At 32.7% G+C, this 144,179-nt stretch overlaps 16 protein-coding genes across 20 annotated transcripts in view; 9 read left to right on the top strand and 7 right to left on the bottom strand.

Moving 5' to 3' along the window:
* LOC130932428 (cytochrome b-c1 complex subunit 8-like) overlaps nucleotides 1-455 on the top strand; it is a 2,131-nt gene extending 1,676 nt beyond the window's left edge. Inside the window, exon 2 of the mRNA XM_057861789.1 lies at nucleotides 228-455. Within this exon, the coding sequence (XP_057717772.1) occupies nucleotides 228-276 (49 nt within the window). The 3' untranslated portion in view covers nucleotides 277-455. The remainder of the gene's footprint in view (nucleotides 1-227) is intronic.
* A 1,624-nt stretch (nucleotides 456-2,079) lies between these two features.
* On the top strand, nucleotides 2,080-4,737 carry LOC130974872 (serine/threonine-protein phosphatase 7 long form homolog). The gene is made up of 4 exons (XM_057899715.1): nucleotides 2,080-2,114; nucleotides 3,238-3,953; nucleotides 4,039-4,129; nucleotides 4,249-4,737. The coding sequence occupies exons 2-4, from the start codon at nucleotides 3,247-3,249 to the stop codon at nucleotides 4,735-4,737; spliced, it is 1,287 nt and encodes a 428-aa protein (XP_057755698.1). The 5' UTR covers nucleotides 2,080-2,114; nucleotides 3,238-3,246.
* A 1,478-nt stretch (nucleotides 4,738-6,215) lies between these two features.
* LOC130974863 (uncharacterized) lies at nucleotides 6,216-9,095 on the bottom strand. Its single transcript, XM_057899706.1, has 3 exons — nucleotides 8,507-9,095; nucleotides 7,133-8,125; nucleotides 6,216-7,039 (listed from the first exon to the last, which is right to left on the bottom strand). The coding sequence occupies exons 1-3, from the start codon at nucleotides 9,093-9,095 to the stop codon at nucleotides 6,216-6,218; spliced, it is 2,406 nt and encodes an 801-aa protein (XP_057755689.1).
* An 18,799-nt stretch (nucleotides 9,096-27,894) lies between these two features.
* On the top strand, nucleotides 27,895-32,504 carry LOC130941722 (metal tolerance protein 4). The gene is made up of 7 exons (XM_057870302.1): nucleotides 27,895-28,271; nucleotides 29,341-29,516; nucleotides 29,851-30,049; nucleotides 30,941-31,119; nucleotides 31,206-31,356; nucleotides 31,660-31,790; nucleotides 32,059-32,504. Exons 1-7 carry the CDS (start codon nucleotides 28,022-28,024, stop codon nucleotides 32,236-32,238), a joined length of 1,266 nt encoding a protein of 421 aa, XP_057726285.1. The 5' UTR covers nucleotides 27,895-28,021; the 3' UTR covers nucleotides 32,239-32,504.
* A 7,773-nt stretch (nucleotides 32,505-40,277) lies between these two features.
* On the bottom strand, nucleotides 40,278-42,603 carry LOC130946970 (60S ribosomal protein L10-like). Its single transcript, XM_057875884.1, has 5 exons — nucleotides 42,488-42,603; nucleotides 42,023-42,395; nucleotides 41,351-41,479; nucleotides 40,924-41,005; nucleotides 40,278-40,647 (listed from the first exon to the last, which is right to left on the bottom strand). The coding sequence occupies exons 1-5, from the start codon at nucleotides 42,495-42,497 to the stop codon at nucleotides 40,573-40,575; spliced, it is 669 nt and encodes a 222-aa protein (XP_057731867.1). The 5' UTR covers nucleotides 42,498-42,603; the 3' UTR covers nucleotides 40,278-40,572.
* Nucleotides 42,604-47,955: 5,352 nt separating this feature from the next.
* LOC130966745 (probable LRR receptor-like serine/threonine-protein kinase At1g06840) lies at nucleotides 47,956-54,782 on the bottom strand. Of its 4 annotated transcripts, none has more exons than XM_057891578.1 (21): nucleotides 54,655-54,782; nucleotides 53,623-53,797; nucleotides 53,173-53,323; nucleotides 53,013-53,084; nucleotides 52,789-52,860; nucleotides 52,431-52,574; nucleotides 52,255-52,326; nucleotides 52,076-52,147; nucleotides 51,895-51,969; nucleotides 51,524-51,592; nucleotides 51,338-51,406; nucleotides 51,182-51,253; nucleotides 50,950-51,033; nucleotides 50,712-50,780; nucleotides 50,088-50,581; nucleotides 49,785-49,946; nucleotides 49,399-49,682; nucleotides 49,203-49,254; nucleotides 48,846-49,096; nucleotides 48,634-48,768; nucleotides 47,956-48,502 (listed from the first exon to the last, which is right to left on the bottom strand). In XM_057891578.1, the coding sequence occupies exons 2-21, from the start codon at nucleotides 53,726-53,728 to the stop codon at nucleotides 48,155-48,157; spliced, it is 2,853 nt and encodes a 950-aa protein (XP_057747561.1). In that variant the 5' UTR covers nucleotides 53,729-53,797; nucleotides 54,655-54,782; the 3' UTR covers nucleotides 47,956-48,154. The 4 variants fall into 4 exon arrangements, with proteins under 4 accessions (XP_057747561.1, XP_057747572.1, XP_057747557.1 ...); XM_057891589.1 differs by lacking the exon at nucleotides 54,655-54,782 and adding an exon at nucleotides 54,627-54,650; XM_057891574.1 differs by lacking the exon at nucleotides 54,655-54,782 and adding an exon at nucleotides 54,559-54,632.
* Nucleotides 54,783-55,481: 699 nt separating this feature from the next.
* LOC130940662 (putative pentatricopeptide repeat-containing protein At3g01580) lies at nucleotides 55,482-57,979 on the bottom strand. The gene is made up of 2 exons (XM_057868876.1): nucleotides 57,585-57,979; nucleotides 55,482-57,476 (listed from the first exon to the last, which is right to left on the bottom strand). The coding sequence occupies exons 1-2, from the start codon at nucleotides 57,628-57,630 to the stop codon at nucleotides 55,516-55,518; spliced, it is 2,007 nt and encodes a 668-aa protein (XP_057724859.1). The 5' UTR covers nucleotides 57,631-57,979; the 3' UTR covers nucleotides 55,482-55,515.
* Nucleotides 57,980-77,630: 19,651 nt separating this feature from the next.
* Nucleotides 77,631-80,545, top strand: LOC130941498 (root phototropism protein 2-like). Its single transcript, XM_057870032.1, has 4 exons — nucleotides 77,631-77,794; nucleotides 77,955-78,024; nucleotides 78,209-79,291; nucleotides 79,371-80,545. The coding sequence occupies exons 1-4, from the start codon at nucleotides 77,742-77,744 to the stop codon at nucleotides 79,842-79,844; spliced, it is 1,680 nt and encodes a 559-aa protein (XP_057726015.1). The 5' UTR covers nucleotides 77,631-77,741; the 3' UTR covers nucleotides 79,845-80,545.
* A 5,148-nt stretch (nucleotides 80,546-85,693) lies between these two features.
* LOC130974854 (uncharacterized) lies at nucleotides 85,694-86,823 on the bottom strand. Its single transcript, XM_057899698.1, has 2 exons — nucleotides 86,532-86,823; nucleotides 85,694-86,448 (listed from the first exon to the last, which is right to left on the bottom strand). The coding sequence occupies exons 1-2, from the start codon at nucleotides 86,821-86,823 to the stop codon at nucleotides 85,694-85,696; spliced, it is 1,047 nt and encodes a 348-aa protein (XP_057755681.1).
* Nucleotides 86,824-94,654: 7,831 nt separating this feature from the next.
* LOC130974849 (uncharacterized mitochondrial protein AtMg00810-like) lies at nucleotides 94,655-95,371 on the top strand. The gene has a single exon (XM_057899692.1). The coding sequence runs from the start codon at nucleotides 94,655-94,657 to the stop codon at nucleotides 95,369-95,371; it is 717 nt and encodes a 238-aa protein (XP_057755675.1).
* Nucleotides 95,372-98,593: 3,222 nt separating this feature from the next.
* LOC130974843 (protein MAIN-LIKE 1-like) lies at nucleotides 98,594-100,469 on the bottom strand. Its single transcript, XM_057899687.1, has 4 exons — nucleotides 100,398-100,469; nucleotides 99,011-99,720; nucleotides 98,785-98,856; nucleotides 98,594-98,669 (listed from the first exon to the last, which is right to left on the bottom strand). The coding sequence occupies exons 1-4, from the start codon at nucleotides 100,467-100,469 to the stop codon at nucleotides 98,594-98,596; spliced, it is 930 nt and encodes a 309-aa protein (XP_057755670.1).
* Nucleotides 100,470-107,637: 7,168 nt separating this feature from the next.
* On the top strand, nucleotides 107,638-111,361 carry LOC130944030 (probable inactive receptor kinase At5g58300). Of its 2 annotated transcripts, XM_057872162.1 has the most exons (4): nucleotides 107,872-107,960; nucleotides 108,180-108,271; nucleotides 108,943-110,287; nucleotides 110,425-111,361. In XM_057872162.1, exons 2-4 carry the CDS (start codon nucleotides 108,260-108,262, stop codon nucleotides 111,051-111,053), a joined length of 1,986 nt encoding a protein of 661 aa, XP_057728145.1. In that variant the 5' UTR covers nucleotides 107,872-107,960; nucleotides 108,180-108,259; the 3' UTR covers nucleotides 111,054-111,361. The 2 variants fall into 2 exon arrangements, with proteins under 2 accessions (XP_057728136.1, XP_057728145.1); XM_057872153.1 differs by lacking the exon at nucleotides 108,180-108,271 and having other exon boundaries at nucleotides 107,638-107,960.
* Nucleotides 111,362-111,823: 462 nt separating this feature from the next.
* Nucleotides 111,824-113,559, bottom strand: LOC130974834 (glucan endo-1,3-beta-glucosidase 8-like). The gene is made up of 2 exons (XM_057899682.1): nucleotides 113,258-113,559; nucleotides 111,824-112,958 (listed from the first exon to the last, which is right to left on the bottom strand). The coding sequence occupies exons 1-2, from the start codon at nucleotides 113,557-113,559 to the stop codon at nucleotides 111,824-111,826; spliced, it is 1,437 nt and encodes a 478-aa protein (XP_057755665.1).
* A 4,506-nt stretch (nucleotides 113,560-118,065) lies between these two features.
* Nucleotides 118,066-118,821, top strand: LOC130974824 (uncharacterized). Its single transcript, XM_057899673.1, has one exon. The coding sequence runs from the start codon at nucleotides 118,066-118,068 to the stop codon at nucleotides 118,819-118,821; it is 756 nt and encodes a 251-aa protein (XP_057755656.1).
* Nucleotides 118,822-133,582: 14,761 nt separating this feature from the next.
* Nucleotides 133,583-136,596, top strand: LOC130966108 (ubiquitin-conjugating enzyme E2-17 kDa). Its single transcript, XM_057890876.1, has 4 exons — nucleotides 133,583-133,926; nucleotides 134,404-134,531; nucleotides 135,517-135,621; nucleotides 136,149-136,596. Exons 1-4 carry the CDS (start codon nucleotides 133,857-133,859, stop codon nucleotides 136,290-136,292), a joined length of 447 nt encoding a protein of 148 aa, XP_057746859.1. The 5' UTR covers nucleotides 133,583-133,856; the 3' UTR covers nucleotides 136,293-136,596.
* Nucleotides 136,597-138,997: 2,401 nt separating this feature from the next.
* LOC130966116 (ubiquitin-conjugating enzyme E2-17 kDa) lies at nucleotides 138,998-142,024 on the top strand. Its single transcript, XM_057890887.1, has 5 exons — nucleotides 138,998-139,208; nucleotides 139,290-139,369; nucleotides 139,748-139,875; nucleotides 141,090-141,194; nucleotides 141,680-142,024. Exons 2-5 carry the CDS (start codon nucleotides 139,300-139,302, stop codon nucleotides 141,821-141,823), a joined length of 447 nt encoding a protein of 148 aa, XP_057746870.1. The 5' UTR covers nucleotides 138,998-139,208; nucleotides 139,290-139,299; the 3' UTR covers nucleotides 141,824-142,024.
* The last annotated feature ends 2,155 nt before the right edge of the window (nucleotides 142,025-144,179 follow it).

Below are 144,179 nucleotides of genomic sequence, written 5' to 3'. Positions count from 1 at the left end.
CAATTATATGCGAGGATGTTGCACTTGTTTAGCTTGATTCACATTTCTTTCTTTCTTTCCTTCAAAAAATATCTTGGATTCGATATCAAAGCTAGTGTGTCTCAGGGAAAAGCTTAGCCTGAATGTAGCTGTGGTAGGCATTGACATATGTTTCTTTCTCTCAGCTTCCCATGCTTCAGCTTTTGCTTTTGAATCTAATGTCATTCTTTCTCATATGGGATGCGCAGGTATGTTCAGAACTACCAGGAAAAGGAGAAGTTGTCCCACAGATATTGAGAGCATGACATTATCAATATTTGGATGGTTTCCAACTGTGTTGCTTTAATCTTTGTCTATGAGCAAATAATAATGTGTTGAAACTCATTTTTGCCCTTTTGCTTCTGAGATGCCTGTGAATTTGAGACGTTTCAACGTTGATATGTCTTAATGTTGATAGTTCTCTTCATTTTACTTTATCGTTGCGTTCCCTTTTTCTTGTTTCATTTTGGTTTGAGATTGGTATATAATGAAATGTGAAGGTAGTGATAGAGTGATAGTATCACGTTATGAGATACAAACATGACAGTTTCATGTTAGGATCTCACCCATGGAGGGAACATGAACATCGGCAATTTCAGGAAACTTAAGTACAAGTAACTTCAATTGAATACCCAAGTACCAACTAACTACAGTTTGGACCTTAATCTCTTGAAATTGTATCATCACAAATAAGATTCTTGTTTGTTTGTTTTTAGGAAATGAGCTCCCGAAGAAGGGTGGTAAGAAACTAGTAATGGAGTCTATTTTCCATTTTACTTTTCCATTTTAACGTATTAATGTAAATAATAAAATATCTTCATTTGAATTCAATAAAATAAGAAAATTAAAACTGGTTAGCATGAAAATTTAAATTTTGGATTTTGTTCAAATTCAAGGCAGACTGTGTTCTTACAAAGTAATGGATTAAAAAAAAATCGTAATATTATAGAGTTTATACTAGACCAGTAATCATTTGAACTTTTAAACAGAGTGATGATTAACATTTTTTTAAAATTAATCTGTAATGTCTCAATTATTGGTCACAATAACAACTGCTGGAATCCAAGTCTCTATCTGACCTAAATTGGAGTTGACCATCGTTGTATCGGAATCATCATAGTGATGAATTGATGATTCTAGCTTAATTACAAAAACTTTGTTGGACATGGATTCTTAACACTCATTATTAACAAGAGTTATAACTAATAAGACAAGTAGGTATCGTAGAATTTTAGAAAATTTTGTCCTGGACATATAGATTTCTTAAAATACTGCAGTTTGTGAATGGTGCAGTTGGCCCCGCATTGAGATAAGCTGTGTGCCCAGAAGCACATAGGAAGTCTTGATTAGGCAAGATTAATAGTAATTAATAAATTATTTATTCCCTATAAAATATCTATCGTTTTAAAATTTTAGGGTTTAGCTTTCATAATCATAACTCAGCTGACTTTCATCTTTATTTTTATTTTAGCATTTACATATTGCGTTGAAAAGTCCGTTTCCAATAACTTTGATTATTTAAAAAATCACTTCAAAAAGTCTTGCTTTAAGAATTCAAAAAATTATATATTATTTAGAAGTATCTCAACATGAAACAACACGCTTTTTAATTTCAATATTGTCCCGTTGCTGGTGTATTCAACGGATATGGGGGTGGATGGTGTTAAACCTGCTTGTGGTGTCAGGGGGATGGGACTCGGACCCTCCGAGTTCAGGCCAGAAAACCCACGGTCCGAGTCCAGTGCATTGGGAAGAAGATGGTGAGGGACTCGGACCCTCCGAGACGGCTGCTTCACGGACCAAGCGAGTTTGGTGGGAGTTTTCGCACGGTCCGAGTCCATTGCTTCTATGGACACGCGGCGCTTCCCCGTTGAGTCCCTACTCGGTGGGCAACGTTTGAAAGAAGAGGTTCTCCTACCATCCGAATCCCCACTTCACTCCCACCAACCTTTCTCCCTCAAAGCCATCTTCTTCATTTCTCTGTCTCTGAACTTTGCATGCTGGTGGAGGAGCAACATTAATGGGGAAAAAATCAAATTAAAGATGTTGATCGATCTGAGCTTCATATTATTCACTATCTCAGTGATCCTGATTATGTAAGTATTTTTTGAATTTTTTTTGAGTTTTTATATTTTTTTATAGTTATAATTATTAAAATATAAAATTTCAATATTATGGTTGTTGTTAGATACACAGTTGAAGAATAGAATGATTATGACTAATTTATTTATTAGTATTAGTTAGATTATTTTAAAATATTTTGAACAGATTAATAATTGTATTTATGATGATTAAAATTTTTTATATGATTATATTGTTCTTAGAGATGCATTTGAAGAACATAAATGGAATGAGTATGACTTAGTTTTCATTGTTTGTTAGATTTCTTTAAAATTATTTTACAGATTAATAATTATATAAATCATGATTAGAAAATTTGTTATGATTATGTAGTTGTTAGAGATATGTAGTTGAAGAATATAAATAGAATGGTTATGACTAATTTTTGAATATTTGTTAGGTTCTATTTAAATATTTTTTTAAAGATTATGAATTATATATATCATGATAAGAAAATTTGTTATGGTTATGTTATGTTGTTGTTGTTCTTTAGTTTTGTGTTTTTGGCTGTAGTAGTAAGTAGAACATAATGTAAATTTTTAATAAATTTATTTAATTGTAGTATAATTATTATTTGTAAGCCAATGGTATTTGAATGTGTTTTTAAGAAATTAAGTGTAACTGTTATCGATTTTGGTTAGATGTTATTATTATTGTGGTAAAGTGTTAATGCTGAGTTGATTAGAAAGGTTTTTTTAATTAAGCCATGTTAGATATTTCTTTATGGGAAAATTTAAATAATTTTAAATGTAGTAATTATTATTAGCAAGTTAATTATTATTAGCGTTGTTAGAATATGAATGATGGCATATACAGATTTATTAATATTTTGTATTGCAGGGGACGAATTTTTAAGAAAAGAGTAATTAATTAATGTTCGTTATTATTGTGGATGTTGTAAATATTGTTGAGATTTATGATTAGGAATATATGTATTTGTAATGAGTTTCATTAGCAGTTATGAATACTTTTGAGGATTAACTAGTTAAATTTAGAAGTTACGAGAATTAGTTGTATAAGGATTCAGTCAATAAATTTATGATGGTAAGTTAGCAATTCTTAATAATTTGATTAGTAATTTGTTATGTTATTTTGTAGAAATCAAGAATGTTGACATGTAACCATCCACTTCCTCCGGATCGGTACAACGAAAGGGTGGAGGATCATCTGCGAATTACCGGGTTCTATCATGCATCTCAGATTGGGATAGTGCAGTGTCAGAAAGCATTGGTAAATGCTCTAATTGAACGTTGGCACCCGGAGACACATACGTTCCACCTTCCCATTGGTGAATGTGCTGTGACACTTGAAGATGTAGGTATGATTCTTGGTCTTCCCACAGATGGTCTTCCGGTCACAGGGATGACAATGAGCAGTTATGAAGCGTTGGAGGCGGAGTGTTTGCTTCAATTTGGAGTTGCACCGCGTATGTCTGACTGTAGATCTAGTTGCATAAAACTTACCTGGCTGCGTGATTTAAAAGAAAATTTACAGTTGATTGATGATATCAGTATACAGAGGTATGTGAGGTGCCATATTATGTTGTTGATCGGGACGATCTTGTTTGGGGATAAGTCTGGGGCAGGGGTGCATTGGAAATTTCTACCCTTGCTACGTGATTTTGGTAGTATTGGTCAGTATAGTTGGGGAGCGGCATGCCTGGCACATCTCTACAGGGCATTATGCCGGGCATCCCGTTTTAACTGCAAGGAAATAGATGGTCCACTAACACTTCTACTCTGTTGGGCTTGGATCAGAATGCCGTACCTATCGCCGCTACCTAGGGAACCTCGAAGTTTTCCACTAGCAAACAGGTAATAATTTGTTAGTTATGTACCCGTATGTTGATATTTATGATTCATTTAATGGTAGCTGAGGTAATTGAATATATCATCATAGGTGGCGGAACTGGGAGCGTGGTGACCGACGATTTAGATACTTGAAGTTAGCTCACTTTAGGAAGTCATTTGATGAACTTCAGGAAGGGCAGGTATGTTTCAATGAAAGTAGTATTAGTTTTATGTTTAGGGTCTGAGACATAATTATACAGCATTGTCTTTGTAATTGGCTTTGTGGACTGTTATGTTGAGGTTCCTTTATTTTTTCCAGTTTGTTTGGGTTGCTTATGCTGTGGATCGGGTGGATCTGAACATCATTCCTCCTGAAATCTACATGCAGTCGGTGGTTTGGAGTGCTACAGTTCCGTTGGTATCATTTGAATGTGTCGAGTGGCATGCTACCGATAGATTTAGGCGACAGTTTGGTTTGGTTCAGGGACAACCAAGTCAGGAGCGGAATCTAGAGAAGGCGCATGGAGAAACCCTAAAGGGTCCCAAGAATCTTAATTGGGCCACGGAAGCGAGTCATTCAAAATGGGTGATGCATTGGTCAAACAGGTATAACTACATTCTATCTGAGCTTCCGATGCCTTCACATGATCTACTAGATAGTTACATGCATTGGTACCGATCAAAATATGGGGACCACTTGAACTTGTCAAATCTTGTGGGTCAAGATAATGAAGAAGGTGATCAGGATATGGAGGAATGTGATCAGGATTTGGATGAGGATAATCAGGATACCGATGAGGGTAGTTAGGATATGGATGCTGACAATCAAGTAGAAGAGCCACTTTCGCCGCATATATTACCTCCAACACCGATTCCACAAGAACAACCTCAGTCTTCAATCCATTATGTACCTCAGACACAGTTCCCCCCATCAGTTCCAATCAGTCAACAATATTGGGGTACCTCACAATTTGAAACAGGAGAAGGAGGTTCCTTTAGCCAGTTGCTTGGGTTGATGTCTGCAGATCCTGGACTACCACAATATGGCCAACAGCCTGACCTCATGGCTGGTAGGTATTCATTGGATGCGAGGTATCCGGGCCATACATCATCGGTTGCTTCTGGGGGGTTTGTGTCGGTTGACTCTAGTAGGAGTGATGACGGACGCGGAGCTTTTTTTAGTCAGAATCCTAACCGTGTATCCATGGGACTCATTGAAGAAGATGCTAATGCACTCGAGAAGGAGACAGATGAGTATCTAGTAGATGACCCGGATGACGAGGAGGATCAAGATGACGATGAAATAGAGGAGTTTGACGAGGATGAAGAATCTCGTAATGATGGTATTATGTTTTGTATTCTACTTTACATGTTGCATTACTTTTTTATTTTTTTGTTCATAACTGGCATCTATTTTTTACCTTTACTAAATCTTATGTGGTTTATGTCTTGCTGTGATTACTTGCTGCGCATAATTTAATTATTTTTTATAATTTCTATACAGGTTATGCACGCACTCCGGATGAAACCTCCAAAGGTTACAATCTGAGGATTGATCCACCACGTCGCAGTGCTAGTCGCTACACTCCATCTGTCTTCAAAAAGGCGGCCAAGAAATGCAAGAATTTAGTCAAGGATGTGAAGTGGGCCATGAGAAAGTAGTTGTCTTGTAACGTATTTATTTAAGTAGTAATCACGTGGACCATGTTGTATTTATGTAGTATGTTGAGAGTATTTATGTTGTATGTTCAGAGTATCTATGTTGTATGTTCAGAGTATCTATGTTGTATGTTTAGAGTATTTATGCACTATTCAGGTATTGTTAATCTTGAGTACGCATTACGGTACAGGTGTTGCATACGTACGCATTATTGTTGTTCATTCATACAATCAGATTGAACCGGAAAGGCCGGTTCATTTATACATTCAGATTGCACCTGAAAGGCCGGTTCATTCATAAAATCAGATTGAAACGGACCGGCCGGTTCATTTATACAATGCGATTGAACCGGACTGGCCGGTTCATTTATACAATGCGATTGAACCGGACCGGCCGGTTCATTTATACAATGCGATTAAAACATCAGAATACGTAAACCGTTTTAACATAAAAACATCAGCTTGAACCGTTTTAACATAAACCGTATTAACATTAGAATACATAAACCGTTGTAACATAAAAACATCAGAAAAGCATTACATAATGTTCCACATATCAAGTCAAGTTCTCTCAAAAAGACAACCCATGACATAATACTGACGTTCTACACCTACCACAATGTGAACCTACTGAGCATCTCCGTCGACAGTTCTACCAGCTGACTGACGGCATCTACTACGACTGTGTCCCTCAGCTCCACATAGCGTACATCGCCTAGGACGACGTAACATTCGCGTGTCCATCTCATTCAAGAAACGCGTCATCCTGGGGCGCCCTTTCGAGACACGTCTCAGATACGGATTCGGTACGTAGCGAGGACCGTTGTACGCAGGCCACGTCGTCGGGTTACCTAGTGGCCTAAATCTTGCTCGGTACACCCGCCGAACTTGGTCCATCTTATACACATCATGCACATATAGCTTCCAATCCAGTCGCTGGTTCGCACAACATGCGAACACATGTCTGCAGGGGATCCGGTCCACCTGGAACTCACCACAGTCACATCGAAGGGCGCGTAGATCGACTGCAAACTCCAATCCGCTTGGCATCTCACGCACCTCGAAGACTTCATTCTGCCGGTCAAAGCAACTGACCTGTATGTTTCCTGATGCAAGTTGGTTTGCATGCAACTTCGAGGTCACGACTTCGGAGAACACATGGCCAGCATTAATCCGCGCTTCTGCCTCTGCTCTTTTTCTGGTGAAGAGCTCGTTTAGCCTGTAGAATGTTGCCTTGACAAGAGCAGTAATAGGAAGATTGCGTGCACCCTTCAACACTGAATTGATGCATTCCACTAGATTCGTTGTCATGTGACCCCATCGGTATCCACCATCAAACGCCAATGCGTACTGTTCGCGAGGAATTCGGTTTAACCAGTTGGTATACGCTTCCCCCCGTTCCCGTAATCGCTGGTAACGCACTTCATACTCCCGCACCGTCCTGGAATATCCTAGAGGAAAGCAAAAAAAAAATTATAAACTCAAAAACAAATATTAATATTTAACTACTGTTAATAAGTTACTTAAATTTACTATATTATTACCAATGTTGACTACCAATTTTTGGAGGTACGGTGCCTTGAATTTCCGCAGAAAATTCGACTCTATATGCCTGATGCAGAACATATGAAAAGCTCTAGGAGGTGACCAGGCTCCGTTACTCCGTTCCACAGCTGCATTGATGGATTCGTGTCGGTCGGATATCAGTCCCACACCATCCCGAGTGACAACATGTTGACGCAAGTTACTAAGGAAAAAGTGCCACGCATCAGAAGTCTCTCCCTCGACAATAGCAAACGCAATTGGGACGATGTTGTTGTTGCCATCCTGTGAAACTGCGACTAGGAGACAACCCTTATACCTCCCGTACAGGTGAGTCCCATCCACCTGGACAACTGGCTTACAATGTCTGAATGCCCTGATACAGGGGTAATAACTCCAAAATACTCTATGCAGTACCCGAATATGACCAACCAAGTCATCGCCTTGGTATGCAGGCATAGTCTCAAAATGGACAACAGCTGATGGCTCCTTATGACACATGGCCTGAAACCATATAGGCAACGCTTCGTACGATGCCTCCCAACCTCCAAATATTTTTTCTACTGCCCTTTGCTTAGCCAACCATGCTTTCCGATAGCTAACAGTATAGTTAAACTTCGATTGCACTTCTGCTATAACGGACTTTACCTTTAAGGAGGGATCAGCCTCAACCAATGGCTTTATTGCTTCTGCAATTGTGATGGAGTCCAGCTTCGCATGATCCTGTGAAATGGTGGCTCTGGTACAAGTGTGACTACCATTATACCTCCTTATAACCCAACAATACTTCCTGCTGATCAGACTAACCCTGATAAGCCAATCACACCCTGACCCATACTGTGTACATTTGGCATAAAATGTCAAAGGCTCAGACTCATACACCCGGTAATCTACGCTTCGTCGTATGGTATACTCTTTTATTGCCTTAATAACAGCTTCCCGGGAACTAAACTCCATCCCAACAGCAAATTCACCATCTGCGACAAAAGGAACTTCTGCCAGGACACCAAGCATGGAAAAAATTTCAATAAATACATATATCTTTCAAAACCATACTAAATCAATATTAACTGCATCAAGTATGACATAAATCCGACCCTAACGTAAATAATAATAAAATATTAAATTCTATGTTCTATATTCGTTTAAAATAACGTTATATGTTTCAAACATTACTGAACACATATGTTGACTTTTATTTTTTTAAATTCCTACTATTTTTTAATTTTTTTTTTACATAGGATCAGCTCAACCGGTTCAATGTCTAACACATACATGACACCAACGCATGCGTAAATAATGGGTAATAAATAATAATTCATTCATAAATAATTCAAAAAACAAATAAAAAAGACAATTATTTTTTATTAACGTACCTGCAGTCATATATTCCGGAAACTCCGGAACATGCATGGCTTCCAAGTCCAGAACTCGCATGAATGAAGGCTCCCCAAACGGCATATCGTTTGCGAGTGCATCTGCCACCTCTGTCACATCTGGATCCATATTTCCCTCACCATGAACTTCATCTCCATCTGCACCAACACATTCGTAGTTGCTTTCGAACTCTTCTTCACTGTCACTATTATAATCTTCCCGTAGAATGTTTCGGTCTGCCTCAGATTGTTCAAACTCAACATACAACTCGATATATGAGATCTGCGCCCGGTTTTCAATATACATTGAAAACATCTCCTGCATGCTCGCTTCGTCCGTCACATATCTTGTTTGAAATTGGACAAACCCACCAAATACCGGTACGGGATATCTGTATAGAACACAGGATATTTTTTTTGCCCTCTCAGAATCAATCTTTTCACAGATCAAACCTTTCAGTTCTTCAAAGGAAATGATAAAAGGAATAACAACATCTATTGGATTTTCACAAATAAATTTTACCCCTTCAGATGTTTCTAATAAAATTTGACCAAAATAATACACCTTTATTAGTACTCTATCACTCATTTCTCCTACTCACAAAAAAAAAACATAACACTAACTACCCACTTCTTTGATTTTGAACAACCATGAAATATAACCCAGAAGAACGAAACAGAGGAGGAAGCGGCGCATAGGAAGGAGAAGAAGAGGGATAACCTAACACTAACTCGTTGCACTTTTATAGAGACTCTATTCTCAACTCGGACCGTCCGACTTGGTTAACTTCATTCAAAAATATATTCAAGAACCAAATCGGACCATGCGTTTTCGTGAACCGGTTCGACCATCCCTACCCAAAACGGACGGTCCGACTCCATCAACTACACGCAAATCGGACCGTGCGTCTTCTCTTCCCCCAGCCATCTCGCAGGGTCCGATTCCTCTGCAACTACACACTTTCCCTCCCCACCCCAAATCGAACCGTCCGTCTCCCACTTTTACAACTTAAAAACACAGAACTCGGACCGTCCGAGTACCCCTCCCTAAAGCTGCCAAAACTCTGCCCCACATACATGTCTAACCCACCTTAACTCCATATCCATGCCAAACACACATACATGCTCCATATCGAAAAAATTGAGCCTGAAACAACAACTTTTGGGGTTAAAATATTAAGGAACTAGTAAATTGTATTTAAAATGTGCAGAATGCTTAAGTTAATAATTATATTTGGGATAAAGGTTTAACCCTCAATTTTAAGATAATTTTATATATTTTTAACACAAATAATTACAAGAAACATGTCTCAATTTCCCTTTCTTTGAATTTTGATATACTTGTGTTACGTCTACATCTATTTTCGCCATTTACTTTAATATTAATTTGTCTCTTAGTCAATCGTATTGATATTGAAAAAGGTTGCGGAATATAGCACCAAATATACTGGACTGCTGGTCCATACGTTAATAATTGTATAAACAATATCCGAAATTTGAGTTGTCATCACTTCCACAAAATAATAATAATAACAATAAATAAATAGATAAACAAGGGAGGAAAAAAAAAAAAAAAAAGAATTTGCAGGCATGGCCTTTGCCTTCTTGTCTTTGAGATAGTTCATCCTACTCTTTATGGGTTTGGTTTTGTTTCGGTATTTTGCATTTAAAATCTCACATCACTACTTGCAAATATAATTATTATATTTTTATAAATATTAGATCATTTTCATCTATTAATTTATTTTTATTAATAAATTAGCTCGATCTACTACATTTTAATTTTTTGCTATGAGAGTATTTAATAGCAAGAGAATAAGTAATAATCCAAGTGATAAAAAACTTTATGAAGCTTTTATTGTTAGTTTAGCTGAACTTGTCTTTTTCTTACATATAATTAGTTTTTATATATATAAAAAACTATATTTTCACCTATATAATAAGTGAAACTTTGTGCCTGTTTAGTTTAAGAATATATTTTTTATTTCTATTATTTTTATTGTTTATATTTTTAGAAATTTGTGAAAAGAAAAATTAAATTGGATTAACACACATATGCACTGCAGCACTGGTATGAATCGGTGGCATCCTTGCCCAATTAATTATACATTAACAATATTAGTTTAATTCAAAATAAAGGATTCGAAAACATCGATCTCATGCAGTCCATATGTCACTCTTACAAACAATAATAATATAGTTATATATTAGGTTCTTGCATGTTGATATATAGAATAGAAAGTTATTTTGACCATCACTATATATATATATATATATAGTTTTTTCTTTGATATTTTCATGTCTATACAAAAAAAAAAAAAAATTATTAGGTTGATCTCAAATTGAAATGGTATTCATACGTACACTGTCAGTTAGGTTCTATATTTCTATCAGGAGTCAGATTTTTAAGACAGTCGTGTAAGGGTAAAACATGCACCTATATTAACGTACTAATATATAATGGAATAGGAAAAAAAACAACACAAATATTACATGAATTTGATCATCATATATAAAAATTGATCGTTGTTAGTTCACAATAAAAAATAAAAAAAAATCACTTGACATAAATTTATTAAATTTTAAAATTAAAAAGATTTTATTTTTTAATAATGCTTACAAAATATCTTATCAAAAGTTGATCTCTCTTAATTCTTTTTAGAATAGATATTTAATATTTACTAATTTTTGTTACATTTTTTTATTTTTTTGAGATTTATTTGTTATTTGTATCATTTAGAGTTATTTTTTTCAACAATAAAAATTTTTAAATACTATTTTAATAGTATATCTTTTTAACAATTGTAAATATAAATTTTTATATAATTATAGGTTATTATAATAATTTTAGAAATATACTAAAATAGGTAACTTCAAAATACTTATTTATAATAAAAATAAATATAATAGTATAAATACTTATTTATCTATTAGTAGTGAAAAAATATTTAAATAATATAAATTGATATTTTTTTAGTATAAAAATAATAATAAAAGTTATTAATTAAGTTAATTACATAATTAAAAAATTGTGAATAATTTTTTAAATAATAATAAAAATAAGATTATTATTTTCACATATTACACTATTTATGAAAAAAATTTTTGATAATAAATTAATTCTTAATAGATTATACATTAATTCTGTCAAAAAAAATCAATACACTGGATATTATTATTTACGTACTAATATAATATATATATTATCGATTATTAAGTTTATAAATAATTTTTAATCCAATTTTTGGTAATTAAAATTTAAATGATTGAAATTATTAAATGAAGAATATTTTGTATCTAACTAATTTATTTTTTATTGAAATTAAAAATAGATGAGTTGTTAATTAATTTTAAATTTAAATTTGAGTAAGAAAATAAAAAATATTTTAAATTTTATCTCACTAACCAGAATTAATTTAAGATAAGAAATTATTTTGTTTATCATATATATTGTAAGATAGTACGGTTATTTACTATTTTTAATGGTAAATATTGTCAAATAAAATGTGTAAGAAATTAGAAGAAAATGTATTTTGTAACACCCTAATATTCAAATCCTTATGCTCGAGTCATAAGTCAGTGATATTACGGTGGTACGACTCTCAGGTGGATTTTTAATATATAAATATAGGTAATTTTGAAAGGAGTATTAATCGAGAAGCCTGAAAAGAGTAGAAATAAAATCGCGAAGACGTATCACTCACGTTTCGACAACGAAAAGTTAAACCGCGAAGTCGAAAGCGATATACGGACAAGGCATAAAGGAGATTAAGAGATAGATAACAGATAGATATATATATAACATAAGTAAATAGCCACTAGTCGCGACCCGCGAAGTTTAGGCCGGCTAGGGTACAGTATGAAAGTAGCTGACAACAATATATCCTAATCTCTCCCAAAGGAAACATAAAAGCCTCTATAGGCAAGTTCCAAAAGAGTTCAATACATAATATAATCTTTTCAAAACAAAGGTGGAGAGATTCTAAGCAAAACACAAAGTAGAGAAAATAAGGATCTTCGCCGGCTCTCAGACGAACCACAGCTCACTTCTGAGCACCTGAACCTGTATCTGAAAAACAAGAGATATATACGGAATGAGAACCCCGGGCCCATGGGTTCCCAGTACGGTAAAAGTGCCAAATAAATACAATGCACTGCAATAAAAACTCACTAAGCATCCTAAACTCCTTTTCACCAAGTATCCAGCCTAGATTCTCACTAATCCATAAATAGGCTTCTGTCGTAAGGGGGTACTAAATCTAGTTCATGTTACACATGTTTCCCAATCCGCTGATTCTTTCACGAATCAGACTCAGAATCATAGGCAAAATCATTACCAGTTGCTCTGCCTCAGCAGATCTATATCAATACATCATACCCTCGCTTGGAGCTAGTGAAATCACATCACTGCGTCTACCCAGGGGCTCAAATGATCTCATTCAAAAATCATCATCATTATGCAATCGCATTATCAATTCATCTCATCAAGAACAGCCCCCAACATCCACCAACACCATCATGAGGGATCTCTCAGTTGTACAAACACAAGCAATACAGACAAGTAATACACAAATAAGGTACAAGAAGGACAAGTAGCATGTAATCAGGTAACATAGCATATATGATATAGAAATCCAAGACAAATAGGCAAACCCAAACAATTCAAACATATGCAAATGATGTATGCCTGCCCTATGGCTGATGATATCATCTGTCGGTTATATAGCCAACCCGACACGTCCTGGTAGCTAACCATGGACAGGAACACCCCTTGCGGAGCAAGTAGGTTTGAGCTACAACCCCCTTGCTACTACCCGCTCAACCCAGAGCCAGTGGAACAACCACTACTGCGGCTACTACCCAGGCGGGTGTTTAACAGCTCAACCTGGAGCGAGTGGATTCACCACTACTACCGCTACTACCCAGGCGTCACAATCTCTGACCTGGAGCAAGTGGGACGAACCACAACCCTTGCTACTGCCCAGGTATCTCAAGCATTAACCCGGAGCAAGCGGGACGAACCACAACCCTTGCTACTACCCAGGTATCTCATGCACATATTCATTCAATCTCAATTCATATTATCAATCCTCATTGTTATCAAATCTCAAACATTAACCTGGAGTAAGTGGGACGAATCCCAACCCTTACTACTACCCAGGTATCAGAGTTACATTCATTCAAAACTCCATAATTAACTCATTTATCATAAACATCATTTTCCGTCTCATACCCGGAGCAAGTGGACTAGCCACTGCTACTACCCAGGAAAACTCGCATCTCAGATAGTGAAAGTGCAAATCACAATTATCAATAATTCAGCATAAACATGCATGAATTCTCATCCATGGATCAACATCCATATCAGCCATCCGGCTCACGGTTAAATCCATAACCAGCCAATATTCATAGCATACACAGCTATTCCGGCTCACGGTTCAACCCAGAACCAGCCAATTCATAAACAATCACGGCCCTTCGGCCAATGGCATAACAAGCACTTCCACCACCATCCTCCACATCTCACATAATCATCAATGATCCTCATTGATTATTCATTTTCCCCTTGCTTCACTCGCAAGTTACCTCATTCACTAGCCCTTTTCTAATAGCTAGACATGTCATAATGATTTAAGATATAAGTGGTGAGATCGGAGGCCTAGAAGTATGAGATTTGGCTTTCAAAACTCAAAAATCAACTTTGGGATGAAAACAGAGCCGCGCGTACGCGCGCTCCACGCGCACGCGTGGATGGCCTTAAAAACTCATCGACGCGTAAGCGTCATGCACGCTAACGCGTGGATACCAAACTTGCCCATCGGCGCGCACGCATCAACCACGCGTACGCGCGGGTGTTCTCGTGCCCCAGGCACAACACCGGCACAGTTCTGGCATAACTCTCGGGAAAATGGCTGGGCATTGGGTGCAGCACGATCGGCGCGCCCGCGCACACCACGCGTACGCGTGGATGGCACTTTTCGGAAGATCGGCGCGTACGCGCCAGGTGCGCCCACGCGCAAGGGGTTATTCTGCTAAAAATTTTCTAAGTTAAAAGCTGCAGAATTTCACAGATTTTTACCCCAATCTTCCAACGGACATAACTTCCTCATTTTAAATCATTTTTCAACCGTTCTTCGAACGGCATGGACATCCCGGATCAAATTTCATTTCTAAACAGATTTGGTACAAAACAGAGATCCGTAGTCCAAGTTATGTTCCGCCAAAGTATGCCCAAAATCATATTTTTATACAAAACCACAGTATGCCATTTTCAAAACAAACCATTTTCAACTCTTTTCAAAATCAATCAAAACATGCCAATTTCATCCCTTTTCTTTGAAATCAATCAAATGTATCAAATTCAACATCAAGCCTCCTCAACTCACACATTGACACATAACCACAATATACCAAATCACTAACTCATCATTTAGCCCACTTCACCCAAGTGGCTCAAACTCAAACATATTGACATATCATATACTACTCCTCATGCCAATTCTCAACAACATCAATCCCAATAAATCACCCTTGTACATAATCAATATCATATTCACTGTCACGTGGTTTCACCCCCAAATCAACCTTAATCATTTCTCAAGCATATATCACAACATACATATCTCTCACGCATTATCATACCATCAAGGCATCAATAATCATACTCACATATATGACCACATAATATATCTCAACCAAAATCAAACATACCCCATATATACTATTTCACCCAAAGTTTACCAATTTCCACACTTCAACTCCTCAAACCTCATTATTCAATAACCAACCCAATCATTCATATATTCATTATATGAAATTCATCCAATCACTTGTGTCATCATACAATGCACACATCAACTTACCTTTCTTACCTTTTTCCGGCCTCCGGCCCAAAATATACGGCCTCCGGCCCAATTTCACAATTTAAATGTATAAACCACAAATTAATACTCATTACCCCATACATCAAATTTTCAATACACCAAGCATACAAGGCCACACAATTCTCAACCCAATCATCAATTCACATTACATACCAACTATGCATATTAGCATCAACCACTTACACAATCCAAACTTAATCCTAGGGGCATCTAGCCTAGGAATTCTCATCACACCACACGGTACTTAAATGAAACTTAAACCGTACCTCTTGTAGCCAAATCAATTGAGCCTCTTCTATGGAAGTCTCCACCAACCCTTAGCTCCAAGCCTCACCAAAGCTCCTCAAGCAACACCAATCTCCCAATTGTGCACCAAAACCATCAAATGCACTAACATAACCAACATTACATACATACATCAACCTAGGGCTCATTAAAATGACAAATCACAAGAGTTTGAGCACTTCTTACCTCATCCCATATGAAGTAGGGATAGAACCCACTTAGAATCCATGTTGGAGTATCCCTAAACACCCAAAATCACAAGATTTCAACACTAACTTCCCAAAAACGTGTAACAGTGGGGAAATTCGAAAACTGGGCAGAGATGAATGGAATACTCACCACAAAACTTAGATAGAATTGTAGAGGATGAGAAGAGCGACGCGTGGCCGCAAACGGCTCGTCAATCGGAGCTCCGTAGCTCAAGTTATGGTGATTTGAAGATCAAAGAGAGTTAGGTTTTCTCTCTTCTCTCCTCTCTTCACTATTTCAGCGCCCCAACCCTTCTCTTTAGGGTAAAATGAGCTGAAATGCTCATAACTAATGTTTATATATGTTGGGTCTTGGGCCCACTTAGGCCCAGTTCACTTATTTTTGTCCGTTGGCCCAATTTTGGACCAAAACCCTTAAGATTAGCGCTCTAAATCGCACTTCAAATATTTCTACCTCTCCTAATTATAATTCCTCATTTCTTAATCTTATTTACCCATAATCAATTTTCTCAGCTGTAGTACCAGACAAATCTCAGCCGGTACTTCCGGTCAAAATTCCACTGCGCGCTTTTACGCAGAAAACTATGTTTTCCGACTCGGAAAAATTCACTGAATCCAAATATCATATTTAAATCATCAAATTCCAATTGCAAAATCTTCCAACCATATTCGCTCCTACTTAACTTATTATTTAATCAATTTCGGTTAGGCCGGGTTTTACATTCTACCCCCCTAACAGAAATTTTCGCCCTCGAAAATTCCATCCATCACTACGAGTACGCGAGCATAGTCTGCCTTTATATCAACGTATAACAGTTCCAAGGTCCTTTTTACTCTGCGCGCTTCCGTTGCCGCGCTCTGATTTCTCTATTTCTGAGGATCTCGGTCATTCGTTCCTTACTTTTACCGTCTCATCAACCCACACCCTATTAAATCTCAAATCATGACATCAATAATATTGCCATCATCGTTGATCATAGCCATCATTCCATATCACTATAATCAATCAAAGATCATTCTCGAAACTATAACCAACACATCCTCGAATTATTGAAAAAAAAACTCGACAGTACCTCTCCTAAAAACTGGAGTCTACCACCCGTCACGGGTTTCCTCAAACCAATCTAAGTACCACATCAGCATTTCAATTTAGTGGTTTTCACATTCACCTTTCGAAACCGATCATTATAAACCTCAATCTAATCCAAGGTCACCATGACCAAACATCATAGCACTCATCTCTCGAACACGACAACTTGCACTCAATCATCATCTAAATCCGACTATGCATCAATGGTAATTTTCCTCATCCATTTCAGAACCACTAAGGCTCACCGTCGCAATTAATTCCAATTATCGAGAATCAGTATCTGTATAAGCTCACTAAACTTTTAAGTACTCAAAGCATAAAGCATTTTTAATCATATCCCACTTTTCCTTATTATTACCATACTATGCTAACGCTTTTAGCAAGCTTCCGCCATGCCACTTTGATTTCTCGTCAAGTATTAGCTCCATCACTTATTTCCTCAAGTACCCAACCACAACTTAGTATGACTGGCATTTCAAATCAACGTGTCCAAATCCCTCATTTAGGACAATCCCTTATCTATTTAAATCAACAGAACTAAAAGTCACGGGTCAATCCGTTTTACCAAAAATCTAGAGATTAACCAACTATATAACAAACACAACACATCATTCTCAACAGAAAATTATTTACATCACAGGCATTTATCCATTTGTATTAAGGCAATTCCTTACTCGGACCATCCGGTTTGCTTCTCAGTCTAATATTAAGCTTGACATTTCCAGTTTTACTGTATAGGCGGTATTATAAAATCACACACTGCCATTTAAGCTTGATTATTGCAATTACCTCAATCTTACTGTCGCAATCGGCCCGCATCCTGACTCTCTCCTTGTTGGCAATTTCTTGATACATGCCCTGGTAACCCGCACTTGTAACATACGCCTAACCCCAATCGGCATGGCCTATTTGGGTGATGACTTCCACACCTCTGACAGCTCAAAACATTAGAAGCAGTCGCTGTTCGCTTTCCCTTACCGTTTCTTTGGGACTCCTCACTCGTTGTAAAGTTATTCCATCCTTGGGGAAAGTGTTGTATGTATTCTCTCTCCTTAAACTCTCGACCCCTTGTTGGGTATTCTTGATTGTGCTCCCTGCGGTGGGACTCCCGACGGTCATTCTTTGCCTCAACAGCCTTCCTCACACATTCTTCAGCAATACGGCTCTTGTTCACAAGTTCAGAGAAGACCCTAATCTCCATCGGTCCAACGGAGCTCAGGATTTCACTTCGAAGTCCTCCTCATACTTAATACACTTCCATTCCTCGAAGTCTCCCGGAGCTCCCTGACACATGCGGGAAAACCTGAATAGCTCCTCAAATTTGTCTGTATACTCAGATACGGACATAGCACCTTGCTTCAGCTGTAGTAACTCCAATTCCTTGGCCGTCCTGGCGGAATTTGGAAAGTACTTCTTATAGAATTCCACTTGGAAGGCACCCCAGGTGATAGGATCATTCCCCTGCTGCAGGAGACGTCGAGCCCCTTGCCACCAATGCGATGCTTCCCCTGTGAGCAGATAGGTAGCAAATTCAACACACTGCTCTTCAGGCACCAACTGCGCTTGCAGTGCTCGCTCCATGGCCTGAAACCAAGTGTCAGCCTCAGTCGGATTAGTGGTTCCCTTGAACTTAGGTGGATTAACCTTTAAGAAAGTTGCCAGTGTCATCGGGCCTTGAGCTCCTCTTCCACCATTGCCATTATTGTTTATCTGTTGCCCAAGAGCCTCCGCAGTGGCTTGCATAGCAGCAGCCATATTCTCCAACGCCGCCATAAGGTTTACCGGGTTATTCGGGTTGACTTCCGGTTCCTGCGTGCTAGTACGATCTCTCTCACGTCCCTGACTGGGTCCACGAGGCGCCATCTGGTTCCTATGCACACCAAACAATCGATATCAAGTTGATCAGTCTCAATATCGGAAGTATAGTGCTTCAAAGTACCAAAGGTACACTCATGGACTTCATGCTAGATGTATCGGTTAGATACCCTAACTAGCACAGGCACAGACTCAGAGTATGCATTGAAGCATAAGCAGTTCCATCCCTCAGGCTCACGAGGACGAACTGCTCTGATACCATAATGTAACACCCTAATATTCAAATCCTTATGCTCGAGTCATAAGTCAGTGATATTACGGTGGTACGACTCTCAGGTGGATTTTTAATATATAAATATAGGTAATTTTGAAAGGAGTATTAATCGAGAAGCCTGAAAAGAGTAGAAATAAAATCGCGAAGACGTATCACTCACGTTTCGACAACGAAAAGTTAAACCGCGAAGTCGAAAGCGATATACGGACAAGGCATAAAGGAGATTAAGAGATAGATAACAGATAGATATATATATAACATAAGTAAATAGCCACTAGTCGCGACCCGCGAAGTTTAGGCCGGCTAGGGTACAGTATGAAAGTAGCTGACAACAATATATCCTAATCTCTCCCAAAGGAAACATAAAAGCCTCTATAGGCAAGTTCCAAAAGAGTTCAATACATAATATAATCTTTTCAAAACAAAGGTGGAGAGATTCTAAGCAAAACACAAAGTAGAGAAAATAAGGATCTTCGCCGGCTCTCAGACGAACCACAGCTCACTTCTGAGCACCTGAACCTGTATCTGAAAAACAAGAGATATATACGGAATGAGAACCCCGGGCCCATGGGTTCCCAGTACGGTAAAAGTGCCAAATAAATACAATGCACTGCAATAAAACTCACTAAGCATCCTAAACTCCTTTTCACCAAGTATCCAGCCTAGATTCTCACTAATCCATAAATAGGCTTCTGTCGTAAGGGGGTACTAAATCTAGTTCATGTTACACATGTTTCCCAATCCGCTGATTCTTTCACGAATCAGACTCAGAATCATAGGCAAAATCATTACCAGTTGCTCTGCCTCAGCAGATCTATATCAATACATCATACCCTCGCTTGGAGCTAGTGAAATCACATCACTGCGTCTACCCAGGGCTCAAATGATCTCATTCAAAATCATCATCATTATGCAATCGCATTATCAATTCATCTCATCAAGAACAGCCCCCAACATCCACCAACACCATCATGAGGGATCTCTCAGTTGTACAAACACAAGCAATACAGACAAGTAATACACAAATAAGGTACAAGAAGGACAAGTAGCATGTAATCAGGTAACATAGCATATATGATATAGAAATCCAAGACAAATAGGCAAACCCAAACAATTCAAACATATGCAAATGATGTATGCCTGCCCTATGGCTGATGATATCATCTGTCGGTTATATAGCCAACCCGACACGTCCTGGTAGCTAACCATGGACAGGAACACCCCTTGCGGAGCAAGTAGGTTTGAGCTACAACCCCCTTGCTACTACCCGCTCAACCCAGAGCCAGTGGAACAACCACTACTGCGGCTACTACCCAGGCGGGTGTTTAACAGCTCAACCTGGAGCGAGTGGATTCACCACTACTACCGCTACTACCCAGGCGTCACAATCTCTGACCTGGAGCAAGTGGGACGAACCACAACCCTTGCTACTGCCCAGGTATCTCAAGCATTAACCCGGAGCAAGCGGGACGAACCACAACCCTTGCTACTACCCAGGTATCTCATGCACATATTCATTCAATCTCAATTCATATTATCAATCCTCATTGTTATCAAATCTCAAACATTAACCTGGAGTAAGTGGGACGAATCCCAACCCTTACTACTACCCAGGTATCAGAGTTACATTCATTCAAAACTCCATAATTAACTCATTTATCATAAACATCATTTTCCGTCTCATACCCGGAGCAAGTGGACTAGCCACTGCTACTACCCAGGAAAACTCGCATCTCAGATAGTGAAAGTGCAAATCACAATTATCAATAATTCAGCATAAACATGCATGAATTCTCATCCATGGATCAACATCCATATCAGCCATCCGGCTCACGGTTAAATCCATAACCAGCCAATATTCATAGCATACACAGCTATTCCGGCTCACGGTTCAACCCAGAACCAGCCAATTCATAAACAATCACGGCCCTTCGGCCAATGGCATAACAAGCACTTCCACCACCATCCTCCACATCTCACATAATCATCAATGATCCTCATTGATTATTCATTTTCCCCTTGCTTCACTCGCAAGTTACCCCATTCACTAGCCCTTTTCTAATAGCTAGACATGTCATAATGATTTAAGATATAAGTGGTGAGATCGGAGGCCTAGAAGTATGAGATTTGGCTTTCAAAACTCAAAAATCAACTTTGGGATGAAAACAGAGCCGCGCGTACGCGCGCTCCACGCGCACGCGTGGATGGCCTTAAAAACTCATCGACGCGTAAGCGTCATGCACGCTAACGCGTGGATACCAAACTTGCCCATCGGCGCGCACGCATCAACCACGCGTACGCGCGGGTGTTCTCGTGCCCCAGGCACAACACCGGCACAGTTCTGGCATAACTCTCGGGAAAATGGCTGGGCATTGGGTGCAGCACGATCGGCGCGCCCGCGCACACCACGCGTACGCGTGGATGGCACTTTTCGGAAGATCGGCGCGTACGCGCCAGGTGCGCCCACGCGCAAGGGGTTATTCTGCTAAAAATTTTCTAAGTTAAAAGCTGCAGAATTTCACAGATTTTTACCCCAATCTTCCAACGGACATAACTTCCTCATTTTAAATCATTTTTCAACCGTTCTTCGAACGGCATGGACATCCCGGATCAAATTTCATTTCTAAACAGATTTGGTACAAAACAGAGATCCGTAGTCCAAGTTATGTTCCGCCAAAGTATGCCCAAAATCATATTTTTATACAAAACCACAGTATGCCATTTTCAAAACAAACCATTTTCAACTCTTTTCAAAATCAATCAAAACATGCCAATTTCATCCCTTTTCTTTGAAATCAATCAAATGTATCAAATTCAACATCAAGCCTCCTCAACTCACACATTGACACATAACCACAATATACCAAATCACTAACTCATCATTTAGCCCACTTCACCCAAGTGGCTCAAACTCAAACATATTGACATATCATATACTACTCCTCATGCCAATTCTCAACAACATCAATTCCAATAAATCACCCTTGTACATAATCAATATCATATTCACTGTCACGTGGTTTCACCCCCAAATCAACCTTAATCATTTCTCAAGCATATATCACAACATACATATCTCTCACGCATTATCATACCATCAAGGCATCAATAATCATACTCACATATATGACCACATAATATATCTCAACCAAAATCAAACATACCCCATATATACTATTTCACCCAAAGTTTACCAATTTCCACACTTCAACTCCTCAAACCTCATTATTCAATAACCAACCCAATCATTCATATATTCATTATATGAAATTCATCCAATCACTTGTGTCATCATACAATGCACACATCAACTTACCTTTCTTACCTTTTTCCGGCCTCCGGCCCAAAATATACGGCCTCCGGCCCAATTTCACAATTTAAATGTATAAACCACAAATTAATACTCATTACCCCATACATCAAATTTTCAATACACCAAGCATACAAGGCCACACAATTCTCAACCCAATCATCAATTCACATTACATACCAACTATGCATATTAGCATCAACCACTTACACAATCCAAACTTAATCCTAGGGGCATCTAGCCTAGGAATTCTCATCACACCACACGGTACTTAAATGAAACTTAAACCGTACCTCTTGTAGCCAAATCAATTGAGCCTCTTCTATGGAAGTCTCCACCAACCCTTAGCTCCAAGCCTCACCAAAGCTCCTCAAGCAACACCAATCTCCCAATTGTGCACCAAAACCATCAAATGCACTAACATAACCAACATTACATACATACATCAACCTAGGGCTCATTAAAATGACAAATCACAAGAGTTTGAGCACTTCTTACCTCAGCCCATATGAAGTAGGGATAGAACCCACTTAGAATCCATGTTGGAGTATCCCTAAACACCCAAAATCACAAGATTTCAACACTAACTTCCCAAAAACGTGTAACAGTGGGGAAATTCGAAAACTGGGCAGAGATGAATGGAATACTCACCACAAAACTTAGATAGAATTGTAGAGGATGAGAAGAGCGACGTGTGGCCGCAAACGGCTCGTCAATCGGAGCTCCGTAGCTCAAGTTATGGTGATTTGAAGATCAAAGAGAGTTAGGTTTTCTCTCTTCTCTCCTCTCTTCACTATTTCAGCGCCCCAACCCTTCTCTTTAGGGTAAAATGAGCTGAAATGCTCATAACTAATGTTTATATATGTTGGGTCTTGGGCCCACTTAGGCCCAGTTCACTTATTTTTGTCCGTTGGCCCAATTTTGGACCAAAACCCTTAAGATTAGCGCTCTAAATCGCACTTCAAATATTTCTACCTCTCCTAATTATAATTCCTCATTTCTTAATCTTATTTACCCATAATCAATTTTTTCAGCTGTAGTACCAGACAAATCTCAGCCGGTACTTCCGGTCAAAATTCCACTGCGCGCTTTTACGCAGAAAACTATGTTTTCCGACTCGGAAAAATTCACTGAATCCAAATATCATATTTAAATCATCAAATTCCAATTGCAAAATCTTCCAACCATATTCGCTCCTACTTAACTTATTATTTAATCAATTTCGGTTAGGCCGGGTTTTACATTCTACCCCCTAACAGAAATTTTCGCCCTCGAAAATTCCATCCATCACTACGAGTACGCGAGCATAGTCTGCCTTTATATCAACGTATAACAGTTCCAAGGTCCTTTTTACTCTGCGCGCTTCCGTTGCCGCGCTCTGATTTCTCTATTTCTGAGGATCTCGGTCATTCGTTCCTTACTTTTACCGTCTCATCAACCCACACCCTATTAAATCTCAAATCATGACATCAATAATATTGCCATCATCGTTGATCATAGCCATCATTCCATATCACTATAATCAATCAAAGATCATTCTCGAAACTATAACCAACACATCCTCGAATTATTGAAAAAAAAACTCGACAGTACCTCTCCTAAAAACTGGAGTCTACCACCCGTCACGGGTTTCCTCAAACCAATCTAAGTACCACATCAGCATTTCAATTTAGTGGTTTTCACATTCACCTTTCGAAACCGATCATTATAAACCTCAATCTAATCCAAGGTCACCATGACCAAACATCATAGCACTCATCTCTCGAACACGACAACTTGCACTCAATCATCATCTAAATCCGACTATGCATCAATGGTAATTTTCCTCATCCATTTCAGAACCACTAAGGCTCACCGTCGCAATTAATTCCAATTATCGAGAATCAGTATCTGTATAAGCTCACTAAACTTTTAAGTACTCAAAGCATAAAGCATTTTTAATCATATCCCACTTTTCCTTATTATTACCATACTATGCTAACGCTTTTAGCAAGCTTCCGCCATGCCACTTTGATTTCTCGTCAAGTATTAGCTCCATCACTTATTTCCTCAAGTACCCAACCACAACTTAGTATGACTGGCATTTCAAATCAACGTGTCCAAATCCCTCATTTAGGACAATCCCTTATCTATTTAAATCAACAGAACTAAAAGTCACGGGTCAATCCGTTTTACCAAAAATCTAGAGATTAACCAACTATATAACAAACACAACACATCATTCTCAACAGAAAATTATTTACATCACAGGCATTCATCAAATTCCAATTGCAAAATCTTCCAACCATATTCGCTCCTACTTAACTTATTATTTAATCAATTTCGGTTAGGTCGGGTTTTACATATTTACAAGTTTAGGAAATATTAATTTATTTTTCAATAGAATAAATTATATATTGAATAATAAAAGTTGTTATTGGTTTCTCTTTATACTAACTAATACTCAAACTCAACGATAGTGTTTTGGTACACCATATTATAAGGAAATATTAATCAATCTAATAACTTTTATAACGACATAAGTTTATGAATTTGAAAAATTAAAAATCATTTCATAAAATGTGAAGTTTTAACAAGTAACAATGTTGATTATATTGTTTTGACTTCAAGAATGAATATGATATCAACAAATAAATTTGTCCCAAGTAAATTTTAACAAAGACAAAAGTCCATAAGTATTGCTATTAATGAAAAATTAATCTATTTTAAAGACAAATACATTTTTTTCCTACGGATTTTCTATCTCAGCAAATCAAGGACTAATCCACCACATATTAATGCTCTATTTATTAAGGGTCTGTCGCTAACTAATGGATTGTTATACACACAAGACGAAATTCGAACTCTAAATACTTTCTTAAGCAGACAAATGAAATGACCATTCAACCAATTCAAATTGATTAAAACAAATATTAATTATTTTTAATATATTATATATATTTTCATTTAAATTTTAATAAAAAATTTATATAATTTTATATATTATCCCGTGTAGAACACGGGAACATACACTAGTTATAATAATTTTAGAAATATACTAAAATAGGTAACTTCAAAATACTTATTTATAATAAAAATATTCTATATATATAATAAAAATCAACTATCGTATATTTATACATATTGTTGAGTTAAAAAATTAATTAAATTAATTAATGATGACAAATATTAATTTATTGGACAAATTGACTAATTAGTTTTAATTATTTTAGTTAAAGTGATGCAGGCTAAAAATTCAATATCCAGCTACAGCCCAAATTGAATGGAAAACAAAAACAAGGATGGTAGGCTAAAATGCAAACGAATCCCAAAAGAAACAAAGCATAGAAGGCAACGGGTTGAATGAAAAAGATCCGATCCAAGTTCGATTGCTTCTCTCATTCAAACCTCTCCAAATCGCTCTTACCCAAAAGCAACGTTTATCTGTTTCCTCTTGGTCAGAAATCAGCAAAGTGAGAGAGAGAGCATCTTCCCTAAACTATTCTTCAAAGAAACAAGAAAGATAAGGTTAGGCAAATGGTAGAAGTCTAATCACCCACATCAATCTATATCAAGAAGAGGTCAGAAGTTAAAGGTGATTTTATTTCCTTCTACATGCATCTCATTTTCTTCTCTTCATTTTCAACTCTCTGCTACTCCATATTGAGATACATGGGAAAGATAAAGTCTGTTCTTTTCTACTGTGCATCTACAGTCAGTCGGTCATAAATAAAACTTGGGGACCAAGCTATTTTTTAATGGCCAAGATATGGCTAACCATTGAAGGACTTTTTGTATTTGCTGTCCTAAGGCTTTTGGTCAACCAAGGAGGTCAGAACCAAAGTCCTAATTTGAGTAAAAATTGAAGAAAGTGAACAGTTGAGTTGGTGAAGCACAAAATTCAAGGTTTGACCTAGAAAAGAGCAACATGCAAGGAGATACAAAAGAAGCTGGCTTACCATTCAAAAGCCAAGGAGAGATAACCAGTGTATTGAGGTTGTGTTCTGTGAAGAGCTATCTGAAGAAGTTCATCTACTTGGACAGTGCTATCTTTCAAAGAAACATTCTGCCAAATATGAAGAACTGAATCAGAGGCATGCAAATCTGGTTTATCACATAGCAAAGAGGCTGTTGAAGAGTCAATCTCCTTCATGTTGTTATAGATTATATTTTACTTTTCAATGTTTATCTTTCTGTAATTTCTTGAATGAAAAGGCATATTGAGAGAACTTAAGTAAAAGCCAATGAGTGGAAGAGACTGAGTGATACACTTGAGAGAAAAGTCTAGAGTTATTTTTCAGATTTTTTTAGGTAAGTCTGTGTCTTGTATCTTGTACCTATGAGGTATCCCTTTCTTAGTTGGGTAAGCATTAAGAGTGGAGAGTTAGGTATTAGCATAGTCAATGTCAAGTTAGGTTAGAACTTGAGTCTGAGAGGATTGTGTCAATCTTGTGGAATTGGTGTATGTAATACTTTAATTATAGTAAAAATTCCACCACTGTTGTGGTGGAGACTAGACATAGGTTATATAGCACAAGGCAACTGAACCAGGATACATAATGGTGTTAACTTTTCTATTTTCTGTTCTATTCTATTTTCTGATATTAATAAGATAAAAATAAATTATCTCATAAATTTCTGCTGCTGAGTTCAAATAAAATCAGAATTAAAAATTTATTTTAAAAAATTATTACAGTAACTTAAAAGAAAAACATAGATTCAACCCTCATTCTCTAAGTCTACTACGACTTTCACATATTAATTTGTATATTCTTTTAGCTAGAAATCCAACAACTAGACTAATCAAATTTACTATAGTAAACTAATCATAACAGACAAATACTTAAAATTTGTTTATCGTTGTATAATAAAACTATTTTATAAAATATTAAATTCGTATTTTTATGTAAACAAAAAATATTAGATGCACACTTTTATCAATGTAATTATTATGTATTTATACATATATATTAATTAATACATATTTTTATTAAGTTATAATAAAATAATATTTTTACATTAAAATTATGAAAATTATCAAATACCAAATATATAATTTTATATGTTTGTTAACTAGTGATTAAATTTTAATACGCACTCAACATAATTATTATATATAATGAGTTAATGACTAATGAGCCACTTACACACGATTGAATTTTTGGTGTGTAATTAATTTATAATAATAATTTTGCAAGTAATTATGAATGTTTCTTTTTTTTTCATGTCAGCATTTATTAACCATTTAAGGAAAGCATAGTCCATAGATATGCCATTGACATGGACTTAGCAAAGGATTTTATTTTTGTATTATTATTATTATTATTATTTAAAAAATATTATTTACACATCAAAATTAATTACTAAAATCATTCCAGTATAATAGTGGTTATTATTATGACAAAATACTCAGGTCAACTGCACCCGTAAATAATTTAACTTATTTAATTAAATTTTAATCAAATTACTAAATTCGTGACTGAAGCTGAATTTCTATCTATTATTATATATTATATATTCATGATTGAATAATCATGTTTTGGCAGGCAGGAGGTATGTGAATGTGGTGCGCACGGTGCTTCTTCGTCGTCGTCTTCTTCTTCTTCTCATCATTTCACTGACAACGCAACACAACTAACCACCTCACTCCTTCATTCATTCATCCTTCCATGGACGCCAATAATTCGGCTTCAGATCCCAACATCACGAGCCCGTTGCTATCCAAGCACCATCCTCATCATCCTCCTGCCTCCTCTGCCGCCGAGAACGGTGGCCGGAGATCTCGTCTTAGTCGCCGCAACTCCGTCAACTCCCTCAGAACCGCTTTTCTCTCCAAGATTCCTGACAAGGTCCGATCTTCCCTCGACGCCGAGTCTCTCTCCAACCTTAATCTCTCTCTCTCCACCGCCTTAACTCCAGGTTTCTCTCTCTCTCATATATATATGTCCATGCATATGATTTAGAAAATGTTAAAGTTATTTTATCACTTTCACTTTTTTTTTCTTTTTAGTTTTTACTTTACAAAATTCTGTTCTGTTTTTGGTTACTTTTTAGGTTGCAAAGTTATAAAAACACTGGAATTTAAAGCAAAAAGCATTTGAAATTAGCTAAAAAGTGTCTAAACATATTAGTTGAGGAGATAATGATGTAATATTTTTATATTTTTTATGTATATGTAATAAAAATGTAAAAAGAAAATTAATTATTTTTAATAACTTTTAGTAAAAGTTTTTCATTTATAGTGCTTTTAATTAGTGTTCTTAGTACAATTGTGGAGTAAGGAAAACTCTGCAAGTTGAAAGTGAAAGGTAGAGATACACATGTCAATCAAGTTTTGAAGTTTATATCATGAACTTAGCTTGAACCTGAATGGTAGAATTCTAGCATGGTTCCGCATATTTAGCTTTTTTTCTGATGAGAGGGTAGGTATTAGTCTTAGATATTGAAAATTTGGACAAATAGAAGGGGACAAAGTCATAGGTTTGGTGTTCAATTTCAGACAGAATAATTTCTTTTTGTCAGAAACTTAATAATTAGAATGAAAGTTTGTGTTATTGCATATGATGCTATGCTCAGAACACATTTAATGTTACCAATTTGTGAAATGTACAAGTACAGTATCACTTATTTCTTCTTTTGGCATTTTCTGTGCGGCATTATGTATTTATGTTGTCAATATTTATGCACACTTTTCTTCAATCTAAGTATCTCTATTAGATGTATAGATTACTAATGATAATTTAGAATTATTAATGGGACAAAGATTAGTGTTGCCTTCTGTCATTAAGTGCCATGTTTTGTCAGCAAAGAGAGGTTCAAGATGTTAAGCGGCTTTAATTTGTCCAACTATAAGATTAAGATATCTTATGATAGCATATATGAAACTTAATTAAGTGCTGTAAATCTGTTCTTGAATGACATTCTTTTTAGTATTTATCTATTTATGTGTTTAATTTTACTTTGAACTAAGATTGTACAATGTTTATAGGGGAGAAAGAGTATTATGAAAAGCAAATTGCTACTCTCAAATCATTTGATGAAGTCGATGCCATAGTGGCATCTGACAGCAACATTATTGAGGACACTGATGATGAGGAACAGCTTCAACAAGAAAGAGCTATGAGGATTTCCAATTATGCAAACATAGTTCTATTGATACTAAAGGTGATATTTTATTTGATACTGCTAAGTATGTATAATGTATTCATTCATTTATCATTCCAATGACATGTTTTAGAATTTGAACCATTATTTATATATATAACCTATGATCTTAATTAAGAGGATTCACTTCAAACTAATAGTTAAATTTGTAATGCTATATACATGATACAAAATTGGCTATTTGGTCCATGATACATGTTACAGATTTCAAACAAAGAAGTTATACTTATTTAAACGTTAATTAGATCCTTTTACATGTTTGTTTGTTTTTGTTTCTCTTGATGAAAATCCTTGAGTTGAAATGGAACAGCTAATATGAATTTCCCATACATAGATTTATGCCACAGTGAGGAGTGGATCATTAGCTATTGCAGCATCAACATTGGACTCTCTGCTTGATCTCATGGCAGGTGGAATACTTTGGTTCACTCACCTCTCAATGAAGAACATAAATATCTACAAATATCCAATTGGAAAGTTGAGGGTGCAGCCAGTTGGCATAATTATCTTTGCTGCTGTCATGGCAACACTTGGTGTGTCAAACTCACTCCTATTCCTAGCTTCCATACTGTTCATTCTGCTGTTAGTGTGTTGCTCGCTTAATCTTACATCATATTACATGCATCAAATTTTTCTCTGCTATCTCCCATGTCTGTTTCTCCCCTATCCCATGTTATCCATCACCTTGAAAATTTTGGTACATTCAAAATTTAATGTTTTTAGATACAAATCGTATCAAGATATATTGAGTTTTGAATATGCCTAATTTTCTAAGTGACCAATAATTTGGCATGGAGACAGTACAATCTAGAGATTATATCCTCTTGTAAATTTCTCTCTTGTTTCACTTTTATGTATCAGTGTCACTTTTTGATATATTCTTGGATCAATGTAAATTGTATCCATATACCAAAAATTGATAATGATAGATAAAAGAAAACAGAGGGAGTAATGTTAAACAGAATTTCTACAATGGATAGGCTTTCTTATTTTTGCTGAAATAAAGGAAAGCATTAAATCTAGAATATAAATGGTGACACAGGTTATAGGATGACATAACCATAGACCAGATGAACAATGTACGAGGGAGAATAATGCTGCAGCCAGCAGACACTGTCTCTGGTCTGAGTTCATTTTTATACCACACATACCATTCTTTCTCCTTAAAGGATTTGTTACTCTTGAGCTTTTTCTCATTCTCAAATCATAGAACTTGAATAGTAGAACATAGTTTTGCTAATGAAGTGCAAGATAAAAAGTGAACTAAGAACATATTTGAGTATAGATTATTTCAAATGTTAATTCTCTAAATCTTTCATGATTCATGTTAGGCTCCTAGTTTTCTTGAAAACTTGTTCTTGTGGTTTGTTTTAGTTTTCATAAAAAATTGTTCACTCAAGAATGCTAAAAAAATTTTGCTACAGGCTTTCAGGTGTTAATCACGGCTCTAGAAGAACTAATACGAAATACTCCTAATGACAGGATGACTGAAGAACAATTGATCTGGTTGTATTCTATTATGATATTTGCGTCGGTGGTGAAGCTTTTCCTCTGGCTTTACTGTAGAACATCGCGGAACAAGATTGTCCGTGCCTATGCAGATGTATGGATAATTCTTTCGGATATTTGATTTGTTATCATAATAGCCTTGATTCTTGAACCATGCCAAAATAATGGTCAAAATTTCAGGATCACCACTTTGATGTTGTGACAAATGTGGTTGGACTAGTTGCAGCTGTTCTTGGTGATAAGTTTTACTGGTGGATTGATCCGATTGGCGCTATTTTACTTGCACTTTACACCATTACAAATTGGTCCCGCACTGTTATGGAAAATGCAGGTAATTCAATCTACTATAACCTTATTAGAACTTCAAGTAGCAAAATATTCTCATTTGACAAAACTATAAGAGGAGCAGTTGCAACAAAATCTAGTGTTGCCAAGGAAGCACTGGCCTAATTAATCCTTACTAGTAGTTTTATTTCATTCGAAAATGTGGTGGCATCTATGATAAATGACTTTGTAAGACTAGATCAATTTAATTTTAATAAATCAGCAAGCTTTATCTTTCACTACCTAATCCTTAGCCTTGTTTGTAAATGAAGATGTTTTAATTTCTGATTCTGTATGACTTCTCCTGCAGTTTCCCTAGTGGGACAATCTGCCCCACCTGAATTTTTACAGAAGCTAACATATCTTGTTATAAGACATCCTCAAGTTAAGCGAGTTGACACTGTCCGCGCATACACATTTGGTGTTCTATATTTTGTGGAGGTATGCTGCAAGCTCTCTGTTCCCTTTTTTTGGTACATTCTTGGATCAATGAATCTTCGGATAAATGCAAGCACCCCCAAGTTCTTAGATTATTTAATTGTGATTTCTCTATTAGTACTGATGTAATTCCATAGAATTTCTAACCACCTTTTGTGCATATAAAAAAAGAGTTCACTAATGTTATGCACTTAAAATAATATATGTATGGTACTTCTAATTGCTAAGTAGACCTTAGAGTTTGTGAAAGTGAAGCTATTACTGGAAACAGGTTGATATTGAACTGCCAGAGGAATTGCCATTGAAAGAAGCACATGCCATTGGAGAGACACTACAGATAAAGCTTGAGAAGCTTCCAGAAGTCGAGCGCGCATTCGTTCATCTAGACTTCGAATGCGAACACAAACCGGAGCACTCGGTTCTCGTCAAGCTGCCCAACAATCAGTCTTGAGCTGTTTTTCATGTTCTATGTATACCATATTCATAGTTGTGTAAGTTGTAATTTTTGAGTTTTAATGCAAAAAAGAGGATCACACTCTTTTTTGGTTATATGAAAAATCTCAAATCTCAAATCTATCTCTTGTTATGATATATATGGAAACCATGCTTTTTAGCACCTTCCAAAACAATCTTAAACCAACAACATTTTCCAAGTATTCCATCAAAGTTCATCGAAGTGATGATTAAACTTGCAACGTTATGAAATGGTATATTGGAGATTAATTTGGAAAATTGCATGTTTAGTGTATTAAGAAATTTCATGAAGAGCGAGCATTGTTTAGTTGATTTGTCATTGTTGGCAATCTGAATGAAAAATGCTATTATGAAACGTCCACTTTATGATATTACAATGCTACTTCAAGTTTGTAGTGTCATCTTATAAGAAATATTTTCTTATAAACAGCAAGAAAATGAAAGTTGAAAGTGCATGGTAAAAACTATTGGATGAGATAAAAATTCTAAAATTTAACTATTTGTTTATTATTATAAAAACGATAAATTTAGATGATATGAAAGAATCTTTGCATAAATCTGAGTGTTCCATGGGTGTATTACTGTATTTGGCGGCTTAGAGGTTAACTTTGTCTTGTTAACCAGCACTGCCACAAGATCACGGGTATGAAGAATTGTATTTGTATTTGTCATCTTTAGGTGGCATATATTAATAAAAAATGTTTTTAAGTGTCCAAATTTTTTTAGTAACAAAGTTTAAGCAAATTGTTTAAAAATAAAAATCTGTTGGCGTGCCATTTTCCTCTTCTTTAACTATCATCATTGCTGCTTCTTTTTCTTTTTACCTTTCTTCTTTCAACGTTGTCATCATCGTTGTTACTGCCATTGTTTGCTGTCATTACTATTGTTTTTTCTCTTAATGTTATTATTTAATTTCTTTTTCTCTTTTTATCTTTTTCATCCTCTTTTATTATCATTATCATCGTCTTTACTATTTTTATTATTTTTTTCTCTTATAAATATTCAGAAAATTAAAGCATATAAATTTTGATGCACAATACATAAATTTTAGAACACAACACATAAATTTTAGTATACAATACAAATTTTTGAAGAAACACATACTCAAAATATTAACCTCAATCAATGAAATACACACGACACGTAAATTTTAATATACAACACAAACAACTTGTTGCATAACATAGAATTTTTTATATGTAGCATAAAGATTTTTGGAGGATTACATACCAAAAATATTAACTTACCCAACTAACAAAATATTTATAAAAAAAATTTGTACTATATACAAATATTTGTGTGCTATGTACAAAAATTTTGGTGCTATATCGATAAATTTGTGTTATTTGCAAAATTTTGTATGTTATGCTTCGAAAATTTACGTTACGTCAATAATTTTCTGTGTTTTCCAACAAAAATTTGGATGCTTCAAAAAGCAATTGGCCAATTCTATTATGTTTTTTTATTTAATGTCTAATTTTTATTTAATTTATTTTTTTTAATAAATTTTAAATATTTAAAATTTTTAAATTTAAAATTAATTATTTTTTTAATAATTAAACAATAATTTTTATACGCCATAGTAAATACCATATAAATTTCTTAATAGATAACGATAATAATATAAGCCTAAACATTTAATATTAAAAAATACTAATTGTACACCAAAATTTATCATAAAAATCAGTTACCAATGTATTTGTGTATAAATACATGTGTGATTTAATTTATTTTCAATATATATTTATATTTTAACATATATTTTATTCTGATAACTAATTTTGCTTACTGATTTTGGTATACATGTAGTATAACCCTTTAATATTATATGACGAAGAAAGTACAACAAAGACAACAAGCTTATAATAATCCCTTTCATATTTAAGCTGAAATAGGAAAGTTAAATCAGCAAATAATCATATTGATAGTGGACAAAATGGAGATAAGCCTCAATGTAGTTTCCGAAATTACATTCAAGTCTCATAATAGTCTCTGAACTTAAAAGTTCCCCAAATTCATCCCCGAACTTGCACTCCATAATATAACTTTAATTATAAAGAAAGTTTTGTAATTGCTAATCAAGTTAACTTAGCTATTGGAATAGTCAAGTTGTTTGATAAATTTCGTTTTGGACTAGTGGATTAGTTGTTGGATAGGGTATGTAAATTTTAATGGTTTGATCTATCAAGATTGAAGTTAGTGTCTAGAGAACTGCTATCCTTAATTACATCAAAATAATGTTCTTGATTTCACACTTTCTCAGCACAGCTGGATCTGATTTCTTGATGTGACATCAATAATGTTTATTCCTTTCTTGTTAGTGGACAATAATTGATTATTCTATCCTTTCACATTTTCAATTTATTACTAGCAGCGATGTCTGCTTTCAAACAATGGGTGTGATCAATGAATTTTTTTTTTTAAATTGGCAGATGGGTGATCCGTTGATTACCATTATATTTCACCATGGAGGGTCGTTTATCACAAAGGCTGATGGAAGTATGTCTTACAATGGTGGAGAGATTTCTGAGTTGCCGGACATTGATACAGACACACTGGATGTATTTTTCGTCCGAGACTATCACAAGAAAATTGGGTATGACAAGGTTAGCCAAACTAGGTGGCTGGTGCCTAATCGGCCTTTACAAACTGGTTTAAGAGCAATAGCAGATGATAAGAAGCTCATAGAGATGTGTTACCTGGCTCAGCAGAACAAAGGGGTTATTCATATGTACTACGAATATGGAGTATCTGAACCTGTGTATATTGAGGAAGCAGAACCAGTGGCATCTAAAGGCAAGGAGCTGATGCTAATACCAACCATTTTTCTCACCCTAAAACCCACCACCAACCCAATTCCCACCACAACAGAACCAATTCCCACCACAATAGCACCAATTCCTACCACAACACCATGCACTCCAACTTCTGAGCCAAAAAAGCCAGTTGATATATCAAAACTAAAGGAGCCAGCTGCTTCAGTTTCTGCTGGTAACCGAAACATACCAGAAAAAATTTCCCCTCAACCCACTGCAAGTCTTGGACCTAAGCCCAATCCACCACCAAAAATAATGGCCCAACCCAGTAAAACTAAACCCAAAATCCCACAAAAAAAATGGCCCAACCCACTGCAATTCCTAAACCTTGGTCCAAAGGAAAAGAAACCAAGAAGGCTAAACCAAAGAGAAGCTGGAAGAATGTAAAAATAGCAGCAGCATGTGGAAGGAGGCCACTGACAAGAGCTGCTACTACTGGAAAGATTGCATTGCAAGAACAATTCGTAAGGGAAAATAGGCCAAAACAGCCTATGTTTCTTTGTCTAGTTCAGAAGAATCCTCAGACAACCATGATAGTAATGATAGTGCAGAGGATGAACCATATAGGCCTGGTGCTGATGAGGTGTCCAGTGAAGAAGAGTTGCCTCTGGATAGATCAGCAGCAAAGACTAATGTAAAACTGAGTAGTAGGACAGCCAAGAAACTTACAAAAGGAAAGAAGGTTGTTATGGTTGAAGATGATGGTCCTGTTTGTGCAGACTCAGATTCTGATGATGATAAAATCATTTTTGGATCGATTCCTAAGTTTGGATCATCAGTTGCTCATTATCATGATGTGCAGGATGATGCTTATAATGATTCTGATGGTGGAGACTCATGACACTCGGAAGAAATGAAGACTCCTCTGAACTCTGAGGACGAGTTGGAGAAAGTTGATTCAGATGACGTATTCCTTGCGTTTAGAGAAGGAGGGAGGTTTGGAGAGCTTAGGTTAGAGGTTGGAATGACATTCACTACAAAAATGAAGTTCAAAGAGGCTGTGCGTGAATATTGCATACAAGAGGGTAGAATGATTTGGTTTAAGAAGAACGATAACGTGAGGATGAGAGTTGTGTGTAAGGATGATAGCTGTGGCTGGCTTGTGTATGCTTCTAATAATACTGAGAACAATTGCTGGCAGATCAAGATGTTTATGGATGACCACACCTGTGCAAGAGAGACCAAAAACAGACTAGCTAATAGGAAGTGGCTAGCCTGCAAATTGGTGAAGAAGCTAAGAAAATATCCGAATCTGAGACACTCCAAGGCTGCACAATATTTTAAGACTAAATGTGATTTAGATCTAAACAAGTTTTCACTGACCAGGGCCTTAGGAGATGCTAGATCTGTTGTGTACGGTGATGCAGCTGCCCAATATAGCATGGTGAGGGATTATGGGCTGACACTGCTGAAGAGCAATCCAGGCTCCACTGTCACAGTTGGTGTTATACCTCAGCCCAACCTTAATGATGATCCAATATTTGAGAAGATGTATGTTTGTTTGGAGGGATGTAAAAAGGATTTTTGGTTGGTTGCAGACCCCTCATAGACTTGGATGGAGCTTTTCTGAAGACCCGGCATGGTGGTCAGATCTTGTCTACTATTGGCCAAGATGCAAACAACCATATATATGTGATTGCCTATGCAATTGTCCCTATTGAGAACACTGAAAACTGGAGATGGTTCTTGGAATTACTTCATCAAGACTTGGGGGATTATAAGAAGAACAAGCTGTGTTTTATCTTAGATATGCAGAAGGTATGCAATATTTTTTACTTATTAAGTGTGAATCTGTTGTTACTTATTAGCTATTAGCTACTGGGTGTGCTTCAACATGTTGTTTATAAACTGGGCTGCTATGTATACATGGTGAATTATTCCTGGGCTGATAACATGCTGCATAATGTTCTGTTCTGTTTGTATTGATAACATGCTGCATAATGTTCTGTTCTGTTTGTATGTTACAAAGACTAGTCTGATGTCACTTACGTAAGTGTAGGGACTAGTTTGATGTCACTTACACAAGTTTAGGGACTAGTTTGATGTCACTTATACAAGTGTAGGAAGTAACTTGGTGCTCGAAAACAAGTATCTGACACCCTTTTTTAACCTGAAACAGGGCCTTATAAATGCAGTTAAGGAGGTTTTCCCAGATGTCCATCACAGATTCTGTGTTTGGCATCTGTGGAAGAACTTCAATAAGCAATGGAAGGATCTCAAACTTAGAGGGCTACTATGGGATTGTGCAAGGTGTACTAGCCAAGATGGCTTCCTTGAAATCTTCAAAAAGATTGAAAGGGTTAATAAGGAAGCCTGGGAGTATTTGAACAAGTGGCCTAGAGACTCTTGGAGCCAGGCATTCTTCAGTAATGCACCTAAGATAGACAACATCTGCAACAATGCCTGTGAAGTCTTCAACTCCAGAATCAAAGATGCTAGAGCTAAGCCTATTATCACACTCTTGAAAGAAGTCAGAATGTATGCAATGAGGTCGATAGCTAGAAACAAGATGAAGCTTAATTCGAACACTAGAGTTTTACCTCCTATACAGCGCAGTAGGTTAGAAAAAATACGGAAGGAATAAAAAAGTTGGGTCCCGATGTGGTCTGGTGACGCAGATTATGAGAAGTTCGAAGTTCATGGCTGGCCGACTAACATGGTTGTGGACTTGGGAAAGAGGCTCTTCACATGTGGTTTCTGGAAACTGAGTGGTAATGTTTTTTACATTCATTGTTTTAGTCTTATTATCATTATCAGCCTTTGTTGTAGGCTTACTGTTGTTGTCTTCGTTGTTGTGTGAATGCTGTTTAGGGATGCCATGTGTGCATGCGTGTACCGCACTGGCAAGGGTTAGTAAGAGACCAGAGGAGTTTTGTCATCAGTGGTTGACCATGAAAGCATATAATAACACATATGCCTTTCATATCAATCCAATTTCAGGTCAAGCACTATGAGAAAAGTCACCATATAACAGACCACAGGCTCCAAAATTTAGAAACAGGCCAGGACCACTTAAGAAAAAAAATAAGAAAAGATGCAGATGAGGAGCCAAGTGGGAGTAAGAAGTTGAAGACCAAGATGAAAAGAATTTATAAAAAAAGGTCGATGTCGTTGTTGTGGCGAAGCAGGACACACCAAAAGGAACTGTCCAAAGAGAGCTACTGCTAATGGTGGTGAAGGTCAGGCCAACTCTGCTGCCCTGTCCCACAAGCCCCAACTGAAATCAGTCTTGACCAAAGTGAACCACCCTTGGAAGCAACTAATGACTCTCAACAGGTTCACAAACTTACATGACTTTTAATTTATTATATTCACATCCTTAACTAGTTTACTAACTATCTCACATGTATTCGCTGATAGGTTTTACCCTTATCGGTTAGGCCGCCAAAGTTCCCTCTAAAAAGAAAGTTCGCCAAGCATTATAAAAAAACAGCTTCAGGGAGTATCAATCCACCAGCAACCACCCCACCTGCTGCTACCCCACCAGAAAGCAGTCATACAGCAAGGAATCTCCCACCTAACCCTATGCAAGGTGCAACACAGGGGACTGCTACAAGGCTTAAAAACTTCATGAAGTTTGTGTGCCCAACATTGGATTCAAGGCACCCAAACACAAAAAATGAAAATTAGAATGATTATGTTTAGGGACACATGTTTTTGTGTATCTATTTTGCTGAAGTTGTTTACCATGTATGCTTTTTTAAACGTTGTCCTACTGTTTTAGTATTTGAATTTTATCAGGTCAATATGTTAACAACTTTGATATACTTGGTGTTTTGGCTCTATAATATCTTTTTTTAATGAAACATTACCAATATGAATTATGACTTTATTGAATTGAATTTTGTCAGCTTTTTGATTATATTTTGTTCTCTGTTATAGACTTAAGAGTAATTCAAATCCTGTCCATTTTCATTTCATTGAACAGAAGTGCAGGAACAGAAGTATGCATATAATCAAATACTTTAATTTAAATTTCTTTCAAATAAAAAGACAGGAACAAGTACATGAACAATATGCATATACCATGCATGTCATTTGTTTTTTGCTAGACACAGTTGATCCTGTTGTCTATCCAACTTTAATACAAGAACACCAACTACAATCAGCAGCATAAACACAAACATCAAAATTCCTCCCATTTTTAGAACCCTAATTTCAGCCTCTAATTTACCAAATTTCTAAGCAATCTTCATCTTCCAGTCTTTATCATCAACTGCATGTCTTGTTCTACCAAAAACAATCCACGCCATTTCTTACCCATAGTCTGCATAGCCAAAAAAATTGAATAAGCAAAATTTATATCCATAAATACAGTAATCAACAATAGTACTTACATTGTAGTTTGGACAACCCAGGAACGGTCTCCCTGGATTTGAATCCGTCCCTGACCAGCGCAGCACTGGTCTCGACCCACAGGCACATCATTCTGGCAAACGAGCTTCTCTGTTTCTGTTCATTCTCATCATGATGCTTTCAAATGATCGTGGGTTATTCGAGCTTCCAGCTGCATTACTCGCGCTTGCCATAGCCTTTGGGCTTCAACGATGGAAAAGACAAGAACACACAACCGAAAAGAAGAGAATAGAGTGAGCACTGTGGGCTTCAAATTTGGAGATTAGGGTTTTAACTTCAATTGAGGGACCAAATTGATTCGAGAGAGTTTACTCTGCCACATCAGTTAGCCGTTATAACGCCCACGTGTCACGAAACTTGCCAAATCAGCTTTTCGGTTGCGCCAGTTAGCCAGAAATTGCCGGAAGGATAACTTTGAGTCCCGGAGTGTAAGTTTGGGGATGAATTTAGAAAACTTTTAAGTTTAGGGACTACTATGAAGCTCAAGTGCAACTTCAAGAACTACACTGAGGCTTATCTCGGACAAAATGTCATATATATACACGTACATTATTATATATGTTTTTATTATATATTTTATAATCTAATATGTAATTTTACAAATGACGATTTAGTAACTAATTTTAAATATTTACGTAACATGAAAAAAGAAAATGATAAAGGTTCTTGTCATTTTAATTTTACGTACGTTAGGTTATGCCCATAGTTATTCTTTATTCAGATTTATTATGCGAACATTTTTTGCGCATCATGATGTATAAATGTTTTTTTTTTTTTTTGGTGTCTATTATATAACTGGTGAATAGTTACTTAAACCCATCGAATTATTTGTAGAACCTTCATGAAATATCAAATCATTTGTGCACTTAAAGAAGCATAAACATGCGCAACTACATTTCCAATTCATCTTGAAAGAAAACTGGATGCAAATACAATAATTCATAGTTTCATAAATTAAACAAAATGAAGACCCTGAACACAGTTTTATTCTTCTAATTACAGTCATACTTTCATAAATCAAACAAAATGAAGACCCTTAACCCCAGTTTATTCTTATAATTACAGTAAATACCGTGGTCAATAGGAACACCTATTCACCAGGTAAGGGAAAATGAACATGAGCCACATGTTCAAATGGCCTAAGCACTAGCAGTAGCTGGCAAGAAAGCTTTTCCAGGTTTACGATTTGCCAAAGGTCCATGGCACCCAAGAAGCTTCATAGAACATAAAACAAAAATATTAATAAACTATGTATCAATTGCAAGAACTCTTTTTCAAAAAGAATGAGAATAATTTATAACAACTATGTTAGGTGTACACCAAAATCAGCCACCAATATAAAATATACATTAAAATATAAAATATATATTAAAAATAAGTTAAATTACATATGTATTTATACATAAATACTTGGTGACTGATTTTGGTGGTTAATTTTGGAGTGCAAATAATATTTTTGTAGTTTATAATTTATCAGGGTGGAAACTAACCTTGGCATTGACACCATCAGGCACAATTCTGTTCTCAGACTTTAACTTCAAATACTCTGTTCGGTTGAACTTTGTAAATCCCCTGAAAATTGAAAAAGAATTACTAAGCAAGCAAGCATTTCCAATAAATACAAAGGGTAAAAAATGAGCATACACACTGAAATTTTGAAACCCCATGTTCTTCCGGTTGGAAAAACTTGATCATCCATCATTAGCATTTTTCTTTGCATAACTTGTTCAACTAACCAATTTGACATGTAGCAAATTTAACAATTCTTGAAGTGGTGCAAATTATGAAGACACATAAACTCACAATAAAATCTAGTATTAGCAATAACAAGGCTAGCAATTTGTATAGAATCAAAATTGCAAGAATAGCAACGAACTTGCAGTAGTAGAAATGCAACCACAAAGTTAAAAAGCTCACCACTTCCTGCTGACAATGATCTTCTGGCGGCCGGGGAACTTGAACTTGGCGCGTCGCAGAGCCTCCTGGGCATGATGACCATGGTTATCCTTGGTGCGAACCGAGAGAAGCACCTGGCCAATGTTGACCCTGGTAACCAGAGACCAAATAGCAAAATGAGCATATATCATTGGGATTACAAGGCACTAAAGTATGTTAATCAGTTATGATGTAACCAACTACTAAATCGAAGGAAGAGCTACATATATTAATTACCAAAAAGCTGGTCTATGGAAGTAAATCATAAATTTTATAGCAACATGTGTACAATGTTTTATAGCAGACGAAAACATAGGTTAAAAGGTGGTTATTATTTAGTATAGCATGATATAAAATCTGTACAAATAACATCTGCATAGTAGGTTGCACCTTTTCAAAATACTCTTTAACAATTTGTTTCAGTTGTATTCCTAAAATACTGACATGACAATTGTATGCTGATATGTCACTGTTGTATGACAACTCTCAACTGACATGTCAAGATTAAAAGTTACGAATATCTTAGATGAGTTTTCTTGTAGAGCAAGAAATGATGAGAATTCTTTCATGGGAATTGTTAGATCTATCTATAAGTATCTGAGAGCTTAAAGTTTTTAAAAGAAATTATTGATAACATGATATGAGAGACAATACCTAGCGCAAGTGCCCTGCGGCTTGCCAAAGGCGCCCCTCATGCCAGTCTGGAGCCTGTCGGCGCCGGCGCAGGAGAGCATCTTGTTGATACGGAGAACATGGAAAGGATGAACCCTAACACGCAAATGGAAAGCGTCTTTGCCTGCGAATTTGGACATGTACTTGTTGCAAGCAATGCGAGCAGCCTCAAGTGCCTCACTGGAAACATTCTCCTTCTCCCATGAAACAAGGTGCACGCAGAACGGAAACTCATCCGCTCCCTTCTTCTTCATTCCGACGTCATAGATTCGGATCTTAGGGTCAGGCACACCCCTGCAGAATCGCGATTTTGGATATGGCTTGTTCTTGATTTGCCTGTAACACCTCGCTGGTCCTGGAAACAAATTTCAAACATTCAATTCTAGAGATTTAAACTTTAAACAGAGATTTCAATTGCATCGAAGAATGAAGGATTAGAGATCGTACTTCTCCCCATTGCGTAAGGAAAATTGAGAGGGATAGGATTCGCGGGGTGATGGTGCTTTATATACGCTACGGTATGGGCAATGGCGCGTCATTCGCACGCTGTTTTATTCCTGTCGTTCATTACGTATGGGCTTGCGTCATCGTTGCTACTTTTTCTATTCTTCTTTGACCGTGGGGGTTGGGTTAGGAAAGGCCCAGAAAGCTTCAGAATGTTGCGTGGCTTGTTGGATTGGACTTGCTCTATTTTAAAGCCTATTATTCAGCCCATACCCATCTTAATCTTACTGCTTCAAATTTATTAATACCACAATTATTTTAAATAATTAATACATAATTTTTTCTTTAATATCAATAAAAAATTATGATATTATTATAATTTATCTATATATATATATATATAGAGAGAGTGTCTTCATGTCTTAAATTTCGCCTATGCTATACTTGTGGTACATAGGCGGTCTCAAACCCGGATAAAAAAGGAGGGTTGTTTAGGCCTTCGACAACCAACATAAAAACTTAGTTGATTCTTCATGACATAGATCAAAGACGTTATTGTGTTAAAACTAGGTCGTTGCTCGGAAGCAACACGCTGTATGACTCGCGTACAGTGCCAAATGAGTAAGAGCCGCAGCATCGATGTCCAGGTGTAGTGTTAAGTGAGTAAGGGTTCCCGCGTTTTCATGAATGAACAAGGGTAAATAAACTAGTTCACAAAAAAAAGGTAAAGGTAAAGGTCGGAGTGGTAAAAGATTGAGATTTGGGACATAGAACATAGGCATTCTAACAGAAAAATTCATGGAGGTGGTGGATACAATGACAAGAAGAAAGATTAACATCATGTGCCTACAAAAAACAAAATGGGTTAGTACGAAGGCTAAGGAATTAGATACTTCTAGGTTCAAACTTTGGTATATGGAAAAGATGAAAAATATGAATGGGATAGGTATTATCATTGATAAGTAGTGGAAGAAAGACGTAGTGGATGTCAAGAGGGTGGGAGATCGAATCATCTCTATCAAACTTGTGGTGGAATGAGGTACTTTTCATGTGATTAGCGTCTATGCACCGCAAGTGGGTTTAGACGAACAACACAAGATAAAGTTTTGGGAGGATCTAGAGAGTTTGATCCAAGACATACCTTCGAGAGATAAGATTTTCTTAGAAGGAGATTTAAATGGCAATGTTGGAAGTGAAGTGACTGAGTATGGAAGTATTCACGGAGGTCATGTTTTCGAGGTGATCAATACCAAGGGTAAAACTATTTTGGACTTTTCTTCAACATTTGACATTCTCATCGCAAATATATGTTTTAAAAAGAGAGATGAACATATTATAACCTATAGGATTGGCATAACAAGCTCTCAATCGACTTCTTCTTGTTGAGGAGAGTCAACTGAAAATTTTGCATTAATTGTAGAATTATTTCGGGAGAGAGTTTAACAACACAACATAGGATGATTGTCATAGATTTTCGCCTTGAACAAAAGTTGAGTAAAAGACATCATACGGAGAATCCAAGCACGAAGTGGTGGTGGATGAAAGGTGAAGAACAAAAAACTTCCTAAGACGGGTAGGAGAAAAGGTAAAGTGGAATGGGGATGGAAGTGCAGAAGAGATGTAGAAGGAGATGGTAGAAGTTATTAGAAGAACAGCAGAAGAAAGTTTTGGAGAATCTAGAGGGATAGGACCAAGAGACAAGGAGTTCTAGTGGTAGAATGCGAGTGTATAAGAAAAGATAAAGACAAAAAGGGAGTGTTTTAAGGAGTGATCTTTGTGCCGCAATGTAGATAATTGAAAAAAATATAATACGGCTAAGAAAGAGACAAAAGTGGCTGTAAGTGAAGCAAGAACAAGAGCATATGAGAATCTCTACTAGTCTTTAAGCACGAAGGAAGGAGAAAAATGTATATATAGAATCGCAAAGAGCCGTGAAAGAAGAACGAGAGACTTAGATCAGATTAAGTGCATAAATGATAAAAATAGAGAGGTTTTGGCTCAAGAAGAGAAGATCAATGAAAGGTGGAAGAACTACTTCTAAGAGTTATTTAATGAAGGATAGAAGACTCTTCCGAGACTTGGTCGGTTATGCACGAGGGAAGAAGATTAAAACTTCGACTACTATCGAAGGATTTGAGACTTTGAGGTAAAAGAGTCTTTAAAGCGGATGAAAAATGGCAGGGTAGTATGGACCAATAATATTCCAATTGAAGTTTGGAAGGGCCTTGGAGAGAAATAGATCAATTAGTTAACCAAGTTTTTTAATAAGATTTTAAAGTCAAAGAAGATGCCAGATGAGTGGAGAAAGAGTAGCTTGATACCTATCTACAAGAATAAGAGGGATATACAAAGTTGTTGAAACTATAGAGAAATTAAGCTTATAAGCCATACCATGAAGTTATGGAAAAGAGTGATAGAACGAAGGCTGAGACAAGAGACACAAGTAACAGAGAACTAATTTAGTTTTATGCCAGGCAGATCCACTACTGAAGCAATATACCTGTTAAGAAGGATGATAGAGAGCTATTATAGTAATAAAAAGGATCTACATATGGTATTTATTGATTTGGAAAAAGCGTATGATAGGGTGTCAGGGAGGTCTTATGGAAGGTTTTGAAAAGAAAGAGAGTAAGGATTGCATATATTCGTGCAATTAAAGACATGTATGATGGGGTTACAACTAGTATGAAGACTCAAAGTGGTGTGACAGAGAATTTTCTATTGGTATAGGATTATATCAGAGATCATCCTTAAATCCATACATTTTTACATTAGTCTTGGAAGCACTCACAAAGCATATCCAAGAGCCTGTGTCATGGTGCATGTTTTTTGCCGATGATATCATCCTTATGGGAAAATCAAGAAAATATCTAATAAAGAAGTTGGATTTATGGAGAGAAACTCTAGAAGTGTATGGTCTGCGTATAAGCCGTAACAAGACAGAATATATAGAATGTAAGTTCGACTGCCAAAGGGAACCCTAATACAGAGGTGAAGATTGGAGAAAATATCCTACGAAAAGTTAAAAATTTTAAGTATCTTGGGTGCATCATACAGGATAATGGAGAGATTGAACAGGATGTAAATCATAGGATCCAAGCAAGTTGGTCAAAATGACGGAGTGCGTCTGGTTTATATGTAACAAAAAAGTGCCTTTAAAACTTGAAGGTAAATTCTGTCGCACTGCTATCAGACCAACTATGTTTTATGGTATAGAGTGTTGGACGGCCAAAGAGGAGCACGAACGTAAGTTATGTGTGACAGAGGTGAAGATGTTGAGATGGATGAGTGGCCATACGCGATTGGATAGAATAAAGAACGAAGATATAAGAGAGTTGGAGTAGCACCTATTGTGGAAAACCAAGTCAGGAGGGTAGATGAGATAAAAGATGGAGAAGGGGTTAAAGGAAGAGGAAGACCTAGGAAGACTATCCACGAGGTGGTCAAACAATATCTACATGTAAATGGTCTCTCTGTAGACATGATACATGATATAACTCAATGGCGTTGTTTAATTCATATAGCCGACCTCATCTATTAGGACAAAACTTTGTTGTTGTTGTAGTGTCTTCATGTCTTAAAAACTTAAAATTAATATATTTTTTTTATGAATCCTGCTAAGGAGACAATGAAGAATTTTGACAATGTGTACAATGGGTTAGTTATTTAGCCCAATAAGGATAAATAATAAAAACCTCTCCACAAATTATCCTAAATTCAAAAACTCTCATTCAGTTATTTCACATCAAATTTCAAATTTTCAAAAATTCAATTAATTATTTCAAAAAAATAGCCATCCAAAATTCTAATTTACCAAAACATTTCATTCAAATACCCTCTTCTTTTTGAACCAGCGGCCACCCCACCTTCATCAATAATCATCCCACTTCACCTTTGCTGTTTGGCTTGCCACACGCCACTCACCCTTAGTAAAAATAACCATCCACTTATGAATAAAAATAATCATCTACTTACTTAATGAATTGAACATCCAACATATTTTAATTATATATAACTAAACCCAATCCAGTCAAAATAATCATCTACATAAATTTAAAATAATCATCTGCATACCTATTAAAATGATCATCCTAAATTGACCATTAAAATAAAAGAAAAAAGGAGATGAATAAACAGAAGAAGCAACTATGATCATCCAACAATTTAATTTTTATTAAAAAAGAAAAAAATGTATAATTTGACACATGAGTCTTATAATTTGATGTAACCATAAAACGAAAAAATAAAAAAAAGGAAAAAAATTTTGAACAGATGAGGAGAAGACGACGACGGTAGGTGTGAGGAGGCCGTAACACCAATGCGACCATGACTCGTCCAACGGTCACACCTTCAACTGGCTGACGAAGGAGGCAGGAGCCAGGCGGACGCAGGGAGTGCACACCGTGCAAGTTACTAGCGGGGAGACAAGCGGACGCCGAAAGACGAGCACGCACAATAGGTGAGCAATGCAGGACCGGAACCGACCGAAGCAGCTGCTGCCAGCGAGGGGAAGACGCGCGCGAAGGAGGTTGGACGCTGCAGTTCTGATCGGCGTTGATGAAGGCTTCAGGTCACGCGGCGTTGCGGTGGTGGATATTGAGGGCTATGGCAGCGGGTGTCTGTGCGGCGCGGCAGATGAGAGAGGATGGAGAGGGAGAGAGCGAGGGAGAGGAAGACGGGTTGGAGGTGTTCGTGACTGTTTGGAATTCTTATTTACTTTATATTTAAAATTGAAAATAATTTTGTAATTAATTAATTTAATTATCATTTAATGTTAATTTCAAAAATACCCCATTATACACATTGTACACTAATTATATTGGCTCTTAATACTTTCTCTTTTTCTATATTGTATTATATCTCGGATCTGTAAATGTTTTCGTGTTTCATAACTATAAAGCCTATTAAGTGAGTTTTTTTTTCAATTTAGTGACTCATTTACCCTTATGATCTTATAGTAAATATCATTTTGATATTATTTGAATCTATCTTTTCATACTTCCTATGTTTTAAATTTTAATTGTCTAAATATATTAATTTTTTACGAATCCAAAAAATGAAAGCCACTATTATTTTGAAACAGGGAGAGTACGTACTCATCTCGTCTACCGTTACACTCTCCTAGTGACTTAAGGTGTAAGAATTAGTTGTTGATATGTGAGATTAAATATTGATCTAACACGATGTTTAAGTCTCGAATATTGCAATTTTTTCATGGAATGTTCAATATTACTAAGAATCTAGCTAACTCAATTTCACAAGATTAAAGTCTCATGAAGGAGTCAAATCCTACCACCATCAGCAACCTCTGAAGTTACAATAGGATAAGTTGCAAAATGATCAGACCAAAAAAATAAAAAATAAAATTAATTTTTTTGGTTAATCCCTTTTTTTTTTTTTTGTTCTTTTCCTACAAAATCTGTACCAGGAAGTTATTGATTACAAATTGTTTTGATCCCAAAACAAACTAATTCAAACATAAAACATGCACTTATTTTCGTAACACTTACATAACTACAAAATCAATAATATTATTTACCTTCCAGTTCTCTATAAGTTTTATTACATTGTACTAACAAAAAGAATTTACATAGTGAAGATGAAATCAAATCTAACAAACACATAGTTTCCTGATCCAATAACTCACACTATGCAGCATGAAATCTTCTTCTATCTTGGCTTGATGCTTGGTATTACTCCACTAACAAGGTCACTACCTGAAACATCTCCTGATACAAAAGGAGTCTTTATAGCAGAGGATGAAGATGGTGTACTTGTACTTAACTTTCCTGAATCACTGGTTATTGATTCGGCTTTCCGGGTATCTGATTCTGGCATCATGGACCATATGTTTTCAAGCTCCCTAACCACCTCTGCCATTTTAGGCCTGGCTTCTGGCTCGTCTTCGCAACACTTCAGGGCCAAGGTCAAGAATTTTTCTACATGCTCAGATGGATAGGACCCCATGCGGTCATCAATGATCGAAAATATTACGCCAGATTGATACGCGACATTAACCTACCATAAAAAAAACTATGTCATCCTCAAGTATCATAGAATGTTGTCATATGATAAGAGATAGGAAATAATTAAGATTATTTATTCACATGGTGAGTTTGATCTAATTACAAATGTTTATAGGTAAATACCTCTCTAACAATGTTCTTGCCATGTGAGATTGGTTGCATCCCAGTCAAAAGTTCCAGAAACACAACCCCAAGACTATAAACATCGCTTTTATCAGTCAACTTGTGAGTTAGGAAGTACTCTGGATCAAGATAACCCTGCATATAAAAGAATGAAAATTAAATATAATTTCAACTTTAACATGAGCAAGTCCTATCACAAAAGCCTTTCTTACCGGGGTGCCCTTTACCACTGTGGAAACATGGCCAGGGACAACTCCTTCAAGATCAGGAACTGGAGCGAGCCGCGAAAGTCCGAAATCAGCCACTTTTGCTGTGAACTTAGAGTCCAATAATATGTTGCTGGCTTTAACATCTCTGTGGAATATTGGAGGATCAGCTTCAGTGTGTAAATACATAAGACCCTTTGCTGATCCTAGCGCAATCTTCAATCTCATGGCAAAACTCAGAGGCTCTTTTGCTGTAACTGTTGTAAAACATAAGCATACACTTAAAGAGATACAACATAAAAGGAAAGTAAAACAAATTATCCAAAATAGCATTGAGCTTCTTATTCGAACCGGATAGTGTACCTGAAATGTGTTCCCTTAGTGTACCATTCGGCATGAATTCATAAACCAGCATCTGCAAGCACAAAGCAACAATCCAAATGCAAGAATCTTAACAGAAAGGGAGTTCACAATGATAAAAAGAAAATGGACTTGCAAAGCATGTACTAAAATGGAGCATAGAATGTTTAAACTTTCTGAAATTAAAAGCTAAAGGTACCTGTTCACCCTCTTCATCACAGTATCCAAGGAGAGACACAAGGTTGCGATGATGTAGCCTCGAAAGTAATGATATTTCTGTGAGGAACTCTTTCTCACCTTGCAGCGACCCCTCCTGCGCACGTTTAATGGCAACAACGGTGCCATCAGAAAGAATACCTTTGTAAACCTTGCCATAACCTCCTTGTCCTACTTGAGAAGAGTTGCTAAAATTGTTGGTAGCAGCAGATAATTCTCCAAAAGTGAAGGCCCTTACACCATCAATTTTTATTGAGATCTTAGATGCTGCAAGTAAAGAGAATCAAATGTTAACATATCCTTTTATATAAACTCAAGCTTCATGCACAAGGCACTTGTGATAGGTGAAAGAGCAAAACTAAAACTCACAATGACGTCGCTTCGAAACTACAGGATGATCTTTCAACTTCACTCTTAATATAAGGAGTGTAACTATTGCAGATAACGTCACGGCGCAGGCAATTGATCCTAAGATTATGCCAGCCAAAGCACCTGTACTTAACTTTGAATTTGAAGACTTGGGGATGACCACTGCATAGAAAGAATTGTAATAACAGCTTAATCTATATAGATAAGACTTTGAATTTGTCATTCTCACTGAGCTAAAGAAAATGTGACCCAAGTTTTATTGTGATTGTCAAGCATTAAATCAAATTTGAAATCGAGACTTACCACCCTTGTAAGGATCAAGGAGATTGAAGCCAAGTAACTCATAAGGACCAAACAAATCACTGTCTTGAATGTGCCATCCAGTGAACATGGTCATGAGCCGTAGGAGCTCGGTTGTATTGAAAATATGAGAGCTGCTGTTACCAACATAAACTGGAAAAAGCTTCAAGTCCATTCTCAACCGAGGTCCGGCTTGCCAATAAAAACTAAATTGAAGCTGATCCATCTGTATACTAAGACCTGTACTCAGGTATTCCTGAAAGGAAAGCACATATGGTCGAAAATCCGAAAATCCAGGACTTTTCAGTCGATAACTGACAAGCAATGGTGCTGCACAGAAACAGTCCAAGGAATATTCGAAAGGAGGAGGGCACGCTTGAGCAGGGCATGAGCTGGAATTTGTTGATACAATGCCATTTGTGTTATTGTCAGCAGTCTCAGATCCACAGAATTGAACCAAGGACTTATTATTTGAGCATAGAGGATTCCCATTGAGCCTGAAATACATCAATTTTTGCATTACAATGTGACAAAGTAATTTATAAATGATCATATCTAATGCTCATCACCACTATATATAATTAACAAGCATAAAAAAGATCGTAAGCTGGTATATTAGAATTATACGAGAGTGTGACATTTGGAGGAATATCACTAGTGCCTGATATGCTTGTAAGGCTATTGTTTTGCAACTCCCTGCAAGATGAGAAACATATGCTTAGCATTTCGGAAATTTCGATAACATCTATAAAAAGGAACATGAAAAATGTCAACAACATCCAAAAAATATGAAAACCACAGATAAACACTCTGAAATACACATCTAAGGGCCAAAAATTGTAGAATTCATCACTTCTGATCTTACAAGATAAATTTTTTGCCATTCAAAGTCTTGTTCTGCCAAATGGTGGAAGAAACACTGCCTTTCAATAAATTGTTTTCAAGTGACCTGCCAGAGAAGATGATAATTTAGTCGAAACTCAAAAATCATCATCTACTTTACAACATGATGCCATGATTGTTCCATAGAAATATTATCTTACCAAGCAATTCAAGGTAAAATGTTTGAAAAGGATGCTAAATAGAAAGAAACTTACAATCTTTGAAGAACAGGAAGACTAGAAAAGTAGGAAGGAATAGTTCCAGTAAGCTTGTTGTTCGATAAATCACTGCATATATTAGTGGATATCAGAAACTAAAAGTAAAAGCATTCTATATGCAAGGAAAAATATTCACACAAAAGAGATCCTTACATGGTTGTGATGTTGTTGGAAAGCTTGTTGCTAGGAATTGATCCATTCAACTGATTGGAACTGAGGTCTCTGAAATTTTTATAAATAATAGTCAGTAAAACATTTTCAGACTACATAACTCTATTTATCATCACTACACATGGTACAAAATCTTATGTTAAATGAAAATTAGATCACGGAACTTACAGATAAAGAAGGCGGGGTATCCTGCTTAAATCAGGAACTGGTCCTCTCAAGTTGCAATTTCTAAGACTCCTGATAAAACCAATCAACTAAATTAAGAAATTTTATTAAGCAGAGGGAGGAAGAAACAGCAACAAAATTGTGCCTACAAATATAGCCAAAAAGAAAATGGAAAGTAATAAAAATAGAATATGGCATTGTTCTTCAATTATCGGCTTCAACAAATTACTAAGCCATCTAAAAAGGATTTTATGGAGGGATTTTTCAACATTCTTTATGACTATTAGACTATTATAAAATAAAATTTTGTTTCCTACATATAAGAAATCAATCACCAAGATTATCAAAATCTATTGCATAGCAAATTCACTTACATTTTCAGCAGTTTTGACATTTTGCCATAAGAACTTGGAATAGTATTTCCCTCAAAGTTATTGTTATCAAGTTGACTGCAAGAACAAGAAGATTCGAAACAACAATTTAGAAATATAATTTTACAACAAGACTCTGTGCTTTTTCCCAAGAAAAGAAGATGGAAAGAATAACAAACCATACATTATAAGTAAGTTTGGCAACTTGTAGAGGTCACTCGGAAGATATCCTGTTAATTTGTTGTTATCAAGAAGACTGCAAGTCCAAAGATTTTCGCATCACAACGAAGGATAAAACAGAATCAAGAAAGTTATTTGAATGGATGTAATTATATCAATGATATCCAGTCATCATCAACTTACAGATGAACAAGACTCGGCAACCGGGAAAGCTCCGGTGGGATTTGTCCGCTAAGTGAATTATTGTTCATGTGGCTGCTCCATCAAAGGGAAAAAGATGAAACCATTATGGTAACAATACAAGTGAAGTAGAAAAATTAATACTAATTGAACAACACTTTGATCTTAAAGAACCTTACAAGTGCTTTGTCTTGTTCAGGTTTGCAAATGATTTAGGTACAGGCCCTGATATATTGTTCTGATCAATTTGTATCCTATCCAAATTCGGAAGATAGCCGAGCTCATCTGGTAGTGAACCAGTTAAGTTGTTTCCATTCAGAAGCCTACAAAACCAATAAAAAACTAAAATTTGAGAAAGAATTTGAATTATTTTTTCTTCTATAATCTTATAGGAACCAGAATTCAAAACTGATTCACAGACAAGGATATTTATGTAACAAAGTGATTCAAATTTACCAAGGCAATAAAACAACCTTGTTATTGAACCAAATGGTGACAGAAAAAAAAACACAAGCCAAAATGGAAATCTCAACTTACAAGAGTTGCAAAGTTTTGATTTCACCGATTTCCTTCGGAATACTCCCAGTTATCTTGTTCCACATAAAGTTCCTTAGAGAACAAAGAAAAGCATATATCAGAGGAAGAAGGATAAATTAACAGCTGCAAAAAAAAGAGTAAAAATGGCATCTAGCAATTGCTAAATTGGAAAACCATTCACAATATTAGTCCTTTCTTAAACATCAATGTAGACAAAGTCTTACAATCTTAACAAACGGGTTAAGTTGCCGAGCTCGGGTGCCAAATTTCCTGTCAGGTTCAAACTCAGTAATTGCCTACAAACAAGAAAAACAAATGGAAGCTTAGAAATGTTCTTATGGATTTTATGGAAAAGAAATGTCAAATAGAAGATAGAGGCCATACAGTTCTTGAACATGTAGATATCCATCATCCAATGTTTCATTGTAGCACAAAACTCCTGTCCACTTCGATGTACACGGATCATTATGTCCCCAGTTGCTCAAATTTCCATTAGGGTCATTCAATCTTTGCTTTATGGCATTCAATGCTTCAACTACATATTAAAACAAAAGCAATCATCTCATCATCAATGGAACAAACAGTTACGTACACTACACATTATGAGCACTGCTTCATAAAGTTTTTTTTTTTTTATTACTTGGATAATTATTGCAAGGGACACATGAATATTGCATTTGCGCAAATGTTTTTACTAAGTTTTTCTTATGATCTTTAGCACAACAACAATTATACACAGACAAATTAATGGCCTGGAAATATTCACTTCTAGAAGAAAAGCATCATGGAATATATATATATATACAAACCAAAATGAAAGTAGAAGGGTAAAACCTTCAACAGGGTCAGTGATATTATTCTCCGCCGAAACATGTAGCAAGTAGCAGCAGAACCACAAGATGAAAAGAACTTGATGCTTGCAACCCTTTGAAAGATACATCCCAGCAAAGTAGATATCAACAAAACTCTTAAATGTTTCTCATGAACCAAGCAAGCTACTTTTCTCTCTCTGAAAGCAACAACTTAGGTAAGAAACATCCATGGATGCATAAAAAGCCTAAGTTCAAAACTAAAGAAGAATATCCATTTTAGATAAAACCCCATGTATGCATAAAGTACAGAATCTACAATAGTTATCAAACTAAAAGGCAAAAGCAATTCAGTGTAGAAAACCAAGGCATATCAAATCAAAGAAGAAAATAACAGAATTAAAAGCAAAGTCAAAGCCAAAATGCAAATACAAATAACTATTAGGCTCTTAATTTAGAAAGTAAATACTTGGAGACACAAAAAGGAAAAAGGATGGCAACTAAAGAAGAAAATTTGAGATAGCGGCTGAATGTTTTGATCAAGAAAGAGTCTAAATTGGAATAAAAAACTATCCAAAAAATGCAAAAACCACTAGCACAAGAGGTTAAAGCTACCAAAATAAGAGCTGAATATTATGAACAAAAAAGAATCTAACTTGGAAGCAAATGGTATAACTAAGCAAAAACAAAGACTTGGGGTGGCTACAATCAAGATAATTAACAACTGAATACTATGAACAAAAAAGAAGCTTTGAATCAAACACTATGAACAAACACATGGGGCGTCAACTATAAGTTAAAGAAGAAAACCAGCATATAAAGAAGAGTACCTGAGATAATTAAGAGCTAAATATTATGAGCAAAAAAGACTCTAACTTTGAAGTAAATGGTATGAAGAAAGCAAAAATTAACACATGGGGTGGCAACTATGTATCGATGGAACCAAATTAAATAAGAATACCTGAGATAACAGCTATAAAGAAAGAGAATAATGATATATGAAGAAAGAAAACAAAAATTTAAACTAACACATGGGTGTAGTTGCAGCTAAAGTTACCAAAAGAGAGTGAGGCGTGAACATATGATGAAAATGAAAGGGATGAAGAAGAGTGAGTAGGAGTAGGACCAGGTCAGCACACACAACAAATGCAGCAGGAAATGTAGGTGGTGGAGTTGATGATGAATGCATTGCCATCACTGTCATGAAAACTGTAGCTTTTTTGAATCCAAATTCAATGGGAATTTCTCAGTATAAAATAAAGGGAGAAAATGGTTGAAACTTGAAAGAGAAAGAGAGGTATAATAATAATAATAATAATAATAATAATAATAATAATAATAATAATAATAATGTGTGTAGTTGAAGACTTTGACTTTTGTGGGGGATGAATGAAAATTGAAGGAGGAGAGAAAGAAGAAGAGAAAGCAAAACCCCCGAATGAGACAGCTGAGACAAGCAATGAATAAAAAAATTGAGTGAAGAAAGACGTAATACACAAAATGTTTGATATTTCTACATCAAATCAAAAGCGTACCCTGGATAAATAGACAATAAATAAAAGACACGCATTATTTAGTAACGGTTAATTATAAAAAAGGTGAAAAGTTAGATGTAGTTAATAGTTGAGAATGATTAAATAATTTGATAATTTTATTAATTTGTGAATACTATGGATTTGGATTCTCTAAATTATAAATTTAAGTATGATCTATCACCATTTATTTTATAGGTAGAACCAAAACAAAACATAAAAGAGAAAACATTTAGCAGTGAGTATTGTAACACTAATAACTATAAAAATGACAGCTGTATATAGAATTTGAAGAGATAGCTGGTATGATAGCTGTATAAAAAATATGAAGAGATAGTTAGTATAATTTTTTTTTTTCAAAAAATGGTAATTTTCGTGATTACAAGTTAATAACTCACAAGAGGCTCACTCTGTACTTGAGGAGCATAACCTTCTTCCCTCATTCCTACGTTAAGTTTTCTTAGCATGTCATAAATTTGATCAGATTCATGATGTAATCTATCACAAGCAACAAAATTATGAACCTCATTCCTTAACTCAACCATACTTCGCCCTACAATCTTCTTCAACCTATTTTCCTTTACCAATTTCCTAATATTTGCAGCATTATGCCAATTCTTTTCCCCACAATAAATATTTGATAAGAGTACATAATACCCTGCATGATTAGGGTCTAAGGAAAAAAGATTCTGAGCTGCAAGTTCTCCCATATTTATGTTTTGATGAATCCTACATGCACCAAGCAAGGCTCCCCACACGTTAGCACCAGCTTGCATTGGCATGCGATTGATTATTTCCAAGCCCTTATCTAGCTCTCCAACCCGGCCAAGAAGATCAACCATTATGGCATAGTGCTCTGAATTCGGCTTCAATTGGTACTCATTTAACATTGTATCAAATATCTTTATCCCTTCTTTAATTAAACCTGCATGACTACAAGCAAACAGAATAGAAAGGAAGGTTACATTATTAGGCTTAGCATTTGAACTCTCAACCATCTCGTTGAATAACTTCAATGCTGCTTCTCCTTGCCCATGGAATCCATAAGCTGCAATGATTGAGCTCCACACAACAACATCTTTCTGTGTCATTTGTTTAAAAACTGTGTTAGCCTTATCTATGCTACTACATTTTGCATACATCTCTATGAGAGATGCGCCGACAAAAATGTTATTATCAAATCCACATTTAGTTAAGAAACCATGAAGACAAACGGCTTGTTGAAGAATCCCCAAATCCGAGCTAGCAGCAAGAATCTTCACGAGGGCGATTGCATCGGGTAGGGTTCCAGTAGATAACATGTTGCGGAAAATGCCCATTGACTTGTGAGCCATTCCAATTTCAGCATACCCACTAAACAAAACAGCCCAAGAAACTACATCCTTCTCTGGCATTCTGTTGAAGAGGCTAATTGCATTATCAGGCTTAAAGCATTTCATGTACATGTCCATAAGAGCTGTAGAGACTGCCATATCCAATTCAAGACCATTGTCAATTGCTAATTTGTGAATCTTCATACCCTCTTCCAGATTGGACATGTTAGTGCATGATCGCAGTACACTAACAATAGTAACCCTGTTGGGTTCAACTCTGTTATCAATCATTTGATTGAAAATATCTAATGACTTGGTTTCAGCTCCATTATCAGTATAACAAGCAACCATTGAGGTCCAAGATATAATATCCTTATCAGGCATTTTCTCGAACAAGTTATATGCACTCTTGATAGAACCAGTTTTTCCATATAAATTCAGCAGTGCATTGATCAAACATAACTTAGTGTCATAACCCCTTCTTTTTACATATCCATGTATACTTCTTCCAAGCTTAAAATCCAATAACTGAGCACAAGCACAAATAGCACTAACAAGTGTCACTGGATCAGGACTCACATTCTCTGACACAACCATTTGTGAGAAAAATGCAAGTGCAAGTTCAGGATCGCCGCTTCGTTCGTATCCTGTAACCATTGAAGTCCATAGAACCACATCTGGATTTGGATACTCCATAAACACTTTTTCAGCATCATTCATTCGTCCACATTTCGAATACAACTCAATCAAGGCAGATCCCACAAACACATCCTTATTCATTGCCTCTTTCTTGAGAAACCCGTGAATCATTTCGCCCAGTTTCAGCCTCTGCAAACCAACGCATGATTTCAAAGAAATTGATACTGTGAAATTGTCAGGTCTTTCCTCAGCTGATAAAGCACATGCATTCATCCGATGAAACAGGCAGAGTGTCTCTACCCATTTTCCTTCCAAACAATAGCTCCTAAGCATAGCATTCCACAGATGGACATTTCTACAAGGTGATTCTTCGAATAGCTTATATGCTTCTGTAACTGAGGCATGTTTAGCATAAAGAACATTAAGATTGGTAGCAATGAAACTATCATGGGCAAGGCCCAATTTCAAACACTTGGAGTGCAACTGTGCAATTGATATCTTACTGCGGCAAGTTCCCAATAGCTTCACTAAGAGATCCCTCCGGTGCATATGTAAAATGGCTATTGAGTTCTATAACTTGAGAAACAAAACCTTCCGTGGTCTTTGACGAGCAGAGTATGAAGGAGAGAGGGAGCAAGAATGTGACGCGGAGAAGCTGGCGGACGCAACGGATGACAAAGCTGGACCAGGCAAAGAAGCTGCGACACGAAGAAAAGGAGTTGGCCAACGGCGGGACGGCGGCGGCAATGGAGCTAGGGTTTGTCACCTCTTTTCTCTCCTTACAAGATTGGAATTTCTAATACCTCCATTATACACATTACAAATATTTCGTTAGCTACTCGTATTTTTTCCTAATATAAAATATGGATCTGAGCAGCAACGTTATTGGATTGGATCTGATCTGCGCATGAGAAACAGATCCTCTCAATTTTATAAGTGCAATTAAATAAATATGGGAGAGAATAATAAAGGATTAAAAATCATACTTTATATTCTAAATTTTTTTTTAATAATGGAGAGAATTTATTCCCCCACACATGAGATTGCAGATTTTATATAAGTACCTCCATATAAGTAAATATTCTTTTCATATTTTATTTTAACTAATAATTATTATATATGTTGTGTTATTTTAATTTATTATTTAAAAAATTTAAAAAATATATATTTTATTAATTTTTTAATAAAAATAAACTTTTAAAAATATTTTTGTGTTTTACAGATATATTCGATATTCGATTTGATCTTTTTCACAAATGTGTAGATCAGATCGGATCCAAATTCAAAAACTGCAAATATTAGATTCAATCTAATAATTTTAATGTGAATTAGATCGAAATTTTAGTTATATTCGATTCAATTCACATTCACCCCTACTACTTTTGACACCCCTACTACTTTTCACAGTGTCAAGGCCAGAGAAAGAGCAAAAAAGAAAAAAGAAGAAAAAAAAAATATATATATATATATACCTATTTTTATATTTTTTATACACTATCATATTAGTTATTTCTTCGTATTTTTTATATAACTATCACTTATTAGTATTACATAATACTTACTAAATTAGGAGTATCGAGAATATTAATAGTATTTATATATTAATAGATTTAATTAAAATTATTTTTTAATAATTCTTAATCATCAATTTATATGAAGCCAATTGTATCTAAATTTTTATTTTATAAAAGTGTTATGTTGAGTTATAGTTTTTAAGATGGTTAAATAATTTTAGTAACACTAATAAAGTGTTAGTTAAAATTAAAGAAACATAAGTGTACAAAAATGTAAAAATTATATAATCGTTGTAGTGACAATAATAATAACCAAACCTAGACTTTATTATTAATTCATTATTATATGATCAATATCTTGCACGCGTTGTTGTTGTTTCTAACTACTAATGTCGAGGCATCTTTCTATTGTTGTTAAGTTCCATTATGTTTTATAAAAAAATAATATATATTAGCATAACTTAAATTAGATTATTTTTTCTTTATTGATAAAAAAAATATTGGTATAGACACGCAAAATATAAGGTAGAGTGAATTACATATTTCACTAAAATTAGAAGGAAAAATCGATTTTAAAATATAAGTACCTTTATAAAAGGTTTAAAAATCACTAAAATTTTAAATTACTCTTCATTATTAAAATATAAAAAAATTAGTATATACAAAAAAATAAATTAATAAATACATTAGTTTAAATAAGTGTCTTTTTATTCTTTTGCTTTGATATTTTACAATTAATTAAGAAATAGTGACATGGCATGTTAAATGATCATATGATCATGTAATTTGAATTTTCTTTTATGAGTGAGATTAGGATTGAACTTTTAACATTTAACTAAGAGAAACTGAGTTTTTTAAATTTAAAAAAGAAAAAGAATAACATAGCATATTAAATATAGCAAGATTATACACACTTTGCATTTACTATTATAATCCATTACGTTCGTATTTAATGGAAACAATTAATAGAAAAAAAATTACATCAAAATCTATCTATACAAAAAAGTGTAAAGAAAATAAAAATAGCTTAATAAATTAAATGAAAGAAAAGTATTTATATATGAAGCCATTTCCTTTTTTTTTTTTCTCTCCAACATTCAAAGCTATCTATACAAAGTTCACTCTAATTAAAGTCTTAGAGATAAAGATCTAAGCTATGAATACTTTGAAAGTAGTGCAGGTTTGTGGTTATAAAATTCAGTCTTTTTGCTCTTTTGGCTATAGTTTGATGGAAATAGATCCTTTCTAATTTTTTTAACATTTAATAAAATACAGTATAATTTTTTATTTTTAATTTTATAAATAAAACTAAAAATAAATAAAAAAATAAATAATTATATTAAATACTAGATATCATCTATTTTTTTTTTATCAGAAAAGATCTACTCCCATATAGTTTGATATTATCAGTTCTTGGTTGGAATTAATGTATTGGCCATCTTCCAACTACCGCCTCATTTGGGTGATGACTGATGAGCGACAAATTAATAAATAGCTTTCTTTCCTTCTTATTCTTAGTTTTTTTTTATCAACATGGATTTGTTAATTTGTTTACTTTTTAGACATATCCTATGTGACATACAACTCATGTGTGAAAACATTTTCAGGAATGTTCTCAAATACAATAACAATTTGCCAAAAGAAATATTAAAATTCTTAACAAAAAAACAAGTAATAGCAAAACCAATCTGCCAACAATAATCAAAGCTTTATCCGATGGGTCAACCGCTTGGATGAATAATATTCTTGTGCCTTCTCATCAATCATATATATATATATATATATATATATATATATATTGGTTAAGAATGCGGATCGGATCGAATAAGATCAAATTTGATATGGTTAAAATTTCATTCGATTCGATTCGAACTAAAATTATCAGATCTAATATCCATAATTTTTAAGTTTGGATCCGATCCGATCCGTACATTTGCAGATCAAATATATTCATAAAACACAAAAATATTTTTAAAAATTTATTTTTATTAAAAAAAATATCAATAAAATTTATTTTTTTATTTTTTAAATATGTTTACTTTTAAAAAAATATTAAACATATTTTTTTAAATAATAAATTAAAATAATACATATATGATAATTATTAGTTGAAATAAAACATAAAAAAAATATTTATTTATTTATTTCTTTATTTTTGTAATGCAGATCGAATATGCAGATACCTATATACAAAATCTATAATCCGATCATATTAGTATGCGGATCAGATCCAATCTGATAGTCTTGTAGATTGGATCTATATCCACAATTTTCGAATCGAATTCGGATAAATATTGCGAATATGCAAATCGAATTCGATCCATGAACATTATTGATTTTATTAATAGTTTTGTTTAATTTTTTTTATTTATAATTATTGATTTATTGCCTCTTTATTATTTGACTGAATTGTCATATCTATATGTTGAATATAGCATTTATTATTAGACACTTATTCGATATGTGTTCTTTATTTAAGTGTGGTAATTTAAAAAAAAATACTTGGATACATCTATATACGATTACATATATATGTCATAGTATACTAACATTTTTTATTAATACATTTTAAATGAATTCAAAAATAATATATATTATTAATTATTAATATCTAAGATGATGGTGGTGCGGTAATAAGTTGTGATAGCAATGGTGGTCATCAGACCACATGCCCACATGGTGGTGGTTGCTATTGCGCATGCTCCTGAACAAAAATACGAGGAAGAAGATAAAAATATTTATGTAATATATTATTGAGTGAATATCTTATTCGATTCTTGATAATTATTTCGAAAAGACAACGGAATAAAAAAAACACTCAACTCGATTTCTGATATTTATTTTAGGATTAATTAGTCCTCGTACAAAAAAAATAACATTGACTTTTTTTGGCACAAGAGCTAATTCGTCCATAAAAATAAAATTCAGGAGCAAAATTTGTATTTTTTTATGAAGGACCTCGTTATATTGTCGGGGACTATTTTAAATTTTTTTTAATATTATTTTATCTTAATATTTTTTTCCTACTTAGACTATCATTATTTCAAATAAAATTTCCCCCTCCATAAAGCATTATCCATGTTATGCGGTCTCCACTTTCAAGCGGCAAAGGATCGGATATAGCACCCAAGAATGAAGAAGGTTAGATAATTAGATAAAATATAAACATACATTTGAATTTTGATTTCTTTAATTTATTTATTTAATTTTGTGTTGGGATTGAGATTGTGAACTTTTAAACTAAGCAATTGCTTGTGTTTTGGTAATTGGTATTGACCAAGAAGTAGGAAAAAGATTTAAACAAAAAAAGAACCATATAGCAAGAGGATTAGTATACCAAAAGCATTGCAATAATATCATCATTACACCAATATATTTTATATAAATAACTAAGTTAATTATTAATTTGTAGTATAAATATTGATTTGAATTAGTTCTTTTTTAATAAAAAATATTTTTTATTAAAAAATAAGTACTTTTATTAAGTTTTTACCATATTTAAAAAAATAGAAGTAAAAAAAATGTCACCAATCGAAAAAAGAAGACATTAGTATTTAGTCACCAATTAAAAAAAAAAAGCTAAGATCAGAGAGACTCGAATTGAATATAGTCAACCAAACAAATGTGATCACATTAGTCAAGTTGGTTAACATATATTATAAATTGGTTAATAATTAATTAATGTGCCATTCCAAGACTTCCAGCTCTTCTTCACTGCTTCACAAGCTCTGGATGGACATCAAAAAATTCAATTAAAGAAAATATTGATTAGTAAACCTTTTATTTTTCGAAAGTATAATTTATCAGAATTAGTTTTCAAAATATAATTTTTTTAAAAATTGTAATATATGTTTGATAAATCTAACTAAAAATAATTTTTAAATTGAAACACAACAATTATATTTATAAAACAATTTTTAAATTTATAAAAATAATTAACACAAATTTAAATATATAAACTAATTTCAAAAAAAGTGCTGTAATTTTGAAAAACTTAAGCATATAACCTTTTTATACATCTTTTCAGAAAAACTTTATCAAACCTTAAATTCATTTTAATTTGAGAGAGTAATTGAACAAGTCAGGCGTAGAAAGCTTCAAACCACTATATATTAATTCTAGATAGATTCCTTATGCAAGTGTTCATATTGGTTTACACTCCATCGAATATGACTTAATAATTATAGTAAAGTAAGTGGTTAATACTATATTATCAGTGGGGAAAATCAAGTCAATTAGGTGAACCTGTAGCAGGAAATTAAGCAAATCTGAACACAATCTATATATAGGTGTCGGTGGCAACTAAACTTAATTAAAAGATATTTTTTAATCAGACTCTATTACTAAAAGTTTAATAATAATTTGATCCTAAAACAATTGCAATAAGTAAAGACTTTAAATTTAAAAAGGAAGACCGGAAAAGGAAAAAGATGAAGAATAAAATTGAAAAAAAAAGAACCAACAAAAGTTTTATTATAAAAAATAAACTTAAAATACTTGGTGTAAAACCGAAACCAAAGACAAATGTTAGGAATCAAAGTATATATTTTTCGATAGTAATTATTAGAATATAGGAGTTTTAAAATGACATGAATATTAGAAAACTAGCAGAATTTATTATTGTTTGTGAATAATTAATTATTAATATTTAAAAGTATAAATTAAAATATAATTGGCAAATGTAATGTACTTAGTTATTTGCTTATAAGAAAGGTTTAATTATTTTATTGATCGTTATAGTTTTGTAAAATTTTTAGTTAGATTCTTATATTTTTTTTCTTTTTAATTAGATCTCTGCACCAATTTTTTTTTTAATTCGGTTCTTTTTAATAGTAATTGGCTTAATTGTATAGGGATCCAATTAAAAATAAAAATTGGTGCAGAGGCTCAAATAAAAGAAAAAAATGTATAGGGATTCAATTGAAAAAAAAATTGGTGCAGGAACCCAATTAAAAGAAAAAAAAGTATAAGGACCTAATTAAAAATTTCGCAAAACTATAAAGATCAACAAAGTAATTAAACCTATAAGAAATTATTGTATATTTCAGAAATAATTAAGCAACACTTTAAAAATTAGACAGATATTTTTGCTAAGAAAAATGAACGCAATAAGTAGTTGATTGATTTTTGTGCTATAATTTGGAGTTGAAAAGGAATGACAGGATATTTAGGAATTAAGAAGCTGGTATTAACAAGTCAATAAGAACTATAAAGAGTGGACTATTTTTTATCTTTCTAGGTGTTGATGACAATGCCAAAAATAACTACAGTTTAATTTTTTATTTTTTTATCTAATACTTAATACTTTCTAATTGTTCTATTTTATTATATTGAACTTTTTGTTTAAAAAAATTATAAATTAAAAATATATTATTAAATTAAACAATTTATATTAATAATTAAAAATATTAACTAAAAATAATAAGTTCCGTTGATATTGAATGTTTAACTTAAAAGTAGTATATATAGTTGGTAAAATGGTCTAATTTGAATGTTACTAATTATAATGTTCATTGAGGTTGAAGCTTCCAATTTTTTCAAACATGTAGGCGCATTAATTACATGAGCCATCCTTTTTGAAGGCAAGTGAACTATATATTTGAGATTGGAGAAAGCATGCCTTAAGGGCAATAGCCACCCCAAAGTCAATAATGCATATTAATTAATTCAATTATTTATCAATCTTAATAGATAAGTATATATATAAAAAAAAACTAATTTTAGTTTATTTTTTATTATAAAATGATTTTTTAACTTATTTTTAAGAAGATTTAAAGTATAGGATTGGAACTTAAAGATTAAAATTTAAAATTTAGAGTAAAATTATTATTTAAAAAATTTTATTGATATTAGCTGAAAAAAATTACTTCCTAATTAAATTCTAATTTCATTTATTAAGCATTTTTACTAGGTCAAAAGCTTTTTTTTTTCCTTTTAAGACTGTACTAGGTGAGTATATGGATCTCTTTTATATCTATAGTAAAGAATCAAACACTTAACAATGTTCAAGAATCAAGAATCATAATTAAAATCATTTATATAATAATATTCGTGAAGTTCACTTTATTGATTAAGAGGATATTCGAGAATGTTAGAAAGATAAAAAATAATCAGTCTAAAAAATTAAAATTTATTTTATTTAATATTTATTTATTATAAAATATTAAAATATATTAAATAAAATTAAAAATAATAATTTTTTTATAATTTTTAGTTAATATTTTTTTGTTACCAAATATTTTCCGAACATATTATAAGGTTGCATGCACTTATGCAATGTTAGGTGCAAAAATGTTAAACCTATCAATTATTTTTTTAATCTCCTTCCCCTGCTATAGTGCTATATCAAATTATATTAATTTGAAAATTTTGCTTTGTTTGTATTGTTATTTATATTACATTGATAAATTTACTGTATATATATGATTATTCCTTTTCTTGTTTTATTTGTCATTCCATATCAAAGACGCCTTAATAAATTCTTGCTGTTGAGTTGATGCAAGGAGTTATACTAAATTTATGGCAACATTAAGTGATATATAGTTTCCTTTATCTAAAACCATGATGGTTAAGTAAGATCATATGATAATATTTTTTTTGTCCTTTTTGTGAATAATTGATATACAGGATGCCCCCTATTGTTTTTTTTATTTAATATATTTTTTATTTATATTCTTTTTTATTTATTTATTTGTGTAGAACTTTTAATTAAAAACATAGTAAAAATAGTGAAACTATTGAAAAAAATAATAGAAAATTTTAATTGAAAACATTGGTAATTCATGAAAAAGTAAAAATTTTCTATTTTAATTCTCTTAACCAACGACTTTAACATATTCTTTAGCTAAACCTGAATCCGAGCTGAGAAAAAACTGTTGTATTCTTACTTCTGATTTTTTCCCATAAAATCTTAAAAATAATGATGAATATATACTTATAAATAAAAATAGAAAAAAAAGTATAAGGTACTAATATATTATTGGTTAATTTATTGTCAATAATAATTAATTATTATATTTTAAATACATGTATAAAGAGATATATCCAAAAAATACATATATAAAGACATATAAAATATAGAAATTAATAAAAATGTTATTAGTAACGTAGCGAAAATAAAACATGTTTTCAAATTGATATTTAATTAATAACTTCTTTTGGGTAGAGACTCATAAAATATATTATGCAAATAATGGGCATCGTCCATGATCGTTACAGCATCAAAGCGAATAATGTAAGAAAAATAATACTCAATCTCTCTTTTAAATGCACTCTAAATGTACAGAGTTGTTATAAGAGGAAACAAGAACTTAAATATAATGGCTAGTATTCTATCGGTATATAGCTTAGGAAACATTTCAAATGCTCTGGAAATTACGGGTGTTCTAATTATCTTAATCGTTAATTTCAATTAATATATATTATATATATTTTTTATAATTTAGATCGACGATTAAAATAATTAGTACATTGATATTCCTGGTGCACTTAAAATATTTCCTATAGTTTATCAGGGGGAATGGGCGAATGGCCTTATTCAATTTTGTATAATAAAAGGAGGCGGCTTATAATATAAGGATAACAAAAATAATAACTAAATAATAAAAATTATTCTTTAACAAATTAATTATTTGTATGAAAATATTTTTATATAAAAGTGATATCTGCCATATAGATATGCATTATATATATTAAGTAATTTAGTAAAATATATCAAATTATCTCATTGTTTTTGTTTATTATTTTTATATGAATATTCTGTTTTCATGTGGATAGTCAATTATACGTGATTATACTATATATTATATTAGTATTAAGAAACATGTGTATTATATATTTTAAATAAAAAATTTAAAATATGTTTTTTATTTTAAATCTTGGAGTCTTGTTTATATAGTATTTTCTTAATACCAAGTGAATTGCAATATAATGTAGTTTTGTTATAATGCATATTTTTATGATAATGTCAGAAAAATTAAAAAAAAATCAAAATTTATTTTATTTATTAATATTTATTAATTATTACTAAAATTAATAAATATTAAATAAAATAAATTTTGATTTTTTTTGTTAATTTTTTTTTTTGTTAATTTTTGTTGTTACCATATATATATATATATATATATATAAGACTTGTTTGAACGTGACATAAATGTTCAATAAGATTGAACTTTGTGCATGGATAATATAGTTTATACATGTGTAGGTTGTAAGTTCTAACGCCATGTTAAATAAAATAAAGACTACTTTTATTCAACTTGTTTTTCCTTGCTTTCAATCAGAATGTGTTCATATTAGAGTACGTATAGTTTTACTATACTAAATCATATTGCCAATCAATTACGTATTGTTTTAATATGATTTTTGTAATTATTCCTTTTACAGTAGTTTAGAATTAGATACACACCGTGTATTATATGTCTCTTCATATAGTAGAAAATTGAGAGGAAAAAAACAGGAGTTAAATCTCAAAATGATTTTTAAAATTGCATTTGAGTCTTAAAAAGGATTTTTAAATTAATAATTATCTAATTTTGTTTTTAAATTTGCACTCTAAGACTTATAGTAGTTTCTAAAACATTTTCTGCCTATCAAAAAGTTAAAACGATGTTGTTTTGTATTAATAACAAAAAAAAAAAGAAAAATTCAAACCCCTTCTTCAATCCGAACCCTTCCCTTTTTTCTTCTCCAACCCGAGTCCCTTTTCCTTCCCTTCTGTCGCTGTCTCTCGCCGGCCTTCGTCACAGCGTCGTGCCGCTTGTCCCCTCCCCAACATAGTTTTTCCATCGCGTCCATTCTCCTCTCTAACGCTGCTTTGTTCTCTCCTTTCCACTCGCATTCGCTGCACCGTCCCCCATCGTCCAACATTCAAGCATGGAGTTCCAGCGTAATGCTAGAGGAATTTCTTTTCCTTCAGACCTTTAAATTTCTTCCTCTCCAAATTGCCAGAAGATGTTAGCTAGCTGGTATGGCCAAGTCATTCTTCCTCTGAACGACTGTTTTGTCTGTTCGCATAGCTACGCCCACCACTATCATGGTTCAAGTTCATCTAAAACTGTGTTGAGGTCAGCTAGATGAGATCTCTGCCAGGTTTGCTTTGCATTTATGCAGTGAACCAGACAATTGATGATTGATTCCCCTTCTTCTCCACATCGAGGACATCTATCTTCAATGTTCGGGAATCTGTTGTAGAGCCACTGCCAAACTAGAGCACCATTACGGAGGAGTTTCCAAACAAAATGATCTTTAGAGAGCATTTCAAGTCCTAATTTGTATTCCACAGCGCTTTTTGTCTACAAACCTCAAGGAGTTGATCAATTCGGGGATAAAAGAAAACAAATACAGCTTGGTATTTGGACGTCATAAAATATTGACCAGACTTTTCTTTTGCTCAGGTAATACAATTTTCTCTTTCTCTGATAATTGTTTGAAAAATGTTGTTGGTAATCTCTGTGTTAAAATTTGTGTGAATTAAGCTAGCATTTCATGTTCTGTCATGTCTGATTAACTAGTTAACCTGTGTTAAATTTGGGTTTTCAAATTCTAAGACAAGGATCTTCAAAAATTTTAACTTTATTAGCTCTTTCAACTTGCAGAGGCAAACAGAGAAGAGACAAGAGAAGAGAGAGGCAGAAAAAGACAGAGAAGAGACAAGAGTGTGAGAGACTAGGTTGAAAAGGAGGCGAACGGTGCGACACTGTGACGGAGGCTGGCGAGAGACGGCGATAGAAGAGAAAGTGGAAGGGGAAGGGGCTCGGGCTCGGGCTCGGGCTCGCGTTGAGAAAGGAAACGAGGAAGGACTTGGGTTGAAGAAGGGGCTCGGGTTTTTCTATTTTTTTTATTAATACAAAACGACGTAGGAATTACTATGAGTCTTAAAGTGCAAGTTTATGGATGAAATTGGCTAATTGTTAACTTCAAGAACCATTTTAAAACTCGAGTGCAACTTCAAAGGCCACTTTGAGACTTAACTCAAAAGGGAAAGTATGAGGAGCCAATGAAATATTTATACAATGTATACAATGGAGGTTTATGCTCAAAAAAGAGAGAAGAATAAACAATATTAGAAATAAATAAAAATAAAATTAGCTTAGCTATCACATATTCTATAAATTTCAAGATATAATACTAAATTCTAAATAAATTGCACTTTCATTCTAAAAACCGTCACAAAATAACGACGAATTTTTATGATTACATATTGCAATGGTTTAAAAAAATTTAATTATCGTTATTAATATGAGATTTATATACACTTACGGGTATATAAAAATTAAATTCTTATTTATCTATATCCATAAAAAAATGTATACATAATTAGTAGAAGTGAAGTACAAGAAGGTCATATCATTCTCCATCTTGTATTGTATCATCAATTCATCGATCATCACGGTCATCATCATAGTCATTATTATTTAATTTGACAATTAACCAATAATTCTTATCATGCTCCTAAAACCTTAATGAGAGATACAACTGCATGTATCTAATAAGGTATGCTTTCATATCAACGAACGTAAACGGAGACCATTGGATGAAGAATTCAAAAATATCCTTTCTTTGTTGAAAATACACAAGTACATCCAAGTTGCACAAACAAAAGATTAAGATTCAACTTTGCTGCCCCATTCTCTAATTTATTATTATTATTATCATTATCATTTAGTTTGACGAGGTCTTGCAGTAGTTAATTGCTGCTCCTAACGTTGGAAAATTTTATTTTCATTATTCATTTTATGCTTATATATATATATATATATATATATATATATATATATATATATATATATTATAGAAATAAGTATAATTATATTAATTATTTTGTATATATAATGATTTTATTATTGTTTTATAAATAAAGAAGATAAGCCAATATTATTTACTAGTTTGATCCTTAATAAAAATAAAACTAATACATATTTTATTTGTACAGGGTATAATAGGAATTAATATATAAATAAAGTAAATAAAATTTTAAAATTTTATTTTTCAATATAATATATAAAAATTACCTTCCAACCCTAGTTCTCAGCCCTAAATAATAAGATTTAAGATTTAGAACAACAAATCATCAAGATAAAAAATTAAAGTTTTTCAATCATATTCATAAATTTAAGAACAATTAAATATATTTTTTAATAATTTAATATAGATTATTTTTTGAGTTAAAAAAAATCAACACCTAATTGATAAAGCTTAAATTTGTGATATTAACCAAATGGCTACTATAACTACATAAATTTGAGCTACTAATTTGGTATGATTTGATGATCTGATATCTATGAAGATGGACTACAAGATATGTGATGTATATTAAGCATAATGTCAAAATTAGGTGCTAGCTAATTGGAAATGAAGAAAGATATTTTAACATACAAAGCTTGAGGCTTTTACAGCAATGAGTTCTCAGCATTGGTCCCATTGTATTGACACCAGAACCAAAGTGTAAAAACATGAGATTTTTCAAATAATACCAGAAGTGAACTACAAAATTGGAGCAAAAAGATATTATCCAGAGGGAATAAGGAGTTAAACAAGCTGAATAGTAAACTGCAGCAACTATAAGGATCAGAGTTCTTGGAACAAGAAGAGTTAGTAATAATTAGTAGTTAGCAGATAAATATTTATGAAATTAGTTAAAAATATTTTTATAAATAGCATGACTCTTGTATTATGTATAACAATTTTAACTCAACAGCGTCACATAGAATATTATCTTTTTATTCCGTTCTTTTTATTCCCAAAAATTTAACAAGAAAAGATTTTGCAGATCAAGAAAAGAATTGAGCAACTGTGAAAACAAGAGAAGTATCGGGACAAAGAGCAAGCCTGAAATGGTTGCGGTGGAGGGCCAAGAATACAACACTTTTTCATGTTATATATCAGAAGGGATGGCAAAAAAATTTAGGATTATCCGCGACAAGAAGGCTAATGGAGATCCACAAAATGTTCACAGGACAGGACTCAGCTCCTACGAATAAGTGGAGACTGGGTGAGAATTGAAGTACTCATCTTAGGGAGACTCACAAAATTTCTACGAAAGAAAATTTACTTAAATATTCTTACATAATAATATATTATGTAATTAACTCTAATTTATTTTATTTTAATTTATATGTTAAAATATTTATGTTATGTTTACTTTGTGTTTAAATTATGTTTAATTTAAAATATTTTATTGAATTATATAAATTTTTATTATGATTGTATTATTTTTTTTTTAAAAAATTAAAATTTAATAATATCCAATTATCCATGAATATCCTGCAGATACTCATCTTTTCAACTGAGATAAATAAACAAAAAACTGTGGTGAAAATAAGACAAGAGCGGGGGACATTTTTTTTAAATGAGATAAAGGAGACGAGAAGGAATCCTCGTCTTCATAAAAATTCATTGCCATTCCTAGCTACCACCATTTAGAGAAGAGATAGAAACAAAATCGAAAAACTCAAAAAATGCCTAAGGAGAATGGATCAGTGGGAATTTAGATGTGTTAGAGATGATAGAGGAGCAATCCACAGAGCTATAAAGCCTCTAAGAGCAACAACTTAGAATAATGTGTGCAAAGGATTTTCACAAGGGTGAATCAAGAGATGAACGAGGAGCTAGTAGTGCAAGTGATCGAAGAAGAAATAAAAATGCAATCTTTTAGCATGAGAGGTTTAAAAGTGCTAGGTCCAGACGTTTCAATGGTCGTTCTTCCAGCAATATTGGAATGATATAAAAAAATGAGGTATGTGATGTTTAGGATTTTTTAACGGTTGCTCCTATCTCTAAAATAAAATCATCAGAAAACTTCAATCATCTGAGATTGATAAGTTATTATAATTTTATTTACAAAATCATCTAAAAAATATTAGTTATGAGTTTTAAGAAAGTTTTGGATAAAGTAGTGTCACCTACTCAAATTGCTTTTGTAAGAAATAAACTAATGAAAAAGTATAGGTAGACAACAACATTGCTAAATAATATAAACAATAGAGTTAAAAAATAAATTAATTTTAAATTTAATTAGTGACATGAGTAATTAATATTTAATAATAACTAAATTTAGGATTTGTTGTTCATGTTGTTCAAAAAAGTCAATGGTTATCTAACATAACCCCTAAACTAATTATTTAGGATGATATTGTAATTGTTCAAGAAGAGTTTCACATCTTGCGAAAAAAAAAAGAGGATCCGAAATTTTGGTTATTAAACTGGATATGTACAAAGCTTACAATAGATTAGAATGAGACTTCTTAGAAAAGGTCCTAGAGACTTTTGGATTCAAAAGAGGATGGTGCAACTTATCCTGAAATGCAATAAAAGTGCAAATTATAGATCTGTTACGGGCTGACCCAGACCATTTGCGGGCCGACCCGACCCATTGATCACCCGACTCGAACGGTCGGGTATGAGCAGCTCAACCAACGATCCGGACACGCGTCCTTGACAGCTCTCCACTACAGCTGTATGAGGAAGCTTCGAGGAAGGTGGGTCTGTCCTTGCGGGGCCCACTTCTGACATGGTATATATGGGGAGGGTCCTACCCCTCTCCCGAGGTACGTCACATATCATTCTCTCACCTTTTGCCTGCACGCTTGACTGACAAGAGCGTCGGAGTGTCTTTGCAGGTGACACCCTCCTTTCTCCACACGAAGAGCTCGGAACGTCGGCTACTCCACCTCCAACCCAGTAACCCGGAACTAGGCGACATCCCACCTCATCAATCAAAGTACCAACCCGAACCGTCCGGTATCTGACCTACCAAACATTGGCGCCGTCTGTAGGGACTCGACCTGAATGGACATCGTACAGGGTCCAGGGGACCATGGCCGCGGAGCGGGCCCCGAGGAGGCAGCCTCCATCGCTTCTCCCCAGGAGCGGGCGAGGTCCCCCCCGCGACGTACCGAGCCACCTTCACGAGCTCAAGAAAGACGCCCCTTTGGGGGAACTGGCGATGATAGTGCCAGGATAATGCAAGAACTGCACCATAGGGTGCAGAACCTGGAACGCCAGCTGGCAGACCAGAAACACCGACAACAAACTTCCGATCCCAACTATTTTTCGTCTCCCGAGAGTCGGGAAAGAACCTCTCACAGAAGCCGCTCCAAGCGCACTCCCACCCCAATATCGGAATCGGAAAACAGCCGGGAAGACCAAGAGCACCCGAAAAGACAGCATGACCCCTTCATCTACGCCCAACCTAAAGTGAAGGGATAGTTGTCACAAAAAGTTATACCACAAAAGAGTTTTGACAAAGGTGATTATCTATCTTTTTATCTGTTTATAATAGCATAATAAATATTTAGAATTATCAACATATTGGAAAAGATAAAAAAGTAGAACGATAATTTAAATAGAGAAAAGAGTTATGAATAAAATAGAAGAGTGAAAAGAAATGTTACTTTTTTTTATTGGTTAAGGATTAATCCGAACGCCAGACACTTGTTTAAGCGGATGAGTGAGCTGACCACTCGACCAACCCAAGTTGGTTAAAATAAATGTTACTTAATTAAGCAGATAAAGAGGTTTTGATTTAACTCGAGCTATTCTATCATATGCATTGAACATAATTAAATTCTCGAAAAACTTTTGATAAAGATTAAATGCTACGATAGCCAAGTTTTGGTAGACATTCTATAAAAAGATCGCAGAAATCACTGAAGAGCCGGAAAAAGTTAACAATAAACAAAAAAGATAGAGGGTTGGGATTCAAGGATTTTTAATTACAAAACCTAACACACTTTGCAAAACAGGTTTGGAGAATTGTAGAGAACTCGGAGGACTCGTGTGATACACCAGGGCTTACAATATACCTCTGTTTTTTTTTTTTTTATTTAGTAAAATCATGCTTGATACTTTGGACCGTTGTTTGTTTTTGTCTCAAGTCAACAAAGCCCAACGGAGAGCATATATTGACGATCTGGTTTTGCTGTCAAATAAGTCCAGACCAAAAAGGGGGGGGGGGGGGGGGGGTAAGTATTTTAGTTTTTATTTCTCTGTATTGTTTTTGGTCATTGATAAAGTATTTTATTTCCAACACTGTGAAGAACACACAAAATTGGTTCCAAACTCCGAATTATCAATCATCTCACAACAAAAAGGATGTCCCCACAGTACACCACAAAAAAAAAAGAATATCCCCTCAAGTAAAAGCTTTATGTCAAGTCCCCAAAAAAAAGCTTTATGTATTTTTTCAAAAAATATATCTATACTATTTTTTCTTTTATATATTTTTAGATTTTTTATGGTATAAAATATAATTTTTTTATTTTTCTCGATTCTTTTCATTCAATTTTAATACCGAAAATGAATTGTTGTCGCAAAAGCTTAATTAGGATTAGACTTTGTGTTGATTAAGGAAAGAAAGAAAACAAAATTGCATCAGAAAGTCAATATGGGAAAAAAATTTTTGGTGATTATTACAAATAGTTATAGTTGAAAAACCCAAAACTGGATTAAAATATAGTTGGCTCTTAGGTTTGTCGAGCTGCGAATAAAATTTATTTTAAGACTCTAACTTATTTTTCAGTAAGTTAACTCATCATGCATGTTTGAATTTTCTTCGTCATCATATAGATGTAACTTAATACAATTCATTTGAATGTTTCATGAATATAAAAAGTTTTGAATTAATAGTCAAATTAATCTTTAAAATATATAGGACATTTTTTAAATTCGTCATTTGAAAGATTTTATTAATTAAATTAATTTTTTAAAAATTATAAATTAATTATTTTTGTGTCACTCAATTAATAATTTTTGTCAACAATTGATAACATTAAACATTAACTCACATCATATATGCTATTTAAAATATCTAATTAGATACTAAATAAATATATTTTTAAAAATTTATCAATTAGTGCCGTTATATTATATTAGGATTATGATTTATATAATTAAAAAAATAGATTATATTAATAGATTTTCATAAATATATTTGTTCAGTATCCAATTAGACATGATAAATACTATGTATGCTATTAGTTAATATTTTATATCATTAATCGTTGACAAAAACTATTAATTAAGTGACGAAAAGACAAAGATAATTAATTTATAATACTTAAAAAACTAATTTAATTGATAAATTTTTCACAAAAAAATTAAAAAAATGACTAATCTTTTAAGAACTAATTCGAAGATTAACCAAAAAGTTTCTCATAAGAATTAAGATCGGTAAAGTAATTAAGTAGAAACAAATTATTAAATTAAAAATGATGTCATAGAATGCATCACAAGACGCCAAGACAGATGATGTTCAACTAAAACTTGCCTAATTGGCTAATTTCCTAGCCTTGATTGACCTATTTGATGGAGTAGATATAAATATTTATTTACTTTTATTTATCTACTTAACTTTTTGAGTAAATAATTTCATAATATAGTATCTGATTTTCTATAATGTAAAAGTATAAAATTTGATTCTTGTTTATTTTCAAAAGGGAAAAAAGTTAATATAAAACAAACTGGAAAAAAACAAAAGAAAAGCCAATCTATAAGTAGGCAAGAATTTCTCTTAACAATCACTATCCCCACTACTTAATATTGGTAGTATCCATAGAACAATTATTGTGATCATGACAAGAAAAATGGCGTGTTGCATTTGGGAAGTTAAGGACTTAAAAGTCGCGTCTGTTTCAGCGATTTAGTCCACAAGATCTTCATCCCCTAACTTGGCTTAGAATGAGGTATGGGACCATGCATATATAGAGGTTAGTTCATGGCTAATAATAATCTTTCTTTCTCTTCCTTGTCACAATAACTAGGCATTACGTACCCGCAAACATTTTAGGTTATTATATACGTAGGCCTTCCACGTGAAAATAATAATAATATACAGTTCTAATATAATATCATATCCTTGTCGCCTAATTCTTATCCAAAAATAATAAGCAGCATTAATGAGGAAAAATTAACAAGTTCATTGATCAACTATGCCAGTAAATAAGTATCCAAACTTGTCTCCATGAAAATTGATAGTCAAACCTTGAAACTTCTGTTGAAGTTTTATTTTATTTTTGAAATAATGACCATGAAGTCTTGAAGAATGAAGAATAACCATATGCATGAATTAGACTATTAGAGCTTGGCTCGACCATTACATTACATAAAATGGTGTAAAATAACAACATCGTATGAATAGCATTGCAACTCATGCTCAAAATAAGTAGTAACTTAAAACAGTTAAAGGGGAAAAAAAAGTGGATGTCAAAATTATTATGAATATATATTGGTGAATCATGAATGTAGACAAAATTTATATATTTATTTATAATTTATATATATATATATATATATATATATATATATATATATTGAATAGTATTGGATATGGTGGGGTTGATATTTAATGAAAATGTAGGTGGTTGCCAATCATATGCAAGCGTTTGAATTATCAGAAAGAAAAATGAAAGATCTGAAAACCGAATAATAAGATAAATAAAACTTTTCAATTTTAATATTTCGTTATAGAATAAAGGTAACGCCCGAGTATATACTACGTAGCGCACAATATTCTGCATAGTGAAAATTAAATTCCAGTGGAGCCGATGGGAACTTATTGTCTGCAATATTGCAAGCATATTAAACAGTAGGACAACTATACATGTGGAAAATGTCTTCCAATTACAATACTACCTTGAAAAGGAAATGCTCCAACAAAAATAACTTGGATAATATAAAAACAATTATCCCATGAACAATGTTAAAAGATTAACACAATTTATTATTTTCGACCAATAATTAATTAATAATATTGATTAAAAATATAATGTTAAATTATTAGACTAAAAGGTTGAAATGTTAGCCAAAATTAAAATACTGACCAACATACATTAAACTTGTTAGTCTTCAAACTTTTTTCTTTACAAGAACTAATATTCTCAATTAAATATTCTTTTGAATTTTTTTAATTATATATATACACTTCTGTGAAATCTATATTAGAATCTATTTTATCAACTTATAACAAAAAAGTATTTTTAATTGACAAAATTCACTTCCCATTATCTGTGCTTTTATCAAAATATTATTAGAGTTAAAGAAAAACGTTGTAAGTAGATACTAACATTCAACAAGTTCACACTAAGTCACTAAGGAATTAAAAAAATGTAGTTACACTGAGAGAGATCATAGTAACCTTAAGTTTTTATTTTTCTTGTTTAAATTGTTTAATACATAACACATGTTATTGGAGTTGAAAATAAAGGTTGTAAGTTGTAACTAGATCAATCATTCGACATCCAAAAACATCCATGTGGCTAAAATTTAGTTTGATAAATTTTTCAGAGAGACAAATTACAATTGGCAAATTTAAAAGTCACATGCTTATACTTTTAGTTTTGAAAAAGTATGATAAGTACTTTTGAAAGTATATATGAAGATACTTTTTAAACTTAAGTTGTATTTCTCAAAGTTATAAATCTAATATACCTTTACATATTAATAAATATTTATATTTATTCTTCCTTTCTACACTTATGTATATTAAATAGAGTCATTTTAAATATTAAAACCAATTTTACTAAGTGCAATAATTTTTGTAACTTGTACTTATTGAAAATTACTTTTTTTTATTTACCAAACATATCGATTACAACTCTCTAAAAACTATTCTTTAAAAACAACTTTAGTAAATTATTTTCTAAAAAAATTAAAATTTTATCAAAACAGACCTAAGTTAAATTCACTTTAAGACCATATAATAACCTTAAGAGTTCTTTCATTAAAAGTCTTGAATATATTAAATAAGTGAAATATATACCTTTTTTCTTACTCTTAAAATATATGAGTTTTCCATATATAATAATAATTTATTTGAACAAATCAAAATACATACAACTAGTTGCGCTGAAAAGCAGCTCAAATATTTTTCTAACTTATCATTATTATCATCACATATTTGGAACAATGCACAATACCACAAACTCAGAATATAGTCCAGCTAGCTAGCCCCCTATGAAGATAAAATTAAATCATAATTAAAAGCATGAAAGCTACAAGCTTCAAAATCTCCTTATATTACAACAGCCCAGCCTCTCACCACATATGTAATCCATTATAATGATATGCATCCTTCAATATCCTAATTCCTAACTTAGCTATTTTCAACCACACGCACAGAAATAAATAAAGCACAGCTCATCATTCATCATGGCTGCTCCCAATAGAACACTCTCCCTTGCCATGGAGAGAACCAGCCAATGGTATTCCGCCACTACCTCTGATCTATATCCATTTTCCATGCAACCAAATTCTAATTAACTCTCTAAACTCAATGATTATTCCACTTATTATTTGATCATGTATTATGTCTATATTTTCCTAACTATACTATATACGTTGCATTATTATCTTAATTTTCAGGGTTTTCTCTCAAGAACTTCCATCAGATCTTATAGTTCAAGTTGGAGAAGCAAGTTTCCCTCTCCACAAGGTACCAAAACTACTGCATAGAGCTACTGTATAAGAGCATGAATGTAATCTATGATTTTTATTTTATTAACTTTCTCACCGTATAAGAGCATGAATCGTAATCTATGCATGCATGCACCCAATTTTGCACGTGACCAATAATCTTTTCTTTTTTTTTTTCTTTTTTTTTGTTCATGTATGTGCAGTTTATGCTAGTGGCAAAGAGCAACTACATCAGAAAACTGATAAAGGAATCAGAAGAGATTGAAGAAAATGAACTCACCAGGATCGACCTTTCGGGCATTCCGGGAGGTAGTGGAACCTTTGAGAAGGCAGCGAAGTTCTGTTACGGCGTTAAGTTCGATATAACGGCTCAAAACGTCGCCGCTTTGCGCTGTGCCGCGGAGTTCCTCCAGATGACGGAAGGGAACAACCTCGCCGGTAAAACTGAGGACTATCTCTCTCATGTTGCGTTCTTCACACTCACCGGCGCCATCACGGTACTGAGATCGTGCCGGAAGCTCCTCCCTCTCGCCGACGAACTCAATATCGTGAAACGCTGCGTGGAGGCCGTCAGCGCCAAGGCTTGCAGCGAGGCAAATTTTCCGAGCAGGTCACCGGCGAACTGGTGGACGGAGGATCTCGCCGTTCTCGACGTAGATTTCTTCGGAAAAGTCATCGCCGCCATGAAGAATCGCGGCGCCAAACCGAAAACCCTAGCAGCAGCGTTAATCGCTTACGCAGAGCGATCTCTCTCCACCGACAGAATCCGTCTTTTGAATCCTAGTGATTCCGATTCTGATCACCGAACAAATCCGCGGAAGCTTCTGGAATCGGTGGTAGATCTCTTCCCCTCTGATAAAACCGCTTTTCCGGCTAGCTTCGTCTGCTGCCTCCTCCGCTGCGCGATCTCCCTCAGAGCATCTAACTACTGCAGGAGCGAACTGGAGAAGCGGATCGCGGCGGTTCTAGAACTCGCAACGGTGGACGACATCCTCGTTCTGTCGTTCGCCTACGACGGGGACAGGCTCTCAGATCTCGAGACCGTACGGAAGATCGTGTCGGCGTTCGTAGAGAACGAAAAGCATGCAGCGGTTATCTCTGCCGCCGACGATACCTGCTCCGTCGCGCTGCGCCGCGTGACCAAAACCGTCGACGCTTACCTCGCCGAGATCGCTTCGTTCAATGATCTCACAATCTCGAAGTTCAACGCCGTCGCAACTCTAATTCCCAAATTTGCACGCGAGATCGACGACGATCTCTACCGCGCCGTAGATATCTACCTCAAGGTACATTAAATCACAAAACTACATCGTTTAACTCTTCTGCTACTTATTTATTTATTTATTTATTTATCTTTTTCTGTAGGCGCACTCGAAGCTTGATGAGATAGAGAGGGAGAAGTTGTGTAGTGTGATGGATCCGTTGAAGCTATCATACGAGGCGCGTGTGCACGCGTCGCAGAACAAGCGTTTACCGGTGCAGATGGTGCTTCATGCTCTTTACTACGACCAACTGCGACTGAGGAGTGAGGAAGAAGAGGAACACCGTGCTGCTGCGGCGGCGGCGGCGGTGGATGTGTCGTTGGTGAAGGAGAATGAGGAGCTGAGGACGGAGCTGATGAGGATGAAGATGTACGTTACGGATCTGGAGAAGAACGCTCTGGAAACGACGCCTTCGTCGTCGTCAACGATGAAGAAGAAGGCCACGTTTTTGTCCTCTGTTTCTAGGAGGCTGGGGAAGATGAACCCGTTTAGAAATGGGTCAAAAGATACGACCCAATTAGATGATGGGCCTGTGGATTTCAATCGGCCCAGAAGGAGAAGGTTCTCTGTTTCCTAGATTGTTGTTTTTCTCTTGTATTGTAATATGTACTTGACCCAAAAGACAAAAAAGAAAACAAAAAAAAAAAACAAAGAAAAAAGAGTACCATTGTAAAAGTTTGTTGAAATTGTTGAGGTGATGCATCATGGTAATTCATTGGAGTAGTTGCCATATGTTTTATCTATGTAGGAGAGTGTGGTGGAGTTATGAATCGTTCCAATTTCTGAATTAGGGTGGTAGTGGTTTTCCTTTTGCTGGTCTAGTTTCCAAAAATTAGGATCTTAGGATAATATAATGAAATATTGAAATTAATACCAAATTAAAAGTATTAGTAAAACCATGATTTAAGTGCCCATTAGGAATTTTACAACAATTATGCTAGGATTTAATGGAGTAATTTTCACAAATCAAGTACAATGTTGTGCTACCGTTGAAACAATTGTCATTTTGTCATTGAGCACTATGATGCTTAAACTTTCAATGCAGGTAAGTTAATAGTAACCCTTTTGGTGGCAATTGTATAATTAAGAGGAGGTAGTCCTATCATGGTGCTCTACCTAATTATTGCAACCCTCACTATTAGGGGAGTGAGTTAGTGGATATTATTATTACTATTATGATCTTATGGCAAAGTAGTTGTTTTTTACAGACTAGTGCTTGATTGATTATAGCTATAGAGGAAGGGAAGAAAAGAATGATATGAAATTGTAGGTTTATGAAACATTTGCTTGTGAAGAAAGCTAGTACAATAGAAATGTAGTAGCGATGCCCAACATTTTCTATTAACCCAAGACACAGAGAGAATTTTAATTTCCTACATTCAACGATGAGTAGGTGGAAGTCTCGGTTCCTGTGATTTGTTCCACAAAAGAAGAGGTATATATATATATATATATATATATATATCTTGCACTATTGTTTTTTCCTTGTATCACAGCATTATTGATTAAAGAAAATAATATTACATCACTAACAAAATTTATTATTTTTTATTAATACTAAATCATAATTCTTAATGGTATAAAAATAAAATATTTATTAAAATTTAAAAATGTTGACTAATATTACTAAAAATTATTGGTCTTTAATATTTTTATTTAAAAATATATTTTTTTGCATAATTAGGTGATAATATCTTCGTATTATTTGATTATTCTATTAATTGATATTTTGTTTACATGTTTAATTTACATAGTACAATTAAACTAGATTCTAAATGAATGAAGTTCATATGAATAAGTTGATTTAATTATAAAAGATAAAGACAAGGTCATGTACGTAAATAGTGGAAAAGTCAACAAATCAAGAATTTCTTTTAGGAAAAACAATACAAAGAAGTAATAGCATAAATAAAACGAAATGGAATAAAATGGAAAATAATAATATGATTTAAATTTTGGTCTTTCATTCTCATTTATTTCATATAATTTTGTAAAAATAATTTTAAAATAATAATTATAAAAATTCAAATATAGTTCATTCAAATTATATTTTTTACGAACTTTTTAACTATTAAATTATATATATATATATTTTTTGTTAACATAATCAATAAAATTGTGGTAGCATAGCTTGACGAGAACGAAGTATCCAACAATGCGCTAGTGCCTAGTAGTGATCCTGTTGTATTAAAAAAAAAAAAAACTACTTTATTTAATCCCATTCTGTTAAAATTACTTTCTCCATTTATTAACTTTATTGTAATTAGCTATGGTACTCGTTATTTTTATTAAATAATATTCTCTCCTCTCTGATATATTTAATATCAATATTAACAGTATCCTCATAAACAAGGAATAAATATTATTCTGATCTCTAAAATTTAGAGTCAAAATGTCTCTAATTTTATTTTGAATTGAAAATCGTCCCTAACATTTTATTTGATATTAAAATCGTTCTTTTAAATATTTTTTTTAAATGACAAAAATACAGAAATTAATTTATAAATAAATAAGAAAATGATAAATTAATAAAAAATAGATACATGGTGTGTTATACATAAGGCATTGTCAGAAAACACAAAACGCATGCAAGTTACGTTTTGCCTAAGACGAAAAACATGTCTCCTGCATGTAAACTGCTTTATTTTTTACCAGTTTTGGAGAAGGCAAAACGCAAGTTGCATTTGTCAGCCTACTTGAACAAACCGGAGGTTGCGTGGCAGCCACCTTAGTTGCATGCGTGACACGCGTCATGGAGAGTGGTAAATTTGTTCATAAAAGCGAAGACCAAACGTAAATAGGAGTAACGAGAGTGAAACAAGAGTGAAACGAGAGTAATATAAGAGGAAAAACTGAAGAAGTAAAAGTGAAGAAGTGTGGGAGAAGAAGAAGTATACGGGGAAAGAAGAAAAAATGGTTCGTAATTTTATTAAATCGGAAAAACACATTATTAAATATCTTGATCATTTTCAATGGATAAATATTTTTTTTATATTTTGATAGTGTTATTGTTAATTTTAATATTATTATTAGTATTGTTATTATTATTATTATTATTATTGTGATTACTGTTACTGTTATTGCTATTATTATTAATGTTGTTATTGTTAGTGACATTATTATTATTATTATTATTATTATTAAAAAATACTGTGTAATAAATTTTTATTATTTTTTATTATTTTCTAATAATAAATTATTAATTTTTGTAATAAAATATTAATATTTTCTAATAATAAATAAATAATATTGTGTAATAATAGTAATAAATTGTTATTGTTTTTTAATGAAAAGTAAATAATGTTTAATAATTTTTTATTTTTTTAATAATTTATGATTATTTTTTAAGATAATAATAGTAATAATACTATTTAGTTACTGTTTTTTTTATTATTGTTATTATTGTTAGTGACATTATTATTATGATTGTTAGTCATTATAGAATACTGTATAATAATTCTTGTTATTTTCTAATAATAAATAATACTGTTTAATAAATAAATATTGTTATTATTTTTTGATATAATAATAAAATTGTTTAATCATTGTTGTTATTTTTTTTGAATAAATTATTAACTAGTATTATTTAGAATTTAATACTTATCATTTTTTTTTCAGGCTAACAGGAATTTGTTGTTCAAAAAACTTGATCAGCCCGAGACCTTCAACGAGGTTGCTGCAGCGACACTGGCATTTACTGGGTTCCAACACGTTTCGCGAGTAGGTGAAATGAGAGGTCATTCTGCACTACTGAGTACCTTGGTGGAATGCTAAAGGCCGGAGACTCACACATTTCATCTTCCGGTCAGTGAAGTGACGATGACGCTGGAAGATGTGAGCTATATTCTTGGTCTTCCGATTAATGTGGGGGCTGTTACGGGTAGAGCAGATAGCAGTCATTAGTTTTTGGTAGAGAACTACATTGCGTGTTTTGGTCGGAAGCATGGTCCGCAAGATCATGTGTTAAGGAAGGTTAATATTGCATGGGTCCGGCGGTGCAAAGACACCGAGTCATGTGACACTCAGGAGTCTGTTGAGCGGTACGTCCGGGCGCATATTTTCTACGTGCTCGGAACCGTTGTGTTTCTAGATAAGTCGACCACTTCATTGAACTCAAAGTTTCTACCGCTACTTCGAGATTTCCACCGGATTTCAAGATACAGTTGGGGGACAGCCAGTCTGACACACCTATACAGGATCGTTGTGTCGTACTTCACAATACAACTGTAAAGAGATGGACGGCCCACTGATACTGCTTTTTTTTTTGGCGTGGGAGCGTATGCCCCTATTGGCACCTATACCCCGCGATAAGCTCGCGATGTTGGTATTCCACTTACATGACGGTATTGTTTTTTATTGTTATTATTCAGGATTCGGCCTACGACCAAGAGCAACAGCAGTGGCCGACATATCAGCAGCAGACACCATATATACCGGAAACACAGCCAACTTAGGCACCTGAGCCCTACATACCACAGCTGGTAATTCCAACCGAGGGTCACTTTAGTCCGTTGGGTGGATCTGATACCATCGGCTTCTCTCAGGTTCTGAGAGATACAGATTATTTATTTCCGACGCCACCGCAGGAAGGGCCTGCTACATCTCAACAGTCCGGTGGTCATCGCACCACTTCTGGTCATGCTAGTGACTTCGACTTTGATCAATCGACGGGTCATGTAGATCCGCCCGGTCCTTCCGCACTACCACGCTCCCAGTTGTTTGATTTGAATGAGTACCCGCAGCAGGAAGAGGGAGATTTAGGATACGACTTGCAGCACTGGTATGATCTTGGTGGAGCGAGTGCTCCAGGGATGAGTGGTTTAGGTTTGTATGACACTGGTGGTGTGAGCATGACAGATTTCGGTGGTCCTGACGTTGGTAGTGGAATGGATGCCGGTGTGTCTCAAGGTCATCCGTATAACTTACGGACACAGACTGCGCCTCCGGACAAATACACCCTATCCTTGTATTCGAAGAAGGCGCCGAGGAAGTAGTCTGTTGCAGTTGATCTTGTATTCAGTGTTGTATTCGGAGTTGTATTCAGTGTCGTATATTACATTTAGATGATTCTGTTCAGTATTATTATTGTTACATATTTAACTTTGTTATCGTATAACTCTGTTTGAGATTATCATGTTGCACTTGGAACGAAATGTTTATTTATTAAAAAGTTACGTAACGAGGTTAAAAATTTTATTTATTATAAATTGTTAACTATGTTAAAATAAATGACGAGGTTTCATAAAAGGTAACATATAATTGTGAAGTACGTCATAACAAAGTTACATTGAAAAGCTTAATCACTAATGACCTCCAGCGGAGCTTGGACCTGCGCGCTGAGGACATCGGTTGCGGCTATGCCTCTCGCGTCCACATATAGTGCACCTGCGAGGACCACGCATATCCCGCAAATCTATCTCATTCAAGTAGCGGGTTGACTTCGGTCTTCCTTTTGCCGGGCGCCTCAATGTCCAGTTGACGATCACCTTTGCTCCTTCATATCTATCCCATGTCGATGGGTCACCCATAAGAACAAACTTGCTTCTGTACACGTTGCAAATTTCAGACATCTTGTACACGTCGTGCACGTATACCTGCCAATCAAGACGCTGGTTGGCGCAACATGCAAGCACGTGGTGACATGGGAGTCGCTCGACCGGAAAATGGCAACAGTTGCAGTGTCGTTGCGCAAGGTTAACAGTGTAAATGGTACCATCTTGCATTTCGCGAACCTCAAACATCTCGTTGATCACAATGTTCCCTGCACGTCAAAAGCTTTCTTCAACTCTCTTCGTTGCAAATTCTGAATACGTGAATTCGTTGCGAGACGCTAATGAGCGTCGGTACTCTTCTGAGTGAACAATTCATTCAGCCGATAGAAAGTGGACCGAACAATGGCAGTCACATGAAGGTTGCGTGCACCCTTCAGGACAGAATTTATGCACTCTACCAAGTTTGTCGTCATATGTCCCCAACGATGACCACCATCGAATGCCAACACCCATCTCTTAACACCGATATCATCACACCATTGAGTATATGCCTCACCCCACTCTTTAAACCTTTCGTAGTTTTTGTTGTACTCCTGTTCCGTTTGAGAATAGCTTGTTGAATAAACCATTTAATCATAAGCAGATGCCACAAATTTACTATGAATAGAACCATAACAGTGAGTTGAAATACCTGTGTTCACCACGAGTTTATGCAAATATTGAGCATTGAACCTCCTCAAGAAGTTTGACCCGATGTGCCTGATGTAGTACATGTGTCACGCCCTTGGTAGTGACCATGCACTGGTACTGCGAGCTATTGCAGCGTCGATGGAGGTATGGCGGTCAGAAATAATACCCACACCATCAATGGTAACAACATATCTCCACAAATTGGTTAGGAAAAACTTTCATGCGTTTGTCATCTCGCCCTCGACTATTCAAATGCAATATGCACAATGTTTTGATTCCCATATTGTGCAACCGCTACCAGAAGTGCACCTTTATATTTTTCGTACAGGTGCGTGCCATCAACCTGCACCAGTGGCTTGCAGTGTCTTAATACTACAATACACGGATAGAAGCTCCAAAAAACGCAGTGTACAACTCGTACACCTTGAACCTCCTCACTCTTACGGTAAACGGGGAGCGTTTTAATTTGAACACGAGACCTTGGCATCTTCACCGTCATTGCTTTCAACCATACTGGCAGAGTCTGGTAAGAAACTTTCCGATCACCGAAAACCTTTGCGACAACTTTCTGCTTTGCCAACCAAGCCTTGCGGTAACTCACAATGTAGTTGAACCTGAATTGAACTTCTCCAATAACAGACTTTACCTTTATCGAGGGGTCTGCTTTGACCAACGGCCTAATGGCATCTGTAATTGTGTCTGAGTCCAACTTGGTATGATCTTGTGAAATCATGCCCATGGTGCATGTGTGCTTGCCATTGTATCTCCTGATCTCCCAACAAGTTTTTTTTCGAATCAAGCTAGCTTGGATAAGCCAGTCGCACCCTGCACCATACCCCTTGCATTTCGCATAGAATGTCTGTGGCTCAGACTCATACACAGTGTAATCAACTCCTCTAGAGATGGTGTAGCTTTTGATTGCAGATATCACCGACTCTCTCGAACCAAATTCTATTTCGACACTAAACTCGCCATCTTCCGGCGCAACGTTACCTTCACCTACGACATGCGCACCACCATCATTCAGATAAGGCAAATAAAATAAGCACTATAGGAAACTTGAGTTAATAATCATAACATACCCATATTCGCATACTCAGGAAATTTTGGGACATGCATGGCTTCAAGATCTAGAGTCCGCATAAAAGACGGAACACCAAACGTATGTTGGCTTACAATCGCATTCGCTTCATTTTGCACCGCCGGATTGCCTGCCAAGTCTTCGTCATCGACTTCATAGTTAGCTTCAAATTCCTCTTCACTGTCATTATTATCTTCTTCCCAATCTATATCCTCGAGCTCATCAACATTGACCTCGTCGCCGACCGCACCCATCCCCGACTGTTGTTCAAACTCAACGTACAGCTCTATCATCGGCACGTGAGATCGGGTTTATTGATAAATATACAACATCTGCTGCATACTGGCATCGTCAGTGATGGGGATTATTTGAAACTGTATTAGCCCATCAAATACTTGCACGGGACTTTTGTATAAAAGATTGCTCACCGTTTTCAAAATGTGGCTTTGAATGTTATTACAAAGACCATTTTGCAACTCAACAAAACTCATGGAACAAGGAATAGCAAATGACAACAGACATTCACAAACAAAAATCACTCCTTCATGTGTGTTTGGTATAACTTTACCGTTATAATATACTCGTAAATTTGCAACATCTTCCATAACTTCAGCCTCAACTAACTCTATTTTTTTGACATAGTTAACTGCCAAAAAAGCACACCACTAACGACTTTATGCAAGAAAGAGTAAGAGGAGAAGTGAAGATGAAGATGAATGAAGCTGGACTTCGTATTTATAGGCAAAGTTGTGAATTTAAATATTATTTTGTGTACAAAACGCAACCTGCGTTTTGGGGCTTTTAAGAAAAAGTTTCTAACACTCACAAAATGCATCCTGCGTTTGTGGGCTTCAAAAAAATTTTGAATTTTCTGGCTTCGCAAAACGCAACTTGCGTTTAGCCTAAAACAAAATTAAAAAAAATTGGAAATGTCAAAACGTAACTTACATTTTGTGTATTTCAAAATTAAAAAAAATAGACAAGTTCAGAACGCAACTTACGTTTAGATCTAACCCATAGCAGTGCAATTTTTTTGCACACCTCCATTTCATGGTGTTACACGTAATTTCTTTCCATAAGCAAAAAAAAACAGCCACAAAAATATCCCTTTTATTTCGACCATTTTTCTCTTCTTGTTCTTCTTCCAACAAATTCTTCTTCTTCCTCCATTAACAAAATTTAAAACTTCAGATCCTTAAATACATTTAACAAAATTCAATTATAAGAATTAAAAATACCCAAATTCATCTCCAATTAACAAAAATGAAAATCTATAAAAATTTAATTACCAAGAACAATTAAATACAAGAATAAAAAAAATTAGGGAGAAACAAAAAATTCAAAAACAAAAAAAAAGCAACCACAATCTAGAAATCCATAAATAAAAACAAAAACAAAACCAACAATAAAAATTTGAAAATTAGGAATTGTGATAAACAACATCAAATTCTTCCAATCTAACAACAACATATTCAGGTTTTTTTTAAAACAAAAAATTGAAACTATATCTTATAAAAAGCATGAAGGTCGCTGCTGTTGCTCTTGGAGGTTGTCGCGTCGTCGAGGTGGAGGTTGCCGTTGGTCGCTGCTGCGCTTGGAGGTCATCGCGCCGTTGGGGTGGAGGTCGCCATCGAGGTGAAGAAGAAGAGAAGAAGGAGGTGTATAATGGTTGTGTGTGAAGAAGAAGAAGGAGGAGTTGTGTGTGTTGTGACATAGAGTTAGAGAGGTGAGAGAGTATGGTCAGTAAAATAAGAGTAAAATAGTCAAAATGACCATTTTAATACCAAATGAAATGTTAGAGACGATTTTAAATCTAAAATAAGACTAAAGACAATTTTAATTTTGACCATAAATTTTATGGGCCAAAACAGTAGTTATCTCAATAAATAATGATTGTACCTTACTAATTTCTTTATTAAGAAACGTTGCTCAGTTTTGAATCATAAATTCCCACTTGATCTTGCTCACTATAATTAAAGTGGCCATGCATCAGCATTATCGCGTATATATGTCATTATTTAGTGATCCAATTATTCGAATCTAAATCACATCAATCTTATTGAGGGTTAGGTAATCTCAATTCTAACCAATTAAGAGGACAAACACACTTAGCTTGGCATTTATTAGCTAGGTTTTTAAGCATTTAGTCAAAAGTTCGGATATTGCTAATGTAATTGCATGAACCTGATGATTAGTAGCAAATGTCTTTAATAAACTTGATTAAATTTAATGGTTAGTTCATTAATCTGTTTAAATAAAATTAAAATTAAAATTTTATTTTGTGTATACAATAATTTATTAATCAACAATAAATTTTTTAAATAAAATTTTAATTTACAACAAATTAATTATTGATTCATCAAATTAGAAGATATTATGTACAACAAAAGAAAACAAATGCCTTTAAAAAAATAAAAGAAAAAGAAATTAGTGCCAAAGAATTTAAACATTTGATTTGTGTTTCAATTCCAATTTGAATTCACTTGAATAATAACTCTAATTTTTTTTTAACCGGTAGTAGTAGTTTTAGCGGCTGACTCAATTTTTTCAAATTTTTTTTATTATTAAGAATCTTTTTTTCATTATTAAGAAAGTGTAACGAAGATAAAATACGAGCTTGTTTTATAGCAATCGTAATTAATCGTTGTTGTTTTAAGGTCAATTTATTCATCCGTCTAGATAATATTTTTTCTTGTTCACTAATAAATTGACTAATTAAACTCATGTTTTTATAATCAATTCAAATTGGATCGGGAGCAAACGCTTACGAAAAGATCGTTTGAGTTTAAGAAAGAGTCGCTTAGATTTATCCATGATTTGTTTATTCTTATCCCGATTTGACAGCCATAGAAATTATTACAAGAAATTTTTAAAATAATAATTAATTTTAGTAACCAACCAAATTAATTACTAATATTCAATAACTAAATCAATTTTGCTATTTTATAATTTTTGTAGTTGATTCCTTGAATAAGAAGAAAAAAAAAACAAAAATGTAATTTCAATGCTAAGCTTGTTGTTTAGTTATATATCGTAATTGTACATCTTATCTATAAATGATATATGTAGTGTCATCTTATAACAATTACAAAATATAATGAAGTAGTTAGGTTGGTGGTAGGACTCACATATCATTTTTATTTACTTTTTTTTGTACAATGTATATTTAATATAATTCAATTATTAAGAGAAGTACAAGATTGGTCCCTGGGTTATTATGGACAAGAATGAGGGAATGGGGATTTAATTGTTTTATTAGAAGGAATTGCAAGTTAGCAAAGGGCTGGAAGATTCTTTAATTTGTTGCGTTCTAAGGACAACGAATAATCCATGCACTGCATTCACTGTCCTCCATGCATGTGTGTTACCACTACTACTACCTCTCATGTATGAATCAACAATGCGTGGTTGAGTTATTGTGTTTGCATATCAGATATACTTTAAAAATAATATTTATTTGATATTTATCTAAATTATATATCATTTATATTTAATTATATTTTAATAAAATATAATTTTTTTTAAATATATTTAAACGTATCTAAATATTATTATTTAATATTATTTTTAAAATAAATTTAAAAATATTATATATCATTATTTATTAAAATAAGAAATTATTTTATAAATATTTTATATAATTGAAAATAAAAAAAAAATTAAAAATTAATTTATATTTTAATATTAATAAAATATTAAAATATTATTATAATTTGTTTAAAAAATACTTTAATTTATAGTTTAAATTGTCGTGTTCTTGTGTCATACAAAATATTAAAATTCATGCGTTTACGTATTTTTTGTTGTGTCATATCTTATATTATCCGAGCATCATAACTCTAATCTACCTTCTTTTATGTGTTTTTATCTTAATAATTAGATACAATAATATTTTATAAAAAAGTTATTAGGAGCTCCAAAAATATTAATGTGCAAGTAATTTTAGTTATTGATTTTTATTATAAAATATTATACATAATTAACATTAACGACTAAAATTATTAAAACATTAATATTTATGAAGCATTTTTATTAAACAACTATACGAATTTATAACTGAGATAACTTTTATCTTTTGAATTAATTTTTAAAATAAAGTTAGCTAGGTTTACTTAATTCTAAAATTTCCAACAAATTAAAATCAAAAAAGAAAATATTGATTACTTTTTTATGCCATTTGTATTAAATAATGAGCATGTGTTACTTGATGTACTAGTTTAGCAATTAGTTAGTTGATTTATTAGTTGTAGCAAGGAGTTACTTAGACAAGTAGCCTATATTATAATTTTTAGTTAGTCCTTAATTATTCTAACTCAGTTGGGTAAATGAACATATATATATATATATATATATATATATATAATTGTTGTAACAGCGTAAAGTGGGATTCATCATTCAGCACATTGAGAAAATTTTTATTTCTTCTCTCTATTTTCATTTCTGCTTTGTTCTCACACTCCCGTTGCGCACCTTCAACATGGTGCGGTGAGTATGGAACCCAAAGGGATGAGAATAGAAGGAACAGAGATTGAGAAAAGAGAAGCACACATCAAGTGCACGATCTGAAACCTAGTGATGGATCCAACTCAAGATTCAGAGCAATTCCAAATGAACCAAGACAATTTCTTCCAAGTCCTCGATCCTCAAGGTATCGTGGCGTTCCTGAACCAGATCTTATCGATTCAGGCTCACCTCAACAAGAATGGCAGCAACCCTAGCCAAGATTCGTCGAGCCACTTCTACTTTCATTCTTCCAAAAATACTGGTATTTCTCCCATCCCTACCATTCTTGATGGCAAGAATTACAGTAGTTGGAGTAATGCGATGTTGTTAGCCCTAAAATCGAAAAACAAGCTGAAATTTGTTGATGGAAGTTTAAAGAAACCTGATAAGAATGATCCATTGTTTGAACTATGGGATAGATGTAATACATATGTCTTAGCTTGAATTAAAATTTCGCTGAACCCTGAAATCACCCGAAGTGTGATGTGGAACAAGGTTGCATATGAACTATGGGAGGACCTGAAACACAGGTACCATGAGGGTGATAAATTTTGAATTACAGAACTGCAGGAGGAGCTATACGGAACAAGGCAAGGAGAAATGAGCGTGACACAATACTTCACAAAACTGAAGTCGCTGTGGGAAGAATTTGATGATTTCAGGCCAATTCCACCCTACAATTGTGAATCTGTGTGTACTTGTGGATTAGGAAAAATGCAAAAATATAGAATGGAAGATCATGTAACTAGATTCCTAAGAGGACTTAATGAACAGTTTGCGAATGTTAGAGCTCAGGTCATGCTAATGGAGCCACTACCAGATTTAAAGGGTGTATTTTCCATGATGACTAGACAAAAAAGACAAAATCAGACCATGGATGATACTATAGACTCCAAGATATTATTACACTCTACCAATTCTTTCAACATTGCTGAGGCCTCACAAGGCAGAGGAAGAGGAAAAGGTAGAGGAGATAGATTTCAAGGCTCTGGGAGAGGACAAACGAAAAGAGGTAGAATGCAGTGTTCATACTGTGGTAAAGAAGGCCACACAGTGGATGTATGTTACAAGAAACATGGTTTTTTCCCCTCATCTTAGATAGAAAAATCTGAACTCAAACGGAGGTTTGGGAGCAATGAATTTCAATGCTGAAATAAATGGCTATGGCATTGACGATTCTAGCTATGTGGAAGAAAATAGAACTTCAAATGTTGACTTTTCTCCAGAGTAGAAATCAGCCCTACTAGCTTTACTCAACAGGGGAGAGGCAAAGCAGATCCAGAGTGCTAACCAAATCACAACCCTAGAACAAGTATCTCATCAAGGTAATTTAGTGCATATCATGCATTTTAAGTCAAGCGTGTTGGCTTTAAACATTTTTGCATCAAAATATAGTTCTTGGATAATAGATACAAGAGCTATTGTTCACGTATCCTATTGCCTAGAAGATTTTTAAACTCATTTCAAGATAGCTCCTATAATCATTCGGTTGCCTAATGGTGTATAAACCATTAGCATCATAGCTGGAACTATCAAATTTTCAAACAAACTGTACCTCACAAATGCATTATATGTCCCATCTTTTAATTTCAAATTGATATCAATATCAAAAGCCACAAAACATTTGCATTGTAAAATGAGTTTCATTGATGACATTTGTAAGATACAGGATTTACTCTCGAAGAAGACGATTGGAGCAGCTAGAGTATGTGGTGGCCTTTATACCTTGAACTGTGATGCTGCGCAATTAAAAATTCCACAGATATCAAATAAAACTCATGTAAACATACCAATACTAAATATTTCAAACACAAAGTTATGGCATTTTAGGTTAGGCCATGCACTATTTCATAGAATAAAAGAAATAAAGAAAATTTTCAGATCCATTCATTGTGACAATGATGTACAATCTTGTGACTCATGTCACCTAGCAAGGCAAAAGAGATTATCACTCAATAATGATAGCACAGATTCATTAACTTCCTTTGATTTAATTCATGTGGATATTTGGGGCCCGCTAGCCATTCCCTCTATGGGAGGACATAGATATTTTTTAACCATAGTGGACGATAAAACAAGGTTCACTTGGGTATTTTTCATGAAAAACAAAACTGAAGTTGCTGATCTCATTAAATTCTTTGTAAATTTTGTTAAAACACAGTACGATAGCAAAATCATATGTATAAGGTCTGATAATGGAACTGATTTTTTGATGCGCTCTTTCTTCAATGAAATTGGTATATTACACCAAAGATCATGTGTTGAAACTCCTCAACAAAATGGTATTGTTGAACGGAAACATCAACACATTCTTAAAATAACTAGAGCAATTTTCTTTCACTCAAATGTCCCTAAGTATTTTTGGCAATATGCAGTTTCATATTCAGTTCACATCGTGAATAGATTACCATCAAAGTTTCTGAACAATTTATCACCTTATCAAACTTTGCATAACTCTTTACCTAACATATCTCATTTAAGGATTTTTGGGTGTCTGGCTTATGTGAGTACACTCCAAGCAAATCGAAAGAAACTGGATCCAAGATCCAGAAGGTGTGCATTTTTTGGTTTTAGGAAGAGTACCAAGGGATATCTCTTAATTGATTTAAAGACTAGAAAGATCTTTATTTCAAGAAATGTGTCCTTCTATGAAGATCATTTTCCATACTTAAGCACACATCCTGACCAATGCACATACATTACATCTTCTATTTAATTTGAAACTCACCCCTTTACATATGACATCATTCTTCAACCTCACACATCACACACTAATCATCAAGCATCACATGCATCCAACTCACACACTGAGACTTCCAACAATAATAATGATGCCCCACAAAATTTCAATTTAGCACATACACCACCAATTCAATCTCCATTACCTAATCAAATAAATATGCCACAAAATCACACACTTGCAACTCAACATGCATCAGCACTGCCCCTGTTAAGAAAATCGACAAGAATTTGCAGAGCACCATCACATTTGCAAGACTATCATTGTCTAAATGCTACCACTTCTCAGCTTCCACTCCGAAAATATGAAAGGTACCCTTTATCGAACTATTTGTAATATGAAAAATTTTCTGCATCACATACTGCATATTCTCTAGCCATCTCTTCTAACATTGAACACAAGCACTACAGTGAAGCAATTACTCAATCTTGTTATGTTTATGCTATTAGGAATGAACTCCAAGCTCTTGAGTAAAGTCAAACTTGGAAGCTCACTTCACTTCCACTCGACAAGAAGGCAATTGGTAACAAGTGGATTTTCAAAGTGAAATACAACCCTGATGGCAGCATTGAACGCTACAAGGCACAATTAGTGGCGAAGGGATTCACCCAAGTCCCTAGGATTGATTATCGAGACACATTTAGCCCTGTGATGAAGTTGGGCAGCTTGAGAGTTGTCTTGGCTATGGCTGCGGCAAAGGGATGGTTCTTCAAGCAAATTGATGTCGATTCCGCATTCTTGGACGGTGATTTGGATGAGGAGGTGTACATGAAACCACTTCAAGGGTTGGACGTTAAACTGGCCAAGTGTGCAAGCTTGAAAAGTCGTTTTATGGTCTAAAACAAGTGAATCGACAGTGGAATACAAAGCTGAAATCTGTTATGGTTGAGTTGGGTTTTGTTCAGTCAAAGGCTGATTATAGTTTGTTTACTAAGCAAACTGAATTTGGATTCACCGCATTGTTGGTTTACGTTGACAATTTGATATTGGCTGGAAATGATTTGGGAGAAATTAATGCTGTCAAAACAGTCTTGGATGATAGATTCAAAATCAAGGACATTGGAGATTTGAAATTCTTTATTGGGATGGAGGTTGCGCGATCGAAAGAGGGCATTCTTCTTAATCAAAGAAAGTATGCTATGGACATCTTAAAGGATGCTAGTTTTGAGAACTGCAAGCCTGCTTCTACCCTTATGGACTATAGTACCGAACTCAATAAAACTAAAGGCGTTCTCCTCTCAAATTCTACAGAATATCAAAAGTTAGTTGGCAAATTGCTCTATTTGACCAACACCCGACCTGACATTAGCTTTGCCATTGGAAAGTTGAGTCAATACCTTGACCACCCCACTACTTCTCACCTCAGTGCTGTCCATCGAATCCTCAAATATATCAAAGCTTCACCTGCCACTGGCATAGTGTTCTCGACCACCTCTGATCTCTGTGTCATTGGATTTGCTGATTCCGATTGGGCGGCATGTCCTGATTCAAGAAGATCTGTGACAGCCTACTGCTTTTACATTGGCAGTGCCCTGGTTTCATGGAAGAGCAAAAAACAAGTGACAGTTGCTTGCAGTTCAGCCGAAGCTGAATATTGAGCGCTCGCCGCTGCTACTAAGGAGGCTATTTGGCTCAGTTTCATTTTGAAGGATTTGGGAATGCCTCTCACCAATATATATGTGAGTATATACCCATTTTGGTCCTCAAAGAATTTTAAACTAAACATTTTAGTCCCCAACTAAAATTAATTACTCGATTGGTCCCTAACAATTAATTCTGTCAGTCACTTAGGTCCTTGACTCCGTCAACTCTAACGGAAGATAAAATGGTCCCTGAAAACTCTAACGGAAGATAAAATGATCCCTGACAACTCTAACGAGTGACAAAATAATCCATGACCCTTTATCCAAAAACGACATTGTTCTTCCCCAATTTTTATCACATCTCGCATAACCCTAACATTCATACTCTCCTTCTTCACCTTCACAATATTCTTTTTCATCTTTTCTTTCCTCCTCTTTAGCTCCAAGATTAAGCCATGGTGTAATTGTCACACGTGTCGCACCTACCTCAACATGTCATGGACCACATACTTCCTAAATCTTTGTGATTGGTACATCCACCTCCTCTATACTTCACCCACCAAAAGCATCCACTTCCACGTTTTTGATAACATCACCTCCAACCCCGACAACGTCCACAACATCCCCAAGACCAAGTTTCACAACTACTTCAACGGCATGCCTTTCTCTACTCTCCGGTAAGCAATATAGATTATTGGACATTAGGACATCATGAGAAGATTCTCCTTCGACATCATATACAAATTCTCATTTGAAATAGACACCGAGTGCTTCATTCCTTCTTTCCTGAAGTCGAAGTTGGCAGATAGCTTCGACCTCACATCCAAGCTATTACAACGAGCAATGTCGTCATTGCCGCTCATATGAAAACTGAAGCGATTACTGAACATTGGTTCGAAGAAGAAGCTGAAAGAAGCGATCGGAGTGGTGGACAATCTGGTCATGGAGATGTTAAGGCAGAGGAGGATGGAGATGGCAACGACGATAATGAGTCTTAACAAATCAGACTTGCTGTTTAGATTCATGGGATCCATCGAAGACAACAACTAGTTGAGAGACATAGGCATTAGTTTCCTGAGTATGAATTGGTTTAGAACAAGTTGAGGATTTTTTTTCTTGTAAACATTAAATTTATAGAGTGTGCATTTTGTAGTTTAAAGTTACAGTGTTATACTGTTAGTGTTATGCGAGATATGATAGAAATTGGGAGAGAACAGTGTCGTTTCCGAACAGAAAAGATCATGGACCATTTTGTCCCCTGTTAGAGTTGGCAGGGACTATTTTGTCCTCCATTAGAATTAATGGAGTAAAGGACCTAAGTGACTGATAGAGTTAATTGTTAGGGACCAACTGAGTAATTAATTTTAGTTGGGGACTAAAGTATACAGTCTAAAATTCTTTGAGGAATAAAATGGGTATATATATATATATATATATATATATATATATATATATATATATATATATATATATATATATATATTGTTGTAACAGTGTAAAGTGTGGTTCACCATTCAGTACATTGAGAAAACAAGAACTCTCATTTCTTTTTTCTGTTTCTACTTCTGCTCTATTCTCACACTCCTTTTGCGCACCTTCAACAGCATGTTTAATTGCTTGTAATCTCTGAATAACTGTGATTAAAAAAACCTGAACAAAGAATAACATTTTTAAATTATTTAAATACATCCAAAATGATTTAAAATCTAAGTAAATTATTTAATATTTTTTAAATGAGTTTATTTATGCATTTAAAAAGTGACATTTATTTAAAAATTATGAAATATTTAGCAACATTTATTGAGTCATGAAAATCATATTATGAGTGAATTTAATACTAAGAAAGTTTTTATTATATATTTTTAAATAATAATGTTTGAATTCTTTCTCTTTATTTATTTACATGAATCGTTGTTTATAACAATAACAACATAATCTTTTTAAGTTAATTATTCTATTGGTTTTTATATTTTTATTAAATTTTTAGTTAAATTTCTATACTTTTGTTATTAGATTATTTCATATAAAAAATCTTAAAATTAACAAAATATTTTCTTTAAAATACATGTGGTTAAATATTTAATTAATTAGATTTTTAATTATAAATATTTTTAATTTATAAAAAAATATTCAGTTAACTCTAATATTTTTTACACTAGAAAAGACTTAATACAAAATTAAAATTAATATAGGGACCTAATTAAAAAAATTATAAAAATTTAATTATAAATTTGATAAAATTATAAAAATCAATAAAATAATTAATTTTTTTTTAATTCTAATTGATTGGGTGTATTATGTCAATTCTTTTAAATAATAATATATCTAAAAATACCTATCAATTGTTTATTAACACTCTTTTAAACACAACAAAGAGATACATTTTAAAATAATCCTTACTCAAATATCTTTATCCTTAACCATGAATCTTCTTTTTATATATATTGGATTTACTTATCTTATCTATTTTTGTATTCAACGAAAAAATAAATAAAAAAATAAAAGTTGAGAATTCTAAATTCAATTTTGTTTCCATTAATATCAATATATTACCAAAAAAATTAAGGTAATACAAATAAAACAAAAATTTTAAATAATTTTTCAAATTATAGTACAATATTTTAATTTTTATTTACGTATCTTAAATGATATTATTATCTCCAACCTAAGTATGCTATTTCCATTTCCTGAGAACAACTTCACGTAATATATATCTTAATTACCTAACTATCAATAAGTATATTTTCCCCCCTTAAAAGTGAGGCCTTAATGTGGAGTTATAGATCAATACTGTTTGCTAACGACAAAAAAAATTCTATTAATTTGATTATGGGTAAATTTAGGTGGTATTGTTATGGTATAGTAGTTTTAATTTTGTCTCCATTAATTAAATCAATTGAGGAGATATATATATATATATATATATATATATATATATATATAGTGGTGTTATTTTTTCAAAATACAAACTAGAAATATTTTTTTTATTCTTATTTGATTGTATATATTCTAATTTGCTTGCATGCGTGTGAGAGAGAAAAGGCAAAGAAGAGAGAGGAAATAAATTAAAGACCCTACAATACGTAATGCATATGCATTCATTTTACCTAAAATATTGTCCTTCTTTTTTTTTTTATAAAATTTACAACATTTTATTCTCATCCTAATATATTTGATCTCCATTGAAATATTATTGTAACTAAAAAATAATTTTATTTTCTTTTAAAAAATATAGTCTCATGGTATATATGCTTTTAGAGTACTGCTAGGCTCCAGAACCTCTGGATGCACAACCTGAAGTACCTCCGGAGTGCTGTACGGCATCCAGATAAATTGCACAGAAAAATCTCCATATTCAGGGCATATCATAAAGTCTGCTAAAATAAAGAAACTCATTAAGTAGCTTACTCACCTCCCTGTCCTATAACCGGTCTATCCTAAGCCTCCACATCTCCACTCTAGGACCCTTCTCACTAGCAGAAGAGTTGTATCCTGACCACCTACATAATACATGTGTCGTATGGCTAGTTAAATGTGCCTAAAGGGTTTCTAATACATTAATAATGAACTTGGATATCTTTATACTAAAATGAAATAGGGAAGGCTTAGTAGAGTACCTCGAGGCCAATGGCCAGCTGATCGTGTCAAACCCACCTAGAAGGCCTAAACCGAGAAAATCGCCAGAAGATCCAAGACTGAAGTAGCTGAAGTGGGCCTGCTAACTTGACGACATGTCTGTTCGCCACTCGGCACATGCACCGGTACAACCATGCCAGTGCTGCAGAGGCCCAACTGTAGGTACCCATCTCCTCCAGCCTAGCTACGTACGGAAGCCATCTAATGTGAATGCGGTTGCCAGACTTGTCCCCAAACAGCTGCGTGCCCAACAACATCATAATATACGCACGGGCATATCGCCGCACAGTCTCATCATCTGCTCCATCGGGACACTCACCAAAAGTCTCCTGAAACCAGCTGCAGTTCACTGCGTACTTCTGAACCTGGCTGGGAGGAGGAACCACTCCAAGCAGCTCCTGGAACCACACCCAGGCTGGACGGCCACCCTGGATGTATAAATGGAACTCTGACAGGCAGCCGCTTACGTAACGCCCGTCCACTGGCAAACCCAACTGGTATGCCACGTCCTGAAGAGTGATGGTGCACTCTCCGAACAGCATGTGAAACGTGTGCGTCTCCGGACGCCATCGCTCGACAAATGCACTGACAAGGGCCTCGTCTAACCGGAACCATCTATCGTTCAACCTTGCAAGATGGTATAGTCCTGCCATCTGCAAGTACGGAACGTATCTGTCATCTAGTCGCATGCCCTGCTGTCGCCGCATGCTCCTAATACATCGCTGGGGCTGTCCATGAAATGCATAGCACAGTTAGAACCAGCTTAATAACCGACAACAAGCGTAACCAGCACGATAACGCATGAACAAAATAATGGACTAAATAAAACCGCATAAAATTACATGAAAGATAACCGCATGTACAATAAACCCATTGACCGCACAACTAAACCGCTAAGATAAAACAGCTTCAGCAGAACCACTAACATAAAACACCTTACCTAAAACGGTTAACATAAAATAGCTAGCATAAAACAACTAACACAAACCATCAACATAAAACCACTAACAAAAACCACTTACATATATCACTAACATAAACCGCTTGCATAAACCACTCACAAAAACCGCTAACATAAACCACCAACATAAACCACTAACACAAACCACTAATTTAAACCACTAACAACCAACATAAACCACTAACACAAACCACTAACTTAAACCACTAACATAAACCACTAACATAAACCACAAACTTAAACCACTAACTAAAACCACTAACTTAAACCACTAACATAAACCACTAACATAAACCACTAACTTAAACCACTAACTAAAACCACTAACATAAACCAACAACATAAACCAACAACATAAACCACTAACATAAACCACGATCTAACCCACATGCAAAACCACTAACTCGCAAATACCGCTACAATCAGAAATATTTTCGTACTAACCTCGTCGTTGATAACCCCGGCTATATGAGCAACTCCATCCAAGCGATACAAACGTGCTGGATCATCTCCCATCTGCAGAGTATTCCGTTCAGGTCTTCCTCGGAGAGGATCTGGGTCGTTTTCTCTGAGATTTGGTGGGGTAGGGGGAAGGAAGAATAGTTCGAATGAGGGTGCTTCGAACTCCTTATATAGCCGAATCACCACTAATTCGAACCAGGTTGGTTCGAATTATGAAGGAGCACGCCAAGGGTAATTCGAACCAGGGTGGTTCGAATTACTTGCTTTGATTTCCAATCCATAATTCGAACTTGTCCGGTTCGAATTATATTCATCTCTAGTTCGAACCACATTGGTTCGAATTACCTTCAATTTTTCTCTGCCACCAATTCGAACCACCCTGGTTCGATTTACTTACGTTTGTAGTTCGAACCACCCTGGTTCGAATTACATATAGATAGCGTTTGGCTTATTGCTGAAACGATTTTTAATTTGGCGTATTTACGTTACACGATTCTTGCCTTGGCTTATTAGGATTTTTTACCCTAGTTTTAATTTTGTCTCCAGTAATTAAATCAATTGACGATATATAGAGTTGCTATTTTCAAAATACAAACTAGAAATATTTTTTTTTCTCAGTCAAAGACACAACATAAGTTAATATTGAAAAATAAATGGGAAGTTATTAAGAAAATGGAGGGCCATATTTTTTTTCTGTAGAAAATGATCTCATCTTTTATTGATTATTATTTTTTATTCTTATTTGATTGTATATATTCTAATTTGCTTGCATGCGTGTGAGAGAGAAAAGGCAAAGAAGAGAGAGGAAATAAAGACCCTACAATACGTAATGCATATGCATTCATTTTACCTAAAATATTGTCCTTCTTTCTTTTTTTTTTTATAAAATTTACAACATTTTATTCTCATCCTAATACATTTGATCTCCAGTGAAATATTATTGTAACTAAAAAATAATTTTATTTTCTTTTAAAAAATATAGTCTCATGGTATATATTCTTTCAACTCTTCATATAGTAAGAATTTAAACTTCTTTTACACATTTAAAGCAGAGACTTCTAACATTTTTTTTTCAATGTATAAAATTTTGAAATTTAAATTTTTTTATCAATGAACAGAAACACCGCGCAACAAAGATTTTGAAACTACTCCTTAGTTGGTTTTTTTAATATATAACTTAAATTTTTAGAGAAAATTTTTTATAATATAATATCAATTTTTTTATAATAAAAAAAATTAGAGTTCAATCTCTATTTACTCATCTAGAAAAAAATTAAATATATAATCATTTACTACATATATTTTTTATTAGATTAAACTTTAAAAAAATTGTTAAAATTAAATGACACTTTTTCAAGACTGTGTATTTTGAATTCTTCTCTCTATAATCATCACTCTGAGAAAATTTTGGATCACAAACTAAAGAAAACGAAACGGGTGGTATCCCTAATATTATTACAGATATGTGCCCTACAATTTATTGTAATAATGTACCCTTTTTGCTAAAGTTGAGACATCATGATTTTTTGGTTTGATGAAGCATCACATTCACTAGATTATTTCTGTTGAATCTAATGATAAAAAAATAAAATAAAAATATTTATTTTTGTAGTAATTGAAATAAATCTAAAAATTCTTGATAGATAACATTATTACAACAAAAAATCACAGCAAATTAAATATAAAAGTAGATTGTTTTCTGTATTACTTATTAAAAAAGAAAATAAATTAAAAGATAGAATTAGTAAAATAAAAATAATTTTTTTAACTAATTGCCCAACAGTAACAAGTGAACATAAAAATTAAAATTTTTAACTTCATATAAACATACGTTAAAAACGTAAAATCACTTTCACATTAAAAAATATTCAAATATAAAATACAAACGTTTAATATACTTAAACGTATTTTTCTCCTACTCAATACTAAACCAAACACTGCTTAGGCAGTGTTATAGTTCACTTCATTCAAGGTTTAATTTTATTAAAATTACCACCAAATTATGGTTGCAATGCATATTCCATCATCATTGTTGCTTAACATTCATATACTTAATTAGCTAGAATTTCTCTCTGCTTTTGTGTGGTTTCCATAATTTACCCTTCAACCTTTATACCAAATTTATTTAATTTGTTTGTATTGCTTTTTTAAAATTCCTTTCTCTAAATAAAAAAATACATATAATAATGGGGTTATTTTTGTTAGCACATCATATCATAGATCTTTTTTTTTTTAATTTAAATAGTTGGTTACCTGATTCATGGATTATTATTTGTCTCCTAGTTCTGTCTTCGTTTCAATAATTTATAACATTATTGAGTTTTTCAAATTTCTATGCCCCATTTGTGTAATTATTATTTTTTAAATATATCTCTAAGTTAGAATAATTTGTTTGAGTAGTTTCTATTTTATGAAAAGATGAAGAGGTCTAGATCCAGCAAAACTATATGCAAAAGGTAGAGAAGAAGTGGTTGGAAATTTGAAAAGCCATAGTGGTTAGATTTGTCTTCTTAGTTTTTAAATATAATTTTCATGTACTATATCATGTAAAAAAAATTTTACACAGACAATTTATCATGTGTTATAACATTAATAAAAATAATTAATTTTTAAATTTATTATCTAAAAAATTATTTAAATACATAAATCTAATTAGATAACCTTATAAATTATTTATACTGTTAGTGTATTAAATTAAATTTATATTTATATTTTTTCATTAAAAAATTTCACATAACTTATTTTTTTATATTAGTTTACAAGATTTAATTATCACTTATTTTTTTTCTCTATCTACATATTCTGTTAATATCACATATGTTGTTGCATGTGCTAATATATCCTCTCTGACTATGAGATTTGATCCTCTTGTTTTTTTTTTTTAATATTTTTTAATGTTACCATATGTCATTTTCTTTTGTATGTTATTATATTTGACAAATGAACAACATATGATATATTGATAAACACACTTAAAAAAGAAGGATTTGGTATGAGGTACTAACTTGTTCCATGTTTTAAATTAATCTGTTGACTTGGTTTTTTGGAATGAAAACTGGATCCAATAATGTTTATTATGACAAGTCTATTTTAATTTATAATTATTCTAGCTATCTGTTTAGTTTTCTTTAAGGTTTTCAATAAAAAATATTTTGATGCTACCATTACTGCATTAATTATTAGTAACTTAAAATTTTATTTTTAATCAAAACTTTTTCTTATAAACCCTTAAAATTATCAAATATTCGAGATCACTATACTACTAATTTTTGGTTAACAGTTGACCAATACATTAAATCTTTTAACAAATAAATAATTATATTTTATATCCATTCTATGAACAGTAACTACATGTTAAAAAAAACTGTTGACTGCCTAATAAATTCAATTAGAATAAAATAAAATATTTTTTAAATAATGACTAATATTTAGGAAAAACAAAATTTCTTTAGATGAACTATATACTTTACTGGACAGCAGTAATAATACGGAGCAAAAATATTTTACTAAAATAACAAATAAATAATAATAATTATCATACTAATTAACTAAAATAATTTGTGTTTTAAGTGTCCAGTGCTTGATTTCATATATGATATACCTGTTAAATGTAATATAATTTTCTCATAAAATAGATTAATAGTACATTACGTAATCTATAGAAGTAATTATTGGTGATATTTGTTTGTATATGTAATATAAAAATTCAATTTATTCCGTTCACTACAGCAAAAGGACAAATTATAGAACAAATTAAAATTTATAAATTTCTTTTTTCTTTCCGTCTTCTTTGGATTGATTGATTTATTTATTTATTTTTAGGGGGGACATAGGAGACTATTGTTTGATGGGGAATTCGAATTTCAACGAAATATATTCTATTTGACATATATTTTATTTATTTAGTGTTCTCAATCAATATATGCCGACAAAGGACAGAAAAAGAAAAGGTCATAAAGCGTTATAGCCAATCGTGCAATGCTATATATAGAGTCAACTACAAATTTGTTTAAAAAAAATTTATTTAATTACTAAAACAAATAATATCACCATAATTCTTAAAATCTAATTAGTATTACCAAAAACCTTTTATAAAAGGTCATTATTTTTCAACTATACACAGTTTGTTTTTCCTAACAATACTATAACTTGAAAGTCCAATAAAGTGTAACTAAAAAGAGTAGGGATTTTCTGATATAAAATTTTCACATTATTTGATCATGTGTGAATCTCATTTCTAATAAGCATATATATATATATATTATATGTTTTTCGTTTTTCTTCCTTAAAACATCATGATGATGACGGAGAACTGTGAAATGTTACTCAAGAAGCACATATTAAAATAATTAACGGGCACACCATTATAAAGGTTTAATTTATTATATATATATATATATATATATATAGATTATTTTTTTACTTAAAAATAGTTACACATATAGTGTTAACAATATCACTAATACTATTAAATAATAATTTTAATAAATTTTATATGTTTTATATAAATTTACATCTTCACACCATAATTTCACTTAAAACAAAATAACATTTATAATCACAACATGAACATAGTAACGAGAAAAGTATCAAAGTGTGCCATGCAAGCAAAGGAGAGGCAAGGTTCAATTAAATGTATTGGTCACTCCATGCATGTGATTAATTAGGTGACAACATTTTCTTTTTTCCGTTTCTCCAATAGGATTCATCAATGGGTAAATAATACACACAGGAGGAGAAAAGAAACAAAAAATTTATCTTTTTTAATTATTTAATATAAACCTTTTTTTCGGTCTTTTTTTTAGGTTTAATTACTTTATTGGTCCTTATAATCTCGCGAAATTTTCAATTAGGTCTCTATACTTTTTTTTTAATTGGGTTCCTACGCCAATTTTTTTTTTTCAATTAGGTCCTTCTTAGTAGTAATTGGCTTAATTGTATAGGGACCCAACTAAAAAAAATTGGTGTAGGGACTCAAATAAAAAGAAAAAAAAAGTATAGGGACTCAATTGAAAAAAATTTTGATGCAAGGACCCAATTAAAAGAAAAAAAGTATAGGGACCTAATTAAAAATTTTGTGAAACTATAAAGACCAATAAAGTAATTAATTTTTTTTTTTATTTAGACAACTCATACTTTAACAATTAGAAAATGACAATTTATCTTTTATTTTTTTCGTTAGACATATATAGGAATCTTTTTATAAAAATTTCTGGGACGAAAAATATTTAAATACAATATTAACTTATATAATCTGACATTCTCCCGTCCTAATAATAATTATTTGATTGGAATTGTTTATCGTCTATAGATTCATCTAATAATATTGCAAAAAAATATTACCTATTTGATTGGACATCATTTTGATAATTATGTAAAAATTACACAATTCCAAACAAATGATTATCATCCACATAAAAATGTTAAAGGCTAAGTTATATAAAATTACGTCACGCATAAATATCTTTTATCATTTTTTATAAAAAAATTCTCATAAATTAAAAGACTCATGAGTCTAATAAAAAAGAATGATAAAACATAGATTGTCATTTTTTAATTATTGAGATGCAAATTGACTAAATTAAAATAAATAAAAGTGGGAAAATTTTTACTCTATTTAATTTTGTTGACCATAGGTAGTTACATGCATCAATTCGATTAATCTATTTCAAATATGTTATAAATATAAATGTTATTTAACTAAAAAACATTGTAAAAATCAATGAATGCACAACAATCAGTTTATAAAATAATTTTATTTATTTATTTATTTATTGCTATTTGCTAATTCTTGTTGTAACATTAAATTGAGTATTGACTGACAGGTAATAATAACACTACTTTTGGTGTTAGATGTTTAAGGATATTTCTAACACATAATTATAGTACATGTGCATGCCTTCTGACTTCTATCAACAAAGTTTCAAACCTTTCACTTTCTGTCACCAATGGAAATGATTAAAATATTAAAAAAAAGAGTACTTAATATTTCTCTTTCTCTCTTTGGGTGTGTGTGGTAGGTCAGGCCAAGATAGAGAAAGACACATTTGATGGTTGAGATTAGTGTGTCTGTCTCTGCATTTTAGATTTGATCCAATAGTTACCAACACATTTGTGAGTAAGTAAGTATTTAATAATTCTATTTTTCTTTTTTCTTTTTTCTTTTAATTTTGTTAATTATTAGTACATTTATGACTGAAAATTTTATATATGATTTTAAAAAATGTGAATTTTTTTTTTTTGAAGTAGGTCATGCAAATTAATTTTAGTCCTCAATAAATTTTAATTATTAAATTAGTCTTTAAATTTTTATTTTATTAAACAAAATAGTTTTTAAATCAAATTACTCGTTTATATAAAGAGATTAATATAAAAATTTTTTAAAAAATTAGAGATTTTTTTCTTTTATTAAATAAGAATAAAGATTAATTTATTTAATTTTTTTATCAAAATTTAACATAAAAATTAATATATATAACAAAAAATAAAAGGTTAGAGATCGATTTGATAATTAAAATTTGTTGAAAATTAAATTATGAGTATTGATTTAGGATATTACTCTTAATTTTAAGAATATGAACCTAGAATTTTCGCAGGTTAGGAAAAAAATATTTTTTTTTGTCTTGCGAAAATTGATATTTTTTGCTTTTTAGTTTTTACAATATGCATTTTTTTCTGTAACACAATAATACGTGATTATCTGTTGGATTTTTTGCAGCAAACCATTCCATATTTTTGTATGTCACTTCAACCATCTATTTTGATGTATTACACTAATTAAAAAATTAGTTTATGATTCGTTTATATTGGGATATTTATTAATCCATGCAAACTTAAAATGATTTATATTTTATTACCTATTTCATTCCACTATTTATATTTTGTTATTTTATGTTTTGCTGTGTAATTTTTTTTCTTTTAAACCTACAACTAAATTTAATTTAAATTTAAATTATTGATTTAAAATATATTAAATAAAAAGTTAAGATTTGTTTAATTAATATTTCTTACTATAAACATTAAAAACAAAAATAAATAAAAATTATATCATTTGAGTTATAATTCGTTGCGCTTCAACTTATTTATGCTTACCAAACAAAACAAACATATTCTTCCTGTATATACAAAAAAAAAAAATGAAATAAATAATGAAGTCACTTTCCTGAATTTTTGTTTTGTTGAATTCATTATGAAGCTTCTGTTCTTGTAGTTGCTATTATTATTCTCTCTAGCTTAAAATGCTCCTTAGTTTAAGCCAAATTCCCTTTGCTTCATGGGAAGTCTTTTAATTTCTATAGTTCTATGCTCTTTTTCCAATGAAACCAAGTTCCTCATATTTTGCATGCTATAGCAAACTAGCTAGCTAGTACTGTTGACTTTTGAGAATCTGAAGCTGAAGTAACTCTTCTCACAACCCCATCAACTAGCTGATCTTTGTGTATGCACACAAGCTGTTTGATATGTTGTTTCAACTGTTATAGTGAGAACCCTGCTTCTAGAAGTTCTCATGAGTTCTTCTTCTGTTGCCACTTTGGTTCCTTTAAGGTAATTACTCACTCAAAAATCTCACCTTTTTGGTTTTTTAGTATCAAAATGGTGCTCTCAATTTTGCTTGCAGATCTGGTTTTCTTAGAGTGGTTTTCATTAATGCTCCACATTGTGGCTTGCAATGTGTTTTAAAGCTTTTTCTGAGTATATCTTTTTGTGCTGATTTGATGTGTTAGTGACAACTTTTTCTTCTTTTTTTTTTTTTGTTTTTTTAAGGATCTGAAAGATCCTCTTGGAGAAAGATTTGTTTTTCAAGGAATATGTAAATTAGTTGTTGAACTACTCTGAGCTGCTACATGGGGGGTAAGGTATGCTTTTGAAGAAAAGTTTGGGTTTTTATTTTTATTCATTTATCTCTTCCTGAGAAGCAAAAAAAAAAAAAAAACAACTAACTCAGAGGGTAAGCTTGTGTTGGTTGAAAGTTGGCAGGAAAAGTAGATGTGTCTGAGCATGAACTGCACAAATGCTAGTTCCATTGAATCAAACTTAGTAAGGGGGGAAAAAGAGTTTATTAAGTTACCACAAAGCTTAAAAGAGCTTACTTTTATGGCTTAATTCTACATTTGAGTGATATCCTTTTCCTTCACCTCTGTGTCACTTTCCTCTTTATCTAAAAGCCTATACAATATAGCAAATTCTTTTTGTTTTTAGTATCTTTATTTTTGGAAATTTGACTTTTTGAAATTCTTCTTTGTGTTGTCTTGTATCTTATGTCTTGCAAAATTGAGAGAAGAAGGGTGTTTTTTTGATACACCAATCGTTGGTTCCTTTGCTTTTCTGCCTGAACTTTATTCACAAATGATTTCAATGTTTTTGTCCTTCTTCATTGAACAATATATATTGTTTTCTGGGAATGATTCTGTTTCAACTATTATCTTCTGAAATGTTTTCAGTTAATTCTACAAGCTAGGCTTTGTATATATTGTTTAATTCTGTGTGTTGTTAGATGCCAACTTCGGTTTACCATAATGTTAACCAGGAAACTATGAAGTTTGGAAACGTTTACTCTGAATTCAGTTGTCCAGACAGCAAGCAACTCTCCATGAACTTCATTTGTAGATCAGTGACTCCTTTCTTGTTCATCATAGTTTTTCTTTTTCCTCTGACTACTATTGCTGCTGATCTGAGCTCAGACAAGCAAGCTCTTCTTGATTTCGCCAATGCCATTCCTCACCGTCGAAATCTTCAGTGGAATCCTGCATCCTCAGTTTGTACATCTTGGGTAGGCATAACTTGCAATCAAAATGGAACTCGTGTTATCTATGTCCGGCTCCCCGGAGTTGGACTAGTCGGCGCAATTCCGACCAACACACTTGGCAAGCTTGATGCTGTAAAAATCATTAGCCTTCGATCCAACCTACTTGGTGGAAATCTGCCTGCTGACATTGCTTCTCTTCCGTCTCTCGAGTATCTTTATCTGCAGCATAACAACCTTTCCGGTGACATACCTTCCTCATTGTCACCTAAACTCAATGTACTCGATTTATCATATAACGCCTTCACCGGAAGCATTCCAAAGACACTGCAAAATTTGACAGAATTAACTAGTTTGAATCTCCAGAACAACTCATTATCTGGAGAGATACCTAATCTAAATGCTACAAGTCTCAGGAACTTGAATTTAAGCTACAACCATTTGAATGGTTCTATCCCTTCAGCTCTTCAGATTTTTCCCAACTCCTCTTTTGAAGGAAACATTCTCTTATGTGGACCACCTTTAAAGCCATGCTCCGGGGTTCCACCAGCAGCTCCACCAGCTGTGACACCGGCTCCACGGCCATCTATTGGAAGCTCAAAGAATAAACTGAGTAAAGTAGCTATCATTGCAATTGCGGTTGGAGGAGGCGTGCTGCTTTCTCTTGTAGCTCTTGTTATTGTCCTTTGCTGTGTAAAGAAGAAAGATGAGGAAGAAGCTCCTAGTGCAGTTAAAGGGAAGGGTTCTATTGGAGGTAGGAGTGAGAAGCCGAAAGAACAGTTTGGTAGTGGAGTGCAAGAACCCGAGAAGAACAAGCTGGTTTTCTTCGAGGGAAGCTCTTACAATTTTGATCTTGAGGATTTGCTAAGAGCTTCGGCCGAAGTTTTGGGTAAGGGTAGCTATGGAACTGCATACAAGGCTATACTAGAGGAGTCGACCACAGTTGTGGTGAAAAGGTTGAAGGAAGTTGTGGTTGGTAAGAAGGACTTTGAGCAGCAGATGGAGATCATTGGAAGGGTTGGACAACACCAAAATGTGGTGCCTCTTCGCGCTTATTATTATTCGAAAGACGAGAAGCTTCTGGTTTATGATTATGTCCCCAGTGGCAACTTATCCTCCCTCTTGCATGGTATGAATTTCTTTCACATAGTTTCTACCAGAATTTCAAAATCTAAACTTGTCTTCTTTTATTACATGTTTGATCTTTCATTACATTTAGTTGGAAATGTCATTGTCATCATTAGATTGGTTTAAATTTGATTACAGGCAACAGGGCAGGTGGAAGAACTCCATTAGATTGGGACACACGTCTTAAAATCGCTCTCGGAACAGCCAGAGGACTAGCTCACCTTCATTCTGTTGGCGGTCCGAAATTTGCACATGGAAACATTAAGTCCTCAAATGTCCTAATCAACCATGATAAAGACGGCTGCATTTCTGATTTCGGCCTAGCCCCTCTTATGAATGTGCCTGTAACACCTTCTAGAGCTGTAGGTTACCGTGCACCCGAGGTAGTTGAGACCCGAAAGCACTCTCATAAATCAGATGTGTACAGCTTTGGTGTCCTACTGCTAGAGATGCTTACCGGGAAAGCACCACTTCAGTCTCCCGGACGCGAGGACATGGTTGATCTGCCTAGGTGGGTCCAATCTGTTGTTAGGGAAGAATGGACTGCTGAGGTTTTCGACGTGGAGCTAATGAGGTACCAAAACATTGAAGAAGAAATGGTGCAAATGCTGCAAATAGCCATGACCTGTGTAGCAAAGATGCCGGATATGCGGCCGAACATGGATGAAGTGATGAGAATGATAGAAGAGGTCCGGCAATCTGACTCGGAGAACCGGCCGTCTTCTGAAGAGTATAAGTCCAAGGACTCAAATGTTCAAACTCCATAATTAACCATCTTGGGTGTTATATTCTTGCCTTAACAAAGAAGCAACATTCAAAGGTATATTCTATCCAATTGTTCAGTAGTTCTTACAGATGGAATCCCTTGAGTCATTTTCTTCTATAGGTATGTTGTTACTTTTTTCATGAATTCTTATGTATTAACATCATGATTCAATTGATGATCTTCATTCAAGCACATTTTGTCTTCTGTAATTGTTGTTAACGTTAAGTTGCACTTGTCTATTAGCCCTTCAATGAATACTGTATTGATGGTTAGTGTTAATAAAAAAAAGTAAATTCCACTGTTAGTCCATATAGTTTTGGAAAAATTTGTAATTAGATCCTCTCATTTTAAAAGTTTTCAAATGAGTCCTTGCAATAGTTTAAAATTTATGATTAGATTCATTTTAATAGTAAACGTTACAAATTTAAAACTGGTGTAGAAACTTAATTAAAATGGTTAAAGTGTAGAGACTCAATTACAAATTTGGTGAAATTATAAGGAATAATGAAGTAATTTAACCTAAAAAAGATAACCTCTTTGCAGTTGAGTTCTTTTTAGGCTGCAGTTATTTATTTTTTCTGATGTTATAAGAAAAGTAGTATTTATTTTTACTTTTCTTTTTATTATCCTTTCAAAAGTGAGTTTGTGTAAACTGTTAAATAAGATTGTATGAAGAAAAAAACAAGGAGACAATTTCCTGAAATAGATTTATGACAAAAGTTACATATTAATCTAGTTCTCAATTTCAACACAGAAAATCTTCTAAGTGTGTCAATTGTAGCAAAACCACAAAAATAACATAAATTCTAATGCTTTCTTGAAAATGTCCATAATACCCCCATGCAACATCAAAGAAGAGCCACCATGAGCTATCATCACAGGGAACTGGCATCCATTTTGTGAAGGATCCTCATGTGTAATCACAGCCAAGCCATTGAAATCACAATCCCATTCCCTTTGATCATTCACTTGATAATACATATTAAATGCATAAGATGCATTACCTTCTAGAGTTAACTCACCACAACTACAACCATACCCTAAAGAAGTGCAATCAGATAAGCTACAAGCATAGTCAATGCTAACAGCTAAATAGTCTAAATTAGAAGCATAAGAATCCAAAACACACCATTTTTTCTCCATATACCTTACACCTTCCACAGGGACAAGACCTTTTTCCCTATTTTGCCCTTCTAAGTCTAGTTCATACTTTGGCTTCCCATCAAACTCAAAAATCCCCCAATGCCTCTCAAAATTCCCTGGTGCAACACTCTTGGAATTCTCATCAATGAGGCTAAATAGGTACATATCAATCATCATACCTTTTCTCTTTGGAGTCCCAGTTCCACTTAGAGCATGTTGAATTAGGCCTTGGTTGAACTTCTTGGCATTATTGACATTTCCATTTTTGTCACCATCTGTTGGCCAACCAACTTCACCAACTATGATATCCATGTCAGGGTAACCTTCCTTGTGTAGAGCCCACAAAAGGGTATCAAGATTTGCATCAAACACATTGCTGTAAACTAAGTTTCCATCCCTAAGAGAGTGCTTCTTGTTGTTTTCTTCAAAGAATGCATAGTCAATAGGGAAATGATCATTGCCATAATAGAGGCTCAAGAAAGGGTAGATGTTAACTGTGAAAGGAGCATTGTTTGAGTACAAGAATTGGATTATGTCAATGGTGAATTCTTTGGCCTCAGGCCTGAATTCACCACCTGATGGCAATGGATTTGAGTCAGGTGAATAGTATATGTCAGCATTGAATGGAACTGTGACTTTGATCTCTAATCCAAAACCAGCTTTGATGAGTGATCTTTGTATGTTCATGAGAGCTGGCAGAGTTTTGTTTAGGTATCTTCCGTTATATGCTTTAAGAAAAGGCTCATTTCCCACAGCAATATACCTGCAATATCAACAACAATTCAAACATACCCTTTAAATAGAATTTATGCTATTATTCGGTTTCAAAATAACTGTCAATTCAAACAGATTAGTATAGTAAAAATATGACATATCACAAATCATATGGAACTTATCATTAAGATTTCTTTTCACATCAAGAAACATTTTCATATTCTTAATTTGTTTTCCTTTGTTCGAAAATTTCAACCAACTTTTTTGTAGGAGGAAAAAAGCAAAAACACAACATGAACATGAACATGAAACATGGAATATAGTTAAGAAGGAACATGACAACTCAACTTGATATTCACAACACCACCACCACCTCCACCATTGTGCATGTAATTAGTTACATTCTCAAACACCCAAGAATCTGCCTCAGAACTAGAACTCATCTTTTCCAACATGATATTTGGTATTGCAATCATGACCTCTATATCACTCCCTCTAAGAGCATCCATAATCAACTCATCAGAATCAAAAAGCTTCAATTTTTTGAAACCATTTTCCTTAAGCATCTTAACCACCTTGTTAGGTGGAAGTTGGTGTGTTGTTATGGTTCCCCAATTCACACCAACCCAAGAATAACAACTTATGATCATGGTTGAGAACACACTACGAGGAATAATGAAACTATATGGTTTGAAGTTTGTTCTTGTTTCATTTTTATCTCTAAGTTGAGAATAGTGATTAGAATTAGACGAGAAGGTAAGAATTTGGAGAATTTACAAATAAGTTATGAAGCTTATTTTAGATTTGAAGATATTTAATTTTGTTTAGTTTTGATTTTTTTTCCCCCTTGTAGGTCACATAAGAAGCATGTCTATCTTATGTACCCAAAAAAAAAATTAATAATAATAATAAAATAACAGAAAAGTGAACATAGAAACATGTTTATCACATGACTTACGAAAAAATTGTATAGACAGTCCCTTTTTTTTTTCATTTTGATCTAAATTCAAAAAAAAAAATAGAAAATAGAAAATAGAAATGCACTGAAAGATTTGCTGGTTTATAGTATGATTTATTTTATTTAGTATTAATAGCCTATTCTTAGTGGATTTTATTATAAAGATATTAAATAGAATTATTAATTTAGTTTAAAAATATAAATAATTAAATTTGTTATTATTCAAAAAAATTTTACTATATATCAAATATGTGTTTATTAGTTTTCACTTTATTGTGAAAATTATTTAGATCATAATATTAATAGTATATCATAGAGTTAATATTATTAATGTATTAACTGTATTTTAATATTTATTATTTATATATTTAAAAATTATATGAAAATTATTTTTTTAGTTTCATAATAAATAATATTTTTAAATTTAAATAATTTATTAATTAATTTGTACTTATTAAACTATATATTCAATAATTTATTGAACAAAAAATATTAGTATATTGAATAAAAAAATAGTTTAAAAAAAATATTATTTAAAGAATAAGAACAAATAAATTTTTAACCAATTTAAATTTAGAAACAATTAAGTTTTTGTTTATTTCTGAACCGATACATTAATGTTTTTTATCCAAAATTAGCAAAAACACCTACAAAAACTGCTTTATGTCATAAAAATAAAAAATAAAAAATAAATCGTTTTTATGTTTTTATTTTAAGGAATCACATAGTCATTCTAAAAAATAGATAAGAATCTAGTTAGTAGTTTACTCGACTTTTCTATTTGTATCTCTAAGATATTTACTAACTTAACTACTTGAGTATCCTATAAATCTCTGTAATTACATTGCACTATCGTTACAATCATTAGTATCAAACTTGATCAGTCAAACAAAAAACCTAGTCATTCGCCTTAACCGAGTAGAGTTATTTGTTGGATCGGTTCGTGCAATTATCAAAAGAAAAAATTCAAAGAGCATTAAAATTTATTATTTTTATTCATAAATTTAATTTTTTTAATTTAATAATTTAATAATATATTTTTGTTCATATTTTTAATATTAATAACTAATTGAAGATAAAAATAATAAAATTTAAAAGTCCGCTAATATTTTTTATCATGAAAATTGATGACCTAGTCAGATTTCTAAAATTAGATTAGGTCAAGAAAAAAATATTTGTTTTGCATGACGTAGTTAAGTAAAATATTAGAGAAGAATTAAAAATTATTTTATAATAAAATAAAACTAAAATTTTTTTTAGAGAAAACTAAACTAAATTTATGTATAATTTATAAGAAATCATCAAGATTTATATTAATATTTAGAAGATAAAAAATAATTAATAAATATTAAATAAAATATTTTTTTTGTTTCTTTAGTATATTAAATTTAGGGTGCATTGTTCCTTGCCTACTATGAGGCTCTGCCTCTCATTGTTTATGATGTCTTTTTTTAAAATCCTAACTCTAATGTTCATGATTTTGTCACCCTCAAGTCTCAAGTCTCAATTTTTCAGTGACTCATTTTTTAGTAGAGTGACAATATGCATACTATTCACCATAGTTGTCAAAACCGGATCGGACCGGCCGGTTTGACCGGAAAACCGGTGAACCGGACTTCATACCGGTCCGGTCCAAGTTTAGGACCGTTCAAGGCAAAGAACCGATACGAACCGGTCAAATCCGGAATGAACCGGTGAAAACCGGTCAAATCCGGTGAAACCGGACCGGACCGAACCGCGTGGGTGGCAGTTGAAGGGAAATTTATGACGCATCGGCGCACCTGCATTCCACCGTACTCCATACGCTCCATGACTTGCCAAGTGTTATGCCTTATGAATTTTGAAAAATTTTCCAAAAGGGCCACCATGGGTTTCGAACCCTTGAACTTAGCGTGCAACGAGAATGATTCCACCACCCAGCTGCAATATCTTTTGAAAATTTATGGACAAATTATAATACATATAGCAATCTTTTATTTTATTTATATTCAATTTATTTTAATTATAAAATCACTTAATTTTAAATCAATTATATTTTTATTTAACTATAAATTTTATTAAATATATACAAATTAAAAAGATAAATAAAAATTTTTTATTATTCACAGTTTATTTTTTTCATGATTATATGATATCTATTAATATCATTTTTTTAATAAATTATATTTCTTTTGTGACTTTTTTTAATAAATTATATAATAATAGATAAAGACTCACTGCCAGTGAGACACCAATTCCATGTTTATTCTTATTGTGTTTAATTAAGATACTAATGTACTAGTACTAACTAATTTCATGTTTATCTTTGTATTAGTTATATTTAGACTTTGAAACTTGGTTGTTTTTAAAATGTTGGTGAAGAACTAAAGATATATATTTTGAATTTATTAAGTTTATGACTATTTTTAGTATTTTATATTTTTTATTTACGTGAAATCGGTTTTACCGGTTCAACCAACGATTTATCGGTTGAACCAATAAACCAGTGAACCAGTAATCTGACCGGTTCGATCACCGGTTCGGTTCTTACAACTATGCTATTCACACATATTTAATCCGATCAGTTAGGGTGGTCAACTCAATTTATAGCGGATAGAATAAGAATGCGGGTTGGATTCTCGAATAAAGTATAGATTAAGACTCAATTCTATTTTACCAATCCATACCTTATATATGTATATATTATATTATTATATAAAAATATATTTTAAGTAGATGTTGAACTAAGGGCCTCTCACTAAATGCAAATGATTCTTAATTACTAAGAGAAAATTATTAATTGATAATTTAATACGTTTTTTTTATGTAAAAATCAATTCTATTTTAAATTATTATCAAGTTATATAATAATATTTCATCTTTTTTATAAGAGAGCCACTTAGGTAAAGACGATTAAAACGTCTTTTTTAAAGATATTTTTAAATAATCAAAATTCAATACATATAATTCATTAAACTATGTTATTTTTATTAAAATTATATCAGATAAATTGATTTGACCAAAAAATCGATAAATTACACCTTAAATTGGTCTAAATTAATATTTTATATAATATATATATTGAGAAACCTAAATTTTAACCTTTTTCTTTTCTCTGCCATTATAGAGTTAGAATTTAGGGTTTTTAAAATTAAAAAATATATATATAATAAGAATATTTTAGTCATTTTCTATGATAAGATTATTGTAGTCATTTTTTATAAAAAAAATAATATTAATTTAGATCGGTTTAAGATTTGGTTTATCGATTTTTTGGCCAAATTAATATGTCTTATCTAATTTTAATAAAAATAATATAATTTAATCGATTATATGTATTAAATTTTAATTAATAAAAAATATCTTTAAAAAAAGACGTTTTAAACATCTTTATCAGAATAGTCCCCTTTTGATAATCCGCAGGTAGAGTCGGGTATCCACAAGTTAAGAACGAGTAGAATTAGAGTTGAGATATTCTTAACCTGCAACTAGAGTATGGTTGAATTTATATAAAAATCTCAACCCATTAATAGAGTTAGAATTGAATCTAAATTCTACCTTACCCTACCCATTCCCTATCCATTACCACTCTTATCCTGTAGCCCTCCAGTTACTCATTCACTCCATACCATTGCCGCCGCCGGTGGTTCAAGGGATATATATAGTTTAACACTGGCCAACTCATAGTCTATAAAAGGATATAACAGTCTCACTCCGTACGTTTATATTAGATTTTAGTTGCATTAGTTTCATTTTTGGTTTTCTTTATGTTCTAGTCCTACATTGATAAAGTTGTTAAGTTCACAAATCAATATTGTTATTTCCAGGTTACAATGCAACTTTTCACACTCGCTTTATTTATTAATGGATTATTGCTTCTTCAAATTACGTTCATTCAACCTAATTCAATTTATTATAATAAATATTTTGCCAAAATACATGCATCAACCAACTGGACCAAACTATATAAAGTCTCTAAACGTCAAACCTCTTACACATATATGTCTCTTTTTTTACCCTCCAACAACCATAATTTACTACATATAGATTCATATACATTTTCGGCTACGAGAAAACCGTTACACCCTAAAAACATATAAATAACCCATTAACTATCTTTATTCATGTTGCTATGCTAAACTCACATTTTCCTAACCAATTCCTTTGTTCAATTCACCCACATCAAGGTGGGTGGGTTACAAAGTAAAATTTTAAAGATATGGCGGGCTTGTCGCGGCAGGGTAGCGCCAATAGACAGGTGACCGATGCTGACAAGCCCCCGCCGCATAGGACCCGCCGTGTCTCCTTCGACGACGAATCCACCAACAAAAGCAAAAACAGAAGCAAAAATGGAAAGGCTAGCGACTTGGAGGCCCCGGATTTTCGCGACAAGGCCGGGCGATCGTGTATGTTTATGATTTGTGCATGGACATGTATCATTATTTTCACAATACTCATAGTCCTCCTCTTTGTTGGAATATCATATTTGGCATTCCTCCAATCAGGAATGCCAAGCATATGCATTAGGCAACTTAACATAACGAAATTACAACTTGACCATCACGACAAATTATCTACAACTGTATTTTTGCTTTTGAGGATTTCAAACAAAAACGAGAAGCTTACATTGTTGTATAGCCCTCTTGATGTTCTTGTCAACAGCCAAGGCATCAAATTAGGCGAAGATCGTATCGATAAATTCTCTCAGAAACCTCAAAATGACACAGATTACCATATAAAGATGGAAAATAAGAATGCTGACGTGGACAGACATGCCGTCGAAGAATTAAACTCTGATATTCAAGCTAAGGAAGTGATGTATGATATATTTGTTGGCGGAAAAATTGGTTTAAAGTTGGGGGGTTTGGAAATGGCTAATGTCCCATTCTTGGCTTCTTGTCGTCATATCAAACAATCCGATGTGAATTTGGGAAAAAGACCTGAGTGTGACGTCCGAATGTTTGGTTTCAGGTAAATATGATAACTATAAAAAATTGAAAATACGAAAAGTTTGTTTGTTATATTAAGATTAGATATAGACGTATATCGTCAGATTGTTAAACATGTTTGATTAAATTGTCTAATATATTATGCATTAGCATCTAAATTATTATATTTACATAAAAACATCTGTGTCTTTACGTGAATAATTATCTCTATATTTATGTATTGTACTATTTTATTTTCAACCAATATCTTTTCTCTTATTTTGTGACAAAATTTAATTTAATCTTTTTATTTGGTATGATTATGCCATTTTTTATGCACGGATGTGGTAAGTAATAGGCATCTGGGTTTGAGAGGTTTGTCTGTTTATTAGTTTGATGGAATTTGAAACTCCCATGTATGATTGGGGTGGACACATGAGAAATAATTTTGAGATAAGTTTTGGGTTGTTCTTATCTCTCAATGTATATTTATCAATTTAATTCATCGTTAGATTTTAAATAAGATATAGATAGATAAGTATACATTCATTTTGAAGAATAAATAAACAATTTTTTTTATTTATATATGTTTCTTTTAAAATATGACTCCTCTCTAAAAATGATGATTGTGTGGATTCTATTATATACTAATGAGTTTGTTTTTGTACAATTTTATTGTAGGCCTTCAAATAACTGATGACATGCAAATTTTGCTCAACCAATTTCATATTCATTCATTGCACCCTTCACATACATTCATCTAGTGGACAGATTCATAGAAAAAAAAAAAGGGTTTATGCATAGCCAAACCATTAGAGACAATGTATATGTTTCAAGTTTTCAATCTAGACATATATTTTGTTTCTGTTTTTCAGCATAGGCATCTATAATTTGATCTATATGGGGATTTCATCAACATAATTAGGTAGGATACAACAATAATTAGAATATAAATACAACAAATATATCATAGATTATAATTCATCTTTAAATATTTTTTTATTAAATAAAGAGTATTATACTCTTTATTATTAACTAGATAAATTTTAACCTTTTTATTTTATTATGCTATAGTATATTAGTATTTACCTAGATTCACACACACGTGTGCCTCATTTTATATATATATAATAAGTGCGCTTAAGAAACACTTATACCCAAAAAAAAATATTTTAAAATAAAAACCATGAGAAGGAGGAGAAGGGATGAAGCATAGAGGACTCATTGGAACATAATGTGAGGATGTGTATATAATTACAGCGTGGCAACCTAAAATAAATATTAGTTATATTTGTATAAAGTTAAAGAGAAGATTTAAAAAAATATGTTATTTATATATAAAAAATTAGTTATTTATATAAAATATATGTTAAAATATAAAATATATATTAAAAATAAATTAAATTAATAACTAATTTTTTTTATATATATAATATTTTGTAATAGAATAAATTTAATAATACTTGTACATTTTAAAATAAACTTTTTGACTATAACTCTTTATTTAAATTAAAAATTGTACTATTTATATTAATCTGTAACAAAATGAAAATGGCTTTAAAAACATAAGTTACATTAATGATGTTTGATAAAATTATTTTAATAATAATAATAAAAAAATTTCGCTTTTCATCAGAATAATTAAATATTTTATATTTTATATGACAATAATACTATTTTATTTTCACAACGATAAAATATTTATCTTCTCTTAACGTAATAGTTTTTGTATTTTTTGCAATTCCTAATTATTTCAGGGGCAAAATAAACAGCAGATATAACATCTAAAGGGTGGTTCTTAATTTTTTATTAAATGTCAAAAAATTATTAAAAATATCCATAAAATTTATTAATATTAACAAAAATATCTATAAATAAAAAAAATTAACGCTATACTTATAAAAGATAAATTTTGTATAATAAAAATATTTAAATTTTAATTTTTTATTAATTTTTCAATAAATTTTTTAAATTATTCCATCTTCAACCTCAATTTTATAACAACAAATTTCTTATTTTTTACTCACAGATCCATCAGCCTTTTTCTGACCTTCCCCATCACATTTAAATTCCTCCTTCTCATGGCCTTTCCTATCACACTGACAGTCTTTATTTTCTACTCCTGCTCCATCGCCTCCATATTCTTTCTCGACTATCTTAGAGACCTCCAATTCGTTACAGACCATCACCTACCCTCTCACGTAAGCCTCCTTCGCTGGCACTCTCTTCCGCCTCGGCATTGTTAGTGTCGCCGCTGCCCCCGTCGCCTCCAACCTCTTTATCCTCCTCTTTGGTCTCGGTGACAGAGCGAAAGTAATCAAAAGTCTTTTCGATGGCAACATCAGCGTTAGACAGAAACAAGAGCTCCAGGACGTGGCCGAAGACATGCAGCAAGCGACGAAGCTTCTTTTCGGCAGCGACTGCAGTGCCGACACTGATGAAGATTAACAATAAGATCAACTAATACCGATAAAGAATCAGAGAAAGAACTATAAAGGAACATTTTTTAATCGTTTTAGTTATTTGCTCCTTTTTTCTTTATTTAGGAGGCTTTCTTTGTGTGAAGGAATGTGGTGAAGAAAATGAAAAAGAGTTTACTATCGTAGATTTCTCTTCTAGGAATCAGTCGACATCCTCCTCCACTACCACCACCACCATCATTGATTTCTGCCTCGTTTGTTGTAGGAGTAGTTTCGAACTTAATGTCAGGGATTTTAAAGGTGCAGGTTGAGTTATATGGAGGATTGAAAAAGTGAGTTGAGGTTGAGGATGTAGGTAGTTTGAGAATTTTATTAAAAAGTTATAAAAAAATTAGGATTTGAATACTTTTGTCGCATGAAACTCATCTTTTATGGATATTGCATTAATTTTCTTAATTTATGGATACATTGATCAGTATTCGTAAATTTCATAGATATTTTTTATAGTTTTCCTTAAAGGTCCTATATATTTTAAGCTTCTCACCCAAGACATGTCTTTTTTTATTGTCCACTTTAATTACTTAAGCTGCGTTTGTTTTTGAGGAAAAGATAAGACAAAATACTGAGAATAAGATATAAAAGACAGAGACACAAAATTTTATATTCTTATATTGTGTTTGGTGATAAACTAAAACAGCTTATGAAAATTCAATTTATTTTCATTTTTTCATTCAAAAAAATTTGAGACGAAAAAATATAATAATAAAAAATATAATTATAAAAAATTAACAAAAATAATAAAAGAAAAAATAAGTTATATCCCTTATTAGTGTCTTTGTGTTTTTCCTATCAGGATAAACACAAAATACACTAATTCAGTGTCTTTGGACACAATATGTCTATCCATATCTCATTTGTCACGTGAGCTCATAACCTGTTTAATTAGGAGGACATGCATCATATTATTTGTATATTTACATTTGGTAATATTTACTTGTATTACTTCTCTATCATTATAATAAAAAAGTAATACAAACACAACCTTATATCAATATATTTGTATCTTTATTTTAATATTTCATCCCTATAAATAAATGCAACCTTAAGGACGGCTGCAAATTAATTTTATTTTTTGAAAAATTCTTTTTATCACATTGTTCTTATCCAAGACCTGACAATAACAAAATGTGGTTGAATGAAAAATTTGTGAGCAAAGAATTTGTACATATAAGAATATTATAGAAGAGTAGATATTTCATATATATCAAAGTGATAATGAAAAGGATGAAAAGTACTTTTGTCTAAAAATATTATTTGTATATTAAAATTAGTTACTAAAATTAAGTTACTAATGTATTTATATATAACTACATGTATGATTTAATTTATTTTCAATGTATATTGTATTTTAATATGTATTGTATATTGATAGTTGATTTTAGTGTATACGTAGCATAGTTGATAAATAATATATAATTCTGCTACATCTATACCTTTTATAATAAATAGGATTAAGTACTTTTTTCGTTCCTAACGTCTTGGATTAAAATTAAAATCGTCCGCGACTTTTTTTATTAATATCATCCTCAACATTAAATTTAGTATTAAAATCATCCTTTTAAACATAATAATTTTTTAAATGACACAAATATTCCTTCTCTTTTATTACTATTATCACCCCACCTCACTCATTACCCCCACTTTCCCACTTAAAACAGAAAAACAAAAAGACACATAATAAAAGAAGAGAAACAGAGAATAAGAAGAAAGAAAAGAAAAAGAAAAAGAGGGAGGTGACGACGGGAAAGAATGTGGTCGTGTTGCGTCGTGACTGTAGAGAAAGACAAAAAGAGGAGATGAGAGAGAGAACGAGAGAAGAGAGAAATAGAGGGAGAAAAAAGGAAAGGAAGAAAGAGGAGGTGATGGCGAGGAAGAGTGCGGTCGCTGCCGTTGCGTCGTGAAATAGTACGGCTGCCGCTATCGCGTTATGAATGAGGTGGGAGCTGCTCTGTCGGTGTCGAGCTCCATCACCATCGTCGAGCTTCTCGTGGTTAGGGGCTTTGCCTCTTCCCCTCTTTCGATCTGTTTCTATCCAGCCATAGTGCAACGGTGACGACAATAGCTTTTCGCGCCGTCGCTGCTTCCTCCTCTTTCCCTCAATCACGACAGTGATGGACAACAGTAACACCACCCCTCTTCTTTGAGTCTCTCTCTCTCTCTCTCTCTCTCTCTCTCTCTCTCTCTCTCTCATGTGTTCTTCTCTCTTGAAATTTTTTGTCTTAAATTTGAATATGATATTGTTGTTGTTGATGAATTTTTGAATCTCAATATATTGTTGTTGTTGATTCTGTGTTAGCTTTGTTTGAGTTTTTTGAAATTTTAAAAAATAGTTGTTGTTGTTGAAAATTTGGGTGTAATCTGAATATATTATTGTAGATTCTGTGTTAACTTTGTTTAATTTTTTAAATTAAAAAAAAATAGTTGTTGTTGTTGAAGATCTGGGTGGATAGAGTAGAGTAGGGAGGATGGCAAAGGGAGAGATAATGATGAGAGGTATTTTAGTTCAAAAATTTAAAAAATAATAATTTTAAAATGTTTAATAACGTTGAGGATAATATTAATAAAAAATGTCAAAAACGAATTTGATTTTGACTCAAAATGTTAAGGACGAAAAAATACTTAACCCTAATAAATATTATTTTGATATTTCTTAACAATTACATATGTATTTTTTTTTGTTTTGCTAACTAAAAAATAATTTAAATACACAATTAATTAATAACAATTATATTTTTATATGAATATTAAAAATATTTTATATATGAATAATATTTTTCATTAATATACCGAATTCAAATTTTAGAAGTAAAAAATGTCTCATTAAAAGACCTTATCTCTTTTATGACAAAGTTTTTTTAGGGCTTTTTATATAAATAAATAAAAGAAATATATTAATTCTCATAATACACATGCATAAAAAGTGTACTAAAAATGCGCAACGTTACTTTAGGGGAGGCATATGCAAAATAGATTTATCTTCCAACTCAATTGGGGCATCCACGAAACGGTTTTACTATGGCAGGTTGAAAAGCTGCGCTCTAAAGCCGTTGCAGGCAACTACAAAATGGAGCATATCACGGATGACGCACACGAATTGGACCACATCAAGGGTAGCGTCCACGAATTAGATCCAAAATATTGGCGGCCCACACAAAATGACCAACTCGTGTAGGAGAATGGCTCCTTCCGTGAAAGGTGACACACTCGTTGGTAGGATTTTTTTCTAAAATAATAATTTTTTATTTTATTTCTGAAAAAAAAAATTTCATGGGCACAAATTTCAGAACCAATTTTGCATGCAGTACATGTTAACATTTTGTTTGGATGTTGCAAAGAAAATGGAAGGAAAGAAAATAAGAATAAAGAAAATAAGAGAAAAGAAAATAGAAAGAAAAGTGGAGTTATTTGTATGTTATCTGGATGAATAGAAAATAGATGGAAAAAAAAATAGAGGAAAAATTTTCCTTTGTTTGGATAGAAAGAAAAGTGAGAAGAAAAAAAAATCATAATAGTATAAAATTATATTAATACCTTTATCATAAAATAAAGTATAAATATTTTTATTTATTCATGTTTATTATATTTTATAAATATTATAAAATATTATAATTTTATATGTTTGATTTAAATTATTTATCTAATACATATAATATTTAAATATAAATATTTATTATAATAATATATTAAAACTAAATTTATATTAATATTTGTCAATAATAATATAACTAAGGGTAATAGTGGAAACATAAAATTATAGTACTTTTTTTTTATTTTCTTGTTTGTGATGGAAAGAAAATTTTTTAGTGGGACCCATACAAAAATTTTCTTTCCTTCCTATTTTTTTTGCTAGCCAAACAAAAGAAAATATAATTTTTCATCCATTTTCTTTTCATTCATTTTCTATCAAACCAAATATAGTGTAAGTGTACCATTCCGTGTATTGTACACATGATATGGATTCCATGTCGTGGTAATCCCTCCAAAAGTACCTATTTCATTGGCGTCAGACACAAAATGGCCTCCTTCCATTTCGCTGGCCCCGCGCCAAAATATGGCTCTGCTCATATCAGTTCCAATTTACGTGCATTTCTCTTGAAATGACGACTAAATCCATCTCACAGGTGCTTCCCATAAAATGGTCCTACGCATTTTCGTAAAACTTTTTCTACATACGTATTATGAAAATTAATATATTTTATTTATTTATTTATATAAAAAATACGCTTTTTTAGTATTATATACTTATTTTATTTGGTGATTTCATTTTTTTATAACTTAAAATAATCATATAAAAATATTAAAATATTATTCGAACTTAATTTTTATATATATTTTCAAAGCTCTACCCTTTTCATTTATATATATATATATATATATATATATATATATATATATAGTATAAATCACTTATGTACTAATTATTGAATTTTTTTTTAAAATTATTATTTTTTAATTATAATAATATTTTTCATCTCAAAAGTAATTTTTCAAGTATTATTGTCATCTAACTTCAACCAAATAGACTCAACACCAACAAAAATTACTCTAATTAAAAGAGCGTGATTATACGCGCAGATACATTATTATCGCTATTGTTGTCTTCTTCTTCTTCACATTCCTCCTCCTCCTCCTTCTTCGCGTTTATCTTCCTCTTCCTCCTCATTTTTTCTCCTCTTTTTTCTCTTCCTTCTTCTTCTTCGCGTGTTTTCTTCTCATCGTCATTCTTTTGTTGCTGCTGTTGTTGTTGTTACATTTTTTTCTTTTCTTCCTCCTCTCCTTGGTGATTTTGTAGCAGTATGTGTTTTTAATTGTATAGAACAACGATACCAAATGCACTTTAATTCAATAAAAAATGAACCGAAATTACATCCAGAATGAACTAAAAATTAAATTTTGAAAGAACCGAAATTGCATAATGATGATGATATATAAACAAATTCGTTTCAAAATAAGCACAGACCAAGTGTATTTATTTAAATCGAGAATGAACCGAAATTACTTAATGATTGCGTTTGAAAACAAGCACACAAACAAAATTGAATGAATAGAAATTCACTCATAAATGAACCGAAATTACATCCAGAATGAACCGAAAATTAAATTCTGAATTAATTAAAATTACTTAATGATGACGATACACAAACAAACTCGTTTTAAAATAAGCACATACCAAATGCACCTTGTTTAAATCTAAAATAAACTGAAATTATATAATGATTGCATTCGAAAACAAGCACACAAACAATATTGAATAATGAACAAAAACACATCCAAATTCATCAAGTGATTTTGCAGCATTATGCGTTTCTTCTTATTTGTTTAATTTTTTCATGTTTTTATTATTGTTAAAAGGGTAAAATAAGAAGAATTATGAGGAAAAAAACAAGAAGGAGGAGATGAACAAGACAAGAAGAAGAAGAATATGATAAGGAGTTTTAAGGAGTTTTTTTATTCTTGTTTCTTCTTTTTTGTTTGATTTTTCTTCTCTTTTTCTTGGTTTTATTCCTCTCAAGAGTGGATGTGAGAAAGAAGATTTTTGAATTGTGCAGAACAACGATACTAATTGCACCTTAATTCACTCAAAAATGAACCGAAATTACATCTAGAATTAACTGAAAATCGAATTTCGAATAAACCTAAATCACTTAATGATGACGATACACAAATAAACTTGTTTCAAAACAAGCACAGATCAAGTGCACTTTATTTAAATCCAGAATGAAACGAAATTACTTAATGACTATGTTCGAAAACAAGTACATAAATAAAATTGAATGATAAGAAATTCACTCAGAAATGAACTGAAATTACATTCAAAATGAACCGAAAATCAAATTTCGAATGAACCAAAATTACTTAATGATGACGATTCACAAACAAACTCGTTTTAAAATAAGCACAGACCAAGTGTACCTTATTTAAATATAGAATGAATCAAAATTACTTAATAACCGTATTCGAAAACAAGTACACAAACAAAATTGAATGATTAGAAATTCACTCAAAAATAAACCGAAATTATATCTAAAATAAAACCAAAAATTAAATTCCGAATGAACTGAATTACTTAATGATGACAATACACAAACAAACTTGTTTCAAAACAAGCATAGACCAAGTCAATTTTGAACAAAAATACATCCAAATCAATTTTGGATTAGACAATGTTATCAATATGGCAAAAATTTTATTATAACAATAACAAAAAACGACGATAACGATAATGATAATGACGATCCGTATTAGAAGAAGACAATGACGATAACGATAATGATGATGATGATGATGATGATGATGATGATGATGATGATGATGGAGGAGAATGATAAAAAGGAAGGAGGAGAAGAAATTTCAATAAGAAAAGAAGGAGGAAGAAGAAGAGGTGCTATTGGTGACGATGGTAACAAAATTGAAAAATAATGAAAAAAGAGGAGAAGAAGAAGAAGGTGTAACATCGTGGGTGAAGAAGAATGTGCGTGTGTGAATTTGAAAGAAGAAAAAGAAGAAGATGAATCTAAAAAACTTGGTTGGACTTGGTTAGTTAAATTACTTGGATGTGGAGTTTTATTGTTTTTTTTTTAAACAGGAATGCGAGATGGGAAGAGGCCTGCTACGTTCTCTTGAATACTCATTACTATACCTAACTAACAATAGAGATCCAATTTGAGCCGATTTGAGAGGGGATATGTGAACTTCATCTGCATTGAGCCTTTAAAGTAATGAACCTAAGTCAGATTTAGGATCCTAACAACGAGCCTAGGTTGATCTTGCTTGTATTGAGGTCTTACTAGGTCCAAGTATATGTTGGATTAGTATCTTGAGTCATTGTTATAACAAATACTAGACTATTTAATATTATAACATTTAGTATATTTAAAAGTTGGATATGTTAAAAAAAAATCTAAATTAAAAAAATTAATTATCTTTTTTTTTAGTTTTAAATATCATGTACTAACGTAATGAAAAATTGAAAATAATAATAATCGCTCACATAATTAAAATAGATAATTCTAATATATACATGACACAACATATATCAAGGATTATTATATATGATAAATATTTTTTTCTTTTTTATAACGACTATTTATATAATTTATTGCATAATTTTTTCATCTTAATATTTAATTAATTTAAAATATAAGATATTATTTAACATACAAAATAAATAACTTAAGTAATTATTTAAGACAATAAGTATAATAGTGCAAATATCTACTTACTTATTAGTAGTGAAAAAAATATATAAATAGTATAAATTGGTATTTTTTTAGTATAAAAGTAATAATAAAGGTTATTAATTAATAATAAAAAATAAAATCACTATTTTCACATACTATAAAGTTTATGAAAAAATTTTGAACAATAAATCAATCCTCAATAAATTATACATTAGTCGTGTTAAGAAAATAAAATTAATTCATCATATATTATTATTACGTACTAATATAATATATATTATTTATTATTAAGTTTATAATTTATTCTCAATTTTTGATAACTAAAATTTAAATGATTGAAATTATTAAATGCTAAATATTTTGCACCTAACCAATTTTATTTTTATTATTGAAATTAATAAAGGATGAGTTGTTAATTAATTTTAATTTTAAATTTAAATTTAAATAAGAAAATAAAAAATTTAAAATTTTATTTTACTAACCAAAATTTATTTTAAAATAAGAAATTACTTTGTATATCATATTGTAGGATAGTGTAGTCATTTGCTATTCTTTAATGATAAATATTATCAAATAAAATAGTGTAAGAAATTAGAAAAAAATGTATTTACCAATTTAAAAAATATTAATTTATTTTTTAATAAAATAAATTATATATTGAATAACAAAGGTTGTTATTGATTTTTTTTTACACTAACTAATATTCAACGATGGTATTTCAATACAATGTGTTACCAAGAAATATTAACTAATATAATAACTTTTGTAATGATATAAATATATAAATTTTAAAATTTAAAAATCATGTCGTAAAATATGAAGTTTTAACAAGTAACAATATTTTTTTTCAAAGGTAATGTGATATTTATTTATTAAAATAAAATAACAAGAGTTATGGGTCCACCTTGGAACCATACAACAATGTAATAAAGGGAATTCCAAGTAATTAGCATTTCTTTAACTAAAGCATGACTAAACACACGACTAAACACATATTAAGTCTCATTTCTCTTCTGCAGCTCCTCTATGAATTCATGCGCTGAAGTGATAATCGAATCTGGTGAAGTACTTTTGTTTTAAAAAACAAAAAGATTTTTCGCGATCCAAATTTTTCATAGAATAACTGCTGTCAGTGCTGAGTTTTTTCTCCAATGGTGTTTTCGTCTTGCTCCTTCCATGAACCAGCTCCATCGTTTCCAAAATTTTCCTGAACTGTTTTCTATCAGGTAAGCTCCTAACTCTAATTTCTGCCAAACTTCTTGTGACCTTGGACAATCAATTAAGCAGTGATTTACATTTCCCCCCAAATTGTTGCACCTATGACAGATTTCTGGGACTGTTGGTATCCTTTCGTGAAGTCGAGTATGAATTGGGATGCCGTCATGAAGGGCTTTCCACAGGAATACCTTAATCTTCGGCGGACATTAAAGTTCCCACAACGAATTCCAGAGTCTCTTTTTCTTGCACAAATCGGGTAATTGGCTAATTGAAAAATGCACCATTTGAAAAGCTGTATTATAGCCGGAAGCCACCGTGAACCTCCTGTCCCTCTCATTTTTTCAAGTAATCCGATCTTCTCCATCTTCCATAATAGCAGTTTGTAAGATTTCTTATGCAATTTTTGGATTGAAATTATTTTTGATTATATCCTCCTTCCACTGTCTATTATGAATGAGTTGATTAGCCCAAATCAAATTTGAATCTGTAGCTATTTGCTGTTATTCGGATATTGACTTCACATTTTTAAGCCACCAATCCTCCATATTTATAATCTGACTGCCTCGTCCCACTTGCCAACGAGCACCTTGTTTGATAATTTTCCTTTTTCTAGTAGGCTTCTCTAGGTCCAAGAAGGATTCCGCCCTGTATCAGCTCGTAGGAAAGGAGAAAATTTAAAATATTTACTTCTGTAAATTTTACTAATTAGAGAATTAGGTTTCGTGATGATTCTCCAGCCTTGTTTAGCCAACATGACTAGATTAAAGGTTTTCAAGTCTTTAAAACCTAAGCCTCCATACTTTTTTTCTCTGCAAATTATATCCCATCTGATCCATTGTAATATTCTTTCCAACTCCCTTTGCCCTCACCATAAATTTATTATCTTTCTCTGAATCTCGTCTAGTAGTGTGTTCGGGAGCTTAAAACAGCTCAAAGTGTAGATCGGAACAGCCATAGCTACTGTTTTAATTAAAACCTCTCTTCCACTTACCGACAATAATGATTGCTTCCAAGCCTGTAGTTTCTTATCAACTTTCTCCTTTATAAAGTTTAAGGTATGAGTTTTTGACCTATTAATCACTGCTGGCAGTCCCAAATACTTATTTTGTCTGCCTACATGTGAAATCTGAAGTAGATGAGACAAGAATTTTTTGTTTGAACTAGGGATGTTCTTGCTATAGAAAATAGATGACTTAAAGAAATTAATTGTCTGTCCACTAATATCACCATAGCACTCCAGTATCTCCATCAGCTTGTTGCATTCTACCTCGTTTGCCTTGCAAAAGAGAATGGAATCATATGCAAAGGATAAGTGGCTGACTATAGGGCATCTGCCGTTGAGTATTAAACCTAAGATTTCTCTCATCTGTTCTTCTCTGTGGAGTAGATGGAAAAGTCATTCTGCACAAAGTAGAAAAAGGTAGAGGGAGAGGAGATCACCTTGTCACAATCCCCTACATGGTTTGAAAAAATCATATGGTTGTCCATTCATAGTAATAGAATAGGACACCGTGGTAACACACTCCTTAATCCAATCCACCCATTTATTGCAAAAACCAAGCTTCTTCATAATCTCCCAAACAAAAGATCATTCAACTCTGTTATAAGCCTTACTCATTTCGAGTTTTACTGCCATCTCATAGTCTCCATAATTTTTATTTTTTAGAAAATGCATAAATTCATGGGCAATTAGGATGTTATCACTAATCAGTCGCCCTTTAATAAAGGCACTCTGATTATTACTAATAATTTTATCCAACATACCTTGCATTCTATGAACAAGAATCTTAGAAATAATCTTGTAAAAAATACTTCTAAGGCTAATCGGACGAATCTGAGTCATGGATTCTGTATTTGACACTTTTGGGATTAGACCATGAATATGATTCATTACTCACAGCATCCTTACCCCTACGAAGAAACTCTTTATGGCAGCATTTAGATCCTCTTTAATTATCCCCTAGAAGTGTTGGTAAAATTGAGCAGTGAATCCGTCATCACCTGGGACAGAGAATACATTGATAGAAAATGTTGCTTTTTGTATTTCTTATTCTATTACTCGTCTAGTGAGTTTTCGATATGTTTCTTCATCCACCTTAGCAGGGACGGACCCAAGCATACAAATGAGGGGGCACTTGCCCCCATGATTTTTTAATTTTTGTTTTAAAAGATATAGTTATATATAATATGCCCTCACTTCAAATTTTAAATGACCCCACTACAAATAAAATAAATTCAATTAGCTAAAGTTTTAAATTTATTTTTTTATTTTTTTTTATCATTTTGACTATTATTTAACCTAATCAAATTTAATTATTGTACCGTCAGTTCTTTATTTTCTTAAACGCTCTTCTTATTTTTATATTTTCAACCTTCTTTTTCTATTCCTTGTCTAATGGTCATCTTCTCTTCATCAAAAAGTAAATTTTAAATTTTCCAATTTTTTTATATAGCTCTCCATGACTCTATGTATCTTTTAATTTCATTATTTTTCTTTTTGATATTTTTAATTGCATTTTTTAATTCAAACAATTATAGTTTAGGTATCAATCTAATATTTTATTTTTTTCGTGACTTTATATATTTTATTTTATTCTCGATTTATTCATCCTTATTACTTATTTTTTATCTTTTGTTCTAATATATGTACCTATGTTGCATATAAAATTTTAAAATAAACTGATTAATTTACTAATTAGAATATATTTTTTTTTTAAAATAATGATAAAAATATTTAAATAATATATAATTAAACAGATACATAAAATATTTTATCTAATTTTATATCAAAATTAAATTAAAAAATATATAACAAATTTAATTATTTTAAAAAATAAAAAATTATAAAAATTATGTTTTATTATTTTATAAAATACTTTTCATATAAAGATTTAATTTTTCTATTTATATAATTCTAATTTCAATTATAAATACTAATGTATTATTATGCGCTAATATGCCAGTTAATTCAGTCTTTATTATTAAATGTGTATAAAAAGATTAGTTAGGATAATAAGTTATCTATAATTTAATTAAAAAATTTTAATTTTAAATTTTAGAAATAAAAAAATATTTTTTATAAATTATATATAATAAATAGTATTTTAAGAATAAAAGTGTTTGCTAACTCTTTTTAATTTTTATATCTCCATATAATTAATAATATTTAACAAAATTTATTTAATATATATATATATATATATTTGCTCCCACTCCTAAAATTTGCTGGGTCCGTCACTGCACCTTAGCCTCCAAGTCCTCTAGTTCTCCCGTGGATAGTCTGAGGTTTGAAGATGTAACAAGTAACAATGTTGATAATATTGTTTTGACTTCAAGAATGAATACGATACCAACAACTAAAATTGTCCCAAATAAATTATAACAAAGACAAAACCTTATAAGCATTGCTATTAATGACAAATTGTTCTATTTTAGAGATAAATATAATTTTTTCTACGAATTTCTTAACTCGGCAAGCCAATGACTAATGTACTACGTATTGATACTTTATTTATTAAAGATCTATCGCTAACTAATGAATTGTTAGACATATAAAACAAAATTTAAACATTAAATATTTACTTAAGTGGACAAATATGACTATTCAATCAATCTAAATTTATTAAAATAAATATTAATTATTTTTAATATTTTTAAATTATAAAATATTTATAATAATAACTATTATATATATTTTTCATTTAATTTTTTAATAAAAAATTTTATATAATTTTATATATTATCCCATGAAAATATACATTAATAATAACTAATAACTAATATGTGATCATTAATTTATGATACAATTTAAATGAATTAAAAATTAAAAAACTAAATTGAGTTAGAAATCAGGCCATCAGTATTAACTCAACTAACATGTGGTCGTTAATTTAAGACGGAGAGAGTATTTGACGTTGATCCTACGCTATCAATATGGAGCACGCGAATCCGGAAAACCGAACATTCTAGAAAACCTAGCCTTCTATAATTTCCCCCAATTTCCATTTCTCCTCTTTCTCCCTCTCTTGATTTCCCAATCAACGCAACAAACCAAACCCTTACCAAAATTTTCAATCCTTTCTTTTGCTTTCCCCTTCAGGTTTTTCTCTTCTTCTTCGCTTCTATCATATTCGTGCCTCTTCAGTTTTTCGTTTACAATTTCAACTTATTCTATTTAGGGTTTTTTGTCGCAGTTTTTTAAGCATGGCATCGAAACGCATCTTGAAGGAGCTCAAAGATTTGCAGAAGGACCCGCCTACATCATGCAGCGCTGGTAACCCACCTTGATCCCCTTTCAATTTGATATCTTAGCATATTAAGGAAATTGTTTAATTTTTAGGACCGTAACAGTTAATTGATTTTTGGTTATTCAACCCCTCTCGTTTAATGTTTTCATAGCTGAAGGGATCTAATTTTTGGGGGGTTAATTATTTCCATGTTGATTCTATTGTTTTTATTATCTAGGTATGTTAAAGATTCAGCCCCTGTTGCCTGTTATGTTCTAGTTAAGAAGGAAGAAAGAAGAATTATAGAGCAAAATTCAAAATCAAACCCAATATTTTTATTGTGTTTATTTTATTATTTTATTTGTTGGGGTTTTTTTTTTTTTTTTGGGGGGGGGGGGGGGGGAGGTGGATATGGAGCTGACTAGTATGTGAGGCTTGAGGCTTCATGATTTTTCCCATCTGTTGTTTCTGAGCTAGCTGTTCATGAAGTTTGGTAAAAAATGTTAGTTTCTGTTCTCTATTAGGTCCTGTGGCTGAGGACATGTTTCACTGGCAAGCAACAATCATGGGACCAGCTGATAGCCCATATACCGGCGGTGTTTTCCTTGTTTCGATTCATTTTCCTCCGGACTATCCATTCAAGCCACCAAAGGTAATCTATCATGTACTTTGTTGCCTGCATTCGTAGCTTTTAGGTTGGTGCTTCTCACGATGACATGTTGCTTCTTTGGTGGTTGCTCATATTTCTTGCCGCAAGTTTGCAAACCAGTTTTGGCCTGCTTGAACTTGCACTTACACTTGCATCAATGTTTATCATTTTACATTTGCATTACATAAAATGCGTTTGTGTAAGGAGATTCTGGACAAAGCTCAAGTGGAATTATGGCTTGCTCGTCAGCCTCCCACCCTCCTGAAATCTCCTATTGTAGCACAGGTTCAATGGAGGGATTCTTTGGTCATTTGTTATTGAATCAATTGGCTTTATTAAAAATTTTCCAGAGAGTTTACTACTTGTTATGCTTGTTTTTATTATCATTGTATGTTATGATTGTTGGATTTTTCATAAATGGTTTGCATAAGGCACCTAGTGTCATGTGTGACTTGACTTGCTGAGGCAGCTTAAGGGTGATAACCTTTTTGATAACTCTGATCCGTTGCTGATTTCACTTGTAACCGTTGCTCAGTAATTCAATTTCCATGGTTTGGTGCTTCCTAGCCATATATCTGTTAACGGGGGAGATTGATTAGTATCGGAATGTGGAGTTTGGAAAGAATATTGCGTCAGCTGTGTAGTTTATGTGTTACATAACATAACTACAGGTCTTATCTTTCGTGTTCTTGTTTTACTATCCCAGCTACCCTTTTCACTTGTTTGCACATGCACAAAAAACAGAGTAAAGATTTCAACAGTATTAAAACGAGGTGTTTCAGCTAGCAAAATTAGATGCTACAATGTAATTTGTGCTAGTTGTCCATGTGGTCATGTCTTATGTTCTATGAGATATCATATATCCTTTACTTTTATAACCGTCTAATTGTTCTCTTTTATTCTTGTGTAATCTTATTTCCTCGATTACCGAAGAATTGCCTTGTTTAATTTTCTCTAATATATGGATGTTATCTTTAAATTATATCAGGTTGCATTTAGGACCAAGGTATTCCATCCAAATATCAACAGTAATGGAAGTATATGCCTTGACATTCTTAAAGAGCAATGGAGCCCTGCACTAACAATTTCGAAGGTTTGATTTTCCTACTTACTCATCTAGTTGATCATCAATTAAATTTCATATTTTCCTGTGTGTGGTCTTTAGACATGTTTTGTCATTTCATCTTATCTTTGATTTGATCTCCTTAATACATCTAGATGTTAGTACTTGCCATACTTGGAGACAATTTTCATTAAGTAATACTGGACTACTAAATGTTATGCCAAATTTAAAAATGCAAGTCTTATGTACCTCTGTAAAATTTCTGGTCGATATTAACTTTTAAGTCTCAGTTTTCTGATTTTCTATCAATTGAAGCTTTGCTTGTTGCTAAGCTGCACTTAAAATAGACATCCATTAATCCTGACTTGAGTTATAGTTTCAGTTCCAACTTCCAACTTGATAATTCACTATGTGGTCTGCAGATACTTAATAAGAAGTGGATCTGTTCTTTTTAAAATTTTCTAAATGGAATCCTATGTGAATGAAAACACCTCATTTATCCTGAGCCTGTTTTGAATGTTGGAAAACATAAAGATTTTAGTCTTGTTCTATTTCAGGTTCTTTTGTCAATTTGCTCATTGTTGACGGATCCCAACCCTGATGATCCTCTTGTCCCTGAAATTGCGCACATGTACAAGACTGACAGGGCTAAGTATGAAGCTACTGCACGCAGCTGGACACAGAAGTATGCTATGGGATGATTATAAATACTTTTGGTTTGCTGTTTAAATTGAGCTGCGTAATCACGACTACGACTTATGTCAAACAAAATGATATTTTGAATGAATGTTCTATCTTTTCTTATCAGTGGAACTAAGCCATGGTAAGGGAATTGGTTTTTATCATTTGTGAATATTTCTTTGTGAGACAATGGTGATGGAAGTTGTAATGTATTGGCATGCAGATTTCCTTTTTTTTAATTGACCTTCTATTCTAAACCTGTGATAAAGTAATATATATATAGTTGTGAAAACTACTTATGAGTAAGCGGAGTAATTTGAGCTATTAGATTTTGTATCAATGGTAAGATCAAATTATAATGTCATGTAGTTTTAAGTGATCAAGTATATATATATTTTTTTCATCACCCTGCGTATTCGGTTCAACAATTACTCCTTTCACTCCTCACTAGTTGCATTCCTAGGAAAAAAAGGACTTACTGGTTCACAAATAATTAGATTTGGTATAATAAGCTGCACTTACTGGGATGAGAAACAATAGATTTGAGCTTAATTGGATAACAAATAGTAGATCACAAACAAAGTAAAATCAAACTTTATATAATTATTTAACGATGGTTGGTTTAATTGGTTCAATTAGTGATTTACCGGTTGAATCAGAAATTTGAAGAACTAATAGTTCGACTAGTTTGATTGTTGATTTGGTTTTGATAATTATGTGTTTGGCTGCCATATGATCATATAAATTCGTTTATCAGTAAGGACACTTTAATTCTTTCATTCTTCTTTTCTCAACATAGAAAGAGTAAGCATAACATTCAAAAGGCAAAAAAGAGAAAACACTAATACTTGAAATAGCCATTATTACATAAAATCGTTCATTGGAAAATAATTGTTCAGGTGTGTTTAAAAACATTTGTGATTTTAATTCGTTCAAGAGTTAAAATTATTTTCTAAGCTTTAGTAGTAAAAAAGAATGTAGATTTCAATTCTAATGAAAATTTATCTTCTATGTTTTAGTCTAAATCAAAAGCAGACAAAAAATGACCAGATTTCTAATTCTGTTCTCATGTATACTAAGATCATCTAACTAATTATCTTCTCCATTCAACACAAAACACAATGTGCCTCACCTCTGCTACCATCATCGTTGTATCTCACCTACCACTGCCGCCAGCATCCTTGTAATTATCATCATCATCGTCATTTGCAGTACCATAGCCATGATCACCAATACGGTTGTTTATGAGATCTTAAGAGAGAGAAAGAGAAGAAAGTAAAGATGAGAGTAAATACCCATAGTTGTTATTGAGATTCACGTAAATACCCATATTAATCTCTAAGATCCCGATTTATCATAGGCACCATATAAATCGGGATCTCAGGAATTAATATGGGTATTTGTGTGAATCTTAGGGACGACTATGGGTATTTACTCTAAAGATGATGGTGAAGAGAGATAAACTGATTTATGAATTATGACCAATCTTAATAACGATCACCTTATCATCTTAATTTGACAACTATGTATTTTCTATTACGAGTTAACAGTAAAAATGACTGAAAGACCATATTTTAAATACACAGATTAATCTCTAAGATTTTATTCCGACAGACAAATAAGTCTTCAGTTTATTTTTTGGCAAAAGTAATTACCCAAACTATTCTCCAAGAATTTTAAAACGGGTATTTTCATCCCCAAGAAAAATTAATACATAGATCAATTCTCAATATTTTTTTTTTGTTAAACATAACCGTTCCGTCTATTTTACTTTTACTATATGTTGATCTTTATTATTATTAACTTAGATTTGTGCATGTGGCGGAGGACACTAGTATATTAATACACTCTTTTCGTTAAAAAACAAATAAGGTGAATAATGATGTTTTAAAATTTAAATTAAAATATTTTCTTTTAATACAAACATATTTTTTAAAATAGAACATTTTTTGAATATATTAAATACAAAAATATTAAATAGTTTTACTTTGAATTTCTTATAAAATAATTTCTAATAATTTTATTGAATATTATTATTATTATTATTGAGTAATTATATATATTTTTTATATTTTATATTATAAATACTACATAAATAAATTTATCATTATTTTTGTCCAAAAAATTACAAAAAATTATTGTACAGTATTATTGTGTAATTAATAAATAATAATAATTTTATTTTACGTTTTTTAGAGGGAGAGCTGTTATGTCTGACAGAAAAAAACGTTGAAAATTGATCTGTATATTAGTTACGGAAAAAATATTGAAAATTGATCCGTATATTAATTTTTTTGGGACTAAAGTGTTCGCTTTAAAAATTTTTGGAGACTGATTTAGATGACTACTCTACTAAAAAATGAACTAGAGATTGATTTGTGTGTAAAAATAAAATATTAGAAATTAATCTGTGTATTAATTTTTTTGGAACTAAAAAATTTACTTTTAAAATTCTTAAGAATTGATTTGAGTAATTACTCTTTTTTTTTCTTTTGTCAAAAATTGTAATGTCTTTCATGAAAATGGTCAATTGTGAATTGGGTTTTAGTTCAAAAAAAAAAAAATTAGTTAATATATTATGTTTTTAAAATATATATTAAAATTATTATTAATAAAAATTATAAATTTTTTTAATAAATACATTAAAATTTTAAATGTTATATCCTCAATAAAAATTTTATGAGTATATATAACTTTAAGACTTGTTGGGGATTTAAACCCAAATAAAATTGGCGTGTTCCGTGTTTGGTATTTGACGTTGATCTTACGCTGTCATGGAACACGCGAATCCGAATTACCGAACGTTCTAGAAAACCTACCCTTCTCTATCATTTTCCTCATTACAAATTTCTCTTTTCCTCTCGTTTTTCCGGTAATCACCTATAAACCAAACCCTTGTCGATATTTTCAACCCTTTCTTTCGCTCTCCCTTTCAGGTTTTTTCCTTCATCTTCTTTCATTTTCTCGTTTGCAATTTTAATTTTAATTAATTAATTAATTAATTTTGTTTACTGTAGTTTTGTAGGCATGGCATCGAAACGCATCTTGAAGGAGCTCAAAGATTTGCAGAAGGACCCTCCTACGTCATGTAGCGCCGGTAATCCACCTTATGATCCCTTTTCAATTTCATACCTTAGCTATATTAAAGAAATTGAACGCTTAATTTTTTTACTTTTAGGACTCGTAATAGTTAATTGATTCTTGGTTATTCAACCCCTTTCGTTATGTTTTCATAGCCGAAGCGATCTAATTTTTAGAGGGTTATTGTTTTCTGTATCTAGGTATTGTGGTTAAGAGGGAAGAATTCTATAGCAAAAATACAAATAAGAGTCAATTTTTTATGATATAGTGATTGGAGTTGGCTCCTATGTGAGGCTTCAAGGGTTTTTCCCAATTTTCGCCATTGAAGTCTGTATTCATCTCTTGGATTTTAGTTATCTGTTTTATGAAGTTTGCTAGCTCTGTGCTATATTAGGTCCTGTGGCTGAGGACATGTTTCACTGGCAAGCAACAATCATGGGACCAGCTGATAGCCCGTATACGGGTGGTGTATTCCTTGTTTCGATTCATTTTCCTCCGGACTATCCATTCAAGCCGCCGAAGGTAATCTATCATGTATTTTGTTCCTTGCATTGGTAATTTTTAGTCGGTGTTACGTACGATGAAATAATGTTGCTTCCTTGGTGGTTGTTCCAAGGTTATTAATAATGGATAGCAGTCAAAATTCCCACTGCACAATAGTGCTATTGCGCGAAATAGCAAATATTTAACAACCTTTAGGGGAGATCAAGGTATCAATAGTGGATCATGGCTTGTTGCTCGTTGCATTTTGCTAAATTTCCACTATGCAATAGCGCTATGGCCCCGATATACCAGATATTTGACAACCTTGGGTTGTTCGTATTGCCTGTTGCAAGTTTGCAACTAGTCTTTCGTTCAGCTTGGCCTGCTTGAACTGCTTGACCTTGCACTTGTATTTATGTTTATCATTTTACATTTGTATTACACAAGATGTATTTGTGTAAGAGGAATAGAGGATTGCAAAGAGTTCAAGTCAGGTGATGTCTTGGCAGTTAGCGTCCGCCACAGGTTCAATCGAGATTTTTGGTCATTTGGTACGGAATCGAATGGCTGGATCAAAATGTAGCCAAAGTGTTTGCTGCTCATTCTGCTTGTCTTATTATCAATGTATGCTATGATTTTGTTGGATTCTTCATAAAAGGTTTGCATATGGCACCTATTGCCATGTGACTTTCAAGACTGGAAACATGCCTTGCTTGCTGAGGTGGCTTAAGCGCGAGTACCTTTTGATAACACTGTTTTCTGACTTGTAACTGTCTTTCAGTGATTTGCTTCCTCTGGTTCAATGCTTCCTAGCCATCTGTCTGTTAACAGGGAAGATTGAATAGCATCGGACTGTGGAGTTTGAAAAGAATATTTTGTCAGTTGTGTAGCTTATGTAATAGTGTAGCATAACTAAGGCTCTTTTCGTTTATGAGTTCTTGTTTCACCATCCCAGCCACCCTTTTCACTTGTGTGCATATGCACAAAAAACCAATGAGTAAAGATTACAACAGTATTAGAAAGAAAGATGTGTTGCAGACCTGCAGCTAGATGCTTAGATGTAACTGTTGATAGGTTTCGATATGGTCATGTATTATGTTCTATGAATATCAGTCATATATCCTTTACTTTTGTATCCATCCTATTGTGGTCTTTTATTCTTGTGCAATCTTTATGTGCTCTATTACTGGAGAATTTCCTAGTTTAATTTTCTCTAATATATGGATGTTATGTGGCTTTTTAAATTTTATCAGGTTGCATTTAGGACCAAGGTATTCCACCCAAATATCAATAGTAATGGAAGTATATGCCTTGACATTCTTAAAGAGCAATGGAGCCCTGCACTAACGATTTCCAAGGTTCGATTTTCTTGCTTACTTATCTAGCTGATTGCCGCCAGATGGAATTTCGTATTTTCCGGTGTGTGGTCTTTAGATATATTTTGGCATTTCATCTTGGAGACAGTTCTCATTAGGTAATGCTGGACTAATAAATGTTATCTGGAAATATAAGATTGCATGTCTTGTGTACTTCTCTATGAGTAATCTGGTCTATGTTGACCTTTTTAGTGTCATACTAATTTTATATCATTTAAGTTTTGTTTGTTGCCAAGCTGCACTTAAGATAAACAACCATTAATCCCAACTTAAGCTATAGTTCTAATGCAAACTTGATAATTCACTATGTGCTCAGCCTAAAACATAAATTGTTGAAAGTAACAACCGGAACTGACGAACTGTTCTTACATTTTTTGAATGGAGCTGTATGTGATGTAGACGCCTCACCAATGCTGTTCCTGTTTTGAATGTTGGGGAACATAAGTTCTTGTCTTGTGCTATTTCAGGTTCTTTTGTCAATTTGCTCCTTGTTGACGGATCCCAACCCGGATGATCCTCTTGTGCCTGAAATTGCGCACATGTACAAGACTGACAGGGCTAAGTATGAAGCCACCGCACGCAGCTGGACACAGAAGTATGCCATGGGATGATTATAAATACTCTTGCTTTGCTGTTTAATGCAGCCGCGTAATCACGAATTATGTCAAAACAAAATGATATTTTGAATGAATGTTCTATCTTCTCTTATCAGTGGAACTAAGCCATGGTAAGGGAATTGGTTGGTTATCATTTGTGAATATTTCTTTGTAAGACGATGGTGATGGAAGTTGTAATGTATTCGTTTGCAGACATCCTTTTCTGTTGACCTCTCCCAAACCTGTGATAAAGTAATATAGCTGTTAAAATTTAAAACTAGTTTTATGAGTAAGTGGAGTAATGATTTTGCATCAATGGTTAAGATTAAGATATAATGTCATGTAGTTTTATCATGTGATCAAATGACTTTTTTAAAAATTACCATGCAAGTTTTGCTTCAACAATTCAGGTTACCCCTCCTACTCTTCTCATTTAGATGCGTTCCTCGGAAAAGAAAAACATACTGGGATCACAAAGATTTGGCTTAATAAGCTGCAACTCTATTATTTGGTAAGAATTATGTAGAGAATATTTAAACCTTATAAAAAAATGCTTGAAAAAATTGTGTCTATAATGTTCAAACCATGATTTAAAAGTGTATTATGTGACCGTGATGCCTCATGTATCCTTGGATTTTCTTTATTATTATTATTATTATTATTATTATTATTATTATTATTATTATTATTATTATTATGAGAGATCTTGTAACATCATAGATAGACAGCATGATAATGTTTGTGAATTTATGGTAGTGTGAAAGTTCTCGTGACACTGTTTTTGGGCCCAGGCTGCATTCAAGTTCTCTATAAATCTCCATCATTTTATTTATGCTAAATATATCCACTATGTGCCATTGAGTACTATTTGAAATGAGACAGTGCAACCTCAATTTGATCATAGTGGTGATGAAATGAAATTCAGAAATTGTCCTTTGAGAAAGTGAAATCTCACCATCTTGGTTCAACTCATGTTTTATGCATGCCTCTCATTAAAACATATGTAAGAAAAAAAATGCCAGAGCCTAAGTTACTTGGAAAATGGAAGCATAATGACAAGTCAATTATGTTAGGCAACTTTCAACAATAAGAACTTTCATATGATTTCTTGGAAAATCCTTTTTTTTTACATATAAATTTTTGCTACAAATTGACAAAGTTTTCCTTTTCCCCCCTGTTATCTCTCACTTTTTTTCTATTGGCTTCTGAATTTGTTAGGTTTTATAACATCACCAGAGTTGTATTATTTATATGTATTTGTCTTTGATTGAATTACTTTCTTTCATCATTGAATGAGATATAAAATCTTTTTCAATGGTAGAAGAAAGTTAAATCAAGTAAATGTATCCGACTAAAGTGCGTATCCTAAACATATTTATGTCAAAAAGATTGTTATGATTGCCATTGATAAGTTTTGATACACAGTTTCTATAATCTACTTAGTCATGGGGTATTATATTAGTTCATTTTGCCAAAGAAGTTATCACTACAGAGATAATCCAAGGGAAATATTATCACACGTTTACTTATCTTTTTTTTTTTTCACTTTTTTACCACTAGAGACTAGTATATAAGGTTTAATATATGTAGTTGCCTTTGCATAAATAGAGTGTAAACTTTTTAAAAAAAATTAATTTTAATATACGTTTAATTACATTTCACATTTATCATGTGAAATTGTGAATGATTATCCAAAACGATATATAATTAGACGATTGTATAAAATATTTTTTTATTGTCATTGCGTCAAAATTAATTTCTAAAATAATATTCGCAAGACTTGAATTAAAAATAGATTTAATTACTTTGTTGATCTTTATAGTTTCGTAAAATTTTCAATTAGGTCTCTATACTTTTTTTTTTAAATTGGGTCCTTACACCAAATTTTTTTTCAATTAGGTCTCTCTTGATAATAATTGGCTTAATTGTATAGAGACCTAACTAAACAAAAATTGGTGCAGGAACTCAAATAAAAAGAAAAAAAAAAAGTTTAGGGACTCAATTGAAAAAAGAATTGTGCAAGGACTCAATTAAAAGAAAAAAAAGTATAGGGATCTAATTAAAAATTTTGCGAAACTATAAGAACTAATAGAATAATTAAACCTTAAAAATATTTTGTTCGGTTTGAAAAAAAAAGATATTTTTTTTGTTTTCCGTAGTACCGCCTAATCCGGCAGGCCAAAGATTAATTTGTCGCGAATCGGAGCTCTATTTGAGGATTTGCTATTGGTCAATTGATTACTGCTTGCATCAGGTGGAATTCAAATCTTCGACACTAATTTAAACGAATTAGTGAACTAACCATTAGTCAAACCCAATTTAAATTTGAAAAATAATAATATAATAAAATAAAATAAAGAAGGTAAATTAC

This window comes from Arachis stenosperma, chromosome 1 (assembly GCF_014773155.1).
Source record: "Arachis stenosperma cultivar V10309 chromosome 1, arast.V10309.gnm1.PFL2, whole genome shotgun sequence".
In the NCBI taxonomy this organism is placed as follows: domain Eukaryota; kingdom Viridiplantae; phylum Streptophyta; class Magnoliopsida; order Fabales; family Fabaceae; genus Arachis; species Arachis stenosperma.
The sequence above is the reverse complement of the archived record's forward strand: the minus strand, read 5'-3'. Positions and strand labels throughout refer to the sequence as shown.

Excerpts from the sequence above, each read along its gene's own strand:
- LOC130974824 (XM_057899673.1), top strand. The coding sequence starts at position 118,066 with ATGGCGGGCTTGTCGCGGCAGGGTAGCGCCAATAGACAGGTGACCGAT.
- LOC130966108 (XM_057890876.1), top strand. The coding sequence starts at position 133,857 with ATGGCATCGAAACGCATCTTGAAGGAGCTCAAAGATTTGCAGAAGGAC. Across the intron at positions 133,927-134,403 it reads GCCTACATCATGCAGCGCTG|GTCCTGTGGCTGAGGACATG; the intron begins GTAACCCACCTT and ends GTTCTCTATTAG. Across the intron at positions 134,532-135,516 it reads ATCCATTCAAGCCACCAAAG|GTTGCATTTAGGACCAAGGT; the intron begins GTAATCTATCAT and ends AAATTATATCAG.
- LOC130974863 (XM_057899706.1), bottom strand. The coding sequence starts at position 9,095 with ATGAGTGATAGAGTACTAATAAAGGTGTATTATTTTGGTCAAATTTTA. Across the intron at positions 8,126-8,506 it reads TCCGGAATATATGACTGCAG|AAGTTCCTTTTGTCGCAGAT; the intron begins GTACGTTAATAA and ends GTGTCCTGGCAG. Across the intron at positions 7,040-7,132 it reads AAAATTGGTAGTCAACATTG|GATATTCCAGGACGGTGCGG; the intron begins GTAATAATATAG and ends GCTTTCCTCTAG.
- LOC130940662 (XM_057868876.1), bottom strand. The coding sequence starts at position 57,630 with ATGCACCGGAGGGATCTCTTAGTGAAGCTATTGGGAACTTGCCGCA. Across the intron at positions 57,477-57,584 it reads GCTATTGGGAACTTGCCGCA|TTACAGAAGCATATAAGCTA; the intron begins GTAAGATATCAA and ends AACATGCCTCAG.
- LOC130974849 (XM_057899692.1), top strand. The coding sequence starts at position 94,655 with ATGGTTGAGTTGGGTTTTGTTCAGTCAAAGGCTGATTATAGTTTGTTT.
- LOC130966116 (XM_057890887.1), top strand. The coding sequence starts at position 139,300 with ATGGCATCGAAACGCATCTTGAAGGAGCTCAAAGATTTGCAGAAGGAC. Across the intron at positions 139,370-139,747 it reads TCCTACGTCATGTAGCGCCG|GTCCTGTGGCTGAGGACATG; the intron begins GTAATCCACCTT and ends GTGCTATATTAG. Across the intron at positions 141,195-141,679 it reads CTGCACTAACGATTTCCAAG|GTTCTTTTGTCAATTTGCTC; the intron begins GTTCGATTTTCT and ends GTGCTATTTCAG.
- LOC130944030 (XM_057872153.1), top strand. The coding sequence starts at position 107,856 with ATGCACACAAGCTGTTTGATATGTTGTTTCAACTGTTATAGTGAGAAC. Across the intron at positions 107,961-108,942 it reads GCCACTTTGGTTCCTTTAAG|GAAACTATGAAGTTTGGAAA; the intron begins GTAATTACTCAC and ends AATGTTAACCAG. Across the intron at positions 110,288-110,424 it reads CTTATCCTCCCTCTTGCATG|GCAACAGGGCAGGTGGAAGA; the intron begins GTATGAATTTCT and ends ATTTGATTACAG.
- LOC130974872 (XM_057899715.1), top strand. The coding sequence starts at position 3,247 with ATGTTGACATGTAACCATCCACTTCCTCCGGATCGGTACAACGAAAGG. Across the intron at positions 3,954-4,038 it reads AGTTTTCCACTAGCAAACAG|GTGGCGGAACTGGGAGCGTG; the intron begins GTAATAATTTGT and ends ATATCATCATAG. Across the intron at positions 4,130-4,248 it reads ATGAACTTCAGGAAGGGCAG|TTTGTTTGGGTTGCTTATGC; the intron begins GTATGTTTCAAT and ends TATTTTTTCCAG.
- LOC130941722 (XM_057870302.1), top strand. The coding sequence starts at position 28,022 with ATGGACGCCAATAATTCGGCTTCAGATCCCAACATCACGAGCCCGTTG. Across the intron at positions 28,272-29,340 it reads CTCCACCGCCTTAACTCCAG|GGGAGAAAGAGTATTATGAA; the intron begins GTTTCTCTCTCT and ends CAATGTTTATAG. Across the intron at positions 31,357-31,659 it reads CACTGTTATGGAAAATGCAG|TTTCCCTAGTGGGACAATCT; the intron begins GTAATTCAATCT and ends CTTCTCCTGCAG.
- LOC130946970 (XM_057875884.1), bottom strand. Across the intron at positions 41,480-42,022 it reads CCGCAGGGCACTTGCGCTAG|GGTCAACATTGGCCAGGTGC; the intron begins GTATTGTCTCTC and ends TCTGGTTACCAG. Across the intron at positions 40,648-40,923 it reads CTGATGGTGTCAATGCCAAG|CTTCTTGGGTGCCATGGACC; the intron begins GTTAGTTTCCAC and ends TGTTCTATGAAG.
- LOC130941498 (XM_057870032.1), top strand. The coding sequence starts at position 77,742 with ATGGCTGCTCCCAATAGAACACTCTCCCTTGCCATGGAGAGAACCAGC. Across the intron at positions 77,795-77,954 it reads ATGGAGAGAACCAGCCAATG|GGTTTTCTCTCAAGAACTTC; the intron begins GTATTCCGCCAC and ends CTTAATTTTCAG. Across the intron at positions 79,292-79,370 it reads CCGTAGATATCTACCTCAAG|GCGCACTCGAAGCTTGATGA; the intron begins GTACATTAAATC and ends CTTTTTCTGTAG.
- LOC130966745 (XM_057891578.1), bottom strand. The coding sequence starts at position 53,728 with ATGTATCTTTCAAAGGGTTGCAAGCATCAAGTTCTTTTCATCTTGTGG. Across the intron at positions 49,947-50,087 it reads CCTTGATCCTTACAAGGGTG|TGGTCATCCCCAAGTCTTCA; the intron begins GTAAGTCTCGAT and ends CTTTCTATGCAG. Across the intron at positions 49,097-49,202 it reads ACTAAGGGAACACATTTCAG|TTACAGCAAAAGAGCCTCTG; the intron begins GTACACTATCCG and ends GTTTTACAACAG.
- LOC130974834 (XM_057899682.1), bottom strand. The coding sequence starts at position 113,559 with ATGATCATAAGTTGTTATTCTTGGGTTGGTGTGAATTGGGGAACCATA. Across the intron at positions 112,959-113,257 it reads GGTGGTGTTGTGAATATCAA|GTATATTGCTGTGGGAAATG; the intron begins GTTGAGTTGTCA and ends TTGATATTGCAG.
- LOC130974854 (XM_057899698.1), bottom strand. The coding sequence starts at position 86,823 with ATGATAGAGCTGTACGTTGAGTTTGAACAACAGTCGGGGATGGGTGCG. Across the intron at positions 86,449-86,531 it reads TCCTGAGTATGCGAATATGG|GTGAAGGTAACGTTGCGCCG; the intron begins GTATGTTATGAT and ends CGCATGTCGTAG.
- LOC130974843 (XM_057899687.1), bottom strand. The coding sequence starts at position 100,469 with ATGGGAGATGATCCAGCACGTTTGTATCGCTTGGATGGAGTTGCTCAT. Across the intron at positions 99,721-100,397 it reads CCGGGGTTATCAACGACGAG|CCCCAGCGATGTATTAGGAG; the intron begins GTTAGTACGAAA and ends TTTCATGGACAG. Across the intron at positions 98,857-99,010 it reads TCTCGGTTTAGGCCTTCTAG|GTGGTCAGGATACAACTCTT; the intron begins GTGGGTTTGACA and ends TGTATTATGTAG.